The sequence below is a fragment of the Chaetodon auriga genome, chromosome 23 (genome assembly GCF_051107435.1).
Source record: "Chaetodon auriga isolate fChaAug3 chromosome 23, fChaAug3.hap1, whole genome shotgun sequence".
NCBI classification, from domain to species: domain Eukaryota; kingdom Metazoa; phylum Chordata; class Actinopteri; order Chaetodontiformes; family Chaetodontidae; genus Chaetodon; species Chaetodon auriga.
In genome coordinates this window covers 4,932,014-5,074,159 of record NC_135096.1, presented here as the reverse complement: position 1 = coordinate 5,074,159, position 142,146 = coordinate 4,932,014, and the positions used below count along the sequence as shown (strand labels likewise).

Below are 142,146 nucleotides of genomic sequence, written 5' to 3'. Positions count from 1 at the left end.
GTGGAGTTGGTGTTTCAGAGAGGAGTGTGCCAGTGTGACAGAACGTCTGAATCTTAAAGTTCAGGCAGTGTGTGCTTGGGAGTGTTTCCAGTCCTTCGCTGTGAGTTTTGAATGACGCGAGTTCAAAGGTTCCGGCTCAGAGACAATGTTCAGCACATCAGACTCGTAATAGAGAAGGAGGTCAGGTGGTTGAGGCCAGGTGAAGACATTCTTCCCACCCATTATATTACAACATAAATCGGCATCATAAACTACTGATATTTGATCAAATTGACCTCTAACAGAGAGGTTTGTAATAGGATTTCAATTTAAAATTATGGACACATATGTACACACACGGCCTTTGTGTGAATATTTCAAACATGATTTTTAAAGTAAATACTCATTTTTATAATTATGAGGATTAATAAATGTTTTCCTGGGGTCGTACCATTTGACATGTAAACATAAGCATACCTGACCGTACCCTAAAAATGTCAGATTATCTCTAATTTGAAAGAGAGTTACTAACCTTGGCACATGGCAGTTAGTCTCATCAGGGGTCCTTCTCTGTGATGTCATTTCCTGTCACATTGTCTTCTTGCATCATATTACCAAAATGGCTCCTTGAATGGTGGTTACACCACCTTGACACTTCAGGATTTTGACTTGACGGACAAAATTCCCCAAATAAAATAGAATATTCTGAACAACTGTGTTTTATTACTTTTTTTTTTTTTTTTTTTTTTTTTACTATTACATAAATCTGATGTAAGATTATGCCAAACTAATTGATAGCATGCTTTTTTCAAAATTTTAACCTTTTTAAGCAAGTTAAACTATTTGGTACCAAGTTTTTAAGGTTACACCAAATGACATTTTTGCCATTATCCCCCAAATATTCTCTCAAAATATATTAAAACCATATATTTCAGACTAGGTCTTCAAAAAAAGGAATGTATGCAAGTAATATGTAAGTTTATTTTAACATTTTAACCTTTTTAAATGTAAGCAAATCAAAGACACAAAGAAATAAGCGTCACGTCATTGACCCTTAAACATCCCAGCTGAAATTGTGGAGTGTCTTTTATCCCTGCAAAGTCAGATCCACACAGCTGTTTCCCAAGAGAGTCCCTGTGCTTTTATTAGAGCCGGAGAACAAGGCCGACCAAAGTTCATTTTTTCTGAGGAGCTTCTGTCCCGGCTCATCGACATCGCTTTACCAGTGCCTGCATCGCAAATCTGTTGGGTGTCAGTCAAAGCACAATCTTTCAGCGTATGCGTGAACTTGGGTTGTCCACATACATACAGCAACTTATCAGACAGTGAGTTGGATGATGCTGTGCTGTCCATAAAAAGCAAGATCCCAAATGCAGGATACAGAATGGTCAAAGGCTGTCTGCAGGCAGATGGGCACAGAGTTCAGTGGGATCGCATCAAGGAGTCTGTGCACAGAGTCGATGGTCCGGGTGTTTGGGAAAGGATGACACAGCTGGGGTGCATCGTAAGAAGGTCATACTTTGTGCAGGACCCTTTATCATTAGTCCATGTGGACACAGACCATAAGCTCATACGGTAAGGCAGTTATTTACATATTTATTTATTGGGAGGGAGGTGACTTCTCATTGTCATTTTATCTTTTGTCTTCAAGGTACATCATCATCATATTTGGAGCAATAGATGTATTCCAGAAAGGTTTGTCACCTTTGATTACAGTGCTTTATTATCTCTGTACATGTTTGTGTTTCTGTATTCACTGTTCATTAATTGTGTACTTACCCACACGGTTCACAGCAACAGTAACAGAATTTTCCAAAATTTTCACAACGATAATCATATTTCACTCCATCACTTTCAGTAGATAGTCCCAGATGGCAATCGTAGGGAGCAATACTGATTGACTTTACATGGCCACCACTGCTCAGTGGTCTTCTGGTGCAGTGTCCTGAATATACACCTAAAGATCAACTAAAAGTTAAAAGGGCCGCACTCAGAAAGACGTCTTTACTCCAAAACACACAGAATGGTTTTTTTTTTTTTTTTTTTTGGCCAATCATATGGAGAAAAAATATGAGGGGAAGAGGAGAAGATAATGAGAAGAAAGGGAGTGAGAGGTCAAGAGTAGCAGGAGGATGAGGAGGCAAAGGAGGGTGTACAGGAGGAAAGGAGCAGGGGATAAATACGTGAAAACATTATATACTCAGAACTTTACAAAACATTTTGTTAATCCTAATCCATTTCCATGCCTGTAATGACTGGAGAAACCCTGTACCCAGAGAGTACATATGCTAACCCAGAAATTTAGGGACATAGTGCAGATGTGTCAGAAAGCTTATTTCAATTCTTATTTAATTTTTATTTTATGCTTATGTTTGGTGTTCTCGACTCTTATCTATTCCTGTTTTTACCACTGTTGCTATGTCTCCTGAATTTTCCCCTAGGGATCGATGAATATTATTTATCTTATGTGTTGTAGGCCTTTGTATTTTGCCTCCACAGATTCAAACAGTCTTTGTCTTTCTATACAGATTTTCTATCTGGAACCAGCAACAAACCACCGCTCAGACGCTGCTCATTCATTTTTCCTGAAGGCAGTGGAAAACTATGGCTGGCCTTCAGGTACACAGTGATATAAACATGGGCTATTGTTTCCATGCCCAAATTACTCATTTCAGTAATGTTAGATTTTGTTGTGATGGACATGACTGAACATTTCCCCCATGTATTTTCAAGGGTCAGGGGCGATGAAGGCGTTGAAAATGTCGCCATTGCTGAGACCATGTTCGCTGTTAAAGGCACTGGAAGAGGGAGCTCCATATTTGGACGGAGTGTACATAATCAGAGGGTACGATAATAATTGACCTCATTTACTGTATATAAATAGTAAGAACATGGGAAATTATTTTTGGAAAGTAATTTCAGTCAGACAGTTTAAGTTATTACGTTTCAATTGAATAAGTGCTGTTTCTGATCTAGAACAGAGCACCTGTGGCGAGACGTCTGGACCAGCGTGACACATCTATACTCTGAAGTTCTTCACCGTCTCGAGGAAGATGGCCTGCTGGATTCGGCAGATGTGGTTCATCTGTTTTGTGTCCACTATGTTTTCCTTCCACGCCTGGCAGAGGCCCTTCACACCTTCACAGAGGGCTGGGACAACCATCCTTTACGGTCTGAAGGGGGACTCTCCCCGAACCAGCTCTGGGTTTTGGCTCACATGAAGAACCCTTGTGACGTGAAGGAAGATTTGCAGGTTTGTTGATGCTCAAACTCGAAGCGCTGTGTCCAAAGGCAAAGTCCAGTTGACAAGTTTTAGACCTGAATATGTGGAGGCTAAAGTTTATATAAAAACAACAACAAGAAAATTGTTGAATTATGATGTTTGCGTGTGTGTGTGTGTGTGTGTGTGTTACTTTATTGATGTGATCACACAATTAGAGCAAGTCAACAAAGCAAAATTTCTGATTGATGTTTTGATTGCTTAAACATTATACATATTTGACCCTCTGGTTAAATGTTTTCTATGCAGTATACCTGCAGTATACCTGTGTAGGTCAGTGAAATATTTCTAAATCATTAGCCTCATAGCTTAATTCAGACCTGCCAACCTGTACGCATTTTGCGTAGCAAGTACGCAATTTGACATCTAAATACGCTGGTACGACTCGCCCCTCTAAACTACGCGAAAAGCTGCGGACATGTGAGTTCTGTGGCAAATGTGCACGTGCGGTACTCATGTCTGACAACACGATGCAGCCATTCATTATAGAAAAGCGGAGAATGACGAGTCTGCCGAACCTATAGCGTAACATCCCCGCCCCCCTCCTCCCTGCCTCCTCCTGCCCTCTGCCTCCCTCTCCGTCCTCCGTTCCCCACTCGCTGCAGTAGTGATGGGCACGCCAGTTCTTTTAGATGTACTGAATCACTAGAATCAGTTCACTAGAAAGATTCATTCAAAAGATTCGTTCACTGAATCACCGAATCATTCAGTGTTTGGCAGGAGGAGCCTGCGACTCCTGAACTGATATACGGCTGAACGGTTCAAGTTTCAGTTCAGTTCACAGCTTCCAGGACCGGGAGACGAGAGTGTTGTGACTGTGTTGCTTTGAAACACATTTGTAAATATAAAACTATATATAACTATATTATAAATCATGATGTTTTAAGTGTCCTATCCTATGGTATGCTATTTAACTGGTCTACTCGGCAAATTGGGCTCAGTGAGTGATCCGTTCACTGAACGTATACCCCACAGTACATTCAGTGAAGGATTCATACTGAATATGCACCGTTCCCTCGCAAATTGTCGCAATGAGATGATCAGACAGTCACGCGTTTTCTCAAACTGCGGGTTTTATACACTATTTGTTACATGCTGTGTCCTACTGTACTGTTGTTGCGGTGGCAAATTTAGCAGAGTTTAAAAAAAAGTTAGTTTTCTCCGAGGTACACTTGAACACAACACACCCCTATCTCCCTCCGTCGCTCCTCATTACTGCCAGCATAACGTTTTAAGTTTGTTTATCTGGAAACTAAATCTGTTAAAACAACGGGGAACAACGGTCGCCATGAAAGTGTATCCCTCAGAGGAAAATGATTCAGGAGAGTGTAGTTCACTGAGTGATTCATGCGTCGGTGACGCGGCGCAGTCGGTGCGCGCGGTCCCTCCCTCAAGTGATTCGGTTCAGTACGTTCACTTAAAAGATTCGTTCTTTTGAACGAATCGTTCGCGAACGAGACAACACTATGCTGCAGTTGGAGCTTAAAAAGGTAAGTGTGTCAGCGGACCTGCCAACTGTTGGTAAATGTGAACCGTTATGCGTAACGTTACTTTCACTGTGGAAACATTCGAGCCGAAGTCTAAGTGAAAAAAAGAAAGAAAAAAAAAGATTTGCAAGTTTTTTTTCTTAGCAAATCTATCGATCATGTTCCTCTAATGACTCCAATGCATCGTGTGTGTGTGTGTGTGTGTGTGTGTGTGTGTGTGTGTGTATTTTAGCCTTTATATATATCCATTGCAGATAGAGTAGGCCTGTATATAAGGAGGAATGTGATTATTTATACAGTTTAAACATGTAGCCAACAAATCTTTTGCAGCAAGTTTTGCAGCCACTATCATGGCAGATGAGGAAGACGAAGACAGGGAGGGACAGGGCAGCAGACCTGCCAAAAAGAAGAGGGTCCATGTCCCCCAGAAGTTTTTGAGTAAATGTCAAGAACAGTGTCCATGCTTCCAACCCTCTGAAGTTCCTCATCGTGCATTTTGTGTGCAATTATGATGTGGACATAAGCCACCAGGGAGCTGCAGGTAATATATAAATTAGCCCTGGTGATGAGTGCATATGTGCTGTAAGCCAATTTAATTATTACATTCTTGAAAACAAAAACACCTGTTGCAATATACAAAATAAATTATTACCATTTTAATTAAATACATATTAAAATAATTTTTAATAAATTTGAATTAAATAAGTAGTGAACACTGACATGATCAGTGCTTTGGTGACAAGAAAGGTGAGCATGGCTGCAAAAGGGACCATCTGTCACATGGAGGGTTTCAGTGATGCTCTATTAAAGAAGGCAAAGTCAGCAACCTGTGAGGCAACACAGTCCAGAGCAAGTTCCACTCCAGGAAGGAGTGATGACTGATGCAAAAACTGTATTTAAAAGGGCATCAGGGTCAAAGTCAACAAAATAAAAACATTGAAATAATACAGTTACCTTGTTTTGAAAGTGTTTCTGTGTTCCATTGAAAGGCTGTCATGATACAGTATCTGCATGGCTCAGAAGGACAGAGCATTTTTTGGTTTTCTGTCGATGGGTTTGGATATTCATGTTAAAAAATAGTTAAAGAATGTAATTTCAGAGTGCAAAATGTCTATATTTTCTTTATTAAAGGTATTGTAATCAAAAATATAGCTTTTATTGTTTTTTTTTATAACCGATTTCCAGCCAGTGAATGGGGAAATTACTGCATGCAAAGCAATGGAGTTGCAAAAGTCTGCAAAAAACGTTGCACAACACAAGTGGTACTCAAAATATTTTGACAAGATTGGCAGGTCTGCATTAGACTGTAAAACCTGGATGTCCTGCCCTTCGCCATCAGATTGCTGTGAAACACTTTCTGTATCACTGTGTGAGGTATTAGAGGGCATTTCCTTTGTACTGATGTAATGCAGCTCCTTAATTGAAGGTATTTCCAAAAATCTCTCTTAGGGAGTTTGTATTTAGCAATCATCTGTTCAAAGACATGTATGCAAGTATTTATTTCAAAATAATTTAGGACAAGCTGTTTTCTTTATGTGTGCAGGCCTTCAGACAATGACAGCCACGAGTCAAGTGGATCAGTACCAGTCAGTCCAATCAGGACCTTTCAAAGGTGATATTGTACATGAGGTAATTCTGGTGGCAAATTCTGTTATCTGGATAATATCCCCTTTAAAGTGATACTACAGTATCAGTCATCTTTTTCCTGTTGAAAAGCTTTGTCAGGTTGGAGTGTGATCACAGAGAAATGCGGTAATCCAAAAACATGGTATGTTTGTGACAGATTTTGCTCTTATCTTGCATTGAGGCCTCCCCTCACCCCTTCGGATTTCACCAGCGTAGGAGGTGTGGCAATTGCTGTACTGTGCCACACCCTGTTAACCCCCCTGAATAATAGTAGCAAACAGCTATGAAATCCCACAGACAGCATAACCACATCTGATTTTAGTTTTATTCAAATGCTCAACGTTTAAAAAGAAATAAATAATAAAGCACTCAGACAATATGTGAATATGTTTGTGTCTATTTTAATGTTCAATTTGTGTCTTTTGTTTTTAATTCCAGTTCTGAGGAAATCTTGAATTGGATCACTTGTCAAGTCAATGAAACAAACACATTTTCCATCTGTGTGTCGCGGACTGACCTCTTCAGCAGAGGCATGCAACAGTGGCAACGGCAGAAGAAGACCACGCCCAAAAGCAGACCTCAGGTCACATTGTTTGGTGAAGCAGGCGTCGATACTGGTGCCCTTAGCAGAGAATTCCTCCCAGGTAAAAGTGTTTGTCTGTATTTAATTTCACAATAAGAGAAAAATTCTACACATCCAGTTCTTAAAAGGCCAGGTGCAGGAGAAAAGATAAAGAACAAAAAGGAAAAGAATTACCCACATACGGGGGCCTCTGGTGGTATAGTGGGCTCAAATGCTAATTAAATGGAAAAAAAAAGAGACAGAAGAGACCTTTTGGATTTCCTGTGTCTGCTGTTTTGCAGAAATGCTGGTAGAGATGGAAAACAGACTCTTTGTTAGAGGTTCAGATGAGAAAGGGAAGATTCTTTCACTTTACTACACGGCTCTATTAAATGTTGTACTCTGGTTGTAATCAAGCAGTTTATTTGCTGTGTTGTTTTGCTTTGGTGAGGAGTGCTGGGGAAGTCATGGCAGCTAGTCTGGCACAAGGTGGACCTTGCCCTAACTTCATGCTTCAGATATCTCTGCTCTGTGTCTGCCAGTGATGTAACAGATCTTGAACTGTCGCAGCTTATTGAGAGGGTAAATACAATTTAATCAAAGTCAGTAATTGTATTAACATCATTATGATGTGGCGTGCACAGTTACTGTTTTGATTTGTTGCCTGCAGAGAACAATGATACAATGACGCTTAATTTCACTTGACGCCTGATCTGTTTTCAGATGACCAGTGCTGGTAATGACATCATCAGTGACCTGACTGACGACGTTGTTACCTGCGGATACACTGGAACCGTGTCTGCGAAAAAAACAGACAGCATGATAAGGTACTTTGGTGTCATTTTTGGTTTTTATTAAGGCAAGGATGTATTTTACAAGAATTTGTGATTTGAATTATGGCTTGGTTTTTTTTTTTGGTCAAATCTAAAACATGGATTACAAGTAACATGGCATTGGTCTCATGCAAAGCTGTGTTGTTAAAATTCTTTGCATGTTACCAAACAATAACAATTTTACCTAAATGTTACGAAAGTGACCATGTCCATGTGGATGATGGACATGGTCCTCTCATGTTTATGTCCGTTTCATACTAGGCTGACAGTAAGTTGTTTTAGTGATCTTGTATGATTTAGTGGTCATTACGTGTCTCAGTGTTTCGGGTGGACAGGTGGATCAGAGTTTTTCACAGGTTGACCAGCAGTCAGCCTGCAGCAGTTTTTGCTGGTTTCTAACTATTTTCAGTGGGTTCAGAAGGGATTTCTCTGGTTTGATTGATTTTACTTTGCAGTTGTCAATGAGGGCTTCAATATTGTCTTTATTGTTGCTATGGAAACCAATGATCTCCCTCAAGCCCTGAGCTCAGTGGAATGTTGATGTCATCTCTGATAGATCAAAGCCACTTTGTGACGTATCAAAGGAGTGGACCAGGGCTTTGGAACACAGGTCCTTATATGGATGAGGTTTCACTCCAGGTGTTGCTGGAGCTTGACCTGAGACCTGAGCGCCCATACAGGATTCACCTCAGGATTTTGTTGAATTCACTTTGATTTTACTAATTTCCAAGTGTTTTCACACAGATGTTTTGAGGTGTGACAGATTTTTCAAGAGGCTTTGAGCAAGTGCATTGTACTCTGACTCACAACTGGACAGTGCTACGGTTGGCTTCTTTTGGTTTTCCATGCCACTAAAGTGCCACCCTTCATTAGGCTCATACAATAACCAGATGTACTTTGTCTATCAGTGACATTAGCAGGCCAATCCGTTTCACTGTATGCTTGTATACCCAGGTTCTCATCACTTTTCCTGTAGCACAACTCCTTGTTAATTGTGCCTTTGAGATACATCAGTACAGCTTAACTGTACTCCATTGCTGTTCGGTAGGTTCAGTAAAGTACTTTGACTATTTGTTTACAGTGCAGCTCAAATCAGATCTGGTACACACAATCAAACAGATGAGGCTTCCTACTGCCTCTCTGTATCTTGTGTCATCATTCATCAGTGCTGCATCATCCGTGTAGTTCAGTTTTTGTTCACACGGTGTGGATCTAGGTTTACAATCCTGCATGTTGAACCTCTCCAGGATTTTTTCAACATACTTTGTCTGTGACATTGTCACACAGTTGTCACTCTGGTTAAAATCAATGCCAAGAAAATATCTGAGTTTGCCCATATCCTTCATTTTGAACCTTGCTGTAAGCATGTCTTTCACAAGCTGCAATGCATTTTCATCACTTGCTGCAATGATGAGGTCATCAATCCAAATAACCATGATCACCTTATCATGTTCTGTTTCCCTTGTGTAAATACAGTGGTCAGCCTGGTTCTGTACAAACTTGTTTTGGGTTAGATAGTCATGCAAAACCTTGTTCCAATTCCTGCCTGATTGTTTTAGCCCATACAGTGACCTCTCTAGCTTACACACCAACTTTTCATGTGTGTGAGATTTCACCTCGTACCCCTCTGGCTGTTCCATGTAAATCTCACAGTCTATTGGTGCATTTAAGTAGGCTGTTTTTACATCCATTTGCTGCAAAATCAAATTTTCTTGCTGTTTTCTGCATCAGCACTCTGATACTAGTCAAGTTAGCTGTAGGAGAAGATGTCTCCTCATCATCTACACCCATCTTTTGACTGTATCCCTTAGCAACATATCGGGCCTTGTATTTCTCAGATCCATCAGGATTGTTTTTAATAGCATACACCCACCTACCCCCCACTGCTTTCTTTCTGGACTTGATCAGTCTCGTCATCAGACACATATTTAGACATTCTACAATCTGTGTATCTGTCTGGCATCCTTCTCTCTCTCGAAGGGTAACACCTGGGCTCAGGCTCACACTTGACCTCTACTGGCTGTGGTTGGTGGCGGCTCACTCCAGGCTGGTGGCTCACTTCAGGATTATGTTCTAGTGAGACATGGTGATCTGGACTTTTGGACTTGTACTGTACAAAGTCATCTACAGATGTTAAGTTAGTCTGTGTCTGCTGCCCTCCACCTGTTTTAGCCACAAATTTTACCACCCTGCACTTCTGCACTTTCTTACTGTCAGGAAAGTAGACAATGTATGCTGGACTGTTTTTGTCATACCCGATGAAAACACCCTTTTCACACCATCTAATTTTCTTTTGTCTTGTTTTTAAGCAAAACACTCCAACCCAAACCTCTGCGTTCTAGGCAGGTTCGGCCGTCTGCCTGTCAGTGCTTGGATTGGTGTCTGCTTTGTGCGTTTATTAAAACATCTGTTCCTCTCCACAGCAGCAGTCTGGACTGCATAAGTCCACAGTTGTTTTGGCAGATTACTTTCAATCAACATGCACCGTGCCATATCAAGAAGTGTGCGCCAATTGCGCTCAGCAGTGCCATTCTGGTGAGGAGAGTAAGGTGCTGATGTCTCATGTCTGATCCCATGTTTAATGAGTAGAGCCTGGTAACCTTTTCCTGTGTATTCAGAACCATTGTCAGATCTGAAACACTTGATCTTGCCGTATGGGGCTGTGTACTTTGTAACCTCTGAATGTCATCATGGTTGCAGTGCCATCAGCCAGCTCCACACAGTGTGTCTCAGCCTGGAACTCCTCATCAAACCTCAACCATCAAACCTGAACTTGGTGAGATCTGTGATGATATGCGATGTTGCCCCGCAGTCGACCCCCCGGAGACATTGCATGCGTCGTCTTGGTCTCTGCGCTGTTTCCTTCTGCAGGTGGTGTCCCGGTGTGTGGTGCTCCTGCAGTGACTGCACCACAACTTGCGCTGGCAGGCTCTGGCCAGGTGTCCCTTCAGGCCGCATTTGAAGCACGGCAGGTCCGCTGCTGCTCTCTCTGCTCCCCGGTCACCTGCGCTGGCAGGTCTCCCCCTCTGCTGCTGCATGCGTGACTTCATCATATTGTCATCTGTTGCTGCAGCCCGCATCTTCTCTGTGTCCTTGTAACTGTGTAGCTTTGTTTTAAACTTGGCAAAAGATACGTTCTCAGTACGCTGTGCAATATGAACCACAAATGGTTTGAAGGACTCAGGCAGCTCCTTCAGAACCATAGCTACCATCAGTCCGCTTCTCAGCTGTCATCTGCTACTTTTGTCATCAAAGCCTCTGCATTCTTGGCTGCATCCACTAGCAGCTCCTCTGCGTCTTCCGTGTCGGTGTCATTTAAAACAATGTTTTTCAGGCCCTGCAGACGATGGCGGCCCAAAAACTTCTTCTCCCATAGTTCGTAATTCTTTTCATCTCCGTCAAATAGGAGCCGAGACCAGCGGCTTGTGTCTGCGATTCTTCTGCTCATGGTGCTAACAGCATCTAATCATCACACACGGTGGAAACACACTAAACTGTCTCTGGATTCCTCTGGGCCCATAACCTGTTGACAGAGTAGGGCTAAACAGCGGCACAGCATTGTCAACCCAGAAGTCAGAGAAAAAGCACCGTATACAAGGAGAAATGAATCGGAGACGCTCTGCTGTTTCCCAGGTCACCTACACACAACTGAACTCAGCTGCAGGTGTGAGACTTTTATTAAACACGCCCACGATGGAAATCAGACAGCTGCAATCAATCAGTCCTCAATCAACTCAAACACTCAATAAACATAACATAACATAAGTTTGCCCATCATAAACACAAAATAATAAATGAACATTTAATAATTGGGAGCACCGACTCAACACATGCACATAGAAGTAATCACTCACTTAAAATTGGGGATTGGATTGCAAGTCATGTGTGCATGTACCTTTTCCTTTTTCCTCTCCAAAATCCTTAAAGGCCAAGCCCTTCCAATTCTGCTCAGCGACTGAGCGGATGAGGAGATTGTTGTCCTCAATTAGTTGTTGAGGGGGAACCCCGGCCTTCACAAGGTCATCGACAGTGGGTCTGTTTGATGTCCACGCTGTCTCCTTGTCCAGTGTCTTCTGTATTCGGGCTGCATGAGGGGGGTTGCCTTTCCTGTCAATGGAATGAGCTGTATGATGGAGTACAAAAAGGTGAGTAGCATATATATGCAGTCAGTGTTACAGGGAAGGCCCTGCAATAAGCATCCCAGTCCTGCAGGGATGCGGGTGTGTGTAGACCAATTCGACAGCAGTTCAACACAACGAATGAAACAAAAAACAGCTGCAATGTGTCCTCGTGTGTTTAATTGCTATGAGTCAAATCAAAGCCTTGAAAGATTCATAGAGCATGCTTTTGATGTAGTAATACTGATTACTCACTTTGACTTCAGCCGTTGTCAATCTGATGCAGGGTTGGACAATGGGACCCCACCTTCTCCAAGGAAGAACTTGCCCTGGTCCGTCTTGTCTCCATCTTGCTGTTTAAGGGAAAACGGCCTGATGTTGTTGAAGTAGCACTCCAAAAACTCCAGAGAAACAAAGAAAAAATAATGAACTTCTTTCCCTGTCAGTTGGTGCTCCAACAGCAGGATAACCTCACAGCAGTGTCTGAAAGATGTGACTGCAGTGTTGGGGATGTAATCGCCGCTGATTAGTTTTTGGTGGATATAATCAACATCCCTCTTTGCAGCAGTAAGGACATCCTTCTTTTGAGATCTGTTGCAAAAGTCACTGAGGTAACACAGTGTAGAAAAGCTGTATTAGTCACTACATCAGTGCAAGTCACAGTGCAGTGGTAATAAGATCAGCATACCTCTCAGTTGGCTGAACTGTCGGGCACATTTGAGGAGTGTTGGTGACGATGAATCCTTGACTCTGAAGGCGAAGGCATAGGCTGACACAAGAAGTTGGATCTTTGCAATACTCCTCGAGCTCTGAGAAGTCCCAAACTCTGCCCTCTCTGGCAAATCAGTTCTGGGAGGCAATTGCTCTGGATGCTTCTTGCTCCCTTTCCTCTTGTGTGTTGGTTTTCATACACACCCTCTTCAGATGCGTTGGGCGGTGGCCTATGATGTTTAATAACCCTAAATGTCCGACCAACACATCACTAATTCCTCTGCCTGTTCCACTGTTATAATAAATAGCGGCGCAACTTGGTGGGCGTTATCCTGCTAATTTTGTGTGAGCGTGTCAACAGGTTGAAATGCCTGAAATGTCTGATTTCACATAAAAATGCATTCAGACACACAGAATATGCTTAAAATGTCGACTTTTTGAAGAGCTGACGGGGCCGCATCTTACCTTTCCATCTTCCAACTCCTTCTGGAAAGTTTTAGCCCACCCTACACAGCATCACCTGTCGATTACGCACCCTCTTAGCCAATCAGAGTGGCCAAGCATGTGGCCTCCGTTCTGTACATCGGATTGGCTCCATTTTCCCAATGCTGATACCGGAAATGGCACCCCTGTGCTGTTTTGTAACCCAAAATGTCCCCTGTGACACTTTGGGTTTCAAAAGCTTTGATTTTAGGGGGGAAAACTGAGAAAGAGTGAAATCAGGTGCTTAAAATTAAATACTTCCACTCGGCTGCTGACAGAAACTGCTAGACAGCATAGTTGTGTTAGACATGGTGTATTATTGTCATTATGATGATTATCATTATTATTAGGAGATCAATGTAATTAAAAAGTAAATATTAATAAAGTAATAACAATAACAGTAAAGGTTCCAAAACGAAGCGCACACCAAGTAATGAAATAACATTGGAAATCAAAACAACAAAGAATAAAAAGATTTGACAGGTGAGGAAATCAAACAAACCTGAAAAAGGGTGGGTCTCTTTGTCTGTCACGGCACATACAGCTGCTTAATCTAGTGTGTTTTCCTGATTTCTATCATTCAGAAATCTCTTAGGAGCTGGCTCCAGAGGACTCGCTGAGTCTGTCCCAGCTGCCAAGCCTTATCATTTGTCTCCATCTACTGGTCAACAGTCCAAACTACAGCCTCAGTCTTTTGGCCGATCCTGCTTTTGCGACTGAGCATCTCTCTGTCAACAATAGTTTGATGAACAGTTTCCAATGAACAGTGAACATAAGCTATAAATCTAGATGCAATACCACTTCAGGCTTGCTGGGTCTAAGGACAGAGGATGTCACACTTTGTACAGACTGTAAAGCCCATTGGGGTGATGTAAATTGTGATTCTGGGCTATACAAATAAACCTGACTTGTTTTTCTTTTTCTTCTCCTCCTTCTTTTATGTCTTCAACATCGTGTAAGTTGTGGACTCTTTAGTCTGGTCTCAGTGATCACAGGGACTCTCCAGATCGGCTCTATCCTGCACAGCTTCCTCCTGCCTGACCAATCAAGAGTAAACTCTGCTGGGCAGAGCCAATCTGGAGAGTGCCTATGATCACTGAGACATACAAGCCTCCACGCCACGTCAAGGCAGAGTCCATGTGGAGGGTTTTTTTTCCCCTATTTTTTACTTTTGTTTGTTTTTGTTTTTTCTTTTGTTGGGGGGGGGGGGGGGGGGGGCTTAAATGTATATAGACTATACAAAGATCAGAAATCTACACAGATTGATTGTCAGTTCCGTCTCGGGGAATCATCTTCTTTTCTCGTTCCTCTCGCTCCAGCTGAACTCTCAGGCGTAGTGCATTTTCACAGAGGGGGTGACAACAGACAGGCAGGCAGACACAGACAGAGCCTTTAGGATGAGGCAACATGGGGGGAGGTGGCGAATCAGAGGTTGGTTAAGGTCAAAGGTCAAATGGGAATAAGACTACCTTTAGGTTTGGTTCTGGGTCCAGCTGCAGGGTCAGACAGGAGGCTGGGGAGACGAGGGAGGGTGGGTGGACGAGACAGCCGAGGACAGAGGACATCCGGAGCAGCCAGGAGTTTGTCTGCAAGAGAATGACAAAAGAGTAGCATGCAGCATTATCCCATCAACATTTTATAACTTGTATACAATTTTTCCAAATATGTTTGTAACCCAATAAGGTCTTGGCTAAACTCCAGCTCAACTGAGTCAACAACCCGACAACGCCACCCTGGGAATACATCATGTTATTAATTATTACTTTGACCACACAGGTAAGATTCACAAAGAATTAACAGAGACGTGGTTTTGAGTTGATAAAAAGAGTTTTCTTTTGTTTTTAATCTCCTTCAGTGATGCAAAACATCACCAACAATATGACATAAAAGAACATAACACTGAAGGAAGATTGTTCAGTGTCTCGGCTTCAGTGATTTTTAAATAATTAAAAACATACTAAGATGAAGAACCTAAAAAAAATATAAAATAGGAAGGTGGAGGGCTTGACTAAAAAAAGGAAACATACAAAGGTGTCACTTTCAGGTTGGCATTAAAATAAAACACTTCAAACAAAGCACAAAATAAAATATAAAAGAACACATAAGGGAATAAATAAGTCAAATCACACAGCCACCTTTTACACGGTAAAGCACAAGGCCACCTCTGAATGAATCAGCCAGTTTTAAGATGTAGTTACACAAAAACAAGCCTCACAACCCTAAAACAAGCTACAATCTTTGGTAAAATGTAAAACGAATTAAGAATATACTAAAAAATATATAAATAATAAAAGGTATATGTATAAATAGACTAAAATCGAGAGAGAGAGAGAGAGAGAGATCGGCTGGCGCGCCGCTACCCGCATTTATGTGCCACTAATGGTGCTGATTAGGAGCCTCGCTGCAGGTGCGTGACCGGAAGAAGCGGGGACGTTACTGTTAGAATACAGCGGTGGTGGGACAGACCTAACCTGCCGGTTACATATAGAATGTATCCAACACCTACTCTGCTCTGTCCAGCATTAGTGTTTCATAGGCTGCTCTATTCAAATATGCTGCAATGAACAAAAGCACAGGACTAATGGATCACACTGACAGACAGACAGACAGACAGACAGACAGACAGACAGACAGACAGACAGACAGGGACAAAGGTCAAAGCTCTCGGTGTTAAAGGAGTATCTCATTGTTCTTTAGCAGTGGGTCCTAGACTTCAACACAGATAAACTGTTGTGTCCGTAGTCACTTGTCTCCATCTAGTGGACAAAACAAGCCATTGCACCCACCTTAGGAAGTAACAACGACCATTAGTCCTACACTTACAAACCATTAAAAAGCAGTGATTTTGACCTCAAATCAAATGGAAATGCAATCAGTGAAACCCAACGACTACTGTTAGCAGATGTGGGTTTTTTTGTTTTTTTATTTTGTTCTATTCCACAAAGGGCCTCGTGGCCGAAGGTTTTCTTTCGAGCCGAGCAGCAGCACAACAGACTTGACTCATTTCATCAGCTGATCCCAGTCTTCAGACAGCTGATTGGTCAGACTGCGTGCTCTTGATCGGTCGGAGGAAAAAACCTGCAGCCACACGGCCCTTTTTGGAAATAGTTTGGACGTGCCTCTGCTAGAATGAAATGCATTCCATGGCACCTGCCCCCCTTTCTCTCAAAGTGGATAAGTGGTCTGGTGTAATAGTCAGTACGCTTACGGGACCCAAATTATTATTTTCTTCCTGTCTTCTGCTTTTGTGGCTCCAATGTTTCACGGGATCTCGAGCGTTTCTCCATTCAGGCCTGTAACAGTCTCCAAACCGCTCACTTGGAGGAGGAGCACGGCGATGAGGAGGACACACATGCAGCTGGCAGACAACAAGTGCATCCCTGCGTTTTTTCAGATCCTCAGTCTGTTCGCCCGGTTCTTTGTTGAAAGCCCGAGAACGGTCCGAAGCAATCTTCAGTTCACAGTCAAAGTATTTATTGAGGTCACATATAAAGTAATACAGCGCTGGTCTCAGACTGACAGAGCTCCCACAGGATCTCCGCCAGAATGAGCATAGTTGTCAGACAAAAGTTCACATTTATCATGTTGGGTTTGACCAAACCCTGTACAATAATCAGATATACGTTACAGAATATAATTGGTCAGTTCCCAAGGCCTGGGCATACCATATCTTTGTTCTGGACATGTGATAAACAACCTGTATGAGATTGTGTTGTGTGAAGCGCGTATCTAAATACAAGAGACATCACAAACAGAGAAGAGGAGACAAGACTGTCAACAACCAGAGTGCCACCTGCCTTTTTGTTATGAGAAGTGGAGAAGTGGCTCTCACCAGTCATGTTATCCTTACGACTCTAGGCTATGAAAGACATTCATGTAAGTTAAAGATTATTGGATGAAAACACATGAGATGACCTTAAAGGGCCTGATCTTTACAGTTTCAGCTCAGTTCCTTCCTTTGTCTCCTCCATGTTTCTGTGGCAGGAAGCTGCTCTTTAGCTTTTCTTGCTTGTGTAGAAAGAGGAACGATCAGCCGGCCTGTGAGGAGCCACGTTCCTCTGACGGTCTTTGATTTGGACTTCAGGACCCAGAACTCCTGCGTGGTGAACTGGTCATTGACCAGGTGAGCCTGAGAAGCTCAGTGTGATGCTGCCCTCTGGTGGCTGCAGCAGTCTGTGCTGCTGATGGTTTGTGTGGATTTTCTTTGTGATGGTTGACTTTGAAGAGTTGCTGCTGGATGTTGATGCTTGTCTTCTTTCTGTTCATGAAGCTTTATTGAAACAGGAGTCCGTCTCTGCTGGTCTTTTACTGGAACAGCTTCAAATATTCTCACAGCTTCACACCATGTTTTCATTGGTTTGAAGAAAACTGTGTTTAAAGCTCAGTCGCAGGCAGAAATGAGCACATCCAGAGTTTTTTAAGACACTGATTGATTTTCTCTTCAGTTCCTGAAATGAATCCAGTGTGAACCATCAGAAATAAAGACAGACTTGCTGCAGCGTTAATGTAAATGATTCAAGTATCAATAAAGGTCCGATGTGTCAGAGATGGCCAGAACTTTAGAGTCAAACCACTGCCGCTGTCTGACTCTGGCATCATGCAGAACCCTTAGTGGGGGGACAGTGGGCCATCAGAGTTTGTGGTTGGGGACTTCTCACACCTGCTGTAGAAGGTGTTGAAGCACAGACCTGCTGTTTTGTATATGTTGATATATGTTGTTGTTGTTGTCCTCAGGGATTCTCATGACACTCCATGCATCCTGGAGCTTGTCAGTTGCTTCTGGAGTCCATCACCTTCCTGTGGTCCTGGATGGTTTAGTCCTCTTCAGGTGCTGTCTCAATGTTGGGACCATCTGTATGATGCCGTGATCTGAGAGTCCAGGACACTCACAAGGACGATGGACGAGATTTCTCTCTGGATACTGGAGTAATGTTGATGTGTTTTTACTGCGTCCAGCTGTTGGTGGTGTAAAAACATGTCGCCGTCGTTATCTGTCGCAATCTGAGTGTTTTCTGTCTTTTGACAACAGAAATCCATGTTGGTGTTTGTTGAGTTTCTTGTGAAAATCGACAAAATGAGCGTCTGAAGACACATAAAGACGTCTCGACCGTGTCATGAAATTGCTGCCACTGTAAAATAAACATTTCCAGTTGAGGTCATTCAGTCTGTGAAGGAGTTTTGAGTCTGAACGAGCTGCAGTGACTTTTAGTGTTGTTCTTTTTATGCAATGCAGGAATGGACTTCAGGGCCCAACTGAACCTCCTGACGTCTGTCTTCAGAGGACAGATGGACCATCACTGTGGGAGAGGAGGCGTCTGGACTGTCCTGCAGTACTGACGCTCCACCTCACGTAAATACACCAACACTAAACGACTGCTTGGATTCAGGAATGAACCGTCTCCTGCAGACATGCTTGATTTAAAGCTTGGATTTTGCAGACTTGGTCAGCTGTGTTAGTGTTTTCTTTGCTTCTTCTTTCAGTGAATGTAGTTTGAAAAATAGACGCTAAGTGCACCCAGAAAGTCCACCTCTCTGTTTACAGGGAACTTTCAAGGTAAATTTGTTGGATTTATACAGAAAAAATATGGCTAAACTGAGACATGAATGTCCTGTTTGATTAACTTTTAATATATAATGAAATTAGGTCTTCAGTGGGTCATCACATACAGATTAAGTCCATATGACTTCTTACTTTTTATGATTAAGACTAAACTAAGTACTCAGACTAAGACTAACCCGTCATATAAACTGAGTTTGTTTTCCATCCAGAATAGTTTGTTTCCATTTCAGACTTCCTCATGTCACATGCTCTTCATGCTGCTGCACCTTTAAACCTTCCTGTTAAAACCCCTGATGATAAAAACAGCTGATGCAGCGAGTGTGCTGCCTGGGCGTCTGAAACATCTCATCTTTGGAAACTGTCTTCATGTTGCTGCTGCAAATCATCCAAACCTTTCACACTTCAGGGCTTGAACCCAGGAGGCTCCAGCGTCACGCTGAGAAATCCGGATTTGCTGCCAGTAAAAATGCAGTGAAGCAACTCATTAACTGATTGTTTTCAAGCTCAAATTTTTCAATTCATGTTTTTATTTTCATGAATTTCCTGGAAGGAGTCGAAATGCATCCCACATTTGAATTTCCTGAATGTGTTTGATACAGATTTAATATCCTGTTAATTTTCTGCATGTTATGCTCAGAATTTGAAGCCTCCTCTTTAAATCTGTAAATCGGTGCTCCACATGTGTGTTTGGCCTTCAGAAGTGACTGATGAACGTCTCAAAGCCCGATGCCTCCAGCGTCAGTGCTGAAACACTGACTCTAACCCTGCATGTGAATCAGGAGTTTGCGTCTCGTCGATGTACTTTCCGCTCAGTTTTGTTGCGTGTACGCTGTGAAGTGGAGTTTTGATGCGCTCATCGATTAGCGAATGGCTCCTTCCACCTTTTGCTTTTTGTGACGTGCTACAAGTTTCCCAGCAGAGTGACGCCCTCATTGAAATCCAGTGAAAACTGATCGGTTCACATGTAAAAAGGGATTCAGTTTCATTGTTCTTGAAATCCATTTTGTCTCTGAATGTAAGGGAACATTTGTGCCTCATAAAGGCACAACATGGCATGTGGCTCCAGCTGTAGCTCATTGGCTAACAGTTCAGCACCTTTGCAGCAGGTGCATTGTTGTACCTGGATATAAAGATGCTTTTTGTCACTCAGGGCACAGAAATGTTCTTTCAGAGGTAAGAGACCAGAAAGAGCAAAGATGTCTCATCATCCTGAGTCATTAACACAGAAATGAATTCCAATGGAAGACACGATGGCGCTAACATGCTTCCTTCCTAACAACATTGGACAAAAGTCCAATCTGACGGCCACAAGTGTGTTTGATGAGACCCCAAATCTCACAAACCTGTAAACTTCAATCACTTGTAGAGTCACAGTAAAGCAGCATTTTAGCCAAGTCTCCAAAGAGGAGAGAGTCTTTTCCAGCTGTTCATTGCTTTGTTCATCTTTGGTTCACATCATGAAGTCCATTGACTCCATCTGACGTCTGCAGCTCCATTCCTTTTGCTGCTAAACAGCTAAAATAACCCACTGACCGACTCTGTCATGTCGTCTGACTGCGATCATCAGCAGAAGCAGCCGGACCAGCTGTCTTTGCAGCTGAAGCGTCCCAAATCAACGAAGCAGCTTCAAACAGACCTGCAAATTCGGGCTTGTCAACCAGTTTGATCACTTTTGTTGGTGTAAACTGGTTTCTCCAGTTGGACGACTGTTTAAAGTTTACTGTCACTTTCTGCCTTTGGAGTGTCACAGTTTGTTTTCTCCTCTGAAGCTCCAGCTGAAGGTAAAGTAACTCGTTTCAGGTGTTTTTTAGTCAAGCTGTCGTTAGCTTAGCTTCAGCACAAACGGCATCGATCTGCAGCTCCGTCCATCGTTTCTCCAAACTCTGAGTTTAACTGTGAACTCTGGACGAAGGAGCTCCGTTAAAAACATCGGCCATGTTGTGTGGATGTTTGTGAGTGTAAACGCTGGAATAAGAGCAGAAGCAGAGCGAGTTGATCCTCAATAGTTGATGTGGAGACAGCAGGAAGGAGCATTCAGAGGGCCGTGAGGAGCTGAAACCTTTTATTTCTCAATTCAATCTGTAACTGTGTCACTAAATGAGCTGTCAGAGCTCTGAACTCTCCTCCAACAGCAACGAGTGTCGCTGCTTTTTCTCACTTTGTGCTTCAATGTGATCAAGAATCAAATCAAAGATTCCTCTTTTAATATGACCTGAGAAGGCTTGATTGAGACAGGCTTTTATTTTGAAAGGATCTCTCAGTGGTAGAAAGAAACTAATTTACTCAAGTACTGCAGTTAAGTACAGTCTAGATGTACTTGTATTTTGTTTGATTATTTCTACTCCATAAATATTTGACTTTTACTTCATTTTGTGACTTTTCAAATTAAGATTTTAAATCAAAACAAATTATCAGTCCGTTAAACTTCCTAAATGTCGATAAAACAGATAAAAGTTGCTCCACGTCAACCAACTCCAACATTAAAGTACTCGTTACCCATCAGTGATACAATAATCCAGTAATCTAAATGTTCAAGGAGCCGTTCTGATGGACTTTGTTCTCACAGGTGAAATCTAATATTTGTTGCTGTCACATTAGTTTGTGTGAAGTGAAGCTTCATTTTTGATCTCAGTTTAATCATCGCGCTGCCTCTGTGGACTTTGGCTCCTTATCAAGGTTCAGCTTCATTGTCTTTATAGCAGGATTGACCAATGAAATGCAGTTACAGCTCCTCCAAGATTTGACATGAGAATAAAACACTGAAACACAGCAAAAATTCGAAAAATATCACAAAAGAAATAAAAAGGAAAACTAAGTCAGATTTACAGGAAGATACAGTACATATATATACATACACATATACACAGATAATCATGTACTGTGTGCAGTATGAGTGTAATATATAAGTTATACTGCAAAACCAGAGACAGTGGGAATGAGGGCAGTGCAAAGGTGATGGTGGTTTTGTGCAAAAGAAGAGCAACAGAGCAATTCAATGTAAAATCCACAAATGCAGTAAAAGTAAAGAACAATTCTCGATGTGAAACCTGTCGAACGTGTCGAGCTGAGGTTCATCACAATCATCTGGAGACCCTTTGTCACAGTCGGTCCACTTTTACGTCATGACCACTTTGTTAATATCGAGGATCGTTCAGGCGTAAAGAAACTTTCAGTCATGTTGAATTTACTGAATATTCCACAAACTGAAGCTTCCTGTCAGATTCAGTCAGTGTGTGTCAGTGGATGTAAACGGTCATCCAGGCATCAATGAATTCAGCTGATGTGCACATGAATGATTTGTGTTTCCTCTCCAGATCAAAGTGTGTGTGAGCTGACGTGAGTTCAGCAGCATGAATCGGTATGAGGACAGAGAGGAGGGAGTCCGTCCCTCTAAAACCAGTCTGTGTGGGGATGATGACAGCCAGACCGAAGCTCAGAGGTGAGACCAGGATCTCTGACTGTCCAGGACTCGTCTCCATGTCAGAGCACTCGAATCTCTCCACCATCATTATTCACACTCAAAGCTCTGTGTGTGTTGTGTTGAAGGCCAGAGCAGCAGGACCCACCAGACTCTGCTGGACCTGGACCTGAACCTGGACCTGGACCCAGCTGTGTGTCCTTCAGGAGTGACAAGTCAATGGATTTCCCCATTTCTTTTAAACAGCAACATGTCTCTGACAGACAGTAAGTTGTTCTCAGAATTAAACTCGTGTTGAATAATTTGACCTGAAATGTCCATATGTCCTCCTCATGTTGTCCACTGCTGATGTTTGTCCTCATTAAATCCAGTCTGACCAGTTGTCCTTCTAATGTTCATGTTGTCCTAGAATGATGATGAAGGTTAGAGCTAGATTAGTGTTGAAGGACATTTGTGCAGTCTGTCCCTAAACAGCACTGATATGTCCACATGTGGACACTGAAAGCTGAGGACAATATGAGGCTTCGGCACAAATCCAGTGGGGACCTTCCAAAGTCTCTTTACCATCAAACTTCCTCTTTGAAAGTTGGACTAAAAAATTTCTTGTTAATAGCTGCTAGCTTCTCCAGCAGCTTCTGAGTCTGAAGAAGAAAGAGTCCATTTCCATCCCTGGTGGTCCTCCTCTGTGTCTGACAGGATCTATGGGAGACCAGCCTCTGCTGGACCTGGACCTGAACCTGGACCTGAACCCGACTGTGTGTCCTTGAAGAGTGAACGGTCGATGGGTTGCATCATTGATTTTAAAGGAGATCGACCGTCTGCTGCAAAGAGGTAAACTGTTAATAACATTGAAATATCACAGATTCTTGTTTGAACTGTTATTTATCCAGAGAAGTTTTTTCAACCTGTTTGTTTATTTTCAGCATCGTTCTTCTTCTCATTCATTTATATCCTCACATGTGGAAGCTGCCCAGTATAACCAGTCTTCAACTCTTGACTCCAGTTGAACATTTCCTCCACACACACCTTCTGACTGACGACTGCATGAGTATAAAACAGTGACCTGATTGAGGCTAACAGATACTAACGAAGGCTAACTCTGATTCCATTGAGTTCCTCCATCAAATCAACATGTTGTGGTTTTCTGTCATGTGACAACACAAACACAAACATGTCAGTGATAACAGCTGGACTGAGATCAGCTGCTGTGAAACACAGAATGAAGCAACACAGAGAGTCTGGGGAAACACACAGTCTGTTTGTGATTGATGCTGCTGATGGATTCACAAAGTCAAGAACGACACTGACAGCGGCATCGTGGCGCCTCACATCAGGCTGGAGTTGTGCCTCTGTGAAGATGTCTGATGCTGCAGGAGGTCAGAGAGAAGACAAAGCTCAAATATGTGTTGTGTGTCAAACAAGTGGACAAGAACAAATACATGTTGTCCAAGAATAAAAGAAAGAGCCAGAACAACTTCTATGAGCAACAGCTGCACCTATTTCCTTCATGTAGTCCAGAGAAGAACGTTCCAGCTTTCATTTGAAACACAGCTGGATGTGAAATCACCCTCAGCTTTGCTTTGATCCAGTATTCTCTGCTTCTCTCTTTGCTTTTCTCATGTTTCACTCACTTTATTGTGACTCACTGCCAATTTGTGCTGGACAGGTAGCATCCAGTTAGCTTGTGTGAGCTGTGTGATGCTGTCCACAGTATCATAGGGGTCAATGAGAACTGGAGGGTCTCAACCAGACAAGCTGGTGAACCAACACAGTAAAGTGAAAGCTGCACAGAAATGCCGACTGAACTGTTGATTCACAGTGGGATCAGCAGTACGAGCAACACTTTAATGTCAGTGGAAACCATCTGATTCAATGTTGGAATCAACACTTCAGCTCAAAGGACCTTCAGCTTGTGTTTGTCTCTGTGTGGACGGACATGATGTGAGCTAATTCTTCCTGATTCCTCCACAGAGTCCACCAGGAGATCTCAGAGGTTCCCAATGGTCAGTCTGCCCAGCAGCATCAAACTCACCTGGACTCCATATTTATGGTCTGTACATGTACAACAGCTGCTTTCACATCTGTTCTGTTCACAATAATCTCCATGCTGCACTTTTTAGACCAGTGGACCATCAGTCTGTCCAACATGGATCTGATGTTTGCTTCCATGATTTCAGTTTGTGTCATTCATATCATCTTCTGTTCCAGCTGCTGGAGGAGAACATTGTCTCTTTTGTGAAGAACGAGCTGATGAAGATCAAGATGGTTCTTAGTCCAGATGACCCAGAATGCTTAGAGGGTCAGGGGGAGGATGAGGATGACGATGCAGAGCAGAGGAGGCGCAGCAGAGAGGCATTTCTGAAGATCACACAGCACTTCCTGAGGAGAATGAAGGAGGAGGAGCTGGCTGAGCGTCTGCAGAGCAGTAAGAGGATTTTTCTAAAGGTTTAACTGCTGGATCAGTGGAACATTCACTGATGTCTCAACAGATGGACCAAAATATGTTTAGACAAGGAAATTAAAATCTCATCTGAACTTTATCAATCACTTATTGATTTATTTGTTGTGTCTTCATTCAGAACTTTTTGCTCCAGTTTGTCGGCGTCAACTTAAATCTAATCTGAAGTAGAAGTTCCAGTGTGTGTTTGAGGGGATCGCTAAAGCAGGAAAGCGGACCCTCCTGAATCAGATCTACACAGAGCTCTTCATCACAGAGGGAGGGACTGGACAGGTCAATGATGAACATGAGGTCAGACAGATTGAAACAGCATCCAGGAAACCACACGGACCAGAAACCACAATCAGACAAGAGGACATCTTTAAACCACCTGGACAAGATGAACCAATCAGAACAGTGATGACAAAGGGAGTGGCTGGCATTGGGAAGACGGTCTTAACACAGAAGTTCACTCTGGACTGGGCTGAAGACAAAGCCCACCAGGACATACAGTTCATGTTTCCATTCACTTTCAGAGAGCTGAATGTGCTGAGAGAGAAAAAGTTCAGCTTGGTGGAACTTGTTCATCACTTCTTTCCTGAAACCAAAGAAGCAGAAATCTGCAGGTTTGAAGAGTTCAGGGTTTTGTTCATCCTTGACGGTTTGGATGAGTGTCGACTTTCTCTGGACTTCCACAACAATGAGATCCTGACTGATGCTACAAAGTCCACCTCAGTGGCTGTGCTGCTGACAAACCTCGTCAGGAGGAACCTGCTTCCCTCTGCTCGCCTCTGGATAACCACACGACCTGCAGCAGCCAATCAGATCCCTCCTGAGTGTGTTGACATGGTGACAGAGGTCAGAGGGTTCACTGATGAACAGAAGGAGGAGTACTTCAGGAAGAGGTTCAGAGACAAGGAACAGAACAACAGAATCATCTCCCACATCAAGACATCACGAAGCCTCCACATCATGTGCCACATCCCGGTCTTCTGCTGGATCACTGCTACAGTTCTGGAGGATGTGATGAAGACCAGAGAGGAAGGACAGTTGCCCAAGACCCTGACTGAGATGTACATCCACTTCCTGGTGGTTCAGTCCAAAGTGAAGAACATGAAGTATGATGGAGGAGCTGAGTCAGATCCACAGTGGACTCCAGAGAGCAGGAAGATGATTGTGTCTCTGGGAAAACTGGCTTTTGAGCAGCTGCAGAAAGGAAACCTGATCTTCTATGAATCAGACCTGACAGAGTGTGGCATCAATATCAGAGCAGCCTCAGTGTACTCAGGAGTGTTCACACAGATCTTCAAAGAGGAGAGAGGACTGTACCAGGACAAGGTGTTCTGCTTCGTCCATCTGAGTGTTCAGGAGTTTCTGGCTGCTCTGCGTGTCCACCTGACCTTCATCAAGTCTGGAGTCAATCTGCTGTCAGAAGAACAAACAACCTACCACCATGAATGTGCAGTGTCTAAACTTGTTGTCCATTTGACAAAAGTCTTCAAAGACAGAGAACCTGAACCAACACATCTCCACCAGAGTGCAGTGGACAAGGCCTTGCAGAGTCCAAATGGACACCTGGACTTGTTCCTCCGATTCCTCCTGGGTCTGTCACTGCAGACCAATCAGACTCTCCTACGAGGCCTGCTGACACAGACAGGAAGTGGATCAAAAACCAATCAGGAAACAGTCAAGTACATCAAGAAGAAGATTGAAGAGACACCTTCTGCAGAGAAAAGCATCAATCTGTTCCACTGTCTGAATGAACTGAATGATTGTTCTCTGGTGGATCAGATCCAACAGTCCTTGAGTTCAGGAAGTGTCTCCACAGATGAACTGTCTCCTGCTCAGTGGTCAGCTCTGGTCTTCATCTTACTGTCATCAGAAAAAGATCTGGACGTGTTTGACCTGAAGAAATTCTCTGCTTCAGAGGAGGCTCTACTGAGGCTGCTGCCAGTGGTCAAAGCCTCCAACAAAGCTCTGTAAGTGCTGAGATAGTGAAGTTTATTCATCAATAAATACTCTGATATCTAACTTACTGTTTGCATCCTTCCTGTGTCTCTTCAGACTGAGTGGCTGTAACCTCTCAGAGAGAAGCTGTGAAGTTCTGTCCTCAGTCCTCAGATCCCAGTCCTCCAGTCTGAGAGAGCTGGACCTGAATAACAACAACCTGAAAGATTCAGGAGTGAAGCTGCTGTCTGCTGGACTGGAGGATCCACATTGGAGACTGGAAACTCTCAGGTTAGATCAAGTTACTGTTTGTGTTGACAGATTTAAGTTAGTTCTGTACATTTAGAGATTCATTTAGTTTAAACAGTCTCTCTCATGTCAGGATTTGAATCTTTTAGTCTACTTTGTTTATTTTCAGATCTCTGACAGATTGATGATTTTGAGTTTGTGAAATGATGATCAGAAATAATTTCCCAGCCTGCAGTTGTAGATCATCTTTTCTGTGCATGTCTGAATGTGTGAATTGAAAAAAAAAAAACTCTCAAATTCAAGTTTCCAGATGTGTCATAAAGTTTTGTCGCTGTAGAAATATTTTGTGTATCTGTAATTAAAATGTGTGCAGGAATATTTTCCACAGTGAGGTTTCACAAAGTGCAGCATGGGTCATTAAATCTGATGAATTGACTATTGATCAGAGTGCTGAGTCATGGGAAACATGAATTCTGAAAGACTATGAGTCAGCAGTTTGAGTCCAGCACAGAGGCTGTCTCATGTGAAGCTCAGTGGGATGAAGAACAAAACAAATTGGACCAAGCCAGGCTTCCTTTGTGTGAGCTGCCTCAACTAAACATGAACTCCAGGCAGAGATAACGGCATCACGACGGTGGTGATCAGCTTCCTTTGTTAACTCAGGTTTCCTTCATCAGGCTCTGTGCACGTTCCCATAAAAAGAGATGTTTGCTTCATCATTTGACTCTTTGCCACCACAAAAAGGATCAATCATGTCCCCCCTCCTTCAGTCCAGAGGAACAGGTTGTTATAATGGAGAGCTTTGGAGAATGTAAAAAATAAAAGAGGAACATCAAGACTGTTGCTGCACATAAGACGAGAGAGGAATGCTGGCAGAAAATTGCTGATCCTTTAAATGGTTCACTTCATATATTTGTTTCAGTACTCAGTCACTCTCAGAGCTTCCTGTTTATTTCTAACTGCACATTCGAGAGTCTGAAACTTTAAACTTCATCCAGCAGGTTTAAGCATGAGACTCATGAACTGGATTCAGGTCTGACACTGTCCCCTCATGAAGGACACATGACTGTGTTCTTACAGACGTGAAGACAATGAATGAACATCTACAACATGTTTATGATGGAACAGCAAAGATTTGAAGACACGCTGAGAAGAGACTCAACATTTTAAAATAAATGTTCTTTTTCCTCTTGTTCTTCAGGCTGAGTGGCTGTAACCTCTCAGAGAGAAGCTGTGAAGTTCTGTCCTCAGTCCTCAGATCCCAGTCCTGCAGTCTGAGAGAGCTGGACCTGAGTAACAACAACCTGCAGGTTTCAGGAGTGAAGCTGCTGTCTGCTGGACTGAAGAGTCCACACTGTCCACTGGAAACTCTCAGGTCAGATCAAGTTACTGCTTGTTGTGAAAACGTTGACGTCTTTCTTTAACCTCAGAAGTCCACATGTTTGACACGTTTTTTTCTCTCAATGTTCCTTTCATTAATGAAGTCTGGCTGAGATGGAAATCCTCATTTCTGTGTTGTTGCCATGTGATTTTGATTAGTGGACATCGCTTTATTCCTGATTCAGTCATGATTAATTACCACAAAGGTGTCGCTGAGGACCTCAGGAAGTGAAGTGTCGAGTGTGAAGTTGTTGACCTCAAACACAGAAACTGTTGAGAATTATTATGTGTTGTAAATCCTCCCACGTGATGCTGCTCAGCCTATCAGATCTCTGCGTTTTGAGAGCAATGATTTGACGGACACAGCAGGACCCTCAGATGATCTTCCATGTGTGTTGTTCTGTGTGTTTTCAGGCTGTCAGGCTGTCTGATCACAGAGGAAGGCTGTGCTTCTCTGGCCTCAGCTCTGAGATCCAACCCCTCCCATCTGAGAGAGCTGGACCTGAGCTACAATCATCCAGGAGACTCAGGAGTGAAGCTGCTGTCTGCTGGACTGGAGGATCCTCACTGCAGACTGGACACTCTCAGGTATGAAGAGGCTGCTGCAGCCACAGTCAGTCAGTGTGAAAGAGGAGGAAGAGCTGGAAACATGTTGTCTGTCTTTTTGGTTGATGGTGGATGTGAGTGAGACATGAAAAATCACACATGTAGGAAACCTTTGTCCTTTGATCAGAACATAAACACTGGTTGAACATGAAAAGGACATATTTGTGTTGGAGGTCTCAAGGAGAACATCTCCAGGAACAAACATGATAATGACCTGTTGGTCATAATTGATGCAGTTTGGACAGATCTCTGCATGGTAAAAGAACTGTCTGTCAGTTTGACAAATGTCCTTTTTGTCCTCAAAAGACATAAAAACAAGCTTCCAATAAGTCCAAAGCAGTTCTATTTAGTTCAAACTGCTGGAACCTGACAACCACAGGACAGAGCAGGACTTTTGAGATGTTTCATCAAGTGTTTTTCTCAAAATGCTGGACTGTTCCTTCATCAGTGGAGAACAATTGGACTGAACATGGTCTTCACAGCAAACATGGCTTGTAAATATTTCCATGTGCAGACATCAAGTGGCTCTTCTTGTTCTGGTGAACTTCAGGAAGTTTGACAAGAAAAGATTTCCACACAACAGAGTCATGATGACTTGTCTCAGATATTGAATTTATTGACAGGAGGGCTGGACTGGGACAAAAAATCGGCCCGGGCATTTCGAGTCTGGACCGGCCCACCAGGTATTGATGGGAAAAAAATTCAGCCAACTTTCTTAACTAGCATCTTTACTCTAAACAAAGTGGTAAAAATAGTTGTCGTATATTACTGTATATATACAGTACTTACTTAAAGGAACACAAAAGGCTGCTATGTAGAACTATGAACAATGCATGATGAAATCCATATCAATAAAAATTACCCAAGACCTCAGCAGCAACAACACTCAGAGAACAGATCAGAGTATTTCCTCAAACATGGCAACAGCAAACACAATCCTCAACAGTCTTCAAAAAATGAGTGGCAGCATCCTTCAGTTCAAATTCGGCGGTAGCCACGGGTCTCTCCTCCTCCTGCCTCCCTCTCTTCTCATCCAGCTGACGGCCACGTCCGCCGTCATCACCTGCTGGGGCCGAAGTAGAAGCTCCTGCTTCAGCTCCTCCAGGTCCAGCAAACATCTGTGTTAATTTAACATAGGGCTTGCCTTTTTTTTATCACGTAATTTCTCCGCGCCTCCTTTCTGCTTTCTTTTGCTCTCCATGTTCATTCGCCTCGCTCTTTCTCACTGTATGATCATGGATTGACAGCTGCGGCATGAGAGGGGGGGCAGGCATCAACCCTAGGCTGTAGGCTAATTGGTCCAGCCAAGAATCAATCATGACTGTGGACCCATTACCAGTTTTGTTTACCACAAGGCGACGGCCTATGTCGGGATGTTGGCCCGTCGCCCCACCGGGCAAATGCCCGGTATGCCCGATGGCCAGTCCACCCCTGATTGACAGTATTCACACTTCTAATGAACACATGAAGCATGGTCACATATGGGACACGACGATGAGAACCGTGTCCAATAATCAATGATTAAAGCTCTATTGGTTTGTTCAGTGAAGACAAAGTCAGAATGATTATTGATCATCACATGTGGGAGAGCGAGAGAGCGATCAATGAGTGAAGCAGCTTAGAATAGAAGTCAGCAACAGATTGAAATGAGGAAATGAGCTGATGAAGGCAGATTTAATGATGAGAGAGAATCAGTGTCGCTGTCAGTGTCTGAGCAGAGCTGAAGAGGTTTAGGGGCAGCAGGGAGAAGCAGGCCGGATTAACATATTGTGTTTGTGTGTATGAGAGTGATGGAACGTCCATGTTTGCATGCTGAAAGAGGAGGTGCTGCTCTGACCCCCCTCCTCCTTTCAGGGTGGAGCCTGCTGGAGTCCGATGGTTGAGACCAGGTCTGAGGAAGTGTAAGTGTGTCTTTAATTTGACTGAAGAAAACAAAGCAGAGCACATTCAGCCATCTTCAAACTGTGACATCACTCATTCACATCTCTCATGTCATCATCAAACTGTCCATCAACCAACAGATGATGGATCAATAACTGCAGCTGTTTTCTTCCTCTTCTCTCCATCAGATTGCTGTGAACTCAAACTGGACACAAACACAGTGAACAGAAGGATCAAACTGTCTGACAACAACAGGACAATGACGTATGTGGAGGAGGATCAGTCATATCCTGATCATCCAGACAGGTTTGACCAGTGGCCTCAGCTGCTGTGTGGAACTGGTATGACTGGTCGCTGTTACTGGGAGGTTGAGTGGAGAGGAGGAGTTGATGTATCAGTGAGTTACAGAAGAATCAGAAGGAAAGGAGACAGTGAAGAGTGTTTGTTTGGAGAGAATGATCAGTCCTGGAGTCTATTTTGCTCTGATGTTGGTCGTTACTCTGTCTGGCACAATAACAGAGAAACATCCATCTCCTCCTCCTCCTCCTCCTCCTCCTCCTCCTCCTCCTCCTCTGTCTCTCACAGAGTAGGAGTGTATGTGGACTGTCCTGCTGGCACTCTGTCCTTCTACAGAGTCTCCTCTGACTCACTGATCCACCTCCACACCTTCAGCACCACATTCACTGAACCTCTTTATCCTGGCTTTGGGTTCTGGTTTGGTTCCTCAGTGTCTCTGTGTCCTCTGTAGGAGGGAGAGTCTCCTACTGTTAGAGAAACACTGCTGAACAGATTTGTTGAGTCTGTGCAGGATCTCAGTCACATCAGTCTTTCAGGTTATTGGAATAAATTGATCAATGAACTTTGTTGAAAATGATTGAAAAGATTCCTCATTTACTTTGTGAACTTCTTCCACTTCCAGTCCTTTAAAGATGGAAGCTGTGATCATTAAACTGTGTAAACGCTGTTAACTTGAACCTTCAGCTGTGTGTTGATTTTGTTCTGGATCTTGTTCCAATCAAAGCTGAATGTTGCCGTGAGTGTTTTCTGGTCTTTCTTCAGGTCAGGACTGCTGACCGGACTCAGCTGAAAGATATGAGAAATGTTTCTGATGCTGTTGTCCATAAAGAAATAGTTTTTTTCCAGTTTGGTGTAGAAGAAGTGAGTTGGTCTACACAGAGCCATGACTGGAACCACATCCGACACCTTTGGGATTAACTGGAGCACTGACTGTGAGCCAGACCTGATCAACTACATCAGTGTTGGACCTCAGTGATGCTCTGGTGTCCGACTGGGATCAAACAGCAGCTTCAATATCTGCTGCAAAGGCTGAGTGCAGAAGACTGGATGTTGATGTGGCAGCACAGGCATGAACACGGTGTCACAGTCACGTTAATCACACACTGAGTGAAAGTTCAGCCTGTGGTAACTTCAACTGGAAAAGAACCACTCGACAACGTCATGACCGTAGTTGCACTTTATATAACACTGACAAACTTAACATTACAACTGGAGCCAGTCTGTTAACATTTCTGTCGGCCGGAGGTCAAAGCATACAACCACGCCAGAGGCGGAAGTGTTCATCATAGCGGAGGTCTCCTTCAAAATAAATGCAACATAAGGAACATCGACCCCTGGTGGGCACATAGCTCTAGTGCTCTTATCAGAGTAAGATTAACTTAATAATGCTCACATTACCACACAGCCGTCCACACACTTTTGGCCACAGTGTGACAAAAAGCCAAAGCGCAGACTGAGATGAAGCTGCTCTCTTTAGTTCAGTGAAGGTGTTTTGTCCTGTCAGGTTTTGAGTCGCCGACACGTTCATGAAACTGTGCAGATTGTCGAGTTCTTCCAGTCCAGCAGGGGGCACCATCATCCCACTGATGAAGAGGAGAGAGCCCATGTGAGGAATCAAAGTGAGTCAGATGAATGGAAACACCGCAGAGCCCAGATTTCACACTGAAGACACAACAAACTGAACGTTGAGAGGAAACACACGAACAAACGCTGGTTTTCCTGCAAAATCTCTGCTTAATATTCAAAACCTTCCTCAAAAATTCAACCTTCTCTCAATGTTTTCCACAAAATATTTCACATTTTCACCGTTTTACTGCAGTGTCGTACTGACTGAGTCTCTGTGTGTTTCTGTGTGTATTTCTGTGTGTTGTTGTGTATTGTGATGTGACTCTGTCCTCCAAACATTTGAAATATGTCACTTTTTCTTCTTAAATTGAGACTTTTTGTACGTTTTATCTTCTAAATTGTGTGATTTTATTGTCAAATGTTGTGTTTCTTTCTCTGTGTGTTTTAAAGGTTGTGTGTCTGTGTGTGTCTGTGTGTGTCGTGCTTTTTGTGCATCAGTGTGTCGTTGTTGCTGTTGTCATGAGGACGTTGATCATGTGATCAGCTGATTCTCTCACTTTAAACTCAGTCAGACGTTCCATCATCACTTTCAGCCTCCTGAACACACAAACACACGGTGAGTCTCTTCCACTTTGATCACATTCATGAAATCAGATGAACTTTTGTTCCATTTCATCCAAACTTTACTGTAAACTGATTTCATTTGTTGGTGCTGAATTATTGAACCAAGCTGCATTTAAATCATCAGGTTGGTCCATTTGGTCTTTACTTAAAGCTTATGTTCAATAGTTTGATCTGGAAAATGTCAAATTTCATCTTAAAACTGCAAAAATTCAGCCAATCGATCAACTGAAGACACGATGTTCATACAAACGGGCTGTTTCTGCTGCTGTTTGATGTCTGAATATTGATTTCAGACAAAAGGTCTTAATGTTTTATTTTGAAGGCTTGAATCAGGTGGTTCGTTTTGAAGTTTAGTCAGATGTTAAACATAAAGTGGAAACCAAAACATGTGAAAGGTGTGAAAGTGGAAGTATTTCCCAGACAAAGAACTGTTCATGGAGTCAATCAGGTCAAACATGAAGTGCAGAGGGAAAGGAGGTCTGTCTGAACAGGAAGTGTACAGGCTGAGGACATTTGGACAGAAAGTCAGACAAGAACTGAACAGAGATGATGGAGAGGACGCAGAATAATGTCTCTGTTCTTTGACACTGTGTTTATGGGTGGTCAGTTTAAATAACAGGTGACCCTTTGTTGTTGACGTGTCCTTCCTCCTCAGACCTCCTGAAGGGATGCGGGGGGAAAAGGTGAGTTGCAGGTCTGTTCTCCTACAGGATGACGTTGAGAAAGACTCTGATGATGAGAATGAGATGAAAATATATGCAGCTAAAAGCAATGTGAAGCCATTGAAACACCGAAAACATCTTCCTGATAAAAGAACCAAAACCAAAAGGAATAGTTTTTGGAGTATTCTCTTCCTTTTTATTGGATTATTTAGGCCGTTTGTGTTGAGAGATATCCATTTAAGTTTCCCCCATTACATTGATTTAGAAAATATTTGTTCCCTTTATATATATATATATAGAAAGCCTTTAAACCTAGGAAAAAGCCTACAAAATATATGTATAGAAAGCCTTTGAACATAAGAAGAAGCCTACAAAGAATACATTCTGTGTGCATTAAAAACACCTGTGACCCGACCAAAATAACCAACCCTGAACTTCCAAATCCTGCCTCCTCTATATGGTTACGGCAAATATTCCACATTGTTAGTCTTATGTGGAAAAGGGGGTTAACTTTAATTGACCCCTGCCACGAGATGGTAGATGTGGCTGCAGTTATGGGACTGAGAGTAGAACATACTTGCATGGTCAGCTGCATACAAGTGTAAGGTCCCTCCAAATACTCTTTAATAGTCTATATACCGAGTACAATTAGGCCTCCTGTGCCTTTAATCCCCCCCAGCCCCCCAACTCCCCCACTTCAACAAAACCTCACGTCAAAACACAAAACTCTATTAAATGAAAACAAGACAATATGAATGGAATTTTAGTTCCCCAGCATTAATCGTTATTAAAGTCTTCTCTTTGAGGGACCAAATAAAACCGTTTTATCCTATGTTTCCTTTAAAAAAAAGAGAAATTAAAAAAAAAAAAAGGATGGGAAGAAAGGAGATAGGAAATAATTATCCAAATAAATGCAAAAGTATATCCCTTCAAAATAAAACTAAGGGTAAGAATATAAAAAAATAAATAAAATACAAAGGAATACCATACAATACCCTTCACATCCCTCTCCTATTTATTGGCCATAAATTTCGTCTGAGTTCTAGACTTCTTGTACAAGTGAAAATTCAGTTCAATCTCCTTAATTAAATTAATAATAAATAAACAAATAAATCGCCTAAATAAATAAACACCAAGAAATACATCCCTTCTTCACATCTTCGCATCCCTCTTTTATTTAATATCCATGTGCAGAGTTCATAGATGGGTTTTAGATCTCTTGTGCGGGTAGAGATAATGAATTTCAACTCATTTAAAAAGAACCTCTTTTCTCTTTGAGTTAATCATAAAATAAATAGTCTTAGCCTGTACAATGGCATCCATTCTGTCCTTAGGTCATGCCTACTCACTTCGATATGGAAGGTGCAGAGAAAGAGAAAGAACAAAAGGCTTCCAAAAATAGAAAAATAAATAAAAGTTTGTCCCATTAAGCTTAAGGAGAGACAGAGAGAGAGAGAGAGAGAGAGAGAGAGAGAGAGAGAGAGAGAGAGAGAGAGAGAGAGAGAGAACTGTCCACTTAGTTTGAGATAATTTCCATTTCCCAGTTGGAAGTCATTTTCACAGTTTTAACTCCAAGGCTTCCAGAGGTCCGGTTACAGTCTCTCCGCCTCCGCTGTGCTTCTAGTTATGCGTTTTCTGGAATGGCTTGGATTGAGCCTCCGCTGCGCCCACCAGCTCGTGATGCGGCCTCGGGTTGGTGGTGGAGAGTATTCCCTGCTCCTGTCGGTGCGCTTCTGCATCCTCCAGGGTGTTGTATGTCACGGACCCCCCATCTCCAAAGACTCTCAATCTGGCTGGATATATTATGTGTGATTTCACTTTTTTTTTTCTTTCAGCTGTCTTCTTATTGAGGCATACCCACTTCTTTCTTTCTGTATCCTGCTCGAGAAATCTTGGGAAAAATAAATCCGGTCATCTCCAACTTTAACCTCTTTTTTTGACCAGGCTGCTTGCAGAACTTTTTGTGTCGGCAGGGATCTCCAGCTTTTCCACAAGCACTGATTTGATAAATCTCACCGCATCATCCCCCTCTGCTCCTTCTCTCACTCGGTAAATTCGTATATTGTTCTGCCTTGATTTGTTTTCGAGGTACTCCAACTTTTCATTCATCTTTTTTTGTTCTTGTAACAGGTGTTTTACCGTCACATTTGTGGTCACCTGTCTCTCCTCCAGCTGATTGATCCTTTGTTCAGCTTCTCCAATATTCCTCACAGCCTCCCCTAGAGTAGACCGGACTTCATTCACATCTTTCCGCATTTGCTTCATTTCTGATGAAAAGTTTTCGAAGTCCAACCGGAGTTCCCCAATCTGTTTGGAAATATCTCCTTTGAAGTCCGTTAGCATACTTTTGAGGCTTTGTTCAAGCCGACTCATTTCCATTTCTTTTGATTTGTTTGTCACGTGCGTTTCCTTTGTCGTATTTCCAGCCCACATTTCCTGAGTAACTGCTCCAGATCTCAGATTCATACCCCTTGACAAATATGATTTAAGTATTCATTACACTTGAGTTCTAATTTGAGCTATTTTCGAGTTACATTTGGAGGTTTGTGAGGAGCCTCACTCACAGTGACATCCACTCGCGAGCAGTCAGACCGAAAGTCAGTCGAAAAAAAAAATAAACTTGATCAACATGAACCAGAGACGCAGAATTTATTGTGAAAAATCAGTTTGATTTTAATGGAGTTTTTCTGTCCTGCAGCTTCTTCGTATTCGATGGAAAAAGAGGAAAAACAACGACAGAAAAACAGGTTGAAAAACTGGACTGAGGAGGCTTCATCATCACCAAAAATGAACCACAAAATAATGGAAACGATATGAAATTGTAGTATCTGCTCTTCTGCAGGAAACTCTGACCTCCTGGGCTTTGAGGGATCTTTCCACCCGTATATAATGTAAACCTTTAACATAAACGTTGAGAGGCCATGACCGTATTAGGCCCTCTCTTACCTTGCAGTATATGCGCTGCCATAACCACATTAGGTCTTGGGAATAATTTACATTACATGTTTTAATTTGCATTTGTTGTTTTTGCAAAGATACTGTTTGGTGTTTTCTTTCTGCCTTATAGGACGTCATTGGGGGAAGACTACTGTGAGGGTGGTTGGTTATTCAAGGACCCTAAGGACAATAAACAATCAACTGACGGCTGAACAAGGACACTGTGGAACCATGTTTGGGCTCAAAGTACCATTGAAACTACATGGGGAGTTGACGTTGTGGAGGAGCTCCAGTGTGATTCATATCTATGTTTTTGTCAACATTTTTCTAATATTGAAGTTTGTTTCCTCTTATTGTAACCTGTAATATTGATGGATGATGTTTTCTTTGGAGAATGATGTTTTTGTTCGTGAGCAAATACATAGGGATCTCAGATGTTTTTTTTTCTTTTTTCGATGCCTAGGGATAGTGGGGCTAGGCAGGGACAGGTCCATTGGAAGGTCCGATGGGTCGACTAGCCTGAATTTGGACATTGTTTGATTTTATTTTTCTGAGGTTTCTATATGTGTTTGCTTAATGTATGTTTTAAACACATGTTTTAGTTCCTCTTTCTTTCTAATTGGCTTGGAGTACTATATGTGGTCACCTGGAGCAGAGGGGCCGTGAGAGGATTTTTCCTGTCTAAATTGTGTGAGGGATATTTCAAGATAGATGCCTGCCTGACAGGTTTTTTGCTCTCACACTCCATAAATTTGTTGTATTGCTGTGGTTAAGCTACAGTAAGTGCACAACGGAGGAACTGTTCTTTTGACACGATTGTAGACATGCATGAATTATTTGCTTTCGAGACTTGTCAAGTCTCGAAGGGGGGAAATATGTAGTATCTGCTCTTCTGCAGGAAACTCTTATCTCCTGGGCTTGAGGAATCTTTCCACTCGTATATGTAATTGTAAACCTTTAACATAAACGTTGAGAGGCCATAACCATATTAGGTCTTCTTCAACCCTTCTGTGTTAGTTGTATGAACACAACTCCCCTATATAATTCATGTCTGAGATGCTGTATGTGTGTGTCGATTCTATTGGCTGAAACCACCCAGACATAGCATGTTGTCTGAGATGCTGTACTTGTTTTAATAAACCTCTTCATTTATGAACAAGACGGTATCAGCAGAGAACTTCTTCATCATCTTCACTTCATTGCTGCATCATTCATACACAACAAAATTAAAGATAATTTCTCTTATTATGTCTTCCATCAAGGCTGGTTAAATGCACAATGTGCTGACTTTATTTATTGAGTGTTGGATGGTGGAGATGGTTGCAGGTTGACTTGGTGTTCTGAAGGTCTGTGGAAGCCATGGAAGAGTCTCCAGGTGAGTCCAGATCCTGCAGATCTTTATTCATCAATCATTCATCCTGATTCTCTGCCCCTCAGTTGGGTTTTGGATGTTAAAGACAGACATTAGACATCAGATTGACTTGAGGAACTAACAGTTGACTGATGCTGTGTGGACCAGGATTCACACTGATTATTAGGAGCAATATGTTCTGATCAATATTGATGACAGCAGTGAGATGAGGATTGGCGATTTTGTCCACATCAGTATGAGGGTCTGTATTCATATGTGTGTTGATGATGGTGTCTCTGTGAATCACTTTAACAGTCACTCAGACACTTCTAATAACATGTTTCAGCCTTTTTATCATTGAAAAACACTGCATGTCACCTGTGTCAGTGAAACTGACATCATGCAGTTTATCTTTTCAACACCAGGAGGCAACACATCATCACCAATGAAAGGTCCAGTGAGGAGAATTCAGTGGCACCTAGTGGTGAGGTTGCTGATTGCAGCCAACTGAATCCACCTCGCCTCACCCTCCCTGCGGTGATAAAGTCTCTCTCTGGAGTCTCTGTGTGGTTTGTCTGTTCAGGGCTCCTCTAGAAACATGGTGGTGCAAGATGGAGGACCTGCTGCCTCTCTAGATATCAAGAATCATTCTAAGGTCACCAAAACACAAGAAGAAGAAGAAGAAGAAGAAGAAGAAGAAGAAGAAGAAGAAGAAGAAGAAGAAGAAGAAGTCTGGGAGGACTATGAGGGTAGAAATGAGCTGTGTCCCAATTCAGGGGCTGCATCCTTCGGAGGATGGATTAGAAGGCCATGTACATCATAACGCTGCGCGAAGGCTGTCCCAATTTGTCCAAATTTGAAGGATCCCCAAATGCAGCCGACAAATTTTTCCCTGTATTCGGAGGACGCATCGCTACTATCCTTCACGGCCTCCCATATCCCAAGCTGCTTTGTGCACCGATTGTTTTTTTGTTTTTTTTTAATAATGGCAACCTGTTGATATGAGGAGCTCAGTTAACTGTTAGCCTTATTAAAACCCTTCACTTACAAATATTCCAAGCTCGCATGTCAACTAATATCCTATTGTAACTGTGAAGATATTCACATCAGGTGAATTTGTAAGTTGTATAATAGGCTACATGTTGCTCCTCTTACAAGCGATAGGAGCTGTACGGGCGCATCTCGTGTGTCATACGTGTGTTTTTCCAGGGTTAGGAGGGAAGAAGTTATGACGTCGTGACGCAATCACGAAATGCTCCGAAGGCTAGACCGTTCCACTTACCAATAGTTGATGCGGCCAACGGAAGAGCCTCCGAAGGACCCAGCCTCCGGAGACCGCGTAGGCTGGGTCCTCCGAAGGATGCAGCCGCTGAATTGGGACACAGCTATGGTGTCAGAGCAGGAGTCAGAGAACAAATTTAAACATGAAGACACGAGAGGATTTGTTTTACTGCAGGGCGTGGCCGCCAGATCTGGTCCGGCCTCCTCCTCTTCTGAGCACACCTGACACCAATCCCTCAATCAAGACCCACCTGCTGCCATCATGACTCTTCAGATATTCTAAGTACCTTTTGGCCATTGTTGCCTTGCCTCCTGTCTGCCTCCGTGACTCCTGTTCCCTGTGCTCAGCTGCCAACCTTGTGCTCCAGCCGACGCCCTGTCAGTCTGGACCGTGAGTCTCTGGAACTGGATTCCCTCTTGGCCTGTCCACTCTGTGCCTACTTGTCAGCTTCAGTGTGTGGATCTCCCAGATTTGCATTTGGGTCTGTTTACTGCTGTCTCAAACATAACAGGAATGGGTTGACCATGATTCGTAAGTGGGGAGATGATCGCATTGTGGAGTGTTTCCCACCTTGACCAGAGGGAAGGATGAAGCGAGTGGTGAGTGGGGGACCACAGTCAGCAAAGGCCGAGTCTTTTCAGGATATCTCAGCTGTCAGTAAGAAGACCGACAAAGAAGGACAGAAGGAAGACAACACTTGTGTGACAGTGTGTTTGACTTTTGAAGATGAATTACCAGACAGAGTGTATCTGGACTCTGACCTGCAGGCTGAGACCGTATGAGAGAACTCAGATGTCTCTGCTGTCAGGAATGTGGACATGTTGCTGCTGTGGGGAGGACAAGGATGATGAAAACAACCAAAGTGCCTCCGCTATGAGGGAAATCGTCATGTGAAAATGTCCAAAAAGAAGTAATTAAGTAAAAGTGGATCAGATCAGAGCAGAGAAGGGTTTCTACCATCCACTGAAGCTGCTGAGAGATTGGACACAAAAGATGAAATGGTGGCAGTTCAAAAGGAACTGAGAAGAAATGGAGCTGATCAAAATGTCTGAAAGGACAAGAAAGAATTTTTGGCATTCATTGTCATGGTTGTTGATGAAGCTGTTGAACGACAGGAAGTTAGAAAGAATTAAGGTGGTGCTGGACGCTGCAGGAGGTTCAGATGCTGCTGGACGCTGCAGGAAGTTCTTGAACGTTGTGGATAAATCTGGAGAAGATCTAGATGCTGCACTGAGGGAAAGATTCACACCAACTCAGACAACCTGGTCTGAGTTCTGGACTGAACAATGTCATGAGTGGATCACTGTGGGCAGACACTGGATATAGTTCTCACTGTGAAGCTGTTACAATCCAGCAGGTGGCGGTAATGAAACCCACATGGCTGCCAGCCACCATAAAAGTCAGAAGAAGAAGATCCAGAAACATGCCGATGCAACATGGTGGACTCTGTGGAAGAGGACCTGCTGCCTCTGTGGACATAAAGACTCATTCTAAGGTAACGAAAACACGCTGATTCTTATTTTGAGGTGATTAAACACTAACGAAAACAGAACTATGAAGATTATTTCCCATATCTGCCAACAGATCCCTCTGAATCCACCACACTGGACCTTCAACCCCGACTGCTCTTTAATTTTGGGCTCTGGGTGAAGTTAATACTTGTTGGCTGGTTTTCAGCTTCATGGTCCCAGTTTTTGTGATGTTTTGTTGGATTGAAAAGAGAAACTTCAGACTGAGCTCAATGAAAGTTTGGACCTTTTTAACAAACAGCTGACGAGCAGAGGTTCTTACAAACCATACCACATAATAACTCAGTAGGAGTGATCCGAGTGATGATCTGTGTGACAGCAGGCACAGATCACCAGTCCTGAGTTCTGGAGCTCAGAGACACTTTCTGACAACAGTTAGGCCACAGCAGAGATGCTGGCTTCCCTCCATCCTCACCGTCACCAGTGCTGAGGTCTCGAGTGGGGGAGTGTGGAAGTTGCAGTCATGACAGGCAGAGCTCCCATTTTCAAATGTGGTCTCCAAACCTCAAACCCAGTGAAACCACTAATGCTACAGTAAAATCTCCTTTTAACCATTGCAACCACTTACCAACTCACAAAACCTCTTGAAAAATCTGTCACACCTCAAAACATCTGTGTGAAAACACTTGGAAACTCGTAAAATCAAAGTGAATTCAACAAAATCCTGAAGTGAATCCTGTATGGGCTCTCAGGTCAATCCAGCAACACCTGGAGTGAAACCTCATCCATATAAGGACCTGTGTTCCAAAGCCCTGGTCCACTCCTTTGATACGTCACAAAGTGGCTTTGATCCATCAGAGATGACATCAACATTCCACTGAGCTCAGGGCTTGAGGGAGATCATTGGTTTCCATAGCAACAATAAAGACAATATTGAAGTCCTCATTGACAACTGCGTGTAAAATCAATCAAACCAGAGAAATCCCTTCTGAACCCACTGAAAATTGTTAGAAACCAGCAAAACTGCTGCAGGCTGACTGCTGGTCAACCTGTGAAAAACTCTGATCCACCTGTCCACCCGAAACAGTGAGACACGTAATGACCACTAAATCATACAAGATCACTAAAACAACTTACTGTCAGCCTAGTATGAAACTGGGACATAAACATGAGAGGACCATGTCCATCATCCACATTACATGCACAGCCATGATCCACGGGAACCTATGAGAGAAGAAAGCACAACAACACCAGGAAAGACGCTGAGGTACCAACACGCATTGATAGGAAATGAGTGTGTACAGATGGAGAGGCAGGTGTCCTCAATCAAAGTGAATTCAACAAAATCCTGAGTTGAATCCTGTCTGGGCTCTCAAGTGATAAATCAAAGCAGAAACTACATGGAGATTTTGACAAAAATTGCATTTGTTGTGGCTGGATGACAGGCTTTATGGTGTGGCAATTGTTCAGACACCTCTAGTTATTGCCAACATAACTATGCAAGTCATCCATCTGTCAGCCCTCCATGTCTCGTTTCATGAAACTGTGTTATCCTAGAGGTCACATTATATTTCATCTTGGCTAAAACATACCAGAATCCTCAATTTCCTGAAGGTAGTCCTGGAGAAAGTTCATGATGTTTACTTCCATCTGGTGCTCGGCAGAACCAATCTCACTGAAGACAGGGCGGCTCCTTTCCAGGAGGAAGGCTGCATCCACCTTTAAGAAAAAGGAAGTGCATTTCAGTGCTACATTCAACATTGTACTTCTTGCAAAAGATGGTCATGTTCAATTAAAAGTAGTTTAAAATGTAAGAATATACCTTATCGAGTATTTTGAAACAGCGTTAATCCAGTGTATACGCCTACATACCTGTGGACTTGTGCAGCATCCAGCCACCACAGATGTTTGCCAGTCTTGGATATGCACTCACAAGCAAATCTGAAAACTTAAGAGATAAAAGCATGGTTAAAGCTTTATTGCAATGACTTACATTTATGAACCACTGTGTATTTCATCATCGGAGTAGTGGTGGAGCGTGTGGACAACATCAAGTTCCTGGGCCTCCACATCACATCTGACCTCTTCTGGTCCATGAACACCTCCCGCCTGGTGAAGAAGGCACAACAAAGGCTTTTCTTTCTCAAGAAACTGAAACAGGCTCGACTTTCCTCTCGGCTGCTCGTGAACTTTTACAGGGCCACGATCAAGAGTATCCTCTGCCTCAGTGTGACAGTGTGGTATGGCAGCTGCACGGCACAGGAGAGGAAACAAATGGCATGGGTGGTAAAAACTGCACAAGGCATGGGCTGCCCCCTTCCTGACCTGGGGCCTCATTTATAAAACTTGCTTACGCACAAAACGGGGCTCGATAGTTGCGTAAGCAACTTCCTACGCAAAGGTTGTGATTTATAAAAATAAACTTAGCGTGAGAATGTGCGCACCGGTACGCCAACTTTGATGCTTGCGTACGAACATTTTGGAGATGGGGAAACTGGCGGTGCAGATGGTGAGGTGGTGAACTGAAGCCAGATTGATCTCATACATTTAATGTCATCACATATCAGACTTATAGACCCGCGTAATCATAAACACCCAAGTCTGCAGTGTTATAGATGTGTTCCTTTAATGAGCCGTTAGGCCTACTACTGTATGCACAATGTTCATATATCATACTTTCCATCTTCAAATGATACAGAGCGGTGGATGGCACTGATGGATTAGTAGTAATTCTGACAAGGTGTGTAACAATCATTCAATTTGCTGAGTAAGCATATAAATAGTGCGGTGAGACTCGTGCATAATGCTGCACAATGGATGCGCTGGCACTGCTGGAAGATCACGCAAATGGTAGGATCAGGATGGAGAGAAGTTTTAGGGACCACAGAGATTCCCTGGCCCATGATGATGACTGGCTAATAAGCCAATTTAGATTCCCTAGAGTGGTGCTCTTGGATCTATGTGCTGAACTGGGCCCAGTGTTAGATAGACCCACCTGCCGGAACCGCGCCATCCCGGTGCATATCCAGGTGCTGACCACTCTGGGGTTTCTGGCGACTGGCTCCTTTCAGCGGGAATTAGCCGACAGGTAAGTGTTTGATATGGACATGATCTTGACGAATGTCGTGGCACGGTGGCCTGGGTCAACACATGACTCATTCATCCTGATGCACAGTAGTGTAGGGAGCAGACTGCAGGCAGGCGCTGCGCATGATGGCTGGCTCCTGGGTAAGTACATAAACACCATTGTATAGATTCTACCCACTAAAGCCTGATTTATAATTACTCTTCTGTTATACCTTGCAGGTGACAGTGGCTACCCCCTAAAGCGCTAGCTCCTCACCCCCTTCACCAACCCGCAGAGCGCAGAGGAGGTGCGCTTCAATGTGGTACACTCTCGCGCGTGCTCCGTCATGGAGGGAGCCATCGGCCTCCTCAAAGGTCGGTGGAGGTGTTTGGATGCCTCGGGGGGCAGACTGCTTTATCACCCGACAAAGGTGTGTAAAATAATAATGGCTTGTGGAGTTTTGTGCAATGTGGCACTGGGGAATGCTGTTCCCCTCCCGCATGGCCTCCCTCCCCCACACCACGAGGACCCCGATCCACAAGCACCTCCCCGACATGAGGAATTTCAGCAGGGAGCAAGGCTCCTGCCACTCATTTTTTTATTTTATTCGTGACGCCACTACTGTGACCACCAAACAAAATATCCTTTCTGGCCTCCACCTCACCCACAAGCACCTCGATTTCAGTCTCCCGTTTCTTTTTCTTTTCTCTGCCATGATCGAATGTAAAATGCCATTGATCAGCAGGCATATTTATATGCAAAGACATTCATGAGGTACTTTGCATTGACCATTCATGGTAAAATGTGGGCGTGTCGGGGGCGAGATGTGAGGTGAGTCCACCTGCGCAATCTTCCAGGTGGAGTGTGATTCATAAAGGGAAAATTTTTTGGCGCACGCCATTTTCAGCTTTTGGGCGTACGCACACTTTTAGTCTGGATTCTACGCAATGTTTTATAAATGAGGCCCCGGATTACCGACATCAGTGTTGGACCTCAGTGATGCTCTGGTGTCCGACTGGGATCAAACAGCAGCTTCAGTATCTACTGGAAAGGCTGAGCGCAGAAGACTGGAGGTTGACGTGGCAGCACAGGCATGAACACAGTGTCACAGTCACGTTAATCACACACTGAGTGAAAGTTCAGCCGTCCACATACTTTTGGCCACAGTGTGACAAAAAGCCAAAGCGCAGACTGAGATGAAGCTGCTCTCTTTAGTTCAGTGAAGGTGTTTTGTCCTGTCAGGTTTTGAGTCGCCAACACCTTCATGACACTGTGCAGATTGTCGAGTTCTTCCAGTCTAGCAGGGGGCAGCATCATCCCACTAATGAAGAGGAGGGAGCCCACGTGAGGAATCAAAGTGAGTCAGATGAATGGAAACACCAAAGAGTGTGTCCCAAATCAGCGGCTGCATCCTTCGGAGGGTGAATTTGAAGGCCGATTACGTCATAACGGTGTGTGAAGGCTGTCCCAATTCGTCCAAATTCGAAGGATCCTCCAAATGCCGCCAACAAATGCATCCTCCTTTTCCCTGTATTCGGAGGACGCATTGCTACTATCCTTCGCGGCCTCCCATATCCCAAGATGCTTTGCACACAGATCAGTTTACTGTTAGCCTTATTAAAACCCTTCACTTACAAATGTTACAAGCTCGCATGTCAACTAATATCTTATTGTAACTGTGAAGATATTCACATCAGGTGAATTTGTAAGTTGTATAATGGGCTACATTTCGCTCCTCTTACAAGCGATAGGAGTTGTACGGGCGCATCTCTGCACCCCGTACGCGTGTTTTTCCCGGGTTAGGAGGGAATAAGTTATGACGTTGTGACGCAATCAGGAAATGCTCTGAAGGCTAGACCGTCCCATTTACCGATAGTTGATGCGGCCGCTGAATTGGGACACAGCTACAGTGTCATCTTGGGCTGCCACATTGCTGGTCTCACTAGGTGAGACACCACACTGAACCATCAGACGGCGGAAGGTGGCCTGGAACTGGCCTGCAGATGGATTGTTATTCCAGCCGCCTTGTATGGAAAACAGGCACACAATACGTAATTACTCCCAAGACATAACATATAAAGGTATTAATTAAGTGTATTTTCAGAATTTATTGTAATTAAAATAACATCAATCCTACCTGACGCTCTGATTGAATTAAATAGGACCTCCAAGTGATCCTGGCTGAACCTGTAGGTGAGCACATACCGCTGAACTTGGAGCAGTTCAGGAATCATCAGCATCAATGTGTCAACATTGCTGACAAATCCGATGACAGACAAGTACCTGCAAAAGAGAAAAGTTTTATTACTCTGATCATGGTGAAACAAGACACCCCAAGAAAGCACCATGTAATTTTGTTCATTCAAAGCAGTAAAGTGAATTTTCCATCACATCCATCAGTAATGTGTAATCACCAATTGTTGAGTGCCTATCACAGGGATGCAAACTCACAGAGAATGAAAATGGAAAACAGCTACCAGAGCAGATAGATAATTAGTTTGCATCCATGTTTTTAGGAATGCGATCAGTTTCTCCTTTAACTTATACAGTATACTTTTAGGACACTTAACTAACTTGGAACAATATAATTGCAGAACTGGGAGAACTTGAGAACAAGAACACGTGCAATACCTACCATTTTGACTTCTACATGTACTTGATGTGATGTAATACATACCATTTAGAAACATCTAGGACCTGAAACACACTGAATACAAGACATTTCCGACATAAACAAAACTGAACACTGAAAAACATTTAAATAAACGAGCATCATGTTACAATGTGAACAGAGACAAAACTAAAGAAAAAACATTGTAACAGTAGCATCATATGAACCTGATGTAGAGAACGGAGCATGTTAGGAACTCAATGCATACGGGAACAAAGTGTCGTTGAACTCATGTCACGAACTGTTCATGCATGAATAACAAGCACTATTTTAATAGACCTCTTCGATCGGTGAAGGGGTGTTCCATCTTTTGTCACCAAAGTGAGCAAGTACTCCCTGGCTCTCGACAAAAACGCTTTTCTCTCCATCTGATTCAAAGCACTCAAGGGAGCTTTGAATCCTTTGGCACGAGGATTGCGTCCATTCATTATGTCGAACAGCCTGTCAATCATCTATGAAGAAATATCGGCATCTAAATCACTATCATTACAGGGTTTCATTAGGTATCAGATAGTTGAAATCAATACTCATCTATTTGAGTGGTAAAGCTCTGAAATTTACTGTAGTACAAAGCAGAACTATGGAAATAAGGAAGTCACGCAAATACTAATATTTGCATATTAACATACAGTTTAGAAATAAGTACTCTGTTCTCTGTATAAACTGTATGTTCAATTAGTTAATATGCAAATATTAGTATTTGCTTGACTTCCTTATTTCCATAGTTCTGCTTTGTACTACAGTAAATTTCAGAGCTTTACCACTCAAACATCTGTGAAGGTATGTGTAAGGTTATGTACAAATTTTTGTATTTATGTTGAATTTAGAGTCAGTCAGAATTGTCAACAAATTGTTCCTGATGCTCAAATCAAATTTTATTTTATTTTATTTTTTTTAAACATGTGCTTGGTTCTATAATCATTAATAGTATTACCTCAATGAATTCTGCCGTTGCCTCACAGTCTTTAAATTGAGAGTACCCAAGATCCCTCATTGTGCGGAGAGCCACTGACACAGAGGGACTCAGTGTCTGCGCAGCCAGGGACACCCTCATCTTGTGGTTCTCAAAGTAGACATGTTTGTCTGTAATTTTATTGGCAGCGTGCAGTCCATCCTTTTTTGCACATCATTGAGATGATTAATGTACCTCCAATTGATCTGTCCAGTGGTCACTGCAATTGGACTGTAAGCTTGCAGAATAAGAATCAGCCACTGCTCAAACAAATGCAAACAGCATAATGTGATCGTCCAGCCATAACTGCAAATGATCAAATAACAATATTTAGATATAAGTTTTAGCAGCAGAGTCATAACTTGTACAAATAGGTCTACAACGATCATCATTTACCTGCAACATATTACGTGCCAACTTGAACATGTGGCAAGCATCCATCATTACAAATACTTTCTCGCCAGTCACCGGATGCGGGAAACTGGTCTGAAGCGGCTCTAGTGGGTCTCCCTTCAGCTCACACCCAAGTTGGTTGCACATGCTGACATTGGAGGCATGACCATCCATAGTTGCACATACCACCCGAATGCCCCGTGCACGCAGCTCCTCCAAAGCATGACTGAGAAGGACCCTTTGTGTATCTGGAGAAGGAGACTTAGGTAGTATGCAATGGGAGCCTTCCAGTGTCCTTGTAGGCCAACCACCATGAACACAAGAGCCTCAGTAGCAACATCAGTCTCACTGCTTCCATCACCCATGTCCACAAATCCAGACATTGACTGGGTGTTTGGATTATATTGCACATGTTTTCTGATGGCCATGGCATCCAACAAGAGTGCAACACATCCATATTTATCCTGATCTTCTTGGCATCTTCTCTCCAGCATATCCAGCATCATCTTATTCAGGCCAGGCTTGTCATCCACCGAACACAGCCACCTGTAAAAAAAAAAAAAAAATTGAGGACTACCTCTTTAACGTGTTTGCATCAGTAATAGCCAAAAATTCAACTGGACAACATTAAGACTACCTTTGTAATGCATGTGGATGTGGGAGAGCAAAGTGTTGAGTCTCTCTGAGGTACTTGTATGCCTTCGGACCATGTAGATGGAGCGTGAGCGCAAACTCCCTGTAGTCTTTTGTATACTCATGGCCCTGCTTTGCCATGAAGTCTATCTGAAGACCTGAAATTTTATGAGAAAAAATTAATCAGTCCCCTTCAGGTAATAACTAAAGAGTTTAATAAAGAGTGTAAGAATAACATGTACATGAATTTCAAAGTGTTAATTTCATTTTACCTGAGTAGAATTCAAGCCTCTCTTTGAGCTCTTCATTAATGAGGTCCTTTTCCCTCAAATCCCCCAAAAGACTCTCTACTGTGGTCTTTGCCCTCTTTTCTCTGGGCACGGCGTTCTTCTTCTCTCACTCCAGACTTTCCACTCTTGCTAGGGCTTCATTGAGTCTGGTCTTAAGAGAGGTAGGAGAAGCAGGCAAAGCATAGCCATGATCCTAGAGAGAGGGATGAACATGGTTTGAGTGATGTTTCACTTCACACACATCACTTTGACACCACTAGTGAATGGCCCACATTCTTTCTTATAGTCATCACCTGTCAAAGCCACTGCTAGCACTGTGTGTGTGAGTGTGAGTGTGTGTGTCAGGAATGCATGTTCAACATGTCTTCACTTGCATGTGAATGGGTTTATGTGTGAGTGTGTTTAATATGAGTGGCAGCAAACAAGTGAGATTTGAAAATGTCCAGGACCATTATGATATGATGTTTCCAGTAGAAATACTCACATCATTAGGTTGAGGTTGTGGGTGTGAGGTTCCAGTTTCTGGATCATCCTGAGAGGCCATGGACAGGCTCTCTTCAGCTCTTCTGGAAGTAGATGTAGTCTTGCCCTTTTCCGGCTAAAATGAAAAAGAATATACAGGGGTAAGTACCTCACCCTGCCCTGTGATTGACAATAGAATATTTACGTTTATGAATGCTAATAGCCTTATGATGATACACCTACTCTTTGGAGGTGAACTGGGAAGCTGAAGATGGATGGAATAACACCATCTCTGAGTCGGACAATCTGACCTGTCCTATCAAAATCGCCCTGCTTAAAATGTTCACAGCAAAGCACTGAGGAATCACTTGCAGTGAATCCTTCCCTCCTCAAAGCCACCTCCCACTTCTTCCTTACATCTTTGTCTTTGGGAAACCTTCAATATGAAAACGGGAGATTTGGGAGAGTCTACACAAAAACATTTTACAAAAGAGGTCAAGCTTATTTTTCTTCCTTCAAATTTCTGACAACCTTTCTTCAACAAAACTCCTATTTTGATGCATATCTGTTGATAATGAACCAAAATTGCTTAAACTGTGAATAACCTTGTTTGCAAACTATTCTACAGCCAGATGTTCAGTTGTCTGTATTTTTAAGTAAGTGGGGTGGGTATGAGACATGAGAGGTAGCTTACTGTTGTTAGGGTGAATTACATGTGAATAATACAGTCTGTGCCACCTGAGTAAAATTTGCTGGTCAATGTTATACCAGTAATATTTGTTTTAGCATTCTTGTGTCAGTTGTAATCTCAGTCAGTGTTATGGAATATGGCTTATAAAGTCTCAGTTCATAGACGGGTGAACACCGGCATAGCCTAGCTAGCTGGCTACGATTTCGCTGGTGGGCATAAATACAGTACAGTAATATTCGATTCAGAAAATACAACCAATAGTAATGTTCAATCGTACTTGTGAAACGTAATCCCTCGTGCCCTGTTTTCGATGGTCCGCTGATTTGAACATGAATATGCGGCACAGTGCTCTGGCATCTTGTTCTTTCTGCTGCTCAACTAGAAGTACGATGACCGGTCCGAGATGGCGGGCGCATTTCTTACGCCCCAGCAACCAATGCGGCGTCTACTCTTTATATGTCTATGCGTCTGCGCATTTACAATCATAGTCCTATATTTTAGGTACACAGATATTTTAAGTGTTCTCAAATTCTTACTATTGTCTCTTATTAAATGTCATTTTATCCTCTTAGTTTCATTTTATGTCTCGTGTTTTTATTTCTGGTTTTCAGGATAAATCAAATGAAGTTAACCCTTTATGCTCACACACATATTATTTTTAACCCATAATTCGACCATCGGGCTCCACAAGTATCAATAAACGTCCAGTGTGTAAGAGATGGCCAGAACTTTAGAGTCAAACCACTGCCACTGTCCTCCTGGCCGGCTGTCTGGCTCTGGCATCATGCAGAACCCTCAGTGGGGGGACAGTGGGCCATCAGAGTTTGTGGTCGGGGACCTCTCACACCTGCTGTAGAAGGTGTTGAAGCACAGACCTGCTGTTTTGTATATGTTGATATATGTTGTTGTTGTCCTCAGAAATTCTCTGAGACTCCCAGTCATGACACTCCATGCATCCTGGAGCATGTCAGTTGCTTCTGGAGTCCATCACCTTCCTGTGGTCCTGGATGGTTTAGTCCTCTTCAGGTGCTGTCTCAATGTTGGGACCATCTGTATGATGCAGTGATCTGAGAGTCCAGGACACTCACAAGGACGATGGACGAGATTTCTCTCTGGATACTGGAGTAATGTTGATGTGTTTTTACTGCCTCCAGCTGTTGGTGGTGTAAAAACATGTCGCTGTCGTTATCTGTCGCAATCTGAGCATTTTCTGTCTTTTGACAACAGAAATCCATGTTGGTGTCTGTTGAGTTTCATGTGAAAATCGACAAAATGAGCGTCTGAAGACACAAAAAGACGTCTCGACCGTGTCATGAAATTGCTGCCACTGTAAAATAAACATTTCCAGTTGAGGTCATTCAGTCTGTGAAGGAGCTTTGAGTCTGAACGAGCTGCAGTGACTTTTAGTGTTGTTCTTTTTATGCAATGCAGGAATGGACTTCAGGGACAGACTGAACCTCCTGACGTCTGTCTTCAGAGGACAGATGGACCATCACTGTAGGAGAGGAGGCGTCTGGACTGTCCTGCAGTACTGACGGTCCACCTCACGTAAATACACCAACACTAAACGATTGCTTGGATTCAGGAATGAACCGTCTCCTGCAGACATGCTTGATTTAAAGCTTGGATTTTGTAGACTTGGTCAGCTGTGTTAGTGTTTTCTTTGCTTCTTCTTTTAATGAGCGTAGTTTGAAAAATAGACGGTAAGTGCACCCATGAAGTCCACCTCTGTGTTTACAGGGAACTTTCAAGGTAAATTTGTTGGATTTATACAGAAAAAATATGGCTAAACTGAAAAATGAACGTCCTGTTCGACGTATGGTTGATTATCTTAATATATGATGAAATGATGTCTTCAGTGGGTCATCACATACAGATTAAGTCCATACCAGACTTTTATGATTAAGACTAAACTAAGTACTCAGACTAAGACTAACCCGTCATATAAACTGAGTTTGTTTTCCATCCAGAATAGTTGGTTCCCATTTCAGACCTCCTCGTGTCACATGCTCTTCATGCTGCTGCACCTTTAAACCTTCCTGTTAAAACCCCTGATGATAAAAACAGCTGATGCAGCGAGTGTGCTGCCTGGGCGTCTGAAACATCTCATCTTTGGAAACTGTCTTCATGTTGCTGCTGCAAATCATCCAAACCTTTCACACTTCAGGGCTTGAACCCAGGAGGCTCCAGCGTCACGCTGACAAATCCTGATTTGCTGCCAGTAAAAATGCAGTGAAGCAACTCATTAACTGATTGTTTTCAAGCTCTAATTTTTCAATTCTTGTTTTCTCTTTCTTGGATTCCTGGAAGAAGTCACACACATTTGAATTTCCTGAATGTGTTTGATGCAGATTTAATATCCTGTTAATTTTCTGCATGTTAGGCTCAGAATTTGAAGCCTCCTCTTTAAATCTGTAAATCAGTGCTCCACATGTGTGTTTGGCCTTCAGAAGTGACTGATGAACGTCTCAAAGCCCGATGCCTCCAGCGTCAGTGCTGAAACACTGACTCTAACCCTGCATGTGAATCAGGAGTTCGCATCTCGTTGGTGTACTTTCCGCTCAGTTTTGTTGCGTGTACGCTGTGAAGTGGAGTTTTGTTGTGCTCATCGATTAGCGAATGGCTCCTTCCACCTTTTGCTTTTTGTGATGTGCTACAAGTTTTAACAGCAGAGCGACGCCCTCACTGAAATCCAGTGAAAACTGATCGGTTCACATGTAAAAAAGGATTTAGTTTCATTGTTCTTTAAATCCATTTTGTCTCTGATTGTAAAGGAACATTTGTGCCTCATAAAGGCACAACATGGCGTGTGGCTCCAGCTGTAGCTCATTGGCTAAAGCCTGGTTTATGCTTCTGCGTCGCGTCGACGCCGTACCTACGCCGTCGACGCAGACCCCTATGCGGACCCTACGCCGTAGCCTGACGCGCACCTCCAAAAAATCCTGACTACGCGTCGCGTCGACGCGTAGTGACGTGAACGTCGAGGACTGTGATTGGTCCATTCAGAACGTAATTTTCGGTTCAGTCGCAGCCCTATGGTCGCAGCACAACAACACCGCCATTTTCAAAGTTTCTGTGGTGAGAGCTACAAGAAGAAATGGACCAAGCCGAAGAAAGAATTATCGAGGAGGTATGCAAGTACGACCACCTCTACAACTCCTCTTCGCGGCAGCAAGAGCCCCCCGAAACCATACAAAGACACAGCCACACCCCCCTAGCGGCTTGGCGGTGAATTGCGGAGCAACGCGTTCCCTCGACACAGAACTACGAATGCTCAGTGACGGCGTAGGGTGTACGCTGTAGGTACGGCGTCGCCGCGACGCCGAAGCGTAAACCAAGCTTAACAGTTCAGCACCTTTGCAGCAGGTCCATTGTTGTACCTGGATATAAAAGTGCTTTTTATCACTCGGGGTGCAGAAATGTTCTTTCAGAGGTAACAGACAAGAAAGAGCAAAGACGGTGGCGCAGCAGGTAGTGCGCGTGCCTCACAGCAAGAAGGTTGCTGGTTCAAACCCTGGGTCGGGCAGGGCCTTTCTGTGTGAAGTTTGCATGTTCTTCCCCTGCATGCGTGGGTTCTCTCCGGGCACTCTGGCTTCCTCCCACAGACCAAAAACATGCTCGTTAGGTTAATTGGTCTCTAAATTGTCTGTGTATGTGGCCCTGCGATCGGCTGGCGACCGGTTCAGGGTGTACCCCGCCTCTCGCCCATTGCTAGCTGGGATAGGCTCCAGCCCCCCGCAACCCCGAATTGGGATGTGCGGGTAAAGAAGATGAATGAATGGAAGACACAGTGGCACTAACATGCTTCTTTCCTGGCAATACTGGACAAAAGTCCAATCTGACGGCTGCAAGTGTGTTTGATGAGACCCCAAATCTCACAAACCTGTAAACTTCAATCACAGTAAAGCAGCATTTTAGCCAAGTCTCCTAAGAGGGTCTTTTCCAGCTGTTCATTGCTTTGTTTATCTTTGGTTCATATCATGAAGTCCATTGACTCCATCTGACGTCTGCAGCTCTGTTCCTTTTGCTGCTAAACAGCTAAAAATAACCCACTGACCGACTCTGTCATGTCGTCTGATTGCGATCATCATCAGAAGCAGCCGGACCAGCTGTCTTTGCAGCTGAAGCGTCCCAAACCAACGAATCAGCTTCAAACAGACCTGCAAGTTAAGGCTTGTCTGCCAGTTTGATTACTTTTGTTGGTGTAAACTGGTTTCTCCAGTTGGACGACTGTTTAAAGTTTACTTTCACTTCCTGCCATCGGTGTGTCACAGTTTGTTTTCTCCTCTGAAGCTCCAGCTGAAGGTAAAGTAACTCGTTTCAGGTGTCTTTTTCTCAAGCTGTCGTTAGCTTAACTTCAGCACAAACGCCATCGATCTGCAGCTCCGTCCATCGTTTCTCCAAACTCTGAGTTTAACTGTGAACTCTGGACGAAGGAGCTGAAAGCAGCTCCGTTAAAAACATCGGCCATGTTGTGTGGATGTTTGTGAGTGTAAACGCTGGAATAAGAGCAGAAGCAGAGCGAGTTGATCCTCAATAGTTGATGTGGACAGACAGCAGGAAGGAGCATTCAGAGGGCCGTGAGGAGCTGAAACCATTTATTTCTCAATTCAGTCTGTAACTGTGTCACTAAATGAGCTGTCAGAGCTCTGAACTCTCCTCCAACAGCAATGAGTGTCGCTTCTTTTTCTCACTTTGTGCTTCAATGTGATCAAGAATCAAATCAAAGATTCCTCTTTTAATATGACCTGAGAGGGCTTGATTGAGTCAGGCCTTTATTTTGAAAGGATCTTTCAGTGGTGGAAAGCAACTAGTTTACTCAAGTACTGTTGTTAAATACAGTCTGGAAGTACTTGTACTGTACTTGAATATTTCTGCTATTTTATATTTCTCCTGTGTAAATATTTGACTTTCTCCTTCACTTATCGATGATCGAGGATCATTCAGGCTTAAAGAAACTTTCAGTCATGTTGAATTTACTGAATATTCCACAAACTGAAGCTTCCTGTCAGATTCAGTCAGTGTGTGTCAGTGGATGTCAACGGTCGTCCAGGCATCAAGTGTGTGTTCACTTCACTGCAGCTTCATGGCGCCATCTAGTGGACTGATAGAAGTACAGCAGCTCGGCCTCACACTGCTGTCTGAATGCATTCAGCTGACACTGATATGAAAGATGAGATAACAGCCAATCAGAGGAGGAGCAGCTGATATTTGGACAGGAGAAACCATGAAAGGATGATTTCAGCTGATGTGCACATGAATGATTTGTGTTTCCTCTCCAGATCGAAGTGTGTGTGAGCTGACGTGAGTTCAGCAGCATGAATCGGTGTGAGGACAGAGAGGAGGGAGTCCGTCCCTCTAAAACCAGTCTGTGTGGGGACGATGACGGCCAGACCGAAGCTCAGAGGTGAGACCAGGATCTCTGACTGTCCAGGACTCGTCTCCATGTCAGAGCACATCATTCTTCACACTCAAAGCTCTGTGTGTTTTGTGTTGAAGGCCAGAGCAGCAGGACCCACCAGACTCTGCTGGACCTGGACCTGGACCTGGACCTGGACCCAGCTGCGTGTCCTTCAAGAGTGACGAGTCAAAGGGTCGCCTCATTGACTTTAAACAGCAACATGTCTCTGACAGACAGTAAGTTGTTCTCAGTATGAAACTCGTGTTGGACAATTTGACCTGAAATGTCCATATGTCCTCCTCATGTTGTCCACTGCTGATGTTTGTCCTTATTAAATCCAGTCTGACCAGTTGTCCTTCTAATGTTCATGTTGTCCTAGAATGATGATGAAGGTTAGAGCTAGATTAGTGTTAAAGGACATTTGTCCAGTCTGTCCCTAAACAGCACTGACATGTCCACATGTGGACACTGAAAGCTGAGGATAATATGAGGCTTCAGCACAAATCCAGTGGGGACCTTCCAAAGTCTCTTTACCATCAAACTTCCTCTTTGAATGTTGGACTAAAATGCTTCACTGACCATCGTCTCTAAATAACAGTCAGGATATTTGTGCTGAGTCTCGTGATGCAAACGTTAGAAAACAGACCAACAGAGTCGGTGCTGATGGACTCCACAGTTTAGTTTGTTGTCTGTCAATCACAGTAAAATCTGCTCAGAAATCAGTCCAATGAATCCTGCTTTGGTCCAAGATTTCATGGACAAATGAAGCGATGATCCACAGACTGAAATCATTCAGCTTCATGTTTGATTGAACTTTGGTGTGTTGATCCTTTTCTTGTTGATAGCTGCTAGTTTCTCCAGCAGCTTCTGAGTCTGAAGAAGAAAAAGTCAATTTCCATCCCTGGTGGTCTTCCTCTGTGTCTGACAGGATCGATGGGAGATCAGCCTCTGATGGACCTAAATCTGGACCTGAACCTGAACCCAGCTGTGTGTCCTTGAAGAGTGAACGGTCGATGGGTCGCCTCATTGATTTTAAAGAAGATCGACCGTCTGCTGCAAAGAGGTAAACTGTTAATAATATCAAAATCTGACAGATTCTTGTTTGAACTGTTATTTACCCAGATAAGTTTTTTCAACCTGTTTGTTTATTTTCAGCATCGTTCTTCTTCTCATTCGTTTATATCCTCACATATGGAAGCTGCCCAGTATAACCAGTCTTCAGCTCTTGACTCCAGTTGAACATTTCCTCCACACACACCTTCTGACTGATGACTGCATGAGTATAAAACAGTGACTTGATTGAGGCTAACAGATGCTAACGAAGGCTAACCCTGATTCCACTGAGTTCCTCCATCAAATCAACATGTTGTGGTTTTCAGTCATGTCACAACACAAACACAAACATGTCAGTGATAACAGCTGGACTGAGATCAGCTGCTGTGAAACACAGAATGAAGCAACACAGAGAGTCTGAGGAAACACACAGTCTGTTTGTGATTGATGCTGCTGATGGATTCACAAAGTCAAGAACGACACTGACGGCGGCATCATGGCGCCTCACATCAGGCTGGAGTTGTGCCTCTGTGAAGACGTCTGATGCAGAGAAGGGTGTTATGGGTAACTAAAGGCTGCAGGAGCTCAGAGAGGACACAAAGCTCAAATATGTGTTGTGTGTCCAACAAGTGGACAAGAACAAATACATGTTGTCCAAGAAAAAAAGAAAGAGCCAGAACAACTTCTATGAGCAACAACTGCACCTGTTTCCTTCATGTAGTCCAGAGAAGAACGTTCCAGCTTTCATTTGAAACACAGCTGGATGTGAAATCACCCTCAGCTTTGCTTTGATCCAGTATTCTCTGCTTCTCTCTTTGCTTTTCTCATGTTTCACTCACTTTATTGTGACTCACTGCCAATTTGTGCTGGACAGGTAGCATCCAGTTAGCTTGTGTGAGCTGTGTGATGCTGTCCACAGTATTATAGGGGTCAATGAGAACTGGAGGGACTCAAACAGACAAGCTGGTGAACCAGTGAAAGCTGCACAGAAATGCAGACTGGACTGTTGATTCATGGTGGGATCGGCAGTATGAGCAACACTTTAATGTCAGTGGAAACCATCTGATTCAATGTTGGAATCAACACTTCAGCTCAAAGGACCTTCAGCTTGTGTTTGTCTCTGTGTGGACGGACATGATGTGAGCTAATTCTTCATGATTCCTCCACAGAGTCCACCAGGAGAGCTCAGAGGTTCCCAGTGCTCAGTCTGTCCAGCAGCATCAAACTCACCTGGACTCCATATTTCTGGTCTGTACATGTACAACAGCTGCTTTCACATCTGTTCTGTTCACAATAATCTCCATGCTGCACTTTTTACACCAGTGGACCGTCGGTCTGTCCAACATGGATCTGATGTTTGCTTCCATGATTTCACTTTGTGTCATTCATATCATCTTCTGTTCCAGCTGCTGGAGGAGAACATTGTCTCTTTTGTGAGGAACGAGCTGAAGAAGATCAAGACGGTTCTGAGTTCAGATGACCCAGAATGCTTAGAGAGTCAGGGGGAGGATGAGGATGATGATGCAGAGCAGGGGAGGAGCAGCAGAGAGGCATTTCTGAAGATCACACAGCACTTCCTGAGGAGAATGAAGGAGGAGGAGCTGGCTGAGCGTCTGCAGAGCAGTAAGAGGATTTCTCTAAAGGTTTAACTGCTGGATCAGTGGAACATTCACTGATGTCTCAACAGATGGACCAAAATATGTTCAGACAAGGACATTAAATTCTCATCTGAACTTTATCAATCATTTATTGATTTATTTGTTGTGTCTTCATTCAGAACATCTTGCCTCAGTTTGTCAGCGTAAACTTAAATCTAACGGGAAGGAGAAGTTCCAGTGTGTGTTTGAGGGGATCGCTAAAGCAGGAAAGCGGACCCTCCTGAATCAGATCTACACAGAGCTCTTCATCACAGAGGGAGGGACTGGACAGGTCAATGATGAACATGAGGTCAGACAGATTGAAACAGCATCCAGGAAACCACACGGACCAGAAACCACAATCAGACAAGAAGACATCTTTAAACCACCTGGACGAGATGAACCAATCAGAACAGTGATGACAAAAGGAGTGGCTGGCATTGGGAAAACAGTCTTAACACAGAAGTTCACTCTGGACTGGGCTGAAGACAAAGCCCACCAGGACATACAGTTCATGTTTCCATTCACTTTCAGAGAGCTGAATGTGCTGAGAGAGAAAAAGTTCAGCTTGGTGGAACTTGTTCATCACTTCTTTCCTGAAACCAAAGAAGCAGGAATCTGCAGGTTTGAAGAGTTCAGGGTTTTGTTCATCCTTGATGGTCTGGATGAGTGTCGACTTCCTCTGGACTTCCACAACAATGAGATCCTGACTGATGTTATAAAGTCCACCTCAGTGGATGTGCTGCTGACAAACCTCATCAGGAGGAACCTGCTTCCCTCTGCTCGCCTCTGGATAACCACACGACCTGCAGCAGCCAATCAGATCCCTCCTGAGTGTGTTGACATGGTGACAGAGGTCAGAGGATTCACTGATGAACAGAAGGAGGAGTACTTCAGGAAGAGGTTCAGAGACAAGGAGCAGGCCAACAGAATCATCTCCCACATCAAGACATCACGAAGCCTCCACATCATGTGCCACATCCCGGTCTTCTGCTGGATCACTGCTACAGTTCTGGAGGATGTGATGAAGACCAGAGAGGAAGGACAGTTGCCCAAGACCCTGACTGAGATGTACATCCACTTCCTGGTGGTTCAGTCCAAAGTGAAGAACATCAAGTATGATGGAGGAGCTGAGTCAGATTCTCAGTGGACTCCAGAGAGCAGGGAGATGATTGAGTCTCTGGGAAAACTGGCTTTTGAGCAGCTGCAGAAAGGAAACCTGATCTTCTATGAATCAGACCTGACAGAGTGTGGCATCGATATCAGAGCAGCCTCAGTGTACTCAGGAGTGTTCACACAGATCTTCAAAGAGGAGAGAGGACTGTACCAGGACAAGGTGTTCTGCTTCGTCCATCTGAGTGTTCAGGAGTTTCTGGCTGCTCTTCATGTCCATCTGACCTTCATCAAGTCTGGAGTCAATCTGCTGTCAGAAGAACAAACAACCTCCCGTGAACATGCAGGGTCTAAACTTGTTGTCCAGTTGTCAAAAATCTTCAGAGACAAAGATCCTCATCTTTCACATCTCCAACAGAGTGCGGTGGACAAGGCCTTACAGAGTCCAAATGGACACCTGGACTTGTTCCTCCGATTCCTCCTGGCTCTGTCACTGAAGACCAGTCGGACTCTCCTACGAGGCCTGCTGACACAGACAGGAAGTGGTTCAAAAACCAATCAGGGAACAGTCAAGTACATCAAGAAGAAGATTGAAGAGACTCCTTCTGCAGAGCGATGCATCAATCTGTTCCACTGTCTGAATGAACTGAATGATCGTTCTCTGGTGGATCAGATCCAACAGTCCTTGAGTTCAGGAAGACTCTCCACAGATAAACTGTCTCCTGCTCAGTGGTCAGCTCTGGTCTTCATCTTACTGTCATCAGAAAAACATCTGGACATGTTTGACCTGAAGAAATTCTCTGCTTCAGAGGAGGCTCTTCTGAGGCTGCTGCCAGTGGTCAAAGCCTCCAACAAAGCTCTGTAAGTACAGAGATAGTGAAGTTTCTTCATCAATAAATACTCTGATATCTAACTCACTGTTTGCTTCCTTCCTGTGTCTCTTCAGACTGAGTGGCTGTAACCTCTCAAAGAGAAGCTGTGAAGTTCTGTCCTCAGTCCTCAGATCACAGTCCTCCAGTCTGAGAGAGCTGGACCTCAGTAACAACGAACTGAAATATTCAGGAGTGAAGCTGCTGTCTGCTGGACTGGAGAGTCCACACTGTCCACTGGAAACTCTCAGGTCAGATCAAGTTACTGTTTGTGTTGACAGATTTAAGTTAGTTCTGTACATTTAGAGATTCATTTAGTTTAAACAGTCTCTCTCATGTCAGGATTTGAATCTTTCAGTCTGCTGTCTTTATTTTCAGATCTCTGACAGATTGATGATTTTGAGTTTGTGAAATGATGATCAGAAATAATTTCCCAGTCTGCAGTTGTAGATCATCTTTTCTGTGCATGTCAGAAAAATGTGTTCACGTGTCTGAATGTGAGAATTAAGAAAAAAAAAAAAACCCCTCAAATTCAAGTTTGCGGATGTGTCATGAAGTTTTGGAGCTGTAGAAATATTTTGCGCATCTGTAATTAAAATCTGTGCAGGAATATTTTCTACAGTAAGGTTTTCCAAAGTGCGGCATGGGTCATTTAACCAGATGAATTGACTATTGATCAGAGTGCTGAGTCATGGGAAACATGAATTCTGAAGGACTATGAGTCAGCAGTTTGAGTCCAGCACAGAGGCTGTCTGATGTGAAGCTCAGTGGGATGAAGGACAAAACAAATTGGACCAAGCCAGGCTTCCTCTGTGTGAGCTGCCTCAACTAAACATGAACTCCAGGCAGAGATAACGGCATCACGACGGTGGTTATCAGCTTCCTTTATTGACTCAGGTTTCCTTCATCAGGCTCTGTGCACTTTGCCATAAAAAGAGACGTTTGCTTCATCATTTGACTCTTTGTCACCACAAAAAGGACCAATCATGTCCCACCTCCTTCAGTCCAGAGGAAAAGGTTGTTATAATGGAGAGCTTTGGAGAATGTAAAAAAATAAAAGAGGAAAATCAAGACTGTTGCTGCACATAAGACGAGAGAGGAATGCCGGCAGAAAACTGCTGATCCTTTAAATCGTTCACTTCATAGATTTGTTTCAGCACTCAGTCACTCTCAGAGCCTTCTGTTTATTTCTAACTGCACATTCGAGAGTCTGAAACTTTAAACTTCATCCAGCAGGTTTAAACATGAAACTCAAGAACTGGATTCAGGTCTGACACTGTCCCCTCATGAAGGACACATGACTGTGCTCTTACAGATGTGAAGACAATGAATGAACATCTACAACATGTTTATGATGGAACAGCAAAGATTTGCACACACGCTGAAAAGAGACTCAACATTTTAAAATAAATGTTCTTTTTCTTCTTCTTCTTCAGACTGAGTGGCTGTAACCTCTCAGAGAGAAGCTGTGAAGTTCTGTCCTCAGTCCTCAGATCTCAGTCCTCCAGTCTGAGAGAGCTGGACCTGAGTAACAACAACCTGCGGAATTCAGGAGTGAAGCTGCTGTCTGCCGGACTGGAGAGTCCACACTGTGCCCTGGAAACTCTCAGGTCAGATCAAGTTACTGTTTGTGTTGACAGATTTAAGTTAGATCTGTACATTTAGAGATTCATTTAATTTAAAGTCTCTCTCATGTCAGGATTTGAATCTTTTAGTCTATTTTGTTTATTTTCAGATCTCTGACTGAGATTGATGATTTTGAGTTTGTGAAATAATGATCAGAAATAATTTCCCAGTCTGCAGTTGTAGATCATCTTTTCTGCGCATGTCAGAAAAATGTGTGCACGTGTCTGAATGTGTGATTTAACAACAAAAATCCCTCAAATTCAAGTTTACAGATGTGTCACAAAGTTTCGTAGCTGTAGAAATATTTTGCGTATCTGTAATTAAAATCTGTGCAGGAATATTTTCTGCAGTGAGGTTTCACAAAGTGCAGCATGGGTAATTAAATCCGATGAATTTACTATTGATCAGAGTGCTGAGTCATGGAAACATGAATTCTGAAAGACTATGAGTCAGCAGTTTGAGTCCAGCACAGAGGCTGTCTCATGTGAAGCTCAGTGGGATGAAGGACAAAGCAAATTGGACCAAGCCAGGCTTCCTCTGTGTGAGCTGCCTCAACTAAACATGAACTCCAGGCAGAGATAACGGCATCACGACGGTGGTTATCAGCTTCCTTTGTTAACTCAGGTTGTCTTCATCAGGCTCTGTGCACTTTGCCATAAAAAGAGACGTTTGCTTCATCATTTGACTCTTTGTCACCACAAAAAGGACCAATCATGTCCCCCCTGCTTCAGTCCAGAGGAACAGGTTGTTATAATGGAGAGCTTTGGAGAATGTAAAAAAATAAAAGAGGAAAATCAAGACTGTTGCTGCACATAAGACGAGAGAGGAATGCCGGCAGAAAACTGCTGATCCTTTAAATCATTCACTTCATATATTTCTTTCAGCACTCAGTCACTCTCAGAGCCTTCTGTTTATTTCTAACTGCACATTCAAGAGTCTGAAACTTTAAACTTCATCCAGCAGGTTTAAACATGAAACTCAAGAACTGGATTCAGGTCTGACACTGTCCCCTCATGAAGGACACATGACTGTGCTCTTACAGACGTGAAGACAATGAATGAACATCTACAACATGTTTATGATGGAACAGCAAAGATTTGCACACACGCTGAGAAGAGACTCAACATTTTAAAATAATTGTTCTTTTTCTTCTTCTTCTTCAGACTGAGTGGCTGTAACCTCTCAGAGAGAAGCTGTGAAGTTCTGTCCTCAGTCCTCAGATCTCAGTCCTCCAGTCTGAGAGAGCTGGACCTGAGTAACAACAACCTGGGGAATTCAGGAGTGAAGCTGCTGTCTGCCGGACTGGAGAGTCCACACTGTGCACTGGAAACTCTCAGGTCAGATCAAGTTACGGTTTGTATTGACAAGCATAGAGGCTGTATCACATGTAGCTCTGGAGGATGAACTCTGATGTAAGTTTGACAAAACAGTTTTCTTTGTTCACTGAGGTTTCCTTCATCAGCCTCTGTGCAGATTCCAAAAGAAGAGATGTTTGGTTCATCAAAGCTGTTCCTGCAAATAAGACAAGAGAGACATGCTGACAGAAAACAACGAGCCGATGATAAAAACCAATACACTCATTAGTTGTTGTATTAGCTGCAGTACCAGCACTGTCAAATGAAACTGACAGTAAATCAGGACCAAACATAAAACCAGGATCCAAAGTGGTCTCTAGATTCTGTACCTTCATCATTCTTTTAGTGTGTTGAAGATCTGCTGTGTCAGATTTAAAGTGTTAATGTGACCTGAAGCAAACAGAGACAAAATGATTGATTACCAGCTAAATGCAGGAAGGTTCCTGTGGCTGAAAACAACATGAAGCATCAGGTTTGTTCTGCTGTGGTCACACGGCTTTGAACGTCTGGATCAGCAGGTGTGCAGACAAAACGCATTCCCTCAGCTGAGAGTCTGGATCCTCATAGAGAAAACCATCAGGAGAAGAATGAAAGTTCAGTCTGAAACTGTGAACAGAACCTCGTCTGGAGCAGGTCAGGTGTGAGCAGGGTTTGTTTTGACCAGAGAGAGAGGACTCATCAGGGAAGATGGCGACTGCAGGGTCCATCCAATGGCTGGACAGACTGCTGTTGGCAGGTGCTGGTCCAGTCTCAGAGCTGGGTCTGGGTCCAGCTCGCCAGAGAATGAAGCAAAGTGGTGCTTGATGTGTGTGGCCATCAGGAGGGATTGTGACAGCCTCAACCACAGACACAACCAGAGCTCCACAGAACACAGCCTCTATGGCTGACTCAAACTGTTCCTCTGAATATATCACACAACTCTGAGCTTTCAGTCAGTGGAACAGCAGCACAGCTGTGTTCTTACAGACATGAGGACAATGAATGGACGCCTGCGTGGACTGAGAGACGCTCAGTAAATTATTTCCTACCAGCTCAGTGAACTTGTAGCTGAAACTTCAGTGTCACTCACAAAGATAGGAAATTTGTGTTTCAGTCTCTCAGACTCTGAAACTTCACTGCTGAAAATATCTGAAGTATATTCAGATTATCTGTTTGCACAAAACCTTTTCAAACAAGGAAAAGTATTTCTACAGCTAAGCTTTCATTTGTGAGATTTTTTAAATCAAACTGACACATTCAGATTCGTGCATACTATTTTTTCACATGCACACAAAAGATGATGTTCGACTGAAGGCTGTGAAATTATTTCTGAACATCATTTCACAAAAACTCAAAATATCATTCATCTTCTTTTCCCACGTATCCCTTTCGGGTTTGCGGGGGGCTGGAGCCTATCCCAGCTAGCAATGGGCGAGAGGCGGGGTACACCCTGAACCGGTCGCCAGCCGATCGCAGGGCAACATAGACAGACAACCATTCACACTCACACCTATGGACAATTTAGAGTCACCAATTAACCTAATGAGCATGTTTTCGGTCTGTGGGAGGAAGCCAGAGTGCCCGCAGAGAACCCACGCATGCACGGGAAGAACATGTAAACTTCACACAGAAGCCCAACCCGGGGATCGAACCAGCGATCTCCTTGCTGTGAGGCACGCGCACTACCTGCTGCGCCACCGTGCTGCCCCTCAAAATATCAATGAGACTCATTTTCTCCCAGATTCATTTTTTATATCATGTGACGTTGGTTTCTGGATGTCTGTTTATTTGTGATTCACTGATCATTTATTGTCACATCCACAACATGTTTATGATGGAACAGCAAAGATTTGAACACACGCTGAGAAGAGACTCAACATTTGAAAATAAATGTTCTTTTTCTTCTTCTTCTTCAGACTGAGTGGCTGTAACCTCTCAGAGAGAAGCTGTGAAGTTCTGACCTCAGTCCTCAGATCCCAGTCCTCCAGTCTGAGAGAGCTGGACCTGAGTAACAACAACCTGAAGGATTCAGGAGTGAAGCTGCTGTCTGCTGGACTGGAGAGTCCACACTGTGCACTGGAAACTCTCAGGTCAGATCAAGTTACTGTTTGTGTTGACAGATTTAAGTTAGTTCTGTACATTTAGAGATAAATTTAGTTTAAACAGTCTCTCTCATGTCAGGATTTGAATCTTTCAGTCTGTTGTCTTTATTTTCAGATCTCTGACAGATTGATGATTTTGAGTTTGTGAAATGATGATCAGAAATAATTTCCCAGCCTGCAGTTGTAGATCATCTTTTCTGTGCATGTCAGAAAAATGTATGCACGTGTCTGAATGTGAGAATTAAGAAAAAAAAAACCTCTCAAATTCAAGTTTCCAGATGTGTCATAAAATTTTGTAGTTTTGTTGAAATATTATGTGTATCTCTAATTAAAATCTGTGCAGGAATATTTTCTACAGTGAGGTTTCACAAAGTGCAGCATGGGTCATTAAAACTGATGAATTGACTATTGATCAGAGTGCTGAGTCATGGGAAACATGAATTCTGAAGGACTGTGAGTCAGCAGTTTGAGTCCAGCACAGAGGCTGTCTCATGTGAAGCTCAGTGGGATGAAGGACAAAACAAATTGGACCAAGCCAGGCTTCCTCTGTGTGAGCTGCCTCAACTAAACATGAACTCCAGGCAGAGATAACGGCATCACGACGGTGGTTATCAGCTTCCTTTATTGACTCAGGTTTCCTTCATCAGGCTCTGTGCACTTTTCCATAAAAAGAGATGTTTGCTTCATCATTTGACTCTTTGTCACCACAAAAAGGACCAATCATGTCCCACCTCCTTCAGTCCAGAGGAACAGGTTGTTATAATGGAGAGCTTTGGAGAATGTAAAAAATAAAAGAGGAAAATCAAGACTGTTGCTGCACATAAGATGAGAGAGGAATGCTGGCAGAAAACTGCTGATCCTTTAAATCATTCACTTCATATATTTGTTTCAGCATTCAGTCACTCTCAGAGCCTCCTGTTTATTTCTAACTGCACATTCGAGAGTCTGAAAAACATTAAACTTCATCCAGCAGGCAACATGAGACTCAGGGAATGGATTCAGGTCTGACACTGTCCCCTCATGAAGGACACATGACTGTGTTCTTACAGACGTGAAGACAATGAATGAACATCTACAACATGTTTATGATGGAACAGCAAAGATTTGAACACACGCTGAGAAGAGACTCAACATTTTAAAATAAATATTCTTTTTCTTCTTCTTCTTCAGACTGAGTGGCTGTAACCTCTCAGAGAGAAGATGTGAAGTTCTGTCCTCAGTCCTCAGATCCCAGTCCTCCAGTCTGAGAGAGCTGGACCTGAGTCACAACAACCTGCAGGATTCAGGAGTGAAGCTGCTGTCTGCTGGACTGGAGAGTCCGCACTGTGCACTTGATATTCTCAGGTCAGATTAAGTTACTGTTTGTTGTGAAAGCGTTGACGTCTTTCTTTAACCCCAGAAGTCCACACGTTTGACACACGCACACACACACAAACATTAATTGGCAGATTTTTTTTCTCTCAATGTTCCTTTTATAATGAAGTCTGGCTGAGATGGAAATCCTCATTTCTGTTTTGTTGTCATGTGACTTTGATTAGTGGACATCACTTTATTCCTGATTCAGTCATGATTAATTACCACAAAGGTGTCGCTGAGGACCTTCAGGAAGTGAAGTGTCGAGTGTGAAGTCGTTGACCTAAAACACAGAAACTGTTGAGAAATATTATTTGTTGTAAATCCTCCCACGTGATGCTGCTCATCCTGTCAGATCTCTGCGTTTTGAGAGAAATGATTTGAAGGACACAGCAGGACCCTCAGATGATCTTCCATGTGTGTTGCTCTGTGTGTTTGCAGGCTGTCAGGCTGTCTGATCACAGAGGAAGGCTGTGCTTCTCTGGCCTCAGCTCTGAGATCCAACCCCTCCCATCTGAGAGAGCTGGACCTGAGCTACAATCATCCAGGAGACTCAGGAGTGAAGCTGCTGTCTGCTGGACTGGAGGATCCTCACTGCAGACTGGACACTCTCAGGTATGAAGAGGCTGCTGCAGCCACAGTCAGTCAGTGTGAAAGAGGAGGAAGAGCTGGAAACATGTTGTCTGTCTTTTTGGTTGATGGTGGATGTGAGTGAGACATGAACAATCACACATGTAGGAAACCTTTGTCCTTTGATCACAACATAAACACTGGTTGAACCCCGAGCTGAAGAGGTTTAGGGGCAGCAGAGAGAAGCAGGCCGGATCAACATATTGTGTTTGTGTGTATGAGAGTGATGTAACGTCCATGTTTGCATGCTGAAAGAGGAGGTGCTGCTCTGACCCCCCTCCTCCTTTCAGGGTGGAGCCTGCTGGAGTCCAATGGTTGAGACCAGGTCTGAGGAAGTGTAAGTGTGTCTTTAATTTGACTGATGAAAACAAAGCAGAGCACATTCAGCCATCTTCAAACTGTGACATCACTCATTCGCATCTCTGATGTCATCATCAAACTGTCCATCCATCAACAGATGATGGATCAATAACTGCAGCTGTTTTCTTCTTCTTCTCTCCATCAGATTCCTGTGAACTCAAACTGGACACAAACACAGTGAACAGAAACATCAAACTGTCTGACAACAACAGGATGATGACGTATGTGAGAGAGGATCAGTCATATCCTGATCATCCAGACAGGTTTGACTGCTGGCCTCAGCTGCTATGTGGAACTGGTCTGACTGGTCGCTGTTATTTGGAGGTCAAGTGTAGAGGAAAAGTTGATGTATCAGTGAGTTACAGAAGAATCAGAAGGAAAGGAGACAGTTCAGAGTGTGTGTTTGGATGGAATGATCAGTCCTGGAGACTGGACTGCTCTGATGGTCGTTACTCTGTCTGTCACAAGAACAGAGAAACATCCATCTCCTCCTCCTCCTCCTCCTCCTCCTCTGTCTCTCACAGAGTAGGAGTGTATGTGGACTGTCCTGCTGGCACTCTGTCCTTCTACAGAGTCTCCTCTGACTCACTGATCCACCTCCACACCTTCAACACCACATTCACTGAACCTCTTTATCCTGGTTTTGGGCTCAGGCCCTGGTCCAGGTCCTGGTCTGGTTCCTCAGTGTCTCTGTGTCCTCTGTAGGAGGGAGAGTCTCCTCCTGTTGGAGAAACACTGCTGAACAGATCAGTTGAGTCTGTGCAGGATCTCAGTCACATCAGTCTTTCAGGTTATTGGAATAAATTGATCAATGAACTTTGTTGAAAATGATTGTAAAGATTCCTCATTTACTTTGTGAACTTCTTCCACTTCCAGTCCTTTAGTTCCCCAGCATTAATCGTTATTAAAGTCTTCTCTTTGAGGGACCAAATAAAACCGTTTTATCCTATGTTTCCCTTTAAAAAAAAGAGAAATAAAAAAAAAAAGAAGGATGGGAAGAAAGGAGATAGGAAATAATTATCCAAATAAATGCAAAAGTATATCCCTTCAAAATAAAACTAAGGGTAAGAATATAAAAAGAGAGAGAGAGAGAGAGAGAGAGAGAGAGAGAGAGTGAACTGTCCACTTAGTTTGAGATCATTTACATTTCCCAGTTGTCAGTCATTTTCACAGTTTTAACTCCAAGTCTTCCAGAGGTCCGGTTACAGTCTCTCCGCCTCCGCTGTGCTTCTAGTTATGCGTTTTCTGGAATGGCTTGGATTGAGCCTCCGCTGCGCCCACCAGCATGTGATGCGGCCTCGGGTTGGTGGTGGAGAGTATTCCCTGCTCCTGTCGGTGCGCTTCTGCATCCTCCAGGGTGTTGTATGTCACGGACCCCCCATCTCCAAAGACTCTCAATCTGGCTGGATATATTATGTGTGATTTCACTTTTTTTTTTTTCTTTCAGCTGTCCTCTTATTGAGGCATACCCACTTCTTTCTTTCTGTATCCTGCTCGAGAAATCTTGGGAAAAATAAATCCGGTCATCTCCAACTTTAACCTCTTTTTTTGACCAGGCTGCTTGCAGAACTTTTTGTGTCGGCAGGGATCTCCAGCTTTTCCACAAGCACTGATTTGATAAATCTCACCGCATCATCCCCCTCTGCTCCTTCTCTCACTCAGTAAATTCGTACATTGTTCTGCCTTGATTTGTTTTCGAGGTACTCCAACTTTTCATTCATCTTTTTTTGTTCTTGTAACAGGTGTTTTACCGTCACATTTGTGGTCACCTGTCTCTCCTCCAGCTGATTGATCCTTTGTTCAGCTTCTCCAATATTCCTCACAGCCTCCCCTAGAGTAGAGCGGACTTCATTCACATCTTTCCGCATTTGCTTCATTTCTGATGAAAAGTTTTCAAAGTCCAACCGGAGTTCCCCAATCTGTTTGGAAATATCTCCTTTGAAGTCCGTCAGCATACTTTTGAGGCTTTGTTCAAGCCTACTCATTTCCATTTCTTTTGATTTGTTTGTCACGTGCGTTTCCTTTGTCTTATTTCCAGCCCACATTTCCTGAGTAACTGCTCCAGATCTCAGATTCATACCCCTTGACAAATATGATTTAAGTATTCATTACACTTGAGTTCTAATTTGAGCTATTTTCGAGTTACATTTGGAGGTTTGTGAGGAGCCTCACTCACAGTGACATCCACTCGCGTGCAGTCAGACCGAAAGTCAGTCGAAAAAAAAAATAAACTTGATCAACATGAACCAGAGACGCAGAATTTATTGTGAAAAATCAGTTTGATTTTAATGGAGTTTTTCTGTCCTGCAGCTTCTTCGTATTCGATGGAAAAAGAGGAAAAACGACAGAAAAACAGGTTGAAAAACTAGACTGAGGAGGCTTCATCATCACCAAAAATGAACCACAAAATAATGGAAACGATATGAAATTGTAGTATCTGCTCTTCTGCAGGAAACTCTTATCTCCTGGGCTTGAGGGATCTTTCCACCTGTATATAATGTAAACCTTTAACATAAACGTTGAGAGGCCATGACCGTATTAGGCCCTCTCTTACCTTGCAGTATACGCGCTGCCATAACCACATTAGGTCTTGGGAATAATTTACATTACATGTTTTAATTTGCATTTGTTGTTTTTGCAAAGATACTGTTTGGTGTTTTCTTTCTGCCTTATAGGACGTCATTGGGGGAAGACTACTGTGAGGGTGGTTGGTTATTCAAGGACCCTAAGGACAATAAACAATCAACTGACGGCTGAACAAGGACACTGTGGAACCATGTTTGGGCTCAAAGTACCATTGAAACTACATGGGGAGTTGACGTTGTGGAGGAGCTCCAGTGTGATTCATATCTATGTTTTTGTCTACATTTTTCTAATATTGAAGTTTGTTTCCTCTTATTGTAACCTGTAATATTGATGGATGATGTTTTCTTTGGAGAATGATGTTTTTGTTCGTGAGCAAATACATAGGGATCTCAGATGTTTTTTTTTTCTTTTTTCGATGCCTAGGGATAGTGGGGCTAGGCAGGGACAGGTCCATTGGAAGGTCCGATGGGTTGACTAGCCTGAATTTGGACATTGTTTGATTTTATTTTTCTGAGGTTTCTATATGTGTTTGCTTAACGTATGTTTTAAACACATGTTTTAGTTCCTCTTTCTTTTTAATTGGCCTGGAGTACTATATGTGGTCACCTGGGGCAGAGGGGCCGTGAGAGATTTTTCCTCTCTAAATTGTGTGAGGGATGTTTCAAGATAGATGGCTGCCTGACAGGTTTTTTGCTCTCACACTCCATAAATTTGTTGTATTGCTGTGGTTAAGCTACAGTAAGTGCACAACGGAGGAACTGTTCTTTTGACACGATTGTAGACATGCATGAATTATTTGCTTTCGAGACTTGTCAAGTCTCGAAGGGGGGAAATATGTAGTATCTGCTCTTCTGCAGGAAACTCTTATCTCCTGGGCTTGAGGAATCTTTCCACTCGTATATGTAATTGTAAACCTTTAACATAAACGTTGAGAGGCCATAACCATATTAGGTCTTCTTCAACCCTTCTGTGTTAGTTGTATGAACACAACTCCCCTATATAATTCATGTCTGAGATGCTGTATGTGTGTGTTGATTCTATTGGCTGAAACCACCCAGACACAGCATGCTGTCTGAGATGCTGTACTTGTTTTAATAAACCTCTTCATTTATGAACAAGACGGTATCAGCAGAGAACTTCTTCATCATCTTCACTTCATTGCTGCATCATTCATACACAACAAAATTAAAGATAATTTCTCTTATTATGTCTTCCATCAAGGCTGGTTAAATGCACAATGTGCTGACTTTATTTATTGAGTGTTGGATGGTGGAGATGGTTGCAGGTTGACTTGGTGTTCTGAAGGTCTGTGGAAGCCATGGAAGAGTCTCCAGGAGAGTCCAGATCCTGCAGATCTTTATTCATCAATCATTCATCCTGATTCTCTGCCCCTCAGTTGGGTTTTGGATGTTAAAGACAGACATTAGACATCAGATTGACTTGAGGAACTAACAGTTGACTGATGCTGTGTGGACCAGGATTCACACTGATTATTAGGATCAATATGTTCTGATCGGTATTGATGACAGCAGAGAGATGAGGATTGATGATATTGTCCACATCAGTATGAGGGTCCGTATTCATATGTGTGTTGATGATGGTGTCTCTGTGAATCACTTTAACAGTCACTCAGACACTTCTAATAACATGTTTCAGCCTTTTTATCATTGAAAAATACTTCATGTCATCTGTGTCAGTGAAACTGACATCATGCAGTTTATCTTTTCAACACCAGAAGGCAACACATCATCACCAATGAAAGGTCCAGTGAGGAGGATTCAGTGGCACCTAGTGGTGAGGTTGCTGATTGCAGCCAACTGAATCCACCTCGCCTCACCCTCCCTGCGGTGATAAAGTCTCTCTCTGGAGTCTGTGTGTGGTTTGTCTGTTCAGGGCTCCTCTAGAAACATGGTGGTGCAAGATGGAGGACCTGCTGCCTCTCTAGATATCAAGAATCATTCTAAGGTCACCAAAACACAAGAAGAAGAAGAAGAAGAAGAAGAAGAAGAAGAAGAAGAAGAAGAAGAAGAAGAAGAAGTCTGGGAGGACTATGAGGGCAGAAATGAGCTGTGTCCCAATTCAGGGGCTGCATCCTTCGGAGGATGGATTAGAAGGCCAAGTACATCATAACGCTGCGCGAAGGCTGTCCCAATTCGTCCAAATTTGAAGGATCCCCAAATGCAGCCGACAAATGCATCCTCCTTTTCCCTGTATTCGGAGGAGGCATCGCTACTATCCTTCACGGCCTCCCATATCCCAAGCTGCTTTGTGCACCGATTGTTTTTTTTGTTTTTTTTAATAATGGCAACCTGTTGATATGAGGAGCTCAGTTAACTGTTAGCCTTATTAAAACCCTTCACTTACAAATATTCCAAGCTCGCATGTCAACTAATATCCTATTGTAACTGTGAAGATATTCACATCAGGTGAACTTGTAAGTTGTATAATAGGCTACATGTTGCTCCTCTTACAAGCGATAGGAGCTGTACGGGCGCATCTCGTGTGTCGTACGTGTGTTTTTCCGGGGTTAGGAGGGAAGAAGTTATGACGTCGTGACGCAATCACGAAATGCTCCGAAGGCTAGACCGTTCCACTTACCAATAGTTGATGCGGCCGACGGAGGATCCTCCGAAGGACCCAGCCTCTGGAGACCGCGTAGGCTGGGTCCTCCGAAGGATGCAGCCGCTGAATTGGGACACAGCTATGGTGTCAGAGCAGGAGTCAGAGAACAAATTTAAACATGAAGACACGAGAGGATTTGTTTTACTGCAGGGCGTGGCCGCCAGATCTGGTCCGGCCTCCTCCTCTTCTGAGCACACCTGACACCAATCCCTCAATCAAGACCCACCTGCTGCCATCAGGACTCTTCAGATATTCTAAGTACCTTTTGCCCATTGTTGCCTTGCCTCCTGTCTGCCTCCGTGACTCCTGTTCCCTGTGCTCAGCTGCAGGCACGTGCAGAGGGGGGGGCGGAGGGTGCTTGAGCACCTGCCCCTTTGCCCCTTGGCACCCAAAGTGCCCTTTTGTCAGAGTGTTTTTTTTTTTTTTTACGGCTATGAGCGTATAAAAGTCAGGTTGTGTTTCCGAAAATATAATAAAATAATAATATTAATAAAAAGAAATAATAATAATAAAGATTGGTCGGTCACATGACGTCCATATTTCAATGATATGGTATGTTGTGATTCTGTGTTCCCTTCTTTATGAATAAGGGTCGCTAAAATTCAACGGTTTATATTGCAAGGTATACTTCTGTACCGTGTTTCAAATCTGTGCTCAATGTGCCCCTTTTTAACTTTGAGCACCTGCCCTTCCAAAGGTCTCTGCACGGCCCTGTTTATTTGTGCAACGGGCCCCAGATCAACGCTCAAGTTGACCGGCCGTACTAAACACAGACAGCGTCATCGTTGTCTTTTACGAAGCGTAACAGCACCACATGGAAGCAGCAGCAGCAGCAGCAGGAAAGAGAGAGAGAGAGAGAGATATCGGCTGGCGCGCCGCTACACGCATTTCATTCATTCATTCATTCATTCATTCATTCAGTCAGTCATTTTCTATACCCGCGTATCCCTTTCGGGGTTGCGGGGGGCTGGAGCCTATCCCAGCTGGCAATGGGCGAGATGCAGGGTACACCCTGAACCGGTCGCCAGCCGATTGCAGGGCAACATAGACAGACATATAGACAGACAACCATTCACACTCACACTCACACCTATGGACATTTTAGAGTCACCAATGAACCTAATGAGCATGTTTTTGGTCTGTGGGAGGAAGCCGGAGTGCCTGGAGAGAACCCACGCATGCACGGGAAGAACATGCAAACTTCACACAGAAAGGCCCTGCCCGACCCGGTGATCGAACCAGAGGCTGTGAGGCACGCACACTACCTGCTGCGCCACCGTGCCACCTAAAATGTGGAAACGCTTCACGAGTATGGCTACACGCATTCATGTCCCGCTAATGGTGCTGATTAGGAGCCTCGCTGCAGGTGCGTGACCGAAAGAAGCGGGGACGTTACTGTTAGAATACAGCGGTGGTGGGGCAGACCTAACCTGCCGGTTACATATAGAATGTATCCAACACCTACTCTGCTCTGTCCAGCATTAGTGTTTCATAGGCTGCTCTATTCAAATATGCTGCAATGAAAAAAGCACAGGACTAATGGATCATACTGACATGGACAGACAGACAGACAGACAGACAGACAGACAGACAGACAGACAGGGACAAAGGTCAAAGCTCTCGGTGTTAAAGGAGTATCTCATTGTTCTTTAGCAGTGGGTCCAAGACTTCAACACAGATAAACTGTTGTGTCCGTAGTCACTTGTCTCCATCTAGTGGACAAAACAAGCCATTGCACCCACCTTAGGAAGTAACAACGACCATTAGTCCTACACTTACAAACCATTAAAAAGATTTTGATTTTGATTGATTTTGACCTCAAATCAAAAGGAAATGCAATCAATGGAACCCAACGACTATTGTTAGCAGAAGTAAAGTGGTTTTTTTTTTGTTTTTTTTTGTTCTATTCCACAAAGGGCCGAGTGGCCGAAGGTTTTCTTTGGAGCCGAGCAGCAGACTTGACTCATTTCATCAGCTGATCCCAGTCTTCAGACAGCTGATTGGTTAGACTGCGTGCTCTTGATTGGTCGGAGGAAAAAACCTGCAGCCACACGGCCCTTTTTGGGAATAGTTTGGACGTGCCTCTGCTAGAATGAAATGTATTCTGTGGCACCTGCCCCCTTTTCTCTCCGTCTTAAGCATTTACTTATTTATTTATTCTTTCACTCCTTCATTTGTTTATTTGTTGGTTTGTTCTTGTAGCTGTTTAAATGATTTGTTCATCCTCATGTCTGGTGATTACAGTTATCCATATATCATTAAGGAATGTTTCACATGCAGTATTTTATGTCTGCCCTTTTCCTGCAGTAGCTTTTTCAATGTTTAAACCTTTTGTTTCTCAAATAAATGAGTTGAAGAAAAGACAGTGCCTTTGTGTTTTTCACTTTTTTGTAACCCTTTCTTTGTCAGTCTTATGTTAACAAGACTTCAAGGAGTGCAGTGTAGAAAAAATGTTTATTTAAAACATGACGGTAAACAACAACACAACAACAAATGGGTGAACAATAAAGAGCAATGGCTGTCAAAGCGGATAAGTGGTCTGGTGTAATAGTCAGTACGCTTACGGGACCCACATTATTATTTTCTCCCTGTCTTCTGCTTTTATGGCTCCAATGTTTCACGGGATCTCGAGCGTTTCTCCATTCAGGCCTGTAACAGTCTCCAAACCGCTCACTTGGAGGAGGAGCGCGGCGATGAGGAGGACACACACGCAGCTGGCGGACAACAAGTGCATCCCTGCGACTCTTTCAGATCCTCAGTCTGTTCGCCCGGTTCTTTGTTGGAAGCCCAAGAACGGTCCGAAGCAATCTTCAGTTCACAGTCAAAGTATTTATTGAGGTCACATATAAAGTAATACAGCGCTGGTCTCAGACTGACAGAGCTCCCGCAGGATCTCCGCCAGAATGAGCATAGTTGTCAGACAAAAATTCACATTTATCATGTTGGGTTTGACCAAACCCTGTACAATAATCAGATATACGTTACAGAATATAATTGGTCAGTTCCCAAGGCCTGGGCATACCATATCTTGTTCTGGACATGTGATAAACAACCTGTATGAGTGTGTGTTGTGTGAAGCGCGTATCTAAATGCAATAGACATCACAAACAGAGAAGAGGAGACAAGACTGTCAACAACCAGAGTGACACCTGCCTTTTTGTTATGAGAAGTGGAGAAGTGGCTCTCACCAGTCATGTTATCCTTACGACTCTAGGCCATGAAAGACATTCATGTAGGTTAAAGATCATGGGATGAAAACACATGAGATGACCTTAAAGGGCCTGATCTTTACAGTTTCAGCTCAGTTCCTTCCTTTGTCTCCTCCATGTTTCTGTGGCAGGAAGCTGCTCTTTAGCTTTTCTTGCTTGTGTAGAAAGAGGAACGATCAGCCGGCCTGTGAGGAGCCACATTCCTCTGACGGTCTTTGATTTGAACTTCAGGACCCAGAACTCCTGCGTGGTGACCTGGTCACTGACCAGGTGAGCCTGAGAAGCTCAGTGTGATGCTGCCCTCTGGTGGCTGCAGCAGTCTGTGCTGCTGATGGTTTGTGTAGATTTTCATTGTGATGGTTGACTTTGAAGAGTTGCTGCTGGATGTTGATGATTGTCTTCTTTCTGTTCATGAAGCTTTATTGAAACAGGAGTCCGTCTCTGCTGGTCTTTTACTGGAACAGCTTCAAATATTCTCACAGCTTCACACCATGTTTTCATTGGTTTGAAGAAAACTGTGTTTAAAGCTCAGTCGCAGGCAGAAATGAGCACAACCAGAGTTTTTGAAGACGCTGATTGATTTTCTCTTCAGTTCCTGAAATGAATCCAGTGTGAACCATCAGAAATAAAGACGGACTTGCTGCAGCATGAATGTAAATGATTCAAGTATCAAAAAAGGTCCGATATGGCAGAGATGGCCAGAACTTTAGAGTCAAACCACTGCCACTGTCCTCCTGGCCTGCTGTCTGGCTCTGGCATCATGCAGAACCTCAGTGGGGGGACAGTGGGCCATCAGAGTTTGTGGTCAGGGACCTCTCACACCTGGTGTAGAAGGTGTTGAAGCACAGACCTGCTGTTTTGTATATGTTGATATATGTTGTTGTTGTTGTTGTTGTCCTGAGGGATTCTCAGAGACTCCCAGTCATGACACTCCATGCATCCTGGAGCATGTCAGTTGCTTCTGGAGTCCATCACCTTCCTGTGGGCCTGGATGGTTTCGTCCTCTTCAGGTGCTGTCTCAATGTTGGGACCATCTGTATGATGCAGTGATCTGAGAGTCCAGGACACTCACAAGGACGATGGACGAGATTTCTCTCTGGATACTGGAGTAATGTTGATGTGTTTTTACTACGTCCAGCTGTTGGTGGCGTAAAAACATGTCGCTGTCGTTATCTGTCGCAATCTGAGTGTTTTCTGTCTTTTGACAACAGAAATCCATGTTGGTGTCTGTTGACTTTCATGTGAAAATCGACAAAATGAAGACACATAAAGACGTCTCGGCCGTGTCATGAAATTGCTGCCGCTGTAAAATAAACATTTCCAGTTGTGGTCATTCAGTCTGTGAAGGAGTTTTGAGTCTGAACGAGCTGCTGCGACTTTCAGTGTTGTTCTTTTTATGCAATGCAGGAATGGACTTCAGGGACAGACTGAACCTCCTGACGTCTGTCTTCAGAGGACAGATTGACCATCACTGTGGGAGTGGAGGCATCCGGACTGTCCTGCAGTACTGACGGTCAACCTCACGTAAAAACACCAACACTGAACGATTGCTTGGATTCAGGAATGAACCGTCTCCTGCAGACATGCTTGATTTAAAGCTTGGATTTTGTAGACTTGGTCAGCTGTGTTAGTGTTTTCTTTGCTTCTTCTTTTAATGAGCGTAGTTTGAAAAATAGATGGTAAGTGCACCCGTGAAGTCCACCTCTCTGTTTACAGGGAACTTTCAAGGTAAATTTGTTGGATTTATCCAGAAAAAATATGGCTAAACTGAAAAATGAATGTCCTGTTCGACGTATGGTTGATTACCCTAATCTATGATGAAATGATGTCTTCAGTGGGTCATCACATACAGATTAAGTTCATATGACTTCTCACTTTTTATGATTAAGACTAAACTAAGTACTCACATTAACCTAACCCTAACCATTTCAAGCTCTCATTTCTCAATTCATGCTTTTATTTTCATGGAATTCCTGGAAGGAGTCAAAATGCATCCCACATTTGAATTTCCTGAATGTGTTTGATGCAGATTTAATATCCTGTTAATTTTCTGCATGTTATGCTCAGAATTTGAAGCCTCCTCTTTTAATCTGTAAATTGGTGCTCCACATGTGTGTTTGGCCTTCAGAAGTGACTGATGAACGTCTCAAAGCCCGATGCCTCCAGCGTCAGTGCTGAAACATGGACTCTAACCCTGCATGTGAATCAGGAGTTTGCGTCTCGTTGGTGTACTTTCCGCTCAGTTTTGTTGCGTGTACACTGTGAGGTGGAGTTTTGTTGCGCTCATCGATTAGCGAATGGCTCCTTCCACCTTTTGCTTTTTGTGACGTTTTCCCAGCAGAGCGACGTTCTCATTGAAATCCACTGAAAACTGATTGGTTCACATGTAAAAAAGGATTCAGTTTCATTGTTCTTTCAATCCATTTTGTCTCTGATTGTAAGGGAACACTTGTGCCTCATTAAGGCACAACATGGCGTGTGGCTCCAGCTGTAGCTCATTGGCTAACAGTTCAGCACCTTTGCAGCAGGTGCATTGTTGTACCTGGATATAAAGGTGCTTTTTATCACTCGGGGTGCAGAAATGTTCTTTCAGAGGTAACAGACAAGAAAGAGCAAAGATGTCTCATCATCCTGAGTCATTAACACAGAAATGAATTCCAGTGGAAGACACGATGGCGCTAACATGCTTCCTTCCTGACAACACTGGACAAAAGTCCAACCTGACGGCCACAAGTGTTTTTGATGAGACCCCAAATCTCATAAACCTGTAAACTTCAATCACTTGTAGAGTCACAGTAAAGCAGCATTTTAGCCAAGTCTCTTAAGAGGAGAGGGTCTTTTCCAGCTGTTCATTGCTTTGTTCATCTTTGGTTCATATCAAGTCCATTGACTCCATCTGATGTCTGCAGCTCCGTTCCTTTTGCTGCTACACAGCTGAAATAACCCACCGACCGACTCTGTCATGTCGTCTGATTGCGATCATCAGCAGAAGCAGCCAGACCAGCTGTCTTTGTAGCTGAAGTGTCCCAAACCAAGGAAGCCGGTTCAAACAGACCTGCAAGTTTGGGCTGGTTGCCCAGTTTGATTACTTTTGTTGGTGTAAACTGGTTTCTCCAGTTGGACGACTGTTTAAAGTTTACTTTCACTTTCTGCCTTCGGTGTGTCGCAGTTTGTTTTCTCCTCTGAAGCTCCAGCTGAAGGTAAAGTAACTCGTTTCAGGTGTTTTTTACTCAAGCTGTTGTTAGCTTAGCTTCAGCACAAACGCCATCGATCTGCAGCTCCGTCCATCATTTCTCCAAACTCTGAGTTGAACTGTGAACTCTGGACGAAGGAGGTGAAAGCAGCTCTGTTAAAAACATCTGCCATGTTGTGTGGATGTTTGTGAGTGTAAACGCTGGAATAAGAGCAGAAGCAGAGCGAGTTGATCCTCAATAGTTGATGTGGAGACAGCAGGAAGGAGCATTCAGAGGGCTGTGAGGAGCTGAGCTGTAACTGTGTCACTAAATGAGCTGTCAGAGCTCTGAACTCTCCTCCAACAGCAACGAGTGTCGCTGCTTTTTCTCAGTTTGTGCTTCAATGTGATCAAGAATCAAATCAAAGACTCCTCTTTTCATATGACCTGAGAGGGCTTGATTGAGACAGGCTTTTATTTTGAAAAGATCTCTCAGTGGTGGAAAATAACTAGTTTACTCAAGTACTGTTATTAAGTACAGTCTGGAAGTACTTGTACTTTCCTTGAATATTTCTGCTATTCTATATTTCTCCTGTGTAAATATTTGACTTTCTCCTTCACTTATCGATGATCGAGGATCATTCAGGCGTAAAGAAACTTTCAGTCATGTTGAATTTACTGAATATTCCACAAACTGAAGCTTCCTGTCAGATTCAGTCAGTGTGTGTCAGTGGATGTCAACGGTCGTCCAGGCATCAAGTGTGTGTTCACTTCACTGCAGCTTCATGGCGCCATCTAGTGGACTGATAGAAGTACAGCAGCTCGGCCTCACACTGCTGTCTGACTGCATTCAGCTGACACTGATAAGAAAGACGAGATAACAGCCAATCAGAGGAGCAGCTGATATTTGGACAGGAGAAACCATGAAAGGATGATTTCAGCTGATGTGCACATGAATGATTTGTGTTTCCTCTCCAGATCAAAGTGTGTGTGAGCTGACGTGAGTTCAGCAGCATGAATCGGTGTGAGGACAGAGAGGAGCGAGTCCGTCCCTCTAAAACCAGTCTGTGTGGGGACGATGACGGCCAGACCGAAGCTCAGAGGTGAGACCAGGATCTCTCACTGTCCAGGACTTAATAATTTAATTTAATTTAATTTTTTTAATTTAATAATCTTAATAACTACCGACCTGTATCCAACTTACCTTTTTTAAGTAAAATTTTAGAAAAACTACTTTTTAACCAAGTAAATGACTTTTTAAACAAAAATAACTTATTAGAAAGGCATCAGTCTGGTTTTAGGATGAACCACAGTACCGAGACAGCCCTTTTAAAGATTTTAAACGATATCAGGTCCAACTTGGATAACCACAAGCTCACAGTCTTGGTACTGCTGGATCTAACCGCCGCCTTCGATACAGTAGACCATTGCATTTTATTAGACAGGCTGAGGCACCTGGTCGGCCTCTCAGGTACTGCTTTTAACTGGTTCGTCTCATACCTCACTGACCGACACTTCTTTGTAAGTTGGGATGCATGTTCCTCAGGAGCCCATGAGATCAAGTGTGGGGTTCCCCAGTGGTCAATTTTAGGTCCAACTCTTTTTAATCTGTACATGCTACCCCTCGGGGACGTCATCAGGAGGCACGGCATCAGCTTACATAATTATGCTGACGATACGCAACTGTACATTGCCGTGTCTCCTGATGACACAGGGCCAATTGATGCCCTTCTTTACTGCATTTTAGACATCAAGTCATGGATGGCAGAAAATTTCCTTCAGCTCAACCAGGACAAAACAGAGGTCTTAGTTATTGGTCCTGAAGGCCAGAGAGACAAACTTTTACCAAAACTACAAGATATTAAACCAACACATTCTGTAAAATATCTGGGCATGATTTTTGACTCTGAGCTTACTTTTATTCCACACATCAAAAACATAACAAAGATAGGTTTTTACCATCTCAAGAATATAGCCAGAGTCCGCCCGTTTCTCTCTCAGGCGAGCACGGAGGTGCTGATGCATGCTTTTATCTCCTGTCGCTTAGATTACTGAAATGCCCTGCTCTCTGGTCTTCCCAAAAAGAGTATCTCCAACCTTCAATTGCTACAGAATTCAGCCGCACAAGTGCTGACGAGGACCAGAGGGCGGAAGCACATTACACCAGTTTTAAAATCGCTGCATTGGCTCCCCGTGTGTTTCAGGATAGATTTTAAGGTTCTTTTATTAGTTTTTAAATGTCTTAATGGTCTTGCTCCTTCTTATTTATCTGACCTACTTTTACCCTACCAACCCTCGCGGACCCTGAGGTCCTCCGGTACTGGCCTCTCAACCATACCAAAAGTAAGAACTAAAACACACGGGGAGGCGGCTTTTAGTTATTATGGACCCCGATTGTGGAACAGCCTGCCGGAGAGCCTCAGTGCCGCAGAGACTGTTGATGTTTTTGAAAAGAGGCTCAAGACCCACCTTTTTAATCAGGCTTTCAATTGATTTGTTTGATTTATCTTCTTCCTGTAATCACGCTTCTTAGCATATTTATCTTTGTTTGTATCTTATTTTAGTTCCATATTTTAACAACATGTTTAATTGCTATTTATTTCATTTACTCATTTTATTTCATTTTATGTTTATGTCTTAGTCCCTTGGTTTTTAGCTCCAGTGTTTCCGCATGGGGGTCCTTGGTTCTTAAGTCAAGCATTTCCTCATGGGGGCCCCCCTCACTGGGAACTGCTCCTGGCCTACTGATGGGGGCGCTGCTGAGGGGACAGCTCTGGCCTGGATGGCTGGAGGCCTCTGCACCTTGGTGTGGGGTCTCCTGTCTGCCTGGGTCGGGGTGGTCTCGGGTGGCGCCCCCCGGGCATGAGCCGGGGGCCCTCTCAGTGTGGATGGCCCCCAAAGGTGGCTTACCCCTTATCTTGTCTGTATGGGTGTGTGTGCAGGTGTGTGCGCGCGTGCGTACGTGTCTGTGCGTGTGTTTCTGTATGTAGTTACGGGGGCGGGAGGCCTGGTTTTTTTCTTTGTTGTTTTTAGCCTCTGAGAGGCACTTTGTGTTGCTTTTTAGTATGAAAAGTGCCATATAAATAAATAAAGTTTGAGTTTGAGGACTCGTCTCCATGTCAGAGCACTCAAATCTCTCCACTATCATGATTCACACTCAAAGCTCTGTGTGTGTTGTGTTGAAGGCCAGAGCAGCAGGACCCAACAGACTCTGCTAGACCTGGACCTGGACCTGGACCTGAACCTGGACCTGAACCTGGACCTGGACTTGGACCTGGACCCAGCTGTGTGTCCTTCAGGAGTGACCGGTCAATGTATAAACACTTTAAACAGCAACATGTCTCTGACAGACAGTAAGTTGTTCTCAGTGTTAAACTCGTGTTGGACAATTTGACCTGAAATGTCCATATGTCCTCCTCATGTTGTCCACTGCTGATGTTTGTCCTCATTAAATCCAGTCTGACCAGTTGTCCTTCTAATGTTCATGTTGTCCTAGAATGATGATGAAGGTTAGAGCTAGATTAGTGTTAAAGGACATTTGTCCAGTCTGTCCCTAAACAGCACTGACATGTCCACATGTGGACACTGAAAGCTGAGGATAATATTAGGCTTCAGCACAAATCCAGTGGGGACCTTCCAAAGTCTCTTGACCATCAAACTTCCTCTTTGAATGTTGGACTAAAATGCTTCAGCGACCATCGTCTCTAAATAACAGTCAGGATATTTGTGCTGAGTCTCGTGATGCAAACGTTAGAAAACAGACCAACAGAGTCGGTGCTGATGGACTCCACAGTTTAGTTTGTTGTCTGTCAATCACAGTAAAATCTGCTCAGAAATCAGTCCGTTGAGTCCTGCTTTGGTCCAAGATTTGATGGACAAATGAAGCAATGATCCACAGACTGAAATCATTCAGCATCATGTTTGATTGAATTTTGGTGTGTTGATCCTTTTCTTGTTGATAGCTGCTAGTTTCTCCAGCAGCTTCTGAGTCTGAAGAAGAAAAACTCAATTTCCATCCCTGGTGGTCTTCCTGTGTGTCTGACAGGATCGATGGGAGACCAGCCTCTGATGAACCTGGACCTGGACCTGGACCTGGACCTGGACCTGGACCCAGCTGTGTGTCCTTGAAGAGTGAGCAGTCGATGGGTCGCGTCTTTGATTTTAAAGGAGATCGACCGTCTGCTGCAAAGAGGTAAACTGTTAATAACATTAAAATATCACAGATTCTTGTTTGAAGTGTTATTTATCCAGAGAAGTTTTTTAAACCTGTTTGTTTATTTTCAGCATCGTTCTTCTTCTCATTCATTTGATTGATTGACATTTGATTGATTGATTGACATTTGATTGATTGATTGACATTGACAATCAATTGATTGATTGATTGACATTGATTGATTGACATTGATACAAATACAACTCTATGCGTTACATTAACGCTCAACTTGGACTTCTTTCTGAAAAACAGACTGTGTTTCTGGAAAAAAGCAAACAACAAAAAACAGACTTGTGTATATATATTTAAATTGTTATATTTTGTGCTCTTATTTTAGTAGATGTGTCATGCACCAATTTCACCACAGCAAATTCTTCGTATGTGTAAAAGCGTACTTGGCAATAAAGCTTTTCTGATTCTGATTCTGATTCTGATTTGCATCCTCACATGTGGAAGCTGCCCAGTATAACCATTCTTCAACTCTTGACTCCAGTTGAACATTTTCTCCACACACACCTTCTGACTGATGACTGCATGAGTATAAAACAGTGACTTGATTGAGGCTAACAGATGCTAACGAAGGCTAACCCTGATTCCACTGAGTTCCTCCATCAAATCAACATGTTGTGGTTTTCAGTCATGTGACAACACAAACACAAACATGTCAGTGATAACAGCTGGACTGAGATCAGCTGCTGTGAAACACAGAATGAAGCAACACAGAGAGTCTGAGAAAACACACCGTCTGTTTGTGAGTGATGCTGCTGATGGATTCACAAAGTCAAGAACGACACTGACGGCGGCATCATGGCGCAGACTGGAGTTGTTGAGAGCCAGAACAACTTCTATGAGCAACAACTGCACCTGTTTCCTTCATGTAGTCCTGAGAAGAACGTTACAGCTTTCATTTGAAACACAGCTGGATGTGAAATCACCCTCAGCTTTGCTTTGATCCAGTATTCTTTGGTTCTCTCTTTGGTTTTCTCATGTTTCACTCACTTTATTGTGACTCACTGCCAATTTGTGCTGGACAGGTAGCATCCAGTTAGCTCGTGTGAGCTGTGTGATGCTGTCCACAGTATTATAGGGGTCAATGAGAACTGGAGGGACTCAACCAGACAAGCTGGTCAACCAACACAGTAAAGTGAAAGCTGCACAGAAATGCAGACTGGACTGTTGATTCACGGTGGGATCAGCAGTACGAGCAACACTTTAATGTCAGTGGAAACCATCTGATTTAATGTTGGAATCAACACTTCAGCTCAAAGGACCTTCAGCTGGTGTTTGTCTCTGTGTGGACGGACATGATGTGAGCTAATTCTTCATGATTCCTCCACAGAGTCCACCAGGAGAGCTTAGAAGTTCCCAGTGGTCAGTCTGCCCAGCAGCATCAAACCCACCTGGACTCCATATTTATGGTCTGTACATGTACAACAGCTGCTTTCACATCTGTTCTGCTGACAAAAATATCCACGCTGCACTTTTTAGACCAGTGGACCGTCAGTCTGTCCAACATGGATCTGATGTTTGCTTCCATGATTTCACTTTGCGTCATTCATATCATCTTCTGTTCCAGCTGCTGGAGGAGACCATTGTCTCTTTTGTGAGGAACGAGCTGAAGAAGATCAAGACGGTTCTGAGTTCAGATGACCCAGAATGCTTAGAGAGTCAGGGGGAGGATGAGGAAGTGTTGGACAGTGAGGATGCAGAGCAGAGGAGGAGCAGCAGAGAGGCATTTCTGAAGATCACACAGCACTTCCTGAGGAGAATGAAGGAGGAGGAGCTGGCTGAGCGTCTGCAGAGCAGTAAGAGGATTTCTCTAAAGGTTTAGCTGCTGGATCAGTGGAACATTCACTGATATCTCGACAGATGTACCTAAATATGTTCAGACAAGGACGTTAAATTCTCATCTGAACTTTGTCAGTCACTTATTGATTTATTTGTTGTGTCTTCAATCAGTAAGTCCTGTTGGTGTTGGTCAGCGTCAACTTAAATCTAACCTGAAGGAGAAGTTCCAGTATGTGTTTGAGGGGATCGCTAAAGCAGGAAAGCGGACCCTCCTGAATCAGATCTACACAGAGCTCTTCATCACAGAGGGAGGGACTGGACAGGTCAATGATGAACATGAGGTCAGACAGATTGAAACAGCATCCAGGAAACCACACGGACCAGAAACCACAATCAGACAAGAAGACATCTTTAAACCCTCATCTGGACGAGATGAACCAATCAGAGCAGTGATGACAAAGGGAGTGGCTGGCATTGGGAAGACGGTCTTAACACAGAAGTTCACTCTGGACTGGACTGAAGACAAAGCCCACCAGGACATACAGTTCATGTTTCCATTCACTTTCAGAGAGCTGAATGTGCTGAGAGAGAAAAAGTTCAGCTTGGTGGAACTTGTTCATCACTTCTTTCCTGAAACCAAAGAAGCAGGAATCTGCAGGTTTGAAGAGTTCAGGGTTTTGTTCATCCTTGACGGTCTGGATGAGTGTCGACTTCCTCTGGACTTCCACAACGATGAGATCCTGACTGATGTTACAGAGTCCACCTCAGTGGATGTGCTGCTGACAAACCTCATCAGGAGGAAACTGCTTCCCTCTGCTCGCCTCTGGATAACCACACGACCTGCAGCAGCCAATCAGATCCCTCCTGAGTGTGTTGACATGGTGACAGAGGTCAGAGGGTTCACTGATGAACAGAAGGAGGAGTACTTCAGGAAGAGGTTCAGAGACAAGGAGCAGGCCAACAGAATCATCTCCCACATCAAGACATCACGAAGCCTCCACATCATGTGCCACATCCCAGTCTTCTGCTGGATCACTGCTACAGTTCTGGAGGATGTGATGAAGACCAGAGAGGAAGGAGATCTGCCCCAGACCCTGACTGAGATGTACATTCACTTCCTGGTGGTTCAGTCCAAAGTGAAGAACATGAAGTATGATGGAGGAGCTGAGTCAGATGCACAGTGGACTCCAGAGACCAGGAAGATGATTAAGTCTCTAGGAAAACTGGCTTTTGAGCAGCTGCAGAAAGGAAACCTGATCTTCTACGAATCAGACCTGACAGAGTGTGGCATCGATATCAGAGCAGCCTCAGTGTACTCAGGAGTGTTCACACAGATCTTCAAAGAGGAGAGAGGACTGTACCAGGACAAGGTGTTCTGCTTCGTCCATCTGAGTGTTCAGGAGTTTCTGGCTGCTCTTCATGTCCATCTGACCTTCATCAAGTCTGGAGTCAATCTGCTGTCAGAAGAACAAAGAACCTACCATGACTCTGCAGAGACACACCTCCACCAGAGTGCAGTGGACAAGGCCTTACAGAGTCCAAATGGACACCTGGACTTGTTCCTCCGATTCCTCCTGGGTCTTTCACTGCAGACCAATCAGACTCTCCTACGAGGCCTGCTGACACAGACAGGAAGTGGCTCAAAAACCAGTCAGGTAACAGTCGAGTACATCAAGAAGAAGATTGAAGAGACACCTTCTGCAGAGCGAAGCATCAATCTGTTCCACTGTCTGAATGAACTGAAGGATCGTTCTCTGGTGGATCAGATCCAACAGTCCTTGAGTTCAGGAAGTCTCTCCACAGATAAACTGTCTCCTGCTCAGTGGTCAGCTCTGGTCTTCATCTTACTGTCATCAGAAAAAGATCTGGATGTGTTTGACCTGAAAAAATTCTCTGCTTCAGAGGAGGCTCTTCTGAGGCTGCTGCCAGTGGTCAAAGCCTCCAACAAAGCTCTGTAAGTACAGAGATAGTAAAGTTTCTTCATCAATAAACAGGAAGGAAGCAAACAGTAAGTTAGATAACTTACTGTTTGTTTCCTTCCTGTGTCTCTTCAGACTGAGTGTCTGTAACCTCTCAGAGAGAAGCTGTGAAGTTCTGTCCTCAGTCCTCAGATCCCAGTCCTCCAGTCTGAGAGAGCTGGACCTGAGTCACAACAACCTGCAGGATTCAGGAGTGAAGCTGCTGTCTGCTGGACTGGAAAGTCCACACTGTGTACTGGAAACTCTCAGGTCAGATCAAGTTACTGTTTGTGTTGACAGATTTAAGTTAGTTCTGTACATTTAGAGATTCATTTAGTTTAAACAGTCTCTCTCATGTCAGGATTTGAATCTTTCAGTCTCTTTTCTTTATTTTCAGATCTCTGACAGATTGATGATGTTGAGTTTGTGACATGATGATCAGAAATAATTTCCCAGTCTGCAGTTGTAGATCATCTTTTCTGTGCATGTCAGAAAAATGTGTGCATGTGTCTGAATGTGAGAATTAAGAAGAAAAATCCCTCAAATTCAAGTTTGCAGATGTGTCATAAAGTTTTGTTGCTGTAGAAATATTTTGCGAATCTGTAATTTGACAAGACAAATTGGACCAAGCCAGGCTTCCTCTGTGTGAGCTGCCTCAACTAAACATGAACTCCAGGCAGAGATAACGGCATCACGACGGTGGTTAACAGCTTCCTTTGTTAACCCAGGTTTCCTTCATCAGGCTCTGTGCACGTTCCCATAAAAAGAGATGTTTGCTTCATCATTTGACTCTTTGTCACCACAAAAAGGACCAATCATGTCCCAGCTCCTTCAGTCCAGAGGAACAGGTTGTTATAATGGAGAGCTTTGGAGAATGTAAAAAATGAAAGAGGAAAATCAAGACTGTTGCTGCACATAAGACGAGAGAGGAATGCTGGCAGAAAACTGCTGATCCTTTAAATCATTCACTTCATATATTAGTTTCAGGACTCAGTCACTCTCAGAGCCTCCTGTTTATTTCTAATTGCACATTCGAGAGTCTGAAACTTTAAACTACATCCAGCAGGTTTAAACATGAAGGACACATGACTGTGTTCCAACAGACTTGAAGACAACGAATGAACATCTACAACATGTTTATGATGGAACAGCAAAGATTTGAACACACGCTGAGAAGAGACTCAACATTTTAAAATAAATGTTCTTTTTCTTCTTGTTCTTCAGACTGAGTGGCTGTAACCTCTCAGTGAAAAGCTGTGAAGTTCTGTCCTCAGTCCTCAGATCCCAGTCCTCCAGTCTGAGAGAGCTGGACCTGAGTAACAACAACCTGCAGGATTCAGGAGTGAAGCTGCTGTCTGCTGGACTGGAGAGTCCACACTGTGCACTGGAAACTCTCAGGTCAGATCAAAATACTGTTTCTTGTAAAAGCGTTGACGTCATTCTTTAACCTCAGAAGTCCACACATTTGACATATACACACATTGATTGGCAGATTTTTTTTTTCTCTCAGTGTACCTTTTATTATTTAAGTCTCGGTGAGATGGAAATCCTCATTTAGGTTTTCTTATCATGGAACTTGTGACATATGATGAGTGGATGTTACTTTATTCCTGATTCAGTCATGATTAATTACCACAAAGGTGTCACTGAGGACCTCAGGAAGTGAAGTGTCAAGTGTGAAGTCGTTGATCTCAAACACAGAAACTGTTGAGAATTATTATGTGTTGTAAATTTTCCCACGTGATGCTGCTCAGCCTATCAGATCTCTGCATTTTGAGAGCAATGATTTGACAGACACAGCAGGACCCTCAGATGATCTTCCATGTGTGTTGTTCTGTGTGTTTGCAGGCTGTCAGGCTGTCTGATCACAGAGGAAGGCTGTGCTTCTCTGGCCTCAGCTCTGAGATCCAAGCCCTCCCATCTGAGAGAGCTGGATCTGAGCTACAATCATCCAGGAGACTCAGGAGTGAAGCTGCTGTCTGCTGGACTGGAGGATCCTCACTGCAGACTGGACACTCTCAGGTATGAAGAGGCTGCTGCAGCCACAGTCAGTCAGTGTGAAAGAGGAGGAAGAGCTGGAAACATGTTGTCTGTCCTTTTTGGTTGATGGTGGATGTGAGTGAGACATGAACAATCACACATGTAGCAAACCTTTGTCCTTTGATCACAACATAAACACTGGTTGAACATGAAAAGGACACATTTGTGTTGGAGGTGTCAAGGAGAACATCTCCAGGAACAAACATGATAATGACCTGTTGGTCATAATTGATGCAGTTTGGACAGATCTCTGCATGGAAAAAGAACTGTCTGTCAGTTTGACAAATGTCCTTTTGTCCTCAAAAGACATAAAAACAAGCTTCCAATAAGTCCAAAGCAGTTCTATTTAGTTCAAACCGCTGGAACCTGACAACCACAGGACAGAGCAGGACTTTTGAGATGCTTCATTCAAGTGTTTTTCTCAAAATGTTGGACTGTTCCTTCATCAGTGGAGAACAATTGGACTGAACATGGTCTTCACAGCAAACATGGCTTGTAAATATTTCCATGTGCAGACATCAAGTGGCTCTTCTTGTTCTGGTGAACTTCAGGAAGTTTGACTTGAAAAGATTTCCACACAGCAGAGTCATGATGACTTGTCTCAGATATTGAATTTATTGACAGGATTCATACTTCTAATGAACACATGAAGCATGGTCACATATGGGACACGGCGAGGAGAACCGTGTCCAATAATCAATGATTAAAGCTCTGTTGGTTTGTTCAGTGAAGACAAAGTCAGACTGATTATTGATCATCACAGGTGGGAGAGCGAGAGAGCGATCAATGAGTGAAGCAGCTTAGAATAGAAGTCAGCAACAGATTGAAATGAGGAAATGAGCTGATGAAGGCAGATTTAATGATGAGAGAGAATCAGCGTCGCTGTCAGTGTATGAGCAGAGCTGAAGAGGTTTAGGGCCAGCAGGGAGAAGCAGGCCGGATCAACATGTTGTGTTTGTGTGTATGAGAGTGATGTAACGTCCATGTTTGCATGCTGAAAGAGGACGTGCTGCTCTGACCCCTCTCCTCCTTTCAGGGTGGAGCCTGCTGGAGTCCGATGGTTGAGACCAGGTCTGAGGAAGTGTAAGTGTGTCTTTAATTTGACTGATGAAAACAAAGCAGAGCACATTCAGCCATCTTCAAACTGTGACATCACTCATTCACATCTCTGATGTCATCATCAAACTGTCCATCAATCAACAGATGATGGATCAATAACTGCAGCTGTTTTCTTCTTCTTCTCTCCATCAGATTCCTGTGAACTCAAACTGGACACAAACACAGTGAACAGAAGGATCAAACTGTCTGACAACAACAGGACGATGACGTATGTGGAGGAGGATCAGTCATATCCTAATCATCCAGACAGGTTTGACTGGTGTCCTCAGCTGCTGTGTGGAACTGGTCTGACTGGTCGCTGTTACTGGGAGGTCGAGTGTAGAGGAAGAGTTTCTGTATCAGTGAGTTACAGAAGAATCAGAAGGAAAGGAGAGAGTGATGAGTGTGTGTTTGGATTGAATGATAGGTCCTGGAGACTGTTCTGCTTTGATGGTTGTTACTCTGTCCGTCACAATAAGAGAAGAACATCCATCTCCTCCTCCTCCTCCTCCTCCTCCTCCTCCTCCTCTGTCTCTCACAGAGTAGGAGTATATGTGGACTGTCCTGCTGGCACTCTGTCCTTCTACAGAGTCTCCTCTGACTCACTGATCCACCTCCACACCTTCAACACCACATTCACTGAACCTCTTTATCCTGGCTTTGGACTCTGGTCCTGGTCCAGGTCTGGTTCCTCAGTGTCTCTGTGTCCTCTGTAGGAGGGAGAGTCTCCTCCTGTTAGAGAAACACTGCTGAACAGATCAGTTGAGTCTGTGCAGGATCTCAGTCACATCAGTCTTTCAGGTTATTGGAATAAATTGATCAATGAATTTTGTTGAAAATGATTGAAAAGATTCCTCATTTACTTTGTGAACTTCTTCCCCTTCCAGTCCTTTAAAGATGGAAGCTGTGATCATTAAACTGTGGAAACACTGTTGACTTGAACCTTCAGCTGTGTGCTGATTTCAGTTCTGGATCTTGTTCCAATCAAAGCTGAATGTTGCTGTGAGTGTTTGTTGTGTCTCTCAGATCAGGACTAGAGGTCTACTGATACAGTTTTTTCAGGGCTGATACAGATTATTAGAAATCAAGGAGACGGATAACCATTAAAATATCAGATATCATCTTGATTGTTTCACTTCATGTTGTGTTTTCATGGTTCATTTTACTCAACAACATCGAGCTGAACCAAGATTCAAGTGAGCACAAACTAATTCCTGATGGCTGATAACACTTGAACTGTTTGTTGACGTATTAAGACATGAGGAAGGAGACAGCAACCTTCAAAATCCAAGACAAGTGACCACAGCGAGAGCAGCACAGGTTTCCCTCAACACCAGAGACAATCTGAGGGACGTGGACCTCGTTAGCTGACGTCCACTTCATTCAAACAACTTTATTACCACCAACAAGTCTTCAGTTTGACCAGCAGAGGTTTTGGTGGCTGATAACATTACCCATTTTTTAGGCTTCATCTCTACTGTATGCAGAGGATATATCTAGTTACTTTAATTTAAAACGAGCCCATCTTTTTTCCAACAACTTTTCTTTCTTATTAATTCTATAAGTTACCCTCTCCATCCTATAAATATTCTCTACAGTCTCTAGCCATTTATTTACTTTGGGGGCTTCCAACTTTTTCCAGTTTCTTGTTATTTGTTTGAGTGCTGTAATTCTCTGTCAGGCAGGGCTCTGTCTTCCCCTTTTTTCCCTGTGTTTTCCCTGTTTCCTTGCCCCCTTGTGGTCATGTCTGTCTTCCCCTGTCTGTCCAGGTCCGTGCTGGGAGAGTGCACCTGTTAGGCAGCTCCTCCTACCCGCCTCCTCTCACACACCTGCAAGTCATCACCTCATCACCTCCCAATCAGCGGCTGCATTTAACCCCGGCTCTTCTCTCCAGTATTCGTCAGATCGCCTGCTTACCTCCGTGGTATTCTGCGTTCCTCTGCCAGCCTTCTGATCCCCTGTGTCTTTTTCGGTCCGCTGACCTGTGCTCTGCTTTTCTTTTTCAGGAGCATCTCGCCCTGTGGATAGCCCTCAGCCCAGCCTCGGTTGTGAGAGGAGTTGGAGCTCAGATTCTTCAGAGCGTGTTTTTGCTCTCGCTTTGTTTTCTTCCCGTTTTTGTGGACACCCTTGGTTGAACTGTGCAGAGTGGTTTTTGTGCTCTCGCCTTTTGTTTTTCCCGTTTTGGGGACACCCTTGGTTAACAAACCCTTTCTGTTTCTACCTGCCTGTGCCCTGTGTTATCTCTGTAGCCTTCACAGTGAGTTTGCCTTCCTCTGGTCTCAGGGTGTTCGTACACCTAACATTCTCAGAATCCAAAATAAATATTCTTCATCCTTTCGAAGGCCATTCAAACCTATTCCCAACCATAAAGTGTGTTTATTAAATTGGCCCAATTTCCCAAACATCTGTTCTTTTATGTGTATGACTTCTGACCAATACATTTCTATTTTTTTTACATGTAAAGAATATGTGAGTGTGGTCCGCTTTGTCTTCCCCGCATTCCCTCCAGCAGCTAGAATTATTCTGTGTATATTTGCTTAACATCACTGGTGTTCTAAAATACCGTATATTTATCTTCATGATTTATCCTCATGACCTAGACCATTTAATGCTTTGTAGATCAACAGTAAGATTTTGAAGTCTATTCTTTGACTCACAGGAAGCCAATGTAGTGATCTGAGGACTGGTGTAATATGGTCCATTTTTCTGGTGTTTGTAAGGACTCACGCAGCAGCATTTTGAATCAGCTGTAGTTGCCTAATTGATTTCTTGTTTAGGCCAGTAAAGACTCCATTGCAATAGCCTAACCTACTGAAAATAAATGCATGAACCAGTTTTTCCATGTCTTCTTTGGACAGACATCCCTTAATTCTGCTTATATTTTTCAGGTGGTAGTAGGCTGATTTGGTAATGAGCTTTAACTGGCTGTTAAAATTCAGGTCAGAATCAATAATTACACCAAGATTTCTGGCTTTATCTGTTGTTGTCAGTGACATGGAATTAAGGTGAGCACTGATCTTTGACCTTTCATTTTTGGGGCCAAATACAATCACTTCTGTCTTATCTGCATTAAGCTGAAGAAAATTCTGGCACATCCACTCATTGATTTGATGAATACACTCACTCAGTGAAAGTAAGGGACTGTAGTCATGTGATGACACAGAAATATAAAGTTGTGTATCATCTGCATAAGTATGCTAAGAAATATTATGTTGCTCCATAATCTGAGCTAGGGGCAACATGTAGATATTGAAAAGAAGTGGTCCGAGAATGGACCCTTGTGGCACCCCACACATCATCTTTTGTCGTTCAGACACATGCTCACCAATTGACACAAAGTAGTCTCTATCTTGTAAGTAAGATTTGAACCAGTGTAGTACAGTGCCAGGTCACTGATGATGTCACTACCAGCGCTGGTCATCTGAAAACAGATCAGGTGTCAAGTCAAATTAAGCTGCATTGTATCATTGTTCTCTGCAGGCAAAAAATCAAAACAGTAACTGTGCACGCCATATCATAATGATGTTAATACAATTACTGACTTTGATCAAATTGTATTTACCCTCTCAATAAGCTGCGACAGTTCAAGATCTGTTACATCACTGGCAGACACAGAGCAGAGATATCTGAAGCATGAAGTTAGGGCAAGGTCCACCTTGTGCCAGACTAGCTGCCATGACTTCCCCAGCACTCCTAACCAAAGCAAAACAACACAGCAAATAAACTGTTTGATTACAACCAGAGTACAACATTTAATAGAGCCGTGTAGTAAAGTGAAAGAATCTTCCCTTTCTCATCTGAACCTCCAGCAAAGAGTCTGTTTTCCATCTCTACCAGCATTTCTGCAAAACAGCAGACACAGGAAATCCAAAAGGTCTCTTCTGTCTCTTTTTTTTTCATTTAATTAGCATTTGAGCCCACTATACCACCAGAGGCCCCCGTATGTGGGGAATTCCTTTCCTTTGTGAAATCAAATACAGACAAACATTTTTACCTGGGAGGAATTCTCTGCTAAGGGCACCAGTATCGACGCCTGCTTCACCAAACAATGTGACCTGAAGTCTGCTTTTGGGCGTGGTCTTCTTCTGCCGTTGTCACTGTTGCATGCCTCTGCTAAAGAGGTCAGTCCGCGACACACAGATGGAAAATGTGTTTGTTTCATTGACTTGACAAGTGGTCCAATTCAAGATTTCCTCAGAACTGGAATTAAAAACAAAAGACACAAATTGAACATTAAAATAGACACCAACATATTCACATATTGTCTGAGTGTTTTATTTACTTATTTATTTCTTGTTAAACGTTGAGCATTTGAATAAAAACTTAAATCAGATGTGGTTATGCTGTCTGTGGGATTTCATCGCTGTTTGCTACTATTATTCAGGGGGGTTAACAGGGTGTGGCACGGTACGGCAATTGCCACACCTCCTACACTGGTGAAATCCGAAGGGGTGAGGGGAGGCCTCAATGCAAGATAAGAGCAAAATGTGTCACAAACATACCATGTTTTTGGATTACCGCATTTCTCTGTGATCACACTCCAACATGACAAAGCTTTTCAACAGGAAAAAGATGACTGACACTGTAGTATCACTTTAAAGGGGATATTATCCAGATAACAGAATTGGCCACCAGAATTACCTCATGTACAATATCACCTTTGAAAGGTCCTGATTGGACTGACTGCTACTGATCCACTTGACTCGTGGCTGTCATTGTCTGAAGGCCTGCACACATAAAGAAAACAGCTTGTCCTAAATTATTTTGAAATAAATACTTGCATACATGTCTTTGAACAGATGATTGCTAAATACAAACTCCCTAAGAGAGATTTTTGGAAATATCTTCAATTAAGGAGCTGCATTACGTCAATACAAAGGAAATGCCCTCTAATACCTCACACAGTGATACAGGAAGTGTTTCAGAGCAATCTGATGGCGAAGGGCCGGACATCCAGGTTTTACAGTCTAATGCAGACCTGCCAATCTTGTCAAAATATTTTGAGTACCACTTGTGTTATGTGACGTTTTTTCGCAGACTTTTGCAACTCCATTGCTTTGCACGCAGTAATTTCCCCATTCACTGGCTGGAAATCGGTTATAAAAAAAAAACAATAAAAGCTATATTTTTGATTACAATACCTTTAATAAAGAAAATATAGACATTTTGCACTCTGTAATTACATTCTTTAACTATTTCTTAACATGAATATCCAAACCCATCGACAGAAAACCAAAAAATGCTCTGTCCTTCTGAGCCATGCAGATACTGTATCATGACAGCCTTTCGATGAAACACAGAAACACTTTCAAAACAAGGTAACTGTATTATTTCAATGTTTTTATTTTGTTGACTTTGACCCTGATGCCCTTTTAAACACAGTTTTTGCATCAGTCATCACTCCTTCCTGCAGTGGAACTTGCTCTGGACTGTGTTGCCTCATAGGTTGCTGACTTTGCCTTCTTTAATAGAGCATCACTGAAACCCTCCATGTGACAGATGGTCCCTTTTGCAGCCATGCTCACCTTTCTTGTCACCAAAGCACTGATCATGTCAGTGTTCACTACTTATTTAATTCAAATTAATTAAAAAATATTTTAATATGTATTTAATTAAAATGGTAATAATTTATTTTGTATATTGCAACAGGTGTTTTTGTTTTCAAGAATGTAATAATTAAATTGGCTTACAGCACATATGCACTCATCACCAGGGCTAATTTATATATTACCTGCAGCTCCCTGGTGGCTTATGTCCACATCATAATTGCACACAAAATGCATGATGAGGAACTTCAGAGGGTCGGAAGCATGGCCACTGTTCTTGACATTTACTCAAAAACTTCTGGGGGACATGGACCCTCTTCTTTTTGGCAGGTCTGCTGCCCTGTCCCTCCCTGTCTTCGTCTTCCTCATCTGCCATGATAGTGGCTGCAAAACTTGCTGCAAAAGATTTGTTGGCTACATGCAAATCTTTTTTTTTCTTTCTTTTTTTCACTTAGACTTCGGCTCGAATGTTTCCACAGTGAAAGTAACGTTACGCATAACGGTTCACATTTACCAACAGTTGGCAGGTCCGCTGACACACTTACCTTTTTAAGCTCCAACTGCAGCATAGTGTTGTCTCGTTCGCGAACGATTCGTTCAAAAGAACAAATCTTTTAAGTGAACGTACTGAACCGAATCACTTGAGGGAGGGACCGCGCGCACCGACTGCGCCGCGTCACCGACGCATGAATCACTCAGTGAACTACACTCTCCTGAATCATTTTCCTCTGAGGGATACACTTTCATGGCGACCGTTGTTCCCCGTTGTTTTAACAGATTTAGTTTCCAGATAAATAAACTTAAAACGTTATGCTGGCAGTAATGAGGAGCGACGGAGGGAGACAGGGGTGTGTTGTGTTCAAGTGTACCTCGGAGAAAACTAACCTTTTTTTAAACTCTGCTAAATTTGCCACCACAACAACAGTACAGTAGGACACAGCATGTAACAAATAGTGTATAAAACCCGCAGTTTGAGAAAACGCGTGACTGTCTGATCATCTCATTGCGACAATTTGCGAGGGAACGGTGCATATTCAGTGTGAATCCTTCACTGAATGTACTGTGGGGTATACGTTCAGTGAACGGATCACTCACTGAGCCCAATTTGCCGAGTCGACCAGTTAAATAGCATACCATAGGACAGGACACTTAAAACATCATGATTTATAATATAGTTATATATAGTTTTAGATTTACAAATGTGTTTGTCAAAGCAACACAGTCACAACACTCTCGTCTCCCGGTCCTGGAAGCTGTGAACTGAACTGAAACTTGAACCGTTCAGCCGTATATCAGTTCAGGAGTCGCAGGCTCCTCCTGCCAAGCACTGAATGATTCGGTGATTCAGTGAACGAATCTTTTGAACGAATCTTTCTAGTGAACTGATTCTAGTGATTCAGTACATCTAAAAGAACTGGCGTGCCCATCACTACTGCAGAGAGTGGGGAACGGAGGACGGAGAGGGAGGCAGAGGGCAGGAGGAGGCAGGGAGGAGGGGGGCGGGGATGTTACGCTATAGGTTCGGCAGACTCGTCATTCTCCGCTTTTCTATAATGAATGGCTGCATCGTGTTGTCAGACATGAGTACCGCACGTGCACATTTGCCACAGAACTCACATGTCCGCAGCTTTTCGCGTAGTTTAGAGGGGCGAGTCGTACCAGCGTATTTAGATGTCAAATTGCGTACTTGCTACGCAAAATGCGTACAGGTTGGCAGGTCTGAATTAAGCTATGAGGCTAATGATTTAGAAATATTTCACTGACCTACACAGGTATACTGCAGTGACGATAGAAAACATTTAACCAGAGAGTCAAATATGTATAATGTTTAAGCAAACAAAACATCAATCATAAATTTTGCTCTAATTGTGTGATCACATCAATAAAGTAACACACACACACACACACACGCAAATATCATAATTCAACAATTTTCTTGTTGTTGTTTTTAAATAAACTTTAGCCTCCACATATTCAGGTCTAAAACTTGTCAACTGGACTTTGCCTTTGGACACAGCGCTTCGAGTTTGAGCATCAACAAACCTGCAAATCTTCCTTCACGTCACAAGGGTTCTTCATGTGAGCCAAAACCCAGAGCTGGTTCGGGGAGAGTCCACCTTCAGACCGTAAAGGATGGTTGTCCCAGCCCTCTGTGAAGGTGTGAAGGGCCTCTGCCAGGCGTGGAAGGAAAACATAGTGGACACAAAACAGATGAACCACATCTGCCGAATCCAGCAGGCCATCTTCCTCGAGACTGTGAAGAACTTCAGAGTATAGATGTGTCACGCTGGTCCAGACGTCTCGCCACAGGTGCTCTGTTCTAGATCAGAAACAGCACTTATTCAATTGAAACGTAATAACTTAAACTGTCTGACTGAAATTACTTTCCAACTATAATTTCCCATGTTCTTACTATTTATATACAGTAAATGAGGTCAATTATTATCGTACCCTCTGATTATGTACACTCCGCCCAAATATGAAGCTCCCTCTTCCAGTGCCTTTAACAGCGAACATGGTCTCAGCAATGGCGACATTTTCAACGCCTTCATCGCCCCTGACCCTTGAAAATACATGGGGGAAATGTTCAGTCATGTCCATCACAACAAAATCTAACATCACTGAAATGAGTAATTAGGGCATGGAAACAATAGCCCATGTTTATATCACTGTGTACCTGAAGGCCAGCCATAGTTTTCCACTGCCTTCAGGAAAAATGAATGAGCAGCGTCTGAGCGGTGGTTTGTTGCTGGTTCCAGATAGAAAATCTGTATAGAAAGACAAAGAGTGTTTGAATCTGTTGAGGCAAAATACGAAGGCCTACAACACATAAGATAAATAATATTCATCGATCCCTAGGGGAAAATTCAGGAGACATAGCAACAGTGGTAAAAACAGGAATAGATAAGAGTCGAGAACACCAAACATAAGCATAAAATAAAAATTAAATAAGAATTGAAATAAGCTTTCTGACACATCTGCACTATGCCCCTAAATTTCTGGGTTAGCATATGTACTCTCTGGGTACAGGGTTTCTCCAGTCATTACAGGCATGGAAATGGATTAGGATTAACAAAATGTTTGGTAAAGTTCTGAGTATATAATGTTTTAACGTATTTATCCCCTGCTCCTTTCCTCCTGTACACCCTCCTTTGCCTCCTCATCCTCCTGCTACTCTTGACCTCTCACTCCCTTTCTTCTCATTATCTTCTCCTCTTCGCCTCATATTTTTTCTCCATATGATTGGCCAAAAAAAACAAAAAAAAAAACAAAACAACATTCTGTGTATTTTGGAGTAAAGACGTCTTTCTGAGTGCGGCCCTTTTAACTTTTAGTTGATCTTTAGGTGTTTATTCAGGACACTGCACCAGAAGACCACTGAGCAGTGGTGGCCATGTAAAGTCAATCAGTATTGCTCCCTACGATTGCCACCTGGGACTATCTACTGAAAGTGATGGAGTGAAATATGATTATCGTTGTGAAAATTTTGGAAAATTCTGTTACTGTTGCTGTGAGCCGTGTGGGTAAGTACGCAATTAATGAACAGTGAATACATAAACACAAACATGTACAGAGATAATAAAGCACTGTAATCAAAGGTGACAAACCTTTCTGGAATACCCATCTATTGCTCCAAATATGATGATGATGTACCTTGAAGACAAAAGATAAAATGACAATGAGAAGTCACCTCCCTCCAATAAATAAATATGTAAATAACTGCCTTATCGTATGAGCTTATGGTCTGTGTCCACATGGACTGATGATAAAGGGTCCTGCACAAAGTATGACCTTCTTACGATGCACCCCAGCTGTGTCATCCTTTCCCAAACACCCGGACCATCGACTCTGTGCACAGACTCCTTGATGCGATCCCACTGAACTCTGTGCCCATCTGCCTGCAGGCAGCCTTTGACCATTCTGTATCCTGCATTTGGGATCTTGCTTTTTATGGACAGCACAGCATCATCAACTCACTGTCTGATAAGTTGCTGTATGTATGTGGACAACCCAAGTTCATGCATACGCTGAAAGATTGTGCTTTGACTGACACCCAACAGATTTGCGATGCAGGACACCGGTGAAGCGATGTCGATGAGCCGGGACAGAAGCTCCTCTGAAAAAATTAACTTTGGTCGGCCTTGTTCTCCGGCTCTAATAAAAGCACAGGGACTCTCTTGGGAAACAGCTGTGTGGATCTGACTTTGCAGGGATAAAAGACACTCCACAATTTCAGCTGGGATGTTTAAGGGTCAATGACGTGACGCTTATTTTTTTGTGTCTTTGATTTGCTTACATTTAAAAAGGTTAAAATGTTAAAATAAACTTACATGTTACTTGCATACATTCCTTTTTTTGAAGACCTAGTCTAAAATATATGGTTTTAATATATTTTGAGAGAATATTTGGGGGATAATGGCAAAAATGTCATTTGGTGTAACCCTAAAAACTTGGTACCAAATAGTTTAACTTGCTTAAAAAGGTTAAAATTTTGAAAAAAGCATGCTATCAATTAGTTTGGCATAATCTTACATCAGATTTATGTAATAGTAAAAAAAAAAAAAAAAAAAAAAAAAAGTAATAAAACACAGTTGTTCAGAATATTCTATTTTATTTGGGGAATTTTGTCCGTCCAGTCAAAATCCTGAAGTGTCAAGGTGGTGTAACCACCATTCAAGGAGCCATTTTGGTCATATGATGCAAGAAGACAATGCGACAGGAAATGACATCACAGAGAAGGACCCCTGATGAGACTAACTGCCATGTGCCAAGGTTAGTAACTCTTTCAAATTAGAGATAATCTGACATTTTTAGGGTACGGTCAGGTATGCTTATGTTTACATGTCACATGGTACGACCCCAGGAAAACATTTATTAATCTTCATAATTATAAAAATGAGTATTTACTTTAAAAATTATGTTTGAAATATTCACACAAAGGCCGTTTGTGTACATATGTGTCCATAATTTTAAATTGAAATGTCAAATGGTGTAACCGGTTACACCATTTGACTCCTATTACAAACCTCTCTGTTAGAGGTCAATTTGATCAAATATCAGTAGTTTATGATGCCGATTTATGTTGTAATATAATGGGTGGGAAGAATGTCTTCACCTGGCCTCAACCACCTGACCTCCTTCTCTATTACGAGTCTGATGTGCTGAACATTGTCTCTGAGCCGGAACCTTTGAACTCGCGTCATTCAAAACTCACAGCGAAGGACTGGAAACACTCCCAAGCACACACTGCCTGAACTTTAAGATTCAGACGTTCTGTCACACTGGCACACTCCTCTCTGAAACACCAACTCCACTAGAAAAAAACCTCACTCACTCACACACACACACACACACACACACACACACACGTTTTTGTCTCTTTTAAACTAAAGAGCTTCCCTGATTCTTGTCAAATGTTTTTCTACACTGAAAAAAATAAAGTTAAATTAAGCTTGAATTCATGTGACTGTCATTCTTGATTTTCAGTGTCAATTGTTTCAAGAAACAGTGACCTTTGACTCTAAAAGCAACATAGTCAGGTGGTGTGACTGGTTAGTGTCAATTGGCGTAACCAGTATTTTTCATGAAAATATTATAATATACAGAAAAATGAATGTGGAATATAAAGTAACCCTCTTGCAGTGCAATAACATGTTTTTAAACATTTTTTTACATAACTTGTCAAAGATTATTTCAAACACAAAGGATGATTACAGTATATGTCCCACTCAATGTATTTAAAAAAGCCTAAAATTTAAATTTGGAGGTCATCCTTATAAAATCTATTTTCATGTGATATTTTAAAATCAGGTAATTATTTTTATGGCTGCATTTATATGCATTCTAGGTGGATTAAACATTTAAAATTTATCGTTCTTTTTCGGTTACACCATTTGACATTTTCAGTCACATTTCGTTTGATCTTTGCAAAAAAAATGGTACAAACGTGATTTGAAATCACATGAAACCAACATGAACACAAAATGTACATTTAGACAGACCTGATGAATGCTTTGAAACAGAACTTTAAAAGTTTTTGAATTTCTCATCTTGCCAACCCTTATTTGTCACTGACCCATGATGCAGTGATCTGAGAGTCCAGGACACTCACAAGGACGATGGACGAGATTTCTCTCTGGATACTGGAGTGATGTTGATGTGTTTTTACTGCGTCCAGCTGTTGGTGGTGTAAAAACATGTCGCTGTCGTTATCTGTCGCAATCTGAACATTTTCTGTCTTTTGACAACAGAAATCCATGTTAGTGTCTGTTGAGTTTCATGTGAACGTCAACAAAATGAGCGTCTGAAGACACATAAAGACGTCTCGACCGTGTCATGAAATTGCTGCCACTGTAAAATAAACATTTCCAGTTGAGGTCATTCAGTCTCTGAAGGAGTTTTGAGTCTGAACGAGCTGCAGTGACTTTTAGTGTTGTTCTTTTTATGCAATGCAGGAATGGACTTCAGGGACAGACTGAACCTCCTGACATCTGTCTTCAGAGGACAGATGGACCATCACTGTGGGAGAGGAGGCGTCTGGACTGTCCTGCAGTACTGACGGTCCACCTCACGTAAATACACCAACACTAAACGACTGCTTGGATTCAGGAATGAACCGTCTCTTGCAGACATGCTTGATTTAAAGCTTGGATTTTGTTGGTCAGCTGTGTTAGTGTTTTCTTTGCTTCTTCTTTTAATGAGCGTAGTTTGAAAAATAGACAGTAAGTGCACCCATAAAGTCCACCTCTCTGTTTACAGGGAACTTTCAAGGTAAATTTGTTGGATTTATACAGAAAAAATATGGCTAAACTGAAAATGAATGTCCTGTTCGACGTATGGTTGATTACCTTAATATATGATGAAATGATGTCTTCAGTGGGTCATCACATACAGATTCAGTCCATATGACTTCTCACTTTTTATGATTAAGACTAAACTAAGTACTCAGATTAAGACTAACCCGTCATATAAACTGAGTTTGTTTTCCATCCAGAATAGTTGGTTCCCATTTCAGACCTCCTCGTGTCTCATGCTCTTCATGCTGCTGCACCTTTAAACCTTCCTGTTAAAACCCCTGATGATAAAAACAGCTGATGCAGCGAGTGTGCTGCCTGGGCATCTGAAACATCTCATCTTTGGAAACTGTCTTCATGTTGCTGCTGCAAATCATCCAAACCTTTCACACTTCAGGGCTTGAACCCAGGAGGCTCCAGCGTCACGCTGACAAATCCTGATTTGCTGCCAGTAAAAATGCAGTGAAGCAACTCATTAACTGATTGTTTTCAAGCTCTAATTTTTCAATTCATGTTTTTATTTTCATGGAATTCCTGGAAGGAGTCGAAAAGCATCCCACATTTGAATTTCCTGAATGTGTTTGATGCAGATTTAATATCCTGTTAATTTTCTGCATGTTATGCTCAGAATTTGAAGCCTCCTCTTTAAATCTGTAAATCGGTGCTCCACATGTGTGTTTGGCCTTCAGAAGTGACTGATGAACGTCTCAAAGCCCGATGCCTCCAGCGTCAGTGCTGAAACACCGACTCTAACCCTGCATGTGAATCAGGAGTTTGCGTCTCGTCGATGTACTTTCTGCTCAGTTTTGTTGCGTGTACGCTGTGAAGTGGAGTTTTGTTGCGCTCATCGATTAGCGAATGGCTCCTTCCACCTTTTGCTTTTTGTGACATGCTACAAGTTTCCCAGCAGAGCGACGCCCTCATTGAAATCCACTGAAAACTAATCGGTTCACATGTAAAAAAGGATTTAGTTTCATTGTTCTTTCAATCCATTTTGTCTCTGAATGTAAGGGAACATTTGTGCCTCATAAAGGTACAACATGGCGTGTGGCTCCAGCTGTAGCTCATTGGCTAACAGTTCAGCACCTTTGCAGCAGGTGCATTGTTGTGCCTGGATATAAAGGTGCTTTCTATCACTTGGGGTGCAGAAATGTTCTTTCAGAGGTAACAGACAAGAGAGAGCAAAGATGTCTCATCATCCTGAGTCATTAACACAGAAATGAATTCCAGTGGAAGACACGATGGCGCTAACATGCTTCCTTCCTGACAACACGAGACAAAAGTCCAATCTGACGGCTGCAAGTGTGTTTGATGAGAACCCAAATCTCACAAACCTGTAAACTTCAATCACTTGTAGAGTCACAGTAAAGCAGCATTTTAGCCATTATACACACAAAACACAGCAGGTGTTGGTTTCTGATGAAAATACTCAAATCTGAAGGGAGAGAAGCACACAGACAGTCTCAGCAGTTGAAGAGGAGAGGGTCTTTTCCAGCCGTTCATTGTTTTGTTCATCGTTGGTTCATATCATGAAGTCTATTGACTCCATCTGACGTCTGCAGCTCCATTCCTTTCGCTGCTAAACAGCAAAAACAACCCACAGAACGACTCTGACCCTGTCATACCTGATTACAATCATCATCAGAAGCAGCCAGACCAGCTGTCTTTGCAGCTGAAGTGTCCCGAAAAAAACGAAGCAGCTTCAAGCAGACCTGCAAGTTCGGGCTTGTAGAGTGTCTTAAGTTTACTTTCACTTTCTGCCTTCGGTGTGTCGCAGTTTGTTTTCTCCTCTGAAGCTCCAGCTGAAGGTAAAGTAACTCGTTTCAGGCGTTTTTTTTTATCAAGCTGTCGTTAGCTTAGCTTCAGCACAAACGGCATCGATCTGCAGCTCCGTCCATTGTTTCTCCAAACTCTGAGTTTAACTGTGAACTCTGGATGAAGGAGCTGAAAGCAGCTCCGTTAAAATCATCGGCCATGTTGTGTGGATGTTTGTGAGTGTAAACGCTGGAATAAGAGCAGAAGCAGAGCGAGTTGATCCTCAATAGTTGATGTGGAGACAGCAGGAAGGAGCATTCAGAGGGCTGTGAGGAGCTGAAACCTTTTATTTCTCAATTCAATCTGTAACTGTGTCACTAAATGAGCTGTCAGAGCTCTGAACTCTCCTCCAACAGCAACGAGTGTCGCTGCTTTTTCTCACTTTGTGCTTCAATGTGATCAAGAATCAAATAAAGATTCCTCCTTTAATATGACCTGAGAGGGCTTGATTGAGACAGGCTTTTATTTTGAAAGGATCTCTCAGTGGTGGAAAGAAACTAATTTACTCAAGTACTGCAGTTAAGTACAGTCTAGATGTACTTGTATTTTGTTTGATTATTTCTACTCCATAAATATTTGACTTTTACTTCATTTTGTGACTTTTCAAATTAAGACTTTAAATCAAAACAAATGATCAGTTTGCTTAACTTCCTCAAAGTTGATAAAACAGTTAAAAGTTGCTCCGCGTCGACCAACTCCAACATTAAAGTACTCGTTACCCATCAGTGATACAATAATCCAGTAATCTAACTGTTCAAGGAGCCGTTCTGATGGACTTTGTTCTCACAGGTGAAATCTAATATTTGTTGCTGCCACATTAGTTTGTGTGAAGTGAAGCTTCATTTTTGATCTCAGTTTAATCATCACGCTGCCTCTGTGGACTTTGGCTCCTTATCAAGGTTCAGCGTTCAGCTTCATTGTCTTTATAACAGGATTGACCAATGAAATGCAGTTACAGCTCCTCCAAGATTTGACATGAGAATAAAACATTGAAACAGAGCAAAGTTTAGGACATTATCACAAAAGAAATAAAAAGGAAAACTAAATTAGATTTACAGGAAGATACAGTACATATATATATATACACATATACACAGATAATCATGTACTGTGTGCAGTATGAGTGTAATATACAAGTTATACTGCAAAACCTGAGACAGTGGGAATGAGGGCAGTGCAAAGGTGATGGTGGTTTTGTGCAGAAGAAGAACAACAGAGCAGAATAATTCAATGTAAAATCCACAAATGCAGTAAAATGTAAAGAACAATTCTCAATGTGAAACCTGTCGAACGTGTCGAGCTGAAGTCCATCACAATCATCTGCAGACGCTTTGTCACAGTCGGTCCACTTTTACGTCACGACCACTTTGTTAATATGGAGGATCGTTCAGGTGTAAAGAAACTTTCAGTCATTTGAATTTACTGAATATTCCACAAACTGAAGCTTCCTGTCAGATTCAGTCAGTGTGTGTCAGTGGATGTCAACGTTCGTCCAGGCATCAAGTGTGTGTTCACTTCACTGCAACTTCATGGCGCCATCTAGTGGACTGATAGAAGTACAGCAGCTCAGCCTCACACTGCTGTCTGACTGCATTCAGCTGACACTGATATGAAAGACGAGATAACAGCCAATCAGAGGAGGAGCAGCTGATATTTGGACAGAAGAAACCATAAAAGGATGAATTCAGCTGATGTGCACATGAATGATTTGTGTTTCCTCTCCAGATCAAAGTGTGTGTGAGCTGACGTGAGTTCAGCAGCATGAATCGGTGTGAGGACAGAGAGGAGGGAGTCCGTCCCTCTAAAACCAGTCTGTGTGGGGACGATGACGGCCAGACCGAAGCTCAGAGGTGAGACCAGGATCTCTGACTGTCCAGGACAGAGCCCTTGAATCTCTCCACCATCATTATTCACACTCAAAGCTCTGTGTGTGTTGTGTTCAAGGCCAGAGCAGCAGGACCCACCAGACTCTCCTGGACCTGGACCTGGACCTGGACCTGGACCTGGACCTGGACCTGGACCTGGACCTGGACCCAGCTGTGAGTCCTTCAAGAGTGACCGGTCAATGGGTGTCCCCATTTTTTTTAAACAGCAACATGTCTCTGACAGACAGTAAGTTGTTCTCAGTATTAAACTCGTGATGGACAATTTGACTTGAAATGTCCATATGTCCTCCTCATGTTGTCCACTGCTGATGTTTGTCCTCATTAAATCCGGTCTGACCAGTTGTCCTTCTAATGTTCATGTTGTCCTTGAATGATGATGAAGGTTAGAGCTACATTAGTGTTAAAGGACATTTGTCCAGTCTGTCCCTAAACAGCACCGACATGTCCACATGTGGACACTGAAAGCTGAGGATAATATGAGGCTTCAGCACAAATCCAGTGGGGACCTTCCAAAGTCTCTTTACCATCAAACTTCCTCTTTGAATGTTGGACTAAAATGCTTCACTGACCATCGTCTCTAAATAACAGTCAGGATATTTGTGCTGAGTCTCGTGATGCAAACGTTAGAAAACAGACCAACAGAGTCGGTGCTGATGGACTCCACAGTTTAGTTTGTTGTCTGTCAATCACAGTAAAATCTGCTCAGAAATCAGTCCGTTGAGTCCTGCTTTGGTCCAAGATTTGATGGACAAATGAAGCGATGATCCACAGACTGAAATCATTCAGCTTCATGTTTGATTGAACTTTGGTGTGTTGATCCTTTTCTTGTTGATAGCTGCTAGTTTCTCCAGCAGCTTCTGAGTCTGAAGAAGAAAAAGTGAATTTCCATCCCTGGTGGTCTTCCTCTGTGTCTGACAGGATCTATGAGAGACCAGCCTCTGCTGGACCTGGACCTGGACCTGGACCTGAACCTGGATATGGACCCAGCTGTGTGTCCTTGAAGAGTGAATGGTCGATGGGTCGCCTCCTTGACTTGAAACGAGATCGACCGTCTACTGCAAAGAGGTAAACTGTTAATAACATTAAAATATCACAGATTCTTGTTTGAACTATTATTTATCCGGAGAAGTTTTTAAAACCTGTTTGTTTATTTTCAGCATCGTTCTTCTTCTCATTCGTTTATATCCTCACATATGGAAGCTGCCCAGTATAACCAGTCTTCAGCTCTTGACTCCAGTTGAACATTTCCTCCACACACACCTTCTGACTGATGACTGCATGAGTATAAAACAGTGACTTAATTGAGGCTAACAGATGCTAACGAAGGCTAACCCTGATTCCACTGAGTTCCTCCATCAAATCAACGTGTTGTGGTTTTCAGTCATGTGACAACACAAACACAAACATGTCAGTGATAACAGCTGGACTGAGATCAGCTGCTGTGAAACACAGAATGGACCAACACAGAGAGTCTGAGGAAACACACAGTCTGTTTGTGATTGATGCTGCTGATGGATTCACAAAGTCAAGAACGACACTGACGGCAGCATCATGGCGCCTCACATCAGGCTGGAGTTGTGCCTCTCTGAATGCAGAGAAGGGTGTTATGGGTAACTAAAGGCTGCAGGAGCTCAGAGAGGAGCTTTGCTTTGATCCAGTATTCTCTGCTTCTCTCTTTGCTTTTCTCATGTTTCACTCACTTTTTTGTGACTCACTGCCAATTTGTGCTGGACAGGTAGCATCCAGTTAGCTTGTGTGAGCTGTGTGATGCTGTCCACAGTATTATAGAGGTCAATGAGAACTGGAGGGACTCAACCAGACAAGCTGGTGAACCAACACAGTAAAGTGAAAGCTGCACAGAAATGTAGACTGGACTGTTGATTCACGGTGGGATCAGCAGTACGAGCAACACTTTAATGTCAGTGGAAACCATCTGATTCAATGTTGGAATCAACACTTCAGCTCAAAGGACCTTCAGCTGGTGTTTGTCTCTGTGTGGACGGACATGATGTGAGCTAATTCTTCATGATTCCTCCACAGAGTCCACCAGGAGAGCTCAGAGGTTCCCAGTGGTCAGTCTGCCCAGCAGCATCAAACTCACCTGGACTCCATGTTTATGGTCTGTACATGTACAACAGCTGCTTTCACATCTGTTCTGTTGACAATAATCTCCACGCTGCACTTTTTAGATCAGTGGACCGTCAGTCTGTCCAACATGGATCTGATGTTTGCTTCCATGATTTCACTTTGTGTCATTCATATCATCTTCTGTTCCAGCTGCTGGAGGAGAACATTGTCTCTTTTGTGAGGAACGAGCTGAAGAAGATCAAGTCCATTCTGAGTCCAGATGACCCAGAATGCTTAGAGAGTCAGGGGGAGGATGAGGATGACGATGCAGAGCAGAGAAGGAGCAGCAGAGAGGCATTTCTGAAGATCACACAGCACTTCCTGAGTAGAATGAAGGAGGAGGAGCTGGCTGAGCGTCTGCAGAGCAGTAAGAGGATTTCTCTAAAGGTTTAACTGCTGGATCAGTGGAACATTCACTGATGTCTCAACAGATGGACCAAAATATGTTCAGACAAGGACATTAAAATCTCATCTGAACTTTATCAATCACTTGTTGATTTATTTGTTGTGTCTTCATTCAGAACATCTTGCCTCAGTTTGTCGGCGTCAACTTAAATCGAACCTGAAGGAGAAGTTCCAGTGTGTGTTTGAGGGGATCGCTAAAGCAGGAAAGCGGACCCTCCTGAATCAGATCTACACAGAGCTCTTCATCACAGAGGGAGGGACTGGACAGGTCAATGATGAACATGAGGTCAGACAGATTGAAACAGCATCCAGGAAACCACACAGACCAGAAACCACAATCAGACAAGAAGACATCTTTAAACCCTCACCTGGACGAGATGAACCAATCAGAACAGTGATGACAAAGGGAGTGGCTGGCATTGGGAAGACGGTCTTAACGCAGAAGTTCACTCTGGACTGGGCTGAAGACAAAGCCCACCAGGACATACAGTTCATGTTTCCATTCACTTTCAGAGAGCTGAATGTGCTGAGAGAGAAAAAGTTCAGCTTGGTGGAACTTGTTCATCACTTCTTTCCTGAAACCAAAGAAGCAGGAATCTGCAGGTTTGAAGAGTTCAGTATTTTGTTCATCCTTGACGGTCTGGATGAGTGTCGACTTCCTCTGGACTTCCACAACAATGAGATCCTGACTGATGCTACAGAGTCCACCTCAGTGGATGTGCTGCTGACAAACCTCATCAGGAGGAACCTGCTTCCCTCTGCTCGCCTCTGGATAACCACACGACCTGCAGCAGCCAATCAGATCCCTCCTGAGTGTGTTGACATGGTGACAGAGGTCAGAGGGTTCACTGATGAACAGAAGGAGGAGTACTTCAGGAAGAGGTTCAGAGACAAGGAGCAGGCCAACAGAATCATCTCTCACATCAAGACATCACGAAGCCTCCACATCATGTGCCACATCCCGGTCTTCTGCTGGATCACTGCTACAGTTCTGGAGGATGTGATGAAGACCAGAGAGGAAGGAGAGTTGCCCAAGACCCTGACTCAGATGTACATCCACTTCCTGGTGGTTCAGTCCAAAGTGAAGAACATGAAGTATGATGGAGGACCTGAGTCAGATCCTCAGTGGACTCCAGAGAGCAGGGAGATGATTGAGTCTCTGGGAAAACTGGCTTTTGAGCAGCTGCAGAAAGGAAACCTGATCTTCTACAAATCAGACCTGACAGAGTGTGGCATCGATATCAGAGCAGCCTCAGTGTACTCAGGAGTGTTCACACAGATCTTCAAAGAGGAGAGAGGACTGTACCAGGACAAGGTGTTCTGCTTCGTCCATCTGAGTGTTCAGGAGTTTCTGGCTGCTCTTCATGTCCATCTGACCTTCATCAAGTCTCGAGTCAATCTGCTGTCAAAAGAAGACGCAACCTCCTGGTGGTCTAAAGTCTTTAGAGACAGAGAACCTGAACTAACACATCTCCACCAGAGTGCTGTGGACAAGGCCTTACAGAGTCCAAATGGACACCTGGACTTGTTCCTCCGATTCCTCCTGGGTCTGTCACTGCAGACCAATCAGACTCTCCTACGAGGCCTGCTGACACAGACAGGAAGTGGCTCAAAGTCCAATCAGGTAACAGTTGAGTACATCAAAAAGAAGATTGAAGAGACACCTTCTGCAGAGCGAAGCATCAATCTGTTCCACTGTCTGAATGAACTGAATGATCGTTCTCTGGTGGATCAGATCCAACAGTCCTTGAGTTCAGGAAGTCTCTCCACAGATGAACTGTCTCCTGCTCAGTGGTCAGCTCTGGTCTTCATCTTACTGTCATCAGAAAAAGATCTGGATGTGTTTGACCTGAAGAAATTCTCTGCTTCAGAGGAGGCTCTTCTGAAGCTGCTGCCAGTGGTCAAAGCCTCCAAGAAAGCTCTGTAAGTACAGAGACAGTGAAGTTTATTCATCAATAAATACTCTAATATCGAACTTACTGTTTGCTTCCTTCCTGTGTCTCTTCAGACTGAGTAACTGTAACCTCTCAAAGAGAAGCTGTGAAGTTCTGTTCTCAGTCGTCAGATCCCAGTCCTCCAGTCTGAGAGAGCTGGATCTCAGTAACAACTACCTGCGGTATTCAGGAGTGAAGCTGCTGTCTGCTGGACTTGAGAGTCCACACTGTGCACTGGAAACTCTCAGGTCAGATTAAGTTACTGTTTGTATTGACAGATTTAAGTTAGTTCTGTACATTCAGAGATTCATTTAGTTTAAACAGTCTCTCTCATGTCAGGATTTGAATCTTTCAGTCTGCTTTGTTTATTTTCAGATCTCTGACAGATTGATGATGTTGAGTTTGTGAAATGATGATCAGAAATAATTTCCCAGTCTGCAGTTGGAGATCATCTTTTCTGTGCATGTCAGAAAAATGTAAGCACATGTCTGAATGTGAGAATTAAGAGAAAAAACCTCTCAAATTCAAGTTTGGAGAAGTGTCATAGAGTTTTGTCGCTGTAGAAATATTTTGTGTATCTGTAATTAAAATCTGTGCAGGAATATTTTCTGCAGTGAGGTTTCACAAAGTACAGCATGGGTCATTAAATCCGATGAATTGACTATTGATCAGAGTGCTGAGTCATGGGAAACATAAATTATGAAAGACTATGAGTCAGCAGTTTGAGTCCAGCACAGAGGCTATCTCATGTGAAGCTCAGTGGGATGAAGGACAAAACAAATTGGACCAAGCCAGGCTTCCTCTGTGTGAGCTGCCTCAACTAAACATGAACTCCAGGCAGAGATAATGGCATCACGATGGTGGTTATCAGCTTCCTTTGTTAACTCAGGTTTCCTTCATCAGGCTCTGTGCACGTTCCCATAAAAAGAGATGTTTGCTCCATCATTTGACTCTTTGTCACCACCAAAAGGACCAATCATGTCCCCCCTCCTTCAGTCCAGAGGAACAGGTTGTTATAATGGAGAGCTTTGGAGAATGTAAAAAATAAAAGAGGAAAATCAAGACTGTTGCTGCACATAAGACGAGAGAGGAATGCTGGCAGAAAACTGCTGATCCTTTAAATCATTCACTTCATATATTTGTTTCAGGACTCAGTCACTCTCAGAGCCTCCTGTTTATTTCTAACTGCACATTCCAGAGTCTGAAACTTTAAACTTCATCCAGCAGGTATAAACATGAAACTCAGGAACTGGATTCAGGTCTGACACTGTTCCTTCATGAAGGACACATGACTGTGTTCTTACAGACGTGCAGACAATGAATGAACATCTACAACATGTTTATGATGGAACATCAACGATTTGTACACACGCTGAGAAGAGACTCAACATTTTAAAATAAATGTTCTTTTTCTTCTTCTTCTTTAGACTGAGTGCCTGTAAACTCTCAGAGAGAAGCTGTGAAGTTCTGTCCTCAGTCCTCAGATCCCAGTCCTCCAGTCTGAGAGAGATGGACCTGAGTAACAACAACCTGCAGGATTCAGGAGTGAAGCTGCTGTCTGCTGCACTGGACAGTCCACACTGTGCACTGGAAACTCTCAGGTCAGATCAAGTTACTGTTTGTATTGACAAGCATAGAGGCTGTATCACGTGTAGCTCTGGAGAATGAACTACGATGTAAGTTTGACAAAACAACTTTCTTTATTCACTGAGGTTTCCTTCATCAGCCTCTGTGCAGATTCCAAAAGAAGAGATGTTTGGTTCATCAAAAATGTTCCTGCAAATAAGACAAGAGAGACATGCTGACAGAAAACTACGAGCCGATGATAAATACCAATAAACTCATCAGTTGTTCTATTAGCTGCAGTGCCAGCAGTGTCAAATGAAACTGACAGTAAATCAGGACCAAACATAAAACCAGGATCCAAAGTGGTCTCTAGATTCTGTACCTTCATCATTCTTTTAGTGTGTTGAAGATCTGCTGTGTCAGATTTAAAGTGTTAATGTGACCTGAAGCAAATAGAGACAAAATGATTGATTACCAGCTAAATGCAAGAAGGTTCCTGTGGCTGAAAACAACATGAAGCATCAGGTTTGTTCTGCTGTGGTCACACGGCTTTGAACGTCTGGATCAGCAGGTCTGCAGACAGAATGTATTCCCTCAGCTGAGAGTCTGGATCCTCATAGAGAAAACCATCAGGAGAAGAATTAAAGTTCAGTCTGAAACTGTGAACAGAACCTCGTCTGGAGCAGGTCAGGTGTGCAGTATCAGTCACCACAGAGATCTAACCAGGTTAAGAGAGAGACGCCTTCATAACACTGAAATTCTTCTCGGCTCAACAGACCTGCTGACCATTGGTCTCTGTTTGGAGTTCAGCCCTCTGGTTGTGTTTTTCTCTTTTTGTTTTTTAAAACAAACAGCCGACGGTGCTCATACGGTGGATTGTGAGCTGTAGTTTTCCCGGGAAACACACTGACCTCTTTGGCTGTCAGAGAATGAAGCAAAGTGGTGCTTGATGTGTGTGGCCATCAGGAGGGATTGTGACAGCTTCAACCACAGACACAACCAGAGCTCCACAGAACACAGCCTCTATGGCTGACTCAAACTGTTCCTCTGAATATATCACACAACTCTGAGCCTTCAGTCAGTGGAACAGCAGCACAGCTGTGTTCTTACAGACATGAGGACAATGAATGGACGCCTGCGTGGACTGAGAGACGCTCAGTGAATTATTTCCTACCAGCTCAGTGAACTTGTAGCTGAAACTTCAGTGTCACTCACAAAGATAGGAAATTTGTGTTTCAGTCTCTCAGACTCTGAAACTTCACTGCTGAAAATATCTGAAGTATATTCAGATTATCTGTTTGTACAAAACCTTTTCAAACAAGGAAAAATATTTCTACAGCTAAACTTTCATTTGTGAGATTTTTTAAATCAAACTCACACATTCAGATTCGTGCATACTATTTTTTCACATGTACACAAAAGACGATGTTCAACTGAAGGCTGTGAAATTATTTCAGAACATCATTTCACAAAAACTCAAAATATCAATGAGCCTCATTTTCTCCCAGATTCATTTTTTATATCATGTGATGTTGGTTTCTGTATGTCTGTTTATTTGTGATTCAGTGATGATTTATTGTCACATCTACAACATGTTTATGATGGAACAGCAAAGATTTGCACCCATGCTGAGAATAGACTTAACATTTTAAAATAAATGTTCTTTTTCTTCTTCAGACTGAGTGGCTGTAACCTCTCAGAGAGAAGCTGTGAAGTTCTGTCCTCAGTCCTCAGATCCCAGTCCTCCAGTCTGAGAGAGCTGGACCTGAGTAACAACAACCTGCAGGATTCAGGAGTGAAGCTGCTGTCTGCTGGACTGGAGAGTCCACACTGTGCACTGGAAACTCTCAGGTCAGATCAAGTTACTGTTTGTTGTAAATGCGTTGATGTCTTCCTTTCATCTCAGAAGTCCACACGTTTGACACATACATACATTGATTGGCAGATGTTTTCTCTCAATGTTCTTTTTATTAATGAATTCTGGCTGAGATGGAAATCCTCATTTATGTGTTGTTGTCATGTGATTTTGATTAGTGGACGTTGCTTTATTCCTGATTCAGTCATGATTAATTACCACAAAGGTGTCGCTGAGGACCTTCAGGAAGTGAAGTGTCGAGTGTGACGTCGTTGACCTCAAACACAGAAACTGTTGAGAATTATTATGTGTTGTAAATCCTCCCATATGATGCTGCTCAGCCTATCAGATCTCTGCGTTTTGAGAGCAATGATTTGACGGACACAGCAGGACCCTCAGATGATCTTCCATGTGTGTTGTTCTGTGTGTTTGCAGGCTGTCAAGCTGTCTGATCACAGAGGAAGGCTGTGCTTCTCTGGCCTCAGCTCTGAGATCCAACCCCTCCCATCTGAGAGAGCTGGACCTGAGCTACAATCATCCAGGAGACTCAGGAGTGAAGCTGCTGTCTGCTGGACTGGAGGATCCTCACTGCAGACTGGACACTCTCAGGTATGAAGAGGCTGCTGCAGCCACAGTCAGTCAGTGTGAAAGAGGAGGAAGAGCTGGAAACATGTTGTCTGTCTTTTTGGTTGATGGTGGATGTGAGTGAGACATGAACAATCACACATGTAGGAAACCTTTGTCCTTTGATCACAACATAAACACTGGTTGAACATGAAAAGGACATATTTGTGTTGGAGGTCTCAAGGAGAACATCTCCAGGAACAAACATGATAATGACCTGTTGGTCATAATTGATGCAGTTTGGACAGATCTCTGCATGGAAAAAGAACTGTCTGTCAGTTTGACAAATGTCCTTTTTGTCCTCAAAAGACATAAAAATAAGCATCCAATAAGTCCAAAGCAGTTCTATTTAGTTCAAACCTGACAACCACAGGACAGAGCAAGACTTTTGAGATGCTTCATTCAAGTGTTTTTCTCAAAATGTTGGACTGTTCCTTCATCAGTGGAGAACAATTGGACTGAACATGGTCTTCACAGCAAACATGGCTTGTAAATATTTCCATGTGCAGACATCAAGTGGCTCTTCTTGTTCTGGTGAACTTCAGGAAGTTTGACAAGAAAAGATTTCCACACAACAGAGTCATGATGACTTGTCTCAGATATTGAATTTATTGACAGTATTCACACTTCTAATGAACACATGAAGCATGGTCACATATGGGACATGATGAGGAGAACCGTGTCCAATAATCAATGACTAAAGCTCTGTTGGTTTGTTGAGCGAAGACAAAGTCAGACTGATTATTAATCATCACAGGTGGGAGAGCAAGAGAGCGATCAATGAGTGAAGCAGCTTAGAATAGAAGTCAGCAACAGATTGAAATGAGGAAATGAGCTGATGAAGGCAGATTTAATGATGAGAGAGAATCAGTGTCGCTGTCAGTGTCTGAGCAGAGCTGAAGAGGTTTAGGGGCAGCAGGGAGAAGCAGGCCGGATCAACATGTTGTGTTTGTGTGTATGAGAGTGATGTAACGTCCATGTTTGCATGCTGAAAGAGGACGTGCTGCTCTGACCCCCCTCCTCCTTTCAGGGTGCAGCCTGCTGGAGTCCGATGGTTGAGACCAGGTCTGAGGAAGTGTAAGTGTGTCTTTGATTTGACTGATGAAAACAAAGCAGAGCACATTCAGCCATCTTCAAACTGTGACATCACTCATTCACATCTCTGATGACATCATCAAACTGTCCATCAATCAGCAGATGATGGATCAATAACTGCAGCTGTTTTCTTCTTCTTCTCTCCATCAGATTCCTGTGAACTCAAACTGGACACAAACACAGTGAACAGAAACATCAAACTGTCTGACAACAACAGGACGATGGCGGATGTGAAGGAGTGTCAGTCATATCCTGATCATCCAGACAGGTTTGACCACTGGACTCAGCTGCTGTGTGGAACTGGTCTGACTGGTCGCTGTTACTGGGAGGTCGAGTGTAGAGGAAGAGTTTCTGTATCAGTGAGTTACAGAAGAATCAGACGGAAAGGAGACAGTAGAGAGTGTGTGTTTGGATGGAATGGTCAGTCCTGGAGACTTTACTTCTCTGATGGTCGTTACTCTGTCTGTCACAATAACAGAGAAACATCCATCTCCTCCTCCTCCTCCTCCTCCTCCTCCTCTGTCTCTCACAGAGTAGGAGTGTATGTGGACTGTCCTGCTGGCACTCTGTCCTTCTACAGAGTCTCCTCTGACTCACTGATCCACCTCCACACCTTCAACACCACATTCACTGAACCTCTTTATCCTGGCTTTGGGTTCTGGTCCTGGTTCAGGTCTGGTTCCTCAGCGTCTCTGTGTCCTCTGTAGGAGGGAGAGTCTCCTCCTGTTAGAGAAACACTGCTGAACAGATCAGTTGAGTCTGTGCAGGATCTCAGTCACATCAGTCTTCCAGGTTATTGGAATAAATTGATCAATGAACTTTGTTGAAAATGATTGAAAAGATTCCTCATTTACTTTGTGAACTTCTTCCACTTCCAGTCCTTTAAAGATGGAAGCTGTGATCATTAAACTGTGGAAACGCTGTTGACTTGAACCTTCAGCTGTGTGTTGATTTCAATTCTGGATCTTGTTCCAATAAAACCTGAATGTGACTGTGAGTGTTTGTTGTGTCTCTCAGATCAGGACTAGAGGTCCACCGATACGGTTTTTTCAGGGCTGATACAGATTATTAGAAATCAAGGAGACCGATAACCGTTAAAATATCAGATATCATCTTGACTGTTTCACTTCATGTTGTGTTTTCATGGTTCATTTTACTCAACAACATCGAGCTGAACCAAGAATCAAGTGAGCACAAACTAATTCCTGATGGCTGATAACACTTGAACTGTTTGTTGACGTATTAAGACATGAGGAAGGAGACAGCAACCTTCAAAATCCAAGACAAGTGACCACAGCGAGAGCAGCACAGGTTTCCCTCAACACCAGAGACAACCTGAGGGACGTGGACCTCGTTAGCAGACGTCCACTTCATTCAAACAACTTTATTACCACCAACGAGTCTTCAGTTTGACCAGCAGAGGTTTTGGTGTCTGATAACATGTCGTGATACTGTTTGTGACTCAAACTTTGATTTGGAGTCAAGTTTCATCTTCGAAAGCAGAAAAACAAGTTTGGAAATCATTGTTAAACAAATCTGTCAAAGACTTTTAGAAAAGTCTTCAAACTTCAACGGTACATGAGAAACAACTGAAAAAAAGGAAACTTTTTTTTATACTTTATTGTGTCAGTACAGTATACGACATTCCTACAATACACATCCTGTTATTTAAATAACTTGACACAATATTTAGTTTTTTGTTATCTTTCACCCGTGTGGCACAGTCAAACATAACCTTTCATAACTTAAAATACATATACACAAATACCCCAAAAGTAAGCAAAAAAAATAAATAAATAAAAAATAACATTACCCAGCAAAAAATACGCACGCAATTACAACAAATACAACAGTAATATAAATGTGCACATAAACGGTAAGTAGTTTTTTCCTCTTTTCTTTTTTTTTTTTGGCTTCATCTCTACTGTATGCAGAGGATATATCTAGTTACTTTAATTTAAAACGAGCCCATCTTCTTTCCAACAACTTTTCCTTCTTATTAATTCTATAAGTTACCCTCTCCATCCTATAAATATTCTCTACAGTCTCTAGCCATTTATTTACTTTGGGGGCTTCCAACTTTTTCCAGATTCTTGTTTAATTCTCAGAATCCAAAATAAATATTCTTCATCCTTTCGAAGGCCATTCAAACCTACTTCCAACCATAAAGTGTGTTTATTAAATTGGCCCAATTTCCCAAACATCTGTTCTATTATGTGTATGACTTCTGACCAATACATTTCTATTTTTTTGATGATCTTTAAGACTCTGATTCCACTCGTCATCTGATATAGATGTTTTCAGTTCTATCTGCCATTTATCCTTAATGTTATTTATGTCTTCGGTTCTGTAATCCTGAAATATTTGATACATTTGTCCAGTTATATTTTTCAAATTATGGTTTTGATTGGCCTTTATCATATGTCTCAGAATGGGATGGAGATCTCCAAGAGATGTAATTTGGACTTTTTCCTTCAAATAGTTTCTCACTTGCAAATATCTGTAAAAGTCATTCTTGTTTAAACCATATCTATTTACTGTATTTTCAAAAGAATCCATTGCTTCTTCCTTGTACATTTGATAGAATCTTGTGAGGCCCTTACTCTCCCATTTTTTAAAAACATCATCAATACTATTTGGAATAAAATCTGGATCCCAGGCTATCTCTCTTAAACAAGTGATTTCCTGTTCCTTAACTCTGGTTATTTTACATATTCTTCTCCAGATTTTAAATGTGTTATGTACAGAATAACTTTGTGCTTTAATCTGTGTTTTTTTCCAAACTGAGAAAATCAAAGTACTGAGTGATTCAGCCAAATTAAACTCAATGAGTTTCCATTTGGGTCTCATCTCATTATTCATCCATATTAAAGTTGGTTTCACCTGTGCTGAGTAATAGTAGTGTAATGGGAATTCTTATTATTCATCTTCTCTGTACTTAATCATAAGTATTCAAAGTCTTAAAGACAAATGAACAACCATATCGTATGATTAGGTGCGTCCGTGTGTCATAATCTGCTGACCATGTTATTATGCACTGATTAAGTGAACCTTGTGTCCTGATTGTACAACACATTATGACGTGTAGTCATCCTGTCTACAAAGATAATATATTGTATATAATCTATCAACTTCTTCTGCTCCGGGCTCTTTCTTGTCATCTCACACTCGAGACAACAAGAAGGGAGTCTGTCTGCAGGCGTCAGAATAAACTCACAGAAAGACAACGAAAATTGGCAGAACAGTAGTTTTCGCTCCGTGGCTTTCGGTAGGGCGTCCTTAGCCTGTTTGTGGATTTCAAAAAGCACAGAGGACAGGTTTGCACAATAACGTAACATTTCATCTTCGCACTGGCTGGTATGAGGGAGTTGCCTCTTAACCGGTCCAATCCCTGTATTCATTGGCCGTGCAAAGAGGATTTCAAATGGGCTGAGGCCGTTTCTGCTTCTGACCCTAGCTCTCATGTGCATCAAAACAATCGGTAGTGCTTTTGTCCAAGTTAAACCAGTTTCATCACAGCATTTAGCCAACTTGCCTTTCAATGTACCATTCTCTCTTTCAACAGCCCCCCCGCTTGCTGGGTGATAGGCCCAATGTTGCCTCATGTCGATACCAAAATACTCACCCACGCTCTTCAGGGCTGTGCTCACGAAAGGTGTACCATTGTCAGATGAGATCTTACCTGGAATTATTTCTCTGATTAAAGCTTTTGCTACTGCTGCTGAATCCTGTTTAGAAGTGGGAAAAGCCTCCACCCACTTGGAAAACATGTCAACAAAAACCAAACAGTATTTCTTTCCCTCGCTCGGTGTTAGCTCAATGAAGTCCATTTGTAAGTGATCAAAAGGTTTTTGTGGTGGTGGATGAGCACTCTGTTGTATCTGGATGCCTCTGCCTGCATTGTTAGTAGCACAGATCACACAACTTTGACAAAATTTTTGGGAGAAGTTAGAGAAACCCTTTGTGAACCAATATCTCTGTATTTCACTCATCATACCCCCTTTTGACACATGATCTCTTCTATGTGTCAAATGTTTTGGATGCAGAGCAGAGGGTCACCTGATCCGTTCATGCCCCGACAGAGCGGGAGAAAAGCAGCCAGCAGAGCCGCCTGTCAGAGCTGACAGCCGGCCTGCGGCTCAGGGCGAAGCGCGGAGCGAAGCACCGAGCGAAGCACAGCGCGAAACACAGCGCGAGGCGCAAAGCAAAGTGCAACGCAAAGCGCGGAGCGAAGAGAAGGACGCACAGAGCAGCACAGACTACACACCCACAGACACACACACAACTGCAGACAGTGAGGAGCAGGTGAACGGTCAGACAGAGGAAGAGGTCACCTCTCAGACTGAACAGGCAGAGCCCAGAGTTCAGACTCTGGTGAAGGAGCTGGCTGGACAGACTGCCACCAGGGTGGCTGAGTCAGTGTTGGATGAGGTAGAGGACGGTGTGATGGTGGAGGACAGGGTGATGGTGGAGGACAGGGTGATGGTGGAGGACAGGGTGATGGAGGAGGACAGGTTGATGGAGGAGGATGGTGTGATGGAGGAGGATTTTTTAAAAGTAGCAACAAAAAGGAAAACTCCAGAAACCAAAGCCACCAGTGAAAAGGTACCAAAAGTGTCAAAGAAAGACCCACAGTGCTCCTCCTGTCAGTCAGAGGAACACACACAGGACACACACAGCTCACACACGGACACACAGGACACACAACGCACACACAGCTCACAGGTGAACACAGAGGACAGTGAATTGGACACAGAGAACATGCAGGCAGAAACACACACCGGTTATTCTTTCTCAAGAATTCGAGCTTTTCTGAGGAACACGAAGGGGCTGAGAGCTGTGAAGGTGGAGGAACACTTTCCAGACCTTCAGTTATTCCATGAATCCATCAGGTTCTTCTTGAGGAAGTCAGGAGGGCTCGGGCAGCCTTCCTTCACTGACCCAGAGACTTACCGGCTGAAAAAACTGTTGGTTAAAGTGCGGACACAGATAGAGAAAGATGACTAAGATGAAGATGTTCTCCCTCTTCTTCTATTTGTTGTCCTTTGTCTTGTTGTTGTTCACATGCAGCCTAATCATGTGCGAGATGAAGATTGGCTCTTTCAACATTAACGGTGCGAGAGAAGACACAAAGAGAGCTGCTCTCTTCTCTCTTCTTCAGTCTAAAGGACTAAATGTGGTTCTCCTTCAGGAGACCCACAGCACTCCTGATAAGGAGGCGGACTGGAGGAGGGAGTGGAGGGGGGAGCTCATCCTCAGCCACAAGACTAGTAACAGTGGAGGTGTTGGGATCCTCTTTTCTAGAGACTTTCTACCTGTTTCCTGCTCTGTGGAAGAGATCGTTCCCGGCCGGATGCTAAAAGTCTGTGCTGTCTTCGAGAGTGTGAGGATGGTTTTTATAAACGTCTACGCTCCAACCGTTGGCTTAGACAGACTGTTTTTTTTTAGATGTTTTAAACACTGTTCTTACCAACTGCAGCAGTGAGGAGTACCTGTTCCTGGGAGGTGATTTTAACTGCACAGAGAACCCTCAGCTAGACAGGAACCATCAAGAACCTCACGCTGCTCCCAGACGGGCTCTGCTGAAACTCGTTTCCATCCTGCTCAGAGACAGTTCACCTGGGCTCACAGCAGAGATAACTGGATGTCTCTGGCCAGACTGGACAGAATGTACTGTTTTAACCATCACTTCAGTGTTTTTAAAGGTGTTTCCATCAGCCCGGCGGGTTTCTCTGACCACTCTCTGGTGCACCGTGTGCTGTCTGTCAGACACGTTAAATGTAAGAGCGCGTACTGGCACTTTAACACCAGTCTGCTGGCGGACAACAGGTTCCAAAAGGCCTTTAAGTCCTTCTGGAGTAAAAGTGATGGAGCAGATCATTCACAGGGATCAGACGTACTCTCTCTCTGCCTCTATGTCTCTTTGCCCTCCTGTTGGCTCGTCCTCAAGCTTGATGACGAGGCGATCTTTTGAATCATGTGTGTTGGAGCAGGAAACATCTAAAACATGCAGTTCAGGGGTCCCAGAGGACTTAAGAAACACTGCTCATGCACCTTCCTATCAAAAGTTATTCACAAATGAAATCTTGATCCAGGGGGTCATTGGTGTGCAAAGTGCTATCACTGTGATACATGGGCTGGCCCGTGCCTGCCCTCCTGTGGCCGCTGAGGGGATCTGTCGCTTCGTACTGCAGCATATGTGATGAGATGGCGACGTGATGCACCGAAGGCCCACCGAAGATCTCAAAACGTGTGAGTCAGTGTATGTCCAATTAAGAAGAGAGATAGTTTTTAAATGTCTTAACGGGCTTGCGCCCTCTTACTTATCTGATCTGCTTTTACCATATCAACCCTCGCGGACCCTGAGGTCCTCCGACACCGGCCTTTTATCCATACCAAAAGCCAGAACAAAAACACATGGTGAGGCGGCATTTAGCCACTATGCCCCACGCCTGTGGAACAGCCTGCCGGAGGGCCTCAGGACTGCAGAGACTGTGGACATTTTTAAAAAAAGGTTAAAGACACACCTTTTTAATCAGGCTTTTAACTGACTTCAAATTCTTCTTATGTTTTTATCATTTATCTTATGTTGATGTCTTTTATTCTGATGTCCTATATTTTGCATTATTTTACCCTATTTTATCTACTTTATTTATTATCTTATGAAATTCTCTTCTTTTAACTGTTTAATTTATTGTTGATTTTTTACTTATTTATTTATTTTTTGTTTTAATTCCAGTGTTTCCTCTGGGGGGTCCTCCACACTGAGAGTTGTGTCTGGTCTGCTCTGGGGGTGCTGTCCTCAGGCCCCATCGGCCCGGCTGGTGGGGGGGCTCCCTACCTTGGTGTGGGGACTCGCCGGTACGTCAGGGTCGGTGGGGCCCGGGTGCTGGTGCCCCTGTGCTCATAGCCCGTGATGACTCCTCTCGGTGTGGACGGCCCCAAAGGTGGCATTCTCCTCAATCCTCAGTGCCTTGCATGTCTCATTACTCCTGCTACTGTCTGTGGTGAGAATGTGTGTGTGTGTGTGTGTGTGTGTGTGTGTGTGTGTGTGTGTGTGTGTGTGTGTGTATGTGTGTGTGTGTGTGTATGTTTGTTTCTGTGTGTGTGTATGCACGTGGTTGAGGGTGTGTGTTAGTACACATGGGGGTGGGAGGGTTGGGTTTTTTTATGTTATTCTGCTTTTATTTATATTGTTTTAACTCTTGTAAAGCACTTTGTGTTGCACCATGTATGAAAAGTGCTATATAAATAAAGTTTGATTTGATTTGATTTAAAGCTTGGATTTTGTAGACTTGGTCAGCTGTGTTAGTGTTTTCTTTGCTTCTTCTTTTAATGAGCGTATTTTGAAAAATAGACGGTAAGTGCACCCATAAAGTCCACCTCTGTGTTTACAGGGAACTTTCAAGGTAAATTTGTTGGATTCATACAGAAAAAATATGGCTAAACTGAAAAATGAATGTCCTGTTTGATTAACTTTTAATATATGATGAAATGATGTCTTCAGTGGGTCATCACATACAGATTCAGTCCATACCAGACTTTTATGATTAAGACTAAACTAAGTACTCAGACTAAGACTAACCTGTCATATAAACTGAGTTTGTTTTCCATCCAGAATAGTTTGTTCCCATTTCAGACCTCCTCGTGTCTCATGCTCTTCATGCTGCTGCACCTTTAAACCTCCTGTTAAAACCCCTGATGATAAAAACAGCTGATGCAGCGAGTGTGCTGCCTGGGCGTCTGAAACATCTCATCTTTGGAAACTGTCTTCATGTTGCTGCTGCAAATCATCCAAACCTTTCACACTTCAGGGCTTGAACCCAGGAGGCTCCAGCGTCACGCTGACAAATCCTGATTTGCTGCCAGTAAAAATGCAGTGAAGTAACTCATTAACTGATTGTTTTCAAGCTCTAATTTTTCAATTCTTGTTTTCTCTTTCTTGGATTCCTGGAAGAAGTCGAAATCACACATTTGAATTTCCTGAATGTGTTTGATGCAGATTTAATATCCTGTTAATTTTCTGCATGTTAGGCTCAGAATTTGAAGCCTCCTCTTTAAATCTGTAAATCGGTGCTCCACATGTGTGTTTGGCCTTCAGAAGTGACTGATGAACGTCTCAAAGCCCGATGCCTCCAGCGTCAGTGCTGAAACACTGACTCTAACCCTGCATGTGAATCAGGAGTTCGCATCTCGTTGGTGTACTTTCCGCTCAGTTTTGTTGTGTGTACGCTGTGAAGTGGAGTTTTGATGCGCTCATCGATTAGCGAATGGCTCCTTCCACCTTTTGCTTTTTGTGACATACTACAAGTTTTAACAGCAGAGCGACACCCTCATTGAAATCCAGTGAAAACTGATTGGTTCACATGTAAAAAAGGATTTAGTTCCATTGTTCTTTGAATCCATTTTGTCTCTGATTGTAAGGGAACATTTGTGCCTCATAAAGGCACAACATGGCGTGTGGCTCCAGCTGTAGCTCATTGGCTAACAGTTCAGCACCTTTGCAGCAGGTACATTGTTGTACCTGGATATAAAGGTGCTTTTTATCACTCGGGGTGCAGAAATGTTCTTTCAGAGGTAACAGACAAAAAAGAGCAAAGATGTCTCATCATCCTGAGTCATTAACACAGAAATGAATTCCAATGGAAGACACGATGGCGCTAACATGCTTCCTTCCTGACAACACTGGACAAAAGTCCAATCTGACGGCTGCAAGTGTGTTTGATCAGACCCCAAATCTCACAAACCTGTAAACTTCAATCACTTGTAGAGTCACAGTAAAGCAGCATTTTAGCCATTTTACACACACTGTAAATTCTAACAAGTTAAGTTTACTTGAAAGAATTTAGGAAACCGATTACCTTGGGAAAAGTAAGTAAATGGACTTAATTGTGCCAAGTAGAGTGAAATTATTATATCCGAGTTAGCTGTACTTCTTTGAAAGTTGTGAGTACTGAAAATATCTCGGTATAGGTAACTTCAGATCAAGCTATTACAACTAAAATTCTTTGAGTCAAATTAACTTAATATATTCCACCAAAAAAGTGGGCATTACTTGTCATTAGTAATACACTACACTTAATGTATAAAAGTGTAATCAACTTCAACAAATGACAGGAACTCAATAAAGATGAGTCACATGGACTTCATATCCTGTGTGAGCAGTACTTAATATTAAGTAAAATGCACTTAACACAGCTTACTTTACCTTACTTTAAAAAATAAGCACACAGAAATGGCATTGTGAAGTCCACATCATTTATTTTTTGTGTCCATATTTGTAAACAACAACAGTCATCAAAGGTCACGTTTGGCTGAACAACTGGGTTGGGTGAGGTACATGAATTCAGTAAAAATCAATGGTTAGTAAAATAGTATTGTTATACTGGCAATAGATGTTCTAATACAGTACAGTTTTTAGGTTAAACCATCTGTAGCACCACAACTGTTAGATTTCAATGAGGTCTGTGAAATTTGACCATTATCAAAAAATTACAAATCGTAATAACAATACTTACCCATATAGCAAATTTTTTTGGTTAATATTGCCAAGAAATTGTTCACCCCAGCCCAAACCCTTCTGTTACCAAGAGAACCAGACCAGTCAATAAGAAGAGGGGAGGAAACGGGAGGGATAAATGATCCTAACCAATTAGAGACTAATATTTATTTTTAGTTTTGTTAGTTTTGTTCAGATTCTGACCTTTTTCTAAATCATTTTCTCAATATTATGAGTGTTTGTGAGAGAGATTGAGTTTTTAATCACACGTGTGTGCAAGTGAGGGAGTGTGCAGGTGAGATGGTGTCTGTGAGTATGAGTCAGAGTACATGATGTATGACATAATGAGTGAAACTTATGAGTGAAAATGAGTGTGAGTGAGGTGTATTAACTGGTCTGGGAGTAAGCTAACAGAAGACTCTCAATTCACAATGGACACTAAGTGTGTCAAAGCAACAAACAGATCTGCAAACGTGTCTGTAAAAGCGTAAAACCTGAGAAAACATGAAAAAAATGTAATAATTTGACAGCATTTGACAACTTCAATATCTATTCAACCTGTGTTCCAAACCACATTCTAATACTAAACACAACACTTTTTTTTTAAATACTTTCTAACATCAAATGTGAAAAAACACTGAACACATGCCCCCCCAGTAAATACACCCTTTCTACAATTATGTAGTAGCACTCAAACAACTGAGCCAGATGAGCGTTATGAGATGAGGCTGCACCCCAAAAAAATAAATTGTTGACAGTTATTTTGTCAAGTTATTGCCAGTTTCGTTATCAAAAGGTTACAAAAAAAGATAATATTCAAAACAGTGAAAAAATATATATATATATACATATAGATATATATGAGGCATACTCAAAAATGTGTGGCTTAATTGTTGAGCTCCATAATACTCACTCATCTGCACAACCGGTCAAGCCAACCCCAGCCACTTCATCTATTTCAAAAGAGCATTTTTTAATGTTTGAAGTTTTGGGCTGAGCTTTTGTTGTCCAAGGTTCAAAAACATCTTCTGGATAAACTCAAATGTGTTCTTCATACCTTTGGGGTAATCCAGATGGAGTGCATAGATTAATCCAAACAGAAGACAAAGTGCTTGAGAGGTTGTGGGAATCTCATCCATGACAAGGTTTCCTTCGAGGATGATTGCAATGCTGTTGAGCTCTGGTGGTGTGTCGTCAGTCATGACTCTAAGAATCCCAACAGGCACCTGGCTGAAGTCACTTGCGGTGTCGGAATCCTGCATTAAACATAACAGAACATAACACACTTAAATTTAGTTTATCAACATCAAATTTGTTTGTAACTCCCCGCTGATTAACAATATCACACTTGTTTAATCTCCACTTACATGTTTATTTTTTCACAGTGTAAATACAGGTGACAATATCTAACTTGACATCAGTGTCTGGGAATTTAACTATTTTGTCTGAGGCTGTTTTGCCATTAGCGAGTCTTGAAGCAAGTAAGGACTTGTATGGCTGAAAAACTGCATGTGAAAATGAAATTTGTACAATATTATTTTCAATAAATTAATTTTTTATGTTTGGTTTTTGTCATTTTGGCAGCAGCTGTGTTTTTTTGATATAATCTAGGTCTACTAGATGCAAGCCTTGATAAAGTGTTTTGTTTTACACCTGATCTGAACAAACCTGAACTATTGTTTTCTGATATGAGACAACTGAACCCGAGTTCTGATGATGTATAAAATGTAAACTGTACATTCATGTGATCATCATGTATGTACTTACTGAGCAGCTGAGGAAAAATTCGCTGGAATTATCTCCAAGATACAGGGGCAGACATTGCAGGACAGCAGTGCGTGTTGTGGTGATGTCATTGGTCTCATGGAAAAGATGAAAAAACCCAATAAACAGAGAACTCCATGAAAGGAGAAATTATTGGGAAAAACAAAATTCTGTGCATTATTAAATTCTTAAAGAATTACTGTAATAGCACTAGTACTCATTGTACAAAGTTTAGCAGCTGTAAGCCTACTTGATCCAAGTAAGCACTCTCCCGAAAAGTGGTAATGCAGAATCAGAAACACTTACTTGTGTATTTATTGGCTGGAGAAGACGATCAAGTGACTGGCCTACAACTCCTTTCCTGGATCTGAAGAGGTCAATGAGACCAGTGGTGTGGTGGTCCAGTGCTTCATAGAAGTCTTTCTTGAGGTTCTTACTGGCAACTCTGTAGAACTCTGCAAACACCTAGAAGAAGAAACACAAAAACACATCCAGTGAATTTCTTACTCCACCAAGGTAGTCATTTAATGCCAATCGTCTTCTTGGCTATCATATACATTTCTCAAAAAGTAATGATCAGATGCAGAAATTGATTAAGCCTACTAAATGATTAATCAACAAGAGTGATCTGTAATGATTACTTGAGATGTGATTCAGTAGTGCAGTGCAAGTGGGCCATACCTGACTTTCTGTGAACAGCGCAGGCCAGCGTTCCATCATCCTTCTGACTGGAGGCTGTTCTTCAACAATTTCTTTGCGGCGCAAAGAAAATGTCTGGTTCATCATTTTCTTCACATTCACTGAGTCTGGAAGCCTTTTCTTTGCTTCACTTTCAAGCTGTCTTCTAACTGACTCGAGAGTATCTTCAGTTTCACCTTCAGGAAAATTTGGCAAGAAATTTGTCTCACTTCTTTTTGGTCTTTTTATGTTACTGCATGATGGCTCTCCTTCAACAAAATCCCTCCTCCGCTTGTTGCCATTCACTGTGACATCAGCCATTCCAGATCTTCTCATTTTTGTGCGAAAATTCCCCATCTTGAATTTAAAGCTGTTCTTCCAACCACAATACCCAGTAAGTGATCCAGCTTCTTTGAGACATGGATGTTTTGCAATCAGTGCAGCGGCCACTTCTCGACAGTGTTCTTCCGTGGGGTATGCTGTGTACTTGTATACGGTTTCTGCAAGTTTCTCCAAGATCACATGTTTCATGTCACGAGAAACATCCATCCGTGTTCCATCTTTCATGTAGGCAAGGTCTCCTTGTCTCAGTCGAAAATTTACATCCACAGAGAATTCTGGAACATAAAATGTAGAAGGCCAAGGCTCCGGCCTCATCAGTTGAGATTTTTGTTCCTCTGTATACAGTATCTCTGTATCAGATGTGTCTGGTGAGGACCGTGTGCTAGATCGGGAAGAGATGGACTCAAGACTTATAATTTTCAGTGTGGCTCGATCTGTCACGTTGCAGAGGGCATTGTTAAACATCGGGTCTTCAAACTGTAGTTTAAAGTCATATGGTAGTGCCAGTTCAGCTTTCAAGTGATCCAAAAGGGACTCAAGGTGCTTGGTTTCTGATCAAGACTGATTCTTCTAATGTCATCATCAGCGATGATCACTCTGATTGGCCACTTCTGTTCAAACATCCTAAAAAAAAGAAACATACCATGAAGTTAGTGCGGCTAGCACAATATGTAATGTTTCAAAGAAACAACCAATGTGCCTCTCACTCGATACGGTGACAAAGGAAAGACATCATTGAATTCAGACAACTGGGTGGCAACCAAGTTTGTACTGCTATGTGTCAACTCATAAGCACGAAGATGCTCATGATACCATGCAGTCATTTGTTCACACAAGAAAATAATGCTAGCATTAAGCACCAGCACTTGCTTAATCTGTCTGAACTCAGGAAGCCCTCCACATGAACCTACGGAAACCACCATATCTGCAGTATAGTTCACTCCATCAATATTGACAGACACAGCGGACAGGACCGTGTTTTTGAGACAAAATCGTTGATGCAAAAAGTCTTGAATGTTTCCTGGGAGGGAAGAAATCATTATGCTCTTGACATTGTTTGCTTGGAGTTCTGGTTTGAAAAAGGAAGCACAGTCCAAATGGTACGCCATCATCCTTTGATGTCGCCTTGCCAAAGTTAGGGGAACATTTTTGAAGTTTTGAGTTTCATGGATGACTTTTTTGAAGAACTTGTGCTTTCCTTCGAATCTCATTGTCCACACGTCTATGAGAGGTCCAAAGACTTTTGTAAGGTGAGGATAGTGCTCGATATAATGATGCTTTGGACGGAGTGTGCAGTCTGGAAAAGCATTTAGTAATACCTCTCTATGCTCTGACAATTTAGACTCTAAATAGAACAAAGACTCATCTGTGAATCTCCGAGATACAACCAATTCAAGCACATCTTTTAATACCATGAGAACCTCCCATGTCTCATCTCCCTCAGGTACAAGATGGCCAATCATTGAGGGAAGCAATCTGATCAGACACCAGTTTTCATGACCATTCCCTCCTATTGTCTTTTTGGAGACAAATGTCTTTGGAACCGGTTGAGGTTTGTCAGTTTTATCGGAAAAGGAGTACGGGAAGTGTTTGATGGCCTCATTTAGTATCTCGAGTGAGATGTACTTCTTTTTTATAAGGTCTTGAAGGCACAGGTACAATTCAAATGGGACCACTCCCTCCAAAAAATCATGGAGAATATCTGGAGGAAATCCGTCTATAGCATGAAAACATTTCAAGCTTTCCCTAAGCACACATCCGCCTTTGACTCCATACTGTGCTGTTTTAGAAGGGTCCTGCTTCACTTCAAGAACTTGTCTGTCATGAGCCTCTTTGGTTCTGAGTGTGTAAAAACCTGAGCTGACATTTGGATTTCGTCTTGTGTGGCCATACAAAATCGGCACATTTTCGGCACAATAAAGCTCTCTTGAAATCCCGCCAATGCATGAGCAGCCAAGTTATCTGCTGCAACATACAGCACAGTCCCCTTTACACTTGCTCCCAACTTTTCAACATAAACTCCATTCTCCTCAAGCAAGACTAAGTCATCAATAAGTGGACGGAGGACTTCATGATACCCCTTCTCTTTAACTGTGTTTACCTTGCATAGAACAGCTAACTGTATGGCATGAAGGGATGAGTGATACTTTGGGTGTAGATTGGCAAGAACCCAATATATTGCACATAGCTTATGTTTCTTCTTAGAGGTCCCTAGTGGGTTTGCAACCTCAAAGTCGTCAATATACAAGCTCAGGGCAATTCTGAATTCGTCTTCTGCTAAAATGGCATTTTCCATGAAGTGAGAACCATCTCTATAGTTACTGTACTCACTTCCTTTAGAGCTGCTGGAGGTGAGAGCCTTGTCTAAAACATCATCTTTGCTCAACAGTGCCTGAAGCATTTTAAGCACTGGAACGTAAACTATATTTTGACCCTGCTTGTCAGTGACAAACTCCACAGGTTCCACAGCAGGAAATTTCTTCGCTACATAACTAGCTCTTCTATTGGAAGTTGAAAGTAGGCCTCCAGCTGATGTGTGTTTCAAGAATACGTTTTTGTCGGTTAATGCAGAAACAACCTCCTTAACTACAGCATTATCAATATCTGGGTAGTGTTGTCTAAGTATCTCCTCAACCACAGAAAACATCAGAGGTTCTGAAAGTTGAAATATCTGTCTTATTTGCTGGATTATTTCTTGGACAGCATTTTCAGATATGTGTAATATAGTCTGCATTTTCAGGAAAAGCGAGGCTAAATTATGCTCAAGCTGAGAGTCAAGTTCATTTACATCAACACCAACATCTGTCAGCTCCTCTTCTTCGTAACTAGCAACATCTTCAGCTGGAAGTGCTTCAGCTGAAACAGAGGTGCTCTCTTCAGTGCCAGAGAAGCGCACAGCTATTCCTGGTTTAAGCTGCAGACTAGATGTTGAGCACTTCTGGTCATGATTCCTACTTTTGTGTGTATTAAAAGTAGAATACACATTTGTCTCAAAATCACAAGCCAGAAAGGGGCACTGCACTTTTTGCATCAACTTCAGATGCTTGCGTAAATGTGTAAAAAAATCACTTTCACTGCAGGGCTCATTGAACTCACACACTTGGCAATTAAATGTTTGCACATCATCTTTTTCATTGGTCACATGTGGGTGAAGTCTTGGTAAATGAACTTTCAGGGCATTGAACGATTTAAACGTGCAAATGCACTCCTGATGAAGGCATGGTATTGGGGAGGTCCTTGTAAAGCCACCATGCGTTAATCTGTAATGTTTTAATAGCTGGCCTCGTTTTGGAGAGACAAAAGTGCAGTATTTACATGTCCACTGCATTCCACTTGCAATAAACGCTTGAACAAATACAGGAGGAAAATCAGTTAGACTAAAAGTAGGTCCATTTGCAAAAATGTTGGGGGAAAAAAGTTTAACTACCCCTTTAAGCCTCACTAATTACCAGCATTTCTCATCTACAATAAATGAAAAACAGTACTTACCTTCGCCCCTTTCTTCTGTGCTGACTTGTCTATTTCCAGAGTTACCAGGGTCTCATTACCACCTGCATGAAAGAAAGGTTAAAGTCACGAGAGCCAGGTGTCCAATATTAACAAAAAATTGAATTATTCAATGAGTCAAATGACGTCTTAACTCGGAGATATTCTACGTCGCTGTCCATAAATTTATTTAAATTTGTCACAATAGCTTTCCTGAAAGGAAATGGGAACTGTTCATTTTAAGTGCAGTTGAAGGCAGATGCATGATAACTCCTGATTCAAAGAAATGCTAAGTGTTAGCGTTTGTGCTACGATCATGACACCGCTCTATTGACTGGTTACCTTCAAAACAACTAGGAGCGCGCGCTACTCCGGCAGCAAATAGACGGCGGCGGGGCTGCTGTGGCAACGTCGTGTTGGTGCACCAGCCCCGCTGTCTCCTAACGACCGGGAGCTGCAGCTAACTTCCGGTAGCTAACAGAGTCAGACTGCGGGCGGACGGCAGCTAAAGTTAGCCGCTAACGTTAGCTACGTAACTGCCGTAAGTCGGCCGGCGGCCGGCAGTAGCTAATAGGCCGGTGCTTGAACCAGAGGACGCGACAGTGACGCTCGCACAGGACATGCCATCCTTCTCTGAAAGAGTTGTTAGCTGGTTTCTTAGAACAGCTTTCGTTCAAAAAAAAAAAATCACATCATGTTGAAAAATTTAGAAACAAAAGCATTACTTACCGAATTCAGCGCCAACCTTTGGTACTGGGGCTGTGCGCGCCTCTTCAACAGCCTCTTCAACTTGCACGCCAGTGCCTACTTCCTATTGGTTGGTAAATGAGCGCGAATCGGAAGTGGCCACAAAAATGCTACACACTCAGAAAAACCAAGTAAACATTACTAAATAAAATAAGTATGTGTGTGAAAAGTAGAGAAAACTTGGACTAAGAAAGTAAATTCGAAAAACTAGAAAGAATCAAGTTTAATGCACTATTTATCCTAAGTCAGGACATTGTTGGCATTTACAGTGCACAAAATACAGCAGGTGTTGGTTTCTGATGAAAAATACTCAAATCTGAAGAGAGAGAAGAACACAGATGGTCTCAGCAGTCGAAGAAGAGAGGGTCTTTTCCAGCTGTTCATTGCTTTGTTCATCTTTGGTTCATATCATGAAGTCCACTGACTCCATCTGACGTCTGCAGCTCCATTCCTTTTGCTGCTAAACAGCTAAAATAACCCACTGACCGACTCTGTCATGTCGGCTGATTGCGATCATCAGCAGAAGCAGCCGGACCAGCTGTCTTTGCAGCTGAAGTGTCACAAACCAACGAATCAGCTTCAAACAGACCTGCAAGTTTGGGCTGGTTGCCCAGTTTGATCACTTTTGTTGGTGTAAACTGGTTTCTCCTGTTGGACAACTGTTTGACTTGACTTTCACTTTCTGCCTTTGGTGTGTCGCAGTTTATTTTCTCCTCTGAAGCTCCAGCTGAAGTAAGTAACTCGTTTCAGGTGTTTTTTACTCATGCTGTCGTTAGCTTAGCTTCAGCACAAACGGCATCGATCGGCAGTTCCGTCCATCGTTTCTCCAAACTCTGAGTTTAACTGTGAACTCTGGACGAAGGAGCTGAAAGCAGCTCCGTTAAAAACATCGGCCATGTTGTGTGGATGTTTGTGAGTGTAAACGCTGGAATAAGAGCTGAAGCAGAGCGAGATGATCCTCAATAGTTGATGTGGAGACAGCAGGAAGGAGCATTCAGAGGGCTGTGAGGAGCTGAAACCTTTTATTTCTGAATTCAGTCTGTAACTGTGTCACTAAATGAGCTGTCAGAGCTCTGAACTCTCCTCCAACAGCAACAAGTGTCGCTTCTTTTTCTCACTCAATGTGATCAAGAATCAAATAAAAGATTCCTCCTTTAATATGACCTGAGAGGGCTTGATTGAGTCAGGCCTTTATTTTGAAAGGATCTTTCAGTGGTGGAAAGTAACTAGTTTACTCAAGTACTGTTATTAAGTACAGTCTGGAAGTACTTGAATATTTCTGCTATTTTAAATTTCTCCTGTGTAAATATTTGACTTTCTCCTTCTCGTATCGATGATCGAGGATCATTCAGGCGTAAAGAAACTTTCAGTCATGTTGAATTTACTGAATATTCCACAAATTGAAGCGTCCTGTCAGATTCAGTCAGTGTGTGTCAGTGGATGTCAACGGTTGTCCAGGCATCAAGTGTGTGTTCACTTCACTGCAGCTTCATGGCGCCATCTAGTGGACTGATAGAAGTACAGCAGCTCGGCCTCACACTGCTGTCTGACTGCATTCAGCTGACACTGATATGAAAGACGAGGTAACAGCCAATCAGAGGAGGAGCAGCTGATATTTGGACAGGAGAAACCATGAAAGGATGATTTCGGCTGATGTGCACATGAATGATTTGTGTTTCCTCTCCAGATCAAAGTGTGTGTGAGCTGACGTGAGTTCAGCAGCATGAATCGGTGTGAGGACAGAGAGGAGGGAGTCCGTCCCTCTAAAACCAGTCTGTGTGGGGACGATGACGGCCAGACCGAAGCTCAGAGGTGAGACCAGGATCTCTGACTGTCCAGGACTCGTCTCCATGTCAGAGCACTCGAATCTCTCCACCATCATTATTCACACTCAAAGCTCTGTGTGTGTTGTGTTGAAGGCCAGAGCAGCAGGACCCACCAGCCTCTGCTGGACCTGGACCTGAACCTGGACCTAGACCTGGACCTGGACCCAGCTGTGTGTCCTTCAAGAGTGACAAGTCAATGGGTCGCCTCATTTCTTTTAAACAGCAACATGTCTCTGACAGACAGTAAGTTGTTCTCAGTATTAAACTCATGTTGGACAATTTGACCTGAAATGTCCATATGTCCTCCTCATGTTGTCCACTGCTGATGTTTGTCCTCATTAAATCCAGTCTGACCAGTTGTCCTTCTAATATTCAAGTTGTCCTAGAATGATGATGAAGGTTAGAGCTAGATTAGTGTTAAAGGACATTTGTCCAGTCTGTCCCTAAACAGCACTGACATGTCCACATGTGGACACTGAAAGCTGAGGATAATCTGAGGCTTCAGCACAAATCCATTGGGGACCTTCCAAAGTCTCTTGACCATCAAACTTCCTCTTTGAATGTTGGACTAAAATGCTTCACTGACCATCGTCTCTAAATAACAGTCAGGATATTTGTGCTGAGTCTCGTGATGCAAATGTTAGAAAACAGACCAACAGAGTCGGTGCTGATGGACTCCACAGTTTAGTTTGTTGTCTGTCAATCACAGTAAAATCTGCTCAGAAATCAGTCCGTTGAGTCCTGCTGTGGTCCAAGATTTGATGGACAAATGAAGCGATGATCCACAGACTGAAATCATTCAGCTTCATGTTTGATTGAACTTTGGTGTGTTGATCCTTTTCTTGTTGATAGCTGCTAGTTTCACCAGCAGCTTCTGAGTCTGAAGAAGAAAAAGTGAATTTCCGTCCCTGGTGGTCTTCCTCTGTGTCTGACAGGATCTATGGGAGACCAGCATGTGATGGACCTGAACCTGAACCTAGACCTGCACGTGGATCTGACTCTGGATATGGACCCAGCTGTGTGTCCTTGAAGAGTGACTGTTCAATTGACCGCCACATTTATTTAAAAGGAGATGGACCGTCTGCTTCAATGAGGTAAACTGTTAATAACACCAAAATATCACAGATTCTTGTTTGAACTGTTATTTATCCAGAGAAGTTTTTTAAACCTGTTTGTTTATTTTCAGCATCGTTCTTCTTCTCATTCGTTTATATCCTCACATGTTCAAGCTGCCCAGTATAACCAGTCTTCAACTCTTGACTCCAGTTGAACATTTCCTCCACACACACCTTCTGACGAAGGCTAACCCTGATTCCACTGAGTTCCTCCATCAAATCAACATGTTGTGGTTTTCAGTCATGTGACAACACAAACACAAACATGTCAGTGATAACAGCTGGACTGAGATCAGCTGCTGTGAAACACAGAATGAAACAACACAGAGAGTCTGAGGAAACACACAGTCTGTTTGTGATTGATGCTGCTGATGGATTCACAAAGTCAAGAACGACACTGATGGCGGCATCATGGCGCCTCACATCAGGCTCGAGCTGTGCCTCTGTGAAGACGTCTGATGCAGAGAAGGGTGTTATGGGTAACTAAAGGCTGCAGGAGCTCAGAGAGGAGACAAAGCTCAAATATGTGTTGTGTGTCCAACAAGTGGACAAGAACAAATACATGTTGTCCAAGAATAAAACAGAGAGCCATAACAACTTCTATGAGCAACAGCTGCACCTGTTTCCTTCATGTAGTCCAGAGAAGAACGTTCCAGCTTTCATTTGAAACACAGCTGGATGTGAAATCACCCTCAGCTTTGCTTTGATCCAGTATTCTCTGCTTCTCTCTTTGCTTTTCTCATGTTTCACTCACTTTATTGTGACTCACTGCCAATTTGTGCTGGGCAGGTAGCATCCAGTTAGCTTGTGTGAGCTGTGTGATGCTGTCCACAGTATTATAGGGGTCAATGACAACTGGAGGGACTCAACCAGACAAGCTGGTGAACCAACACAGTAAAGTGAAAGCTGCACAGAAATGCAGACTGGACTGTTGATTCACGGTGGGATCAGCAGTACGAGCAACACTTTAATGTCAGTGGAAACCATCTGATTCAATGTTGGAATCAACACTTTAGATCAAAGGACCTTCAGCTGGTGTTTGTCTCTGTGTGGACGGACATGATGTGAGCTAATTCTTCATGATTCCTCCACAGAGTCCGCCAGGAGAGCTCAGAGGTTCCCAGTGGTCAGTCTGCCCAGCAGCATCAAACTCACCTGGACTCCATATTTATGGTCTGTACATGTACAACAGCTGCTTTCACCTCTGTTCTGTTGACAATAATCTCCACGCTGCACTTTTTAGACCAGTGGACCGTCAGTCTGTCCAACATGGATCTGATGTTTGCTTCCATGATTTCAGTTTGTGTCATTCATATCATCTTCTGTTCCAGCTGCTGGAGGAGAACATTGTCTCTTTTGTGAGGAACGAGCTGAAGAAGATCAAGACGGTTCTGAGTCCAGATGACCCAGAATGCTTCGAGAGTCAGGGGGAGGATGAGGATGACGATGCAGAGCAGGGGAGGAGCAGCAGAGAGGCATTTCTGAAGATCACACAGCACTTCCTGAGGAGAATGGAGGAGGAGGAGCTGGCTGAGTGTCTGCAGAGCAGTAAGAGGATCTCTCTAAAGGTTTAACTGCTGGATCAGTGGAACATTCACTGATGTCTCAACAGATGGACCAAGATATGTTCAGACAAGGACATTAAATTCTCATCTGAACTTTATCAATCACTTATTGATTTATTTGTTGTGTCTTCATTCAGAACATCTTTCCTCCGGTTGTCAGCGTAAACTTCACTCTAACCTGAAGGAGAAGTTCCAGTGTGTGTTTGAGGGGATCGCTAAAGCAGGAAAGCGGACCCTCCTGAATCAGATCTACACAGAGCTCTTCATCACAGAGGGAGGGACTGGACAGGTCAATGATGAACATGAGGTCAGACAGATTGAAACAGCATCCAGGAAACCACACGGACCAGAAACCACAATCAGACAAGAAGACATCTTTAAACCACCTGGACGAGATGAACCAATCAGAACAGTGATGACAAAGGGAGTGGCTGGCATTGGGAAAACAGTCTTGACACAGAAGTTCACTCTGGACTGGGCTGAAGACAAAGCCCACCAGGACATACAGTTCATGTTTCCATTCACTTTCAGAGAGCTGAATGTGCTGAGAGAGAAAAAGTTCAGCTTAGTGGAACTTGTTCATCATTTCTTTCCTGAAACCAAAGAAGCAGGAATCTGCAGGTTTGAAGAGTTCAGGGTTTTGTTCATCCTTGACGGTCTGGATGAGTGTCGACTTCCTCTGGACTTCCACAACAATGAGATCCTGACTGATGCTACAAAGTCCACCTCAGTGGATGTGCTGCTGACAAACCTCATCAGGAGGAAACTGCTTCCCTCTGCTCGCCTCTGGATAACCACACGACCTGCAGCAGCCAATCAGATCCCTCCTGAGTGTGTTGACATGGTGACAGAGGTCAGAGGATTCACTGATGAACAGAAGGAGGAGTACTTCAGGAAGAGGTTCAGAGACAAGGAGCAGGCCAACAGAATCATCTCCCACATCAAGACATCACGAAGCCTCCACATCATGTGCCACATCCCGGTCTTCTGCTGGATCACTGCTACAGTTCTGGAGGATGTGATGAAGACCAGAGAGGAGGGAGAGCTGCCCAAGACCCTGACTCAGATGTACATCCACTTCCTGGTGGTTCAGTCCAAAGTGAAGAACATGAAGTATGATGTAGGAGCTGAGTCAGATTCTCAGTGGACTCCAAGGAGCAAGGAGATGATTGAGTCTCTGGGTAAACTGGCTTTTGAGCAGCTGCAGAAAGGAAACCTGATCTTCTACGAATCAGACCTGACAGAGTGTGGCATCGATATCAGAGCAGCCTCAGTGTACTCAGGAGTGTTCACACAGATCTTCAAAGAGGAGAGAGGACTGTACCAGGACAAGGTGTTCTGCTTCGTCCATCTGAGTGTTCAGGAGTTTCTGGCTGCTCTTCATGTCCATCTGACCTTCATCAAATCTGGAGTCAATCTGCTGTCAGAAGAACAAAGAACCTCCCATGAACGTGCAGGGTCTAAACTTGTCCGGTTGTCTAAAGTTTTTAAAGACAGAGAACCTGAACTAACACATCTCCACCAGAGTGCTGTGGACAAGGCCTTACAGAGTCTAAATGGACACCTGGACTTGTTCCTCCGATTCCTCCTGGGTCTTTCCCTGCAGACCAATCAGACTGTCCTACGAGGCCTGCTGACACAGACAGGAAGTGGCTCAAAAACCAGTCAGGTAACAGTCGAGTACATCAAGAAGAAGATTGAAGAGACTCCCTCTGCAGAGCGAAGCATCAATCTGTTCCACTGTCTGAATGAACTGAATGATCGTTCTCTGGTGGATCAGATCCAACAGTCTCTGAGTTCAGGAAGACTCTCCACAGATAAACTGTCTCCTGCTCAGTGGTCAGCTCTGGTCTTCATCTTACTGTCATCAGAAAAAGATCTAGACATGTTTGACCTGAAGAAATTCTCTGCTTCAGAGGAGGCTCTTCTGAGGCTGCTGCCAGTGGTCAAAGCCTCCAAGATAGCTCTGTAAGTACATAGTGAAGTGAGATAAGTGAGATAGTGAAGTTTCTTCATCAATAAATACTCTGATATCTAACTTACTGTTTGCTTCCTTCCTGTGTCTCTTCAGACTGAGTGGCTGCCACCTCTCAGAGAGAAGCTGTGAAGTTCTGTCCTCAGTCCTCAGATCCCAGTCCTCCAGTCTGAGAGAGCTGGACCTGAGTCACAACAACCTGCAGGATTCAGGAGTGAAGCTGCTGTCTGCTGGACTGGAAAGTCCACACTGTGCACTGGAAAGTCTCAGGTCAGATCAAGTTACTGTTTGTGTCGACAGATTTAAGTTGTAAGTGAGCTCCTCTAGGGTGACAGAGCTCCTCACCCTGTCTCTAAGGGAGTGCCCCGCCACCCTGCGAAGGAAACTCATTTCAGCCGCATGTATCCGGGACCTCGTTCTTTTGGTCATGACCCAAAGTTCATTACCGTAGGTGAGGGTAGGAATGTAGATTGACCGGTAAATCGAGAGCTTCGCCTTTCAGCTCAGCTCCTTCTTCACCGTGACGGACCGATACAGCGACCGCATTACTGCTGCCGCTGCACCGATCCACCCGTCAATCTCACGCTCCATTCTTCCCTCACTCGTGAACAAGATCCCAAGATACTTAAACTCCTCCACTTGAGGCAGGATCTCTCCTCCGACCCGGAGAAAGCAAGCCACCTTTTTCCGGTCGAGAACCATGGCCTCGGACTTGGAGGTGCTGACTCTCATCCCAGCTGCTTCACAGTCGGCTGCGAACCGCCCCAGTGTATGCTGAAGGTCCCGGCCCGATGGAGCCAACAAGACAACATCATCCACAAAAAGAAGAGACGAAATCTGCTGGCTCCCGAACTGAAACCCCTCCGGCCCCTGGTTGCGCCTACAAATTCTGTCCATAAAAATAATGAACAGAACCAGTGACAAAGGGCAGCCCTGGCGGAGTCCAACATGCACAGAGAACAAGTCCGACTTACTGCCGGCAATGCGGACCAAGCTCCTGCTCCGGTTGTACAGGGACTGCACAGCCCTCAGCAGAGGGCCTCCAACCCCATACTCCCAGAGCACCTCCCACAGAATGGTGTGAAGGACATGGTCTATTGCCTTCTCTAAGTCCACAAAGCACATGTGGACTGGTTGGACAAACTCCCATGAACCCTCAAGCACCCTGTGGATAGTATAGAGCTGGTCCAGTGTTCCACGGCCAGGACGAAAACCGCATTGTTCCTCCTGAATCCGAGGTTCGACTATCGGCCGGATTCTCCTCTCCAGTACCCTGGAATAGACTTTCCCAGGGAGGCTGAGGAGTGTCATCCCCCGATAGTTGGAACACACCCTCCGGTCCCCCTTTTTAAACACCACCACCCCAGTCTGCCAGTCCAGAGGCACCGTCCCCGACTACCACGCGATGTTGCAGAGGCGTGTCAACCAAGACAGCCCTGCAACATCCAGTGACTTGAGGTACTCAGGGCAGATCTCGTCCACCCCCGGAGCTTTGCCACCGAGGAGCTTGCAAACTACCTCAGTGACTTCAGCCCGGGTGATGGACGAATCGACCTCCAAGTCCCCAGCCTCTGCTTCCTCTGCAGAAGACATGACAGTGGGATTGAGGAGATCCTCAAAGTATTCCTTCCACCGCCCGACAATATCCCCAGTCGAGGTCAGCAGCTCCCCACCTCCACTGTAAACAGTGTTGATAGAGAGCTGCTTCCCCCTCCTGAGGCGCCGAACGGTTTGCCAGAATTTCTTCGAGGCCGACCGGTAGTCCTCCTCCATGGCTTCCCCGAAGTCCTCCCAGACCCGAGTTTTTGCTTCTACAACTGCCCAAGCTGCCGCACGCTCAGCCTGCTGGTACCCGTCAGCTGCCTCAGGAGTCCTATGAGCCAACCAAGCCCAATAGGACTCCTTCTTCAGCTTGACGGCATCCCTTACTTCCGGTGTCCACCACTGGGTTCGGGGATTGCCGCCACGACATGCACCGGCGACTTTACGGCCACAGCTACGGATGGCTGTATCAACAATGGAAGTGGAGAACATGGCCCATTCTAACTCAATGTCTCCAACCTCCCTCGGAATCTGGTTGAGGCTCCCCCAGAGGTGGGAGTTGAAGACCTCCCTGACAGCGGGTTCCGCCAGACGTTCCCAACAGACCCTCACAGTACATTTGGGTCTGCCAAGTCTGTCCCACTTCCTCCCCTGCCAGCGGATCCAACTCACCACCAGGTGGTGATCAGTTGACAGCTCAGTACCTCTCTTCACCCAAGTGTCCAAGACATACCGCTGAAGGTCAGATGATACGACTACAAAGTCGATCATTGACCTCCGGCCTAGGGTGTCCTGGTGCCACGTGCACTGATGGACACCCTTATGCTTGAACATGGTGTTCGTTATTGACAAACTGTGACTAGCACAGAAATCCAACAACAGAACACCACTCGGGTTCAGATCGGGGAGGCCATTCCTCCCAATCAAACCCCTCCAGGTATCACTGTCGCTACCCACGTGGGCAGCAGAACGATGGAGTCCCCGGTTGGAGCACTTTCCAGTACCCCTCCCAGGGACTCCAAGAAGGCCGGGTACTCTGCACTGCCGTTTGGCCCATAGGCCGAAACAACAGTGAGAGACCTATCCCCGACCCAAAGGCGCAGGGAAGCGACCCTCTCGCTCAGTGGGGAGAACTCCAACACATGACGGCTGAGCTGGGGGGCTATAAGCAAGCCTACACCAGCTCGCCGCCTCTCACCGCAGGCAACTCCAGAGTAGAAGAGAGTCCAGCCTCTCTCAAGGCGTTGGGTTCCAGAGCCTGAACTGTGCGTGGAGGTGAGACCGACTATCTCTAGTCGGTACTGCTCAACCTCCCGCACTAGCTCTAGCTCCTTCCCCCCCAGCAAGGTGACATTCCATGTCCCCATAGCCAGAGCGTTGTCCAGGGTTTGGGTCGTCCGGGCCCCCGCCCATGACTGCCACCCATAACGCAAAGCACTGGTCCCTTCTGGTCCTTCCTGCGGGTGGTGGGTCTACGGGAAGGCGGGCCCACGTCGCTCTTTCGGGCTGTGCCCGGCCGGGTCCCGTGGGCAAAGACCCGGCCACCAGGCGCTCACCTGCGAGCCCCAACCCCAGGCCTGGCTCCAGGGTGGGGCCTCAGTGACGCCAAACCGGGCGACGTGAACATCCTCGTTTTTCCTTCTTCCATGGGGGCTTCTGAATGTGTCTGAATGTGAGAATTAAAAAAAAAAACCTCTCAAATTCAGGCTTGTGGATGTGCCATAAAGTTTTGTCGCTGTAGAAATATTTAACGTATCTGTAATTAAAATCTGTGCAGGAATATTTTCTACAGTGAGGTTTCACAAAGTGCAGCATGGGTCATTAAATCTGATGAATTTACTATTGATCAGAGTGCTGAGTCATGGGAAACATGAATTCTGAAAGACTATGAG

General features: G+C 43.3%; 3 protein-coding genes across 3 annotated transcripts in view; all 3 read left to right on the top strand.

The window, feature by feature from the left end:
• The first annotated feature begins 56,318 nt into the window (after positions 1-56,318).
• On the top strand, positions 56,319-91,116 carry LOC143316324 (uncharacterized). The gene is given in 13 exon segments (XM_076724213.1): positions 56,319-56,368; positions 57,528-57,606; positions 57,765-57,981; positions 58,136-59,969; positions 61,414-61,587; positions 62,767-62,940; positions 64,854-65,027; positions 87,027-87,200; positions 88,155-88,328; positions 88,779-88,952; positions 90,007-90,053; positions 90,222-90,792; positions 91,095-91,116. Coding segments are annotated over 13 exon segments (3,864 nt in total).
• Positions 91,117-97,747: 6,631 nt separating this feature from the next.
• On the top strand, positions 97,748-116,422 carry LOC143316323 (NLR family CARD domain-containing protein 3-like). The gene is made up of 9 exons (XM_076724212.1): positions 97,748-97,885; positions 107,113-107,174; positions 108,150-108,228; positions 108,387-108,603; positions 108,758-110,564; positions 113,819-113,992; positions 114,432-114,605; positions 115,651-115,697; positions 115,866-116,422. The coding sequence occupies exons 1-9, from the start codon at positions 97,748-97,750 to the stop codon at positions 116,420-116,422; spliced, it is 3,255 nt and encodes a 1,084-aa protein (XP_076580327.1).
• A 21,480-nt stretch (positions 116,423-137,902) lies between these two features.
• Positions 137,903-142,146, top strand: part of LOC143316322 (neoverrucotoxin subunit alpha-like) — a 7,550-nt gene continuing 3,306 nt past the window's right edge. The window contains exon 1 of the mRNA XM_076724211.1: positions 137,903-137,918. Within this exon, the coding sequence (XP_076580326.1) occupies positions 137,903-137,918 (16 nt within the window). The remainder of the gene's footprint in view (positions 137,919-142,146) is intronic.

Bases quoted from the DNA above. Each gene is read 5' to 3' on its own strand.
- LOC143316323 (XM_076724212.1), top strand. From the start codon at position 97,748: ATGGTTGTCCCAGCCCTCTGTGAAGGTGTGAAGGGCCTCTGCCAGGCG. The intron at 108,604-108,757 runs GTAAGAGGATTT...GTCTTCATTCAG, and splicing joins GGCTGAGCGTCTGCAGAGCA to AACATCTTGCCTCAGTTTGT. The intron at 115,698-115,865 runs GTAAGTGTGTCT...TCTCTCCATCAG, and splicing joins GAGACCAGGTCTGAGGAAGT to ATTCCTGTGAACTCAAACTG.